At 42.1% G+C, this 144,179-nt stretch overlaps 2 protein-coding genes across 5 annotated transcripts; one reads left to right on the top strand and one right to left on the bottom strand.

Moving 5' to 3' along the window:
• Nucleotides 1–39,803: 39,803 nt before the first annotated feature.
• OSBPL3 (oxysterol binding protein like 3) lies at nt 39,804–127,086 on the bottom strand (the record flags this gene model as incomplete). 4 transcript variants are annotated; one of them, XM_082662097.1, is made up of 22 exons in its annotated part: nt 39,804–39,983; nt 43,190–43,312; nt 45,004–45,130; nt 48,644–48,788; nt 51,670–51,814; nt 53,458–53,536; nt 56,497–56,560; nt 71,863–72,000; nt 75,645–75,895; nt 79,444–79,537; nt 80,388–80,522; nt 86,458–86,565; nt 89,903–90,033; nt 97,377–97,533; nt 98,588–98,680; nt 98,883–98,986; nt 100,801–100,924; nt 101,516–101,683; nt 104,379–104,492; nt 106,028–106,081; nt 106,506–106,622; nt 126,991–127,086. In XM_082662097.1, 22 exons carry the CDS (start codon nt 127,084–127,086, stop codon nt 39,887–39,889), a joined length of 2,664 nt encoding a protein of 887 aa, XP_082518223.1. In that variant the 3' UTR covers nt 39,804–39,886. The 4 variants fall into 4 exon arrangements, with proteins under 4 accessions (XP_082518223.1, XP_082518225.1, XP_082518224.1 ...); XM_082662099.1 differs by lacking the exon at nt 86,458–86,565; XM_082662098.1 differs by lacking the exon at nt 98,588–98,680.
• On the top strand, nt 111,764–113,164 carry LOC309827290 (alcohol dehydrogenase class-3-like). Its single transcript, XM_082661872.1, has one exon. The coding sequence runs from the start codon at nt 111,794–111,796 to the stop codon at nt 112,916–112,918; it is 1,125 nt and encodes a 374-aa protein (XP_082517998.1). The 5' UTR covers nt 111,764–111,793; the 3' UTR covers nt 112,919–113,164.
• Nucleotides 127,087–144,179: the final 17,093 nt, after the last annotated feature.

Genomic DNA, 144,179 nt, shown 5'->3' with positions numbered 1-144,179 from the left:
CACACTAGGGCTTCCCTGGTGGCGCAGTGGTTGAGAGTCCGCCTGCCGATGCAGGGGACAGGGGACACGGGTTCGTGCCCCGGTCCGGGAAGATCCCACATGCCGCGGAGCAGCTGGGCCCGTGAGCCATGGCCACTGAGCCTGCGTGTCCAGAGCCCGTGCTCCGCAACGGGAGAGGCCACAACAGTGAGAGGCCCGCGTACCGCAAAAAAAAAAAAAAAAAAAGCCACACTAAATATTGCTAAATGTATGTCTTCTTCCTACATGGGCAAGAGTATCTGAAGGGAGATTTCTAGAAGAGGGATTGCTAGACCAATGGTAAATGCATCTATAATTTACAGGTTGTACCATTTTGCAGTCTCACCAATAAGGTATGAAAGTATCAGTCTCAGCAACAGAGTATGGTATCAATCTTTTGTATTTTTTTTCAGCCTCATAGGTGAGAAACGGTATCTCAGTGTAGTTTTCTGTTTGTTTTTTTGGTGGGGTCGTGTAGATCAGTTGCCAATATCTTTTGTTTTCTTTTTAAATTAATTATTTATTTATTTTTGCCTGTATCGGGTCTTCGTTGCTGTGCGTGCGCTTTCTCTAGTTGCGGCGAGCGGGGGCTACTCTTCGTTGCAGTGTCTTCTCTTATTGCAGAGCATGGGCTCTAGGCACACAGGCTTCAGTAGTTGTGGCTCGCGGGGTCTAGAGCGCAGGCTCAGTAGTCGTGGAGCACAGGCTTAGTTGCTTCGCAGCATGTGGGATCTTCCTGGACCAGGGCTCGAACCCGTGTCCCCTGCATTGGCAGGCAGATTCTTAACCACTGCGCCACCCAGGGAAGTCCCTCAGTACAGTTTTAAGTCATGTTATTTTAATACAAGTGAAATCAAGCATCTTTTGTTTAAAGCCTTTTTATATATCTTTTTCCTAACTGTTTGTGTCTTTAGCCCATTTTCTATTGTTTTTTTCTTTATTCCTAGGATCCTTCAATGGAATAGCGAGATGAGCCAAAGTACAATATATGCTAGAAATTTAATACAATACAGTTTATCATGTGGCATTGGGAGCCAATAAGCTGTTGTCTGATTCTCAAACATCTAAAGTAACTGTCCAGCCAGGAAAGATTAAATAACATGCCCAGGGCCCACCAAAGGATCTAGAACCCATGCTGCCTGGCACAGACAAGCACAATAATGTCTCAAGTAGAAGTTAGACTTCGGATTCAAATTTCCAAAATGCTCCAACCTGGAAGGAGATGAAAATGGCCTCATGAGACCAAGCTCAAAATGCTCATGGCCTAAAACCCCACTGCACTTCACTGCTGTACCGAAGATCCTGGGCTCTCTCATTTGGGGCCTGAAGAATTCCATGAGCCAACAGTTCCTACTTGTCTGCCTATGTGGCTTCCCAGCTCGAAGCAGATTAGAACTCAGAGAGCCAAAGTGAAGGTGGTAAGGATATACAAGCTCGAATGAGACTCCCGGACAAAAGACATAAGAGGAAAAGACCAAGAAACCAAGACAACAACACAAAGTCAGAAGAGTACATGGCCAACTGGGACCACTGGCTCCTGGGAACAAAGACTCGTAGAAATAGTTGCCAGGGTAATGATAGCATAAGAAGATACTACAATCACTCGTGTCCATCCTCAGGACTGATTCAGAGTGATGGAATGATCACATCTTTGAGTTGCAAAGGACCCGCTTCTTCCTAATATCCAATTCAGGATCCTTCTCTGGAGCAGCTCTGGTTGATCACTGGGCCTCTGCGTGAATAGTTCTAGGAAAGAAACCTGAACCTCGAAATCCACTAAAAGGGCGGGGGGGTGGGGGCAACTGTATCTCGAGTGCCTGCTGTGTGCCAGGCACTGGGCTAAGCCCTTTCTACACATTTCCTCATTTAATCTCCACGACAACCCTGAGTAGCCACTGTCCATAGTTTACAGATGTGGAAACTAAAGTTCAAAGATGTTAAGTAATTTGCCCAAGATAACAAGAAAAAAAGCAGCAGCCCTGACATCCAAGAGCCTGCCTGGTACCATCAGCTAGCCCTGGGGTTGCTGGCAGTGGCCTGGCGTTTTCCTGGTCAACGTGAACATCACAGAACGTCGACATCTGGCAAGGGCACTCTGTGGTCATGATAAATCAAGACGAAAACAAGACCTCTCATAGTCTTATCTGACCACAGACAAAATACGAACACTGTCTAAACCACAAAAATGACCAAACACTCCCACCATCCCCACCAACTCTAAGCACAAGTGACTGCGGTTCTCAGCCAACCATAGTTTTAGCCTTACTCCTTTCAGATAAAATTTATGAAGATACTCCAGAGAATTTCCCTCACTTTCTGACAGCATCCAATTCAGAGCAAAGTCCTATCTCCTTAAACTCTCCCCCAAATCGCCTACAAGCCCAAATCCTGTAACTCCTTTCTGCACTCAGTTACAGAGACGCCCAGGGTTCCCCATGGAGCGAAGTCTTCCTCATTCAGCGAGCAATGACCCATCCCCTTCAACTCCACCTGTGTTCCCAGAGGTCTTTGACTAGAAGGCACTGAATGTCAAGTAGAGAAATAGTGCTGAGCCCAGATTCCAAACAAGGTCCACCTGCCTCCCAAGCCTGAGCCCTGGACCACTCTGCTCTGCCAACTCCACCGTCAGGTTTTGTTTGTTTGTTTGTTTGTTCGAATGTGGACTACATATAATTTGTTTTGTAAAGTAAGAAAAGGTGCTCAAAAGGGTAAACTTCAGTTATGGCGGAAGCAAAAACCATGGCTTTAACACATTATTTCTTCATCATCTAGGAAAATGAGACACCGCTGTTAGTACTTGTCTCCTAACAACTTCAGCACATTTTGAATTTAGTTTTCTAAATAAAGTGAAATTGAGTCTATTAAATTAAAACAGAGGTGTCATCCTTCTGTATCTTCCGGTGCTTACAGCCCAGTACCTTCATTTTTATAAGAAGGCGGCAAATTAAAGACAAAGTACTCCATCATTTCTTTCTAAAATAAAAATCCGAAATAAAAAACAAATGATGATCGCAAGACAGGCATAAGATTGAAAAAGGAGTCAAGGCAAAGGCAGCAAAGGCTTTTAGGAAGTGGAGTGGATAACAGGACACTGATTAAGAATAAAGAACCCTTTGGTCCCCCTGAGGGTTCAAAAAGAACAAAAAGAAAAGCACTTTTGGAAACCGTAAGGCTTCCTCCTCCTAAAGCAGGCGAGCTAAGGGCAGCAGCTGGGGGCTTGGGCCGCATTTCTCAGATCTCTCTAATTGGCTGGGCTCATCTTCTCCCGGCTGTTTTCCTTTACGAGAAGAGTTCATTGGCGGTGGCATTGGAAAACGATTAATTTACTCTACATTTATTCAGCTGTTTCTCTGACCTAACAGCAATATTTCATTCCACTCCAACTAGACTATCTCTTAAAGGCATCGATCCCAAGGCATCCGCCCCTCTGAACAGTCCTCTGAACAGACTAGACTCTCAATGAGAGGTTTTTTTGAACACGGTACAACCAGCGCCCTTCTAAGACCGCCCTCTGGTCTTTCCCGGTCAGGTGCAGATGGGAAGGAGTCTGGAATCCGCACGTTGAGGCCCCGTGAGCAGCGGTGATGTCATCCCACCCAGGCCGAGAACTCCCGAGGGGCTTGGCCTCCTCCACAAGCTCGGGGCCCAGTATCCAGCACCCCAGGGATGGGGACTTGGTCCAGCCCAGAGAGTGAATTCCACGCCCGCCCCCGCCTTCCTTCCACGCACATAAGCGCCCCAGCGCCCGGCCACGGACAGCCTAGCGCACCCGGAGGAGAAACCGGAAGACAAAGAAGTGGGGAGAGGGCGCAAAGGGTTGGGGGGCGGACAGTAAGTACCCGCTGCCCCAGCAACAGCCAGGGAAGGAAGTGGCAGTGGGAAGAGGGAGGAGAGGGGATGGGAAAGGGGTCGGGGGACAGAGACGGGGGCTGGGAACGCGGACGAAGAGGGGACGCCATGGGGCCGGCGGTCCAGCTGCGGGCAGCCCACCCATTCGAACCCCATTGGACTAAGGGGCAGACGGGAGGGTGTCCCCTAGAGAAAGAGCCGCGCGGGCTCGGCTCCCCAAGGTCAGGGCCGGATCCGGAGCCGAGCCGAGCCGCCCGCACTTACCTCCCTGCAGCCTCGCGCCCCGCGCCCGCAGCCTGCCGAGTCTTAGAAGCCCCGCGGGTTGGGCCGGGCCGGGGCGGGGGATCGCGAGGGAAGGGGGCGGGCGGCGGGACCTTTGCTTCGTCCCCGCCCCCTGGAGCCGGGCGGGGCGGCCGGAGGAGTGAGCTCCGAGAACTTGCGCTCAGGAGTATTGAGTTCTTCCACAGGGCCTGGAACGAGGTCCGCATATGCTCTGGGCATATCCTTAGGTTAGTTACCCCACCTCCTTATATTTTTGTCAGTAAATCTGTCCCTGACTCTTCAAATTAAAAGTACAGCCAGTCCACCACCCTACAGGAACACGCCCTAGTTCCTCGCCTGCTTTATCTCCTTTGCAGTAATCACCATCTGATAGACTATACACATCATACTTACTTCATGCATTATGTTTCTCTTCCCTAGAATGTCAGCTCCACGAGGGGAGGAGCTTTTGTGTGTTTTGTTCAGTATACCCCACAACTAGCATAGTACCCGATGGATGGTTGATAGTAAATAATTGTTGAGTTAATTAATGCATCCTCTTGTTTCTAGACTGTAGGGGTCTCACTCATCTTTGCAGTACTTGGCACAGGGTAGGTGAACAATTAATTAATGGTTGTTGGATGAATGAGTGACTTGAAATGGTCAAGAGAGAGAGGTGGTCCCCTTTTGGTGGCCTGCCTGGCCAAAGAGATTAGACAGTGGAAGAAAAAGAGAATCACTGTCTTGGCCCTGTCAAGAGACTTATTAACCTATGCTATTGGTTCTCTGTCCTCAAAATTATACAGTGATGACTCTGACTTGTTACAGAGATTATTGTCTCCTGACCTTGGCCATTAACCTCAAGAACATCCTTAAAAGCAGCATGTTCATGAAGTTCCCACCAATAAGCCCAGCCCTCTGTCTAGATACGTAACCGCTTGTAACTGAGAGTACCTGAGATTTTTGGTGCCACAGTTACTCAATGGCTTCAAATTCTTTGCTTTATTTTTTTGTCCTGTCCACTGGCTTTCAATTAAATGCTTGAGGAAGATAGTATAAGATCAGCGGCTAATATTTATGTAGTACTTTCTAATTACTGTCACCAAGCATGGTTCTAAGTACCTTACATGCGTTGATGGATTCATTTACTTCTCACAGCAACTGGTTGGAGGTCCAAGTTACAAATGAGTAAACTGAGGCAAAAGATGGGAAGCCCACCCACCTGAAAAGAGATAGAGCCAAGATTTAAACCCAGATCATTTGACACTGTAACAGAGCAGGATCCTATGGGGCCTTCCAGGAACAGACCCCCTTACCCCATATCCTCTGCTGTAGCTCCTCTCAGCAGTACTGAAGGAATAGTATCTGATGCACATTTCCTGGGTTGCTTTACAGATGCTTAAACCACCACCAAATGGAAGAAATTAACTACTTGATGACCATGACCACACCTGCTGGCAGCTAAGGATTGATGACGTTAACCCCTGTGACACTACCCTGTTACCTCACCATCACATACCCTGGAACACCCCTCCCTCACCTGGCCTTTAAAAATGCTTTGGTGAAACCCATTGGGGAGCGCGGCTGTTTTGAGCACTAGCCGTCCTGAACTCCTTGCTTTGTGCCCTGAAATAAATACTGCACGTTCCTTCCCCGCAACCCAATGTCAGTAGTTTGCCTTTACTGCGTGAGAGCGAGCGGATCCAAGTTTGGTTCGGTAACACCACCATCTGAGCTTTAAAACCACCGACGGTACAGATTCTTCAGAAAATAAGAAGCACAATAAGAGTTACCCCACCAAGCAGTGTTTGACCATGTATGTGTTGGGAGAGAGGGATGAAATGTGTTTAGGAAAGTTCCCTCCGTCCCCTTCCCCACGGCTACTTTTCCTGTCCCTGATGGGTGGGATCAGGATTCTGGCGCAGCCCAAACTGAGAGTCTCAACTTTTCTGTTGTATTTTTTGAACAGTTGTGCTTATTATTATTACTACTATTATTATTATTAAAGTATTTGAAGACTTCAGACAAACAAATGCAAGATGGGAATTTTAGCCCAACTAGGAAAAAAAATGAATAAAAAGATAACATCCAACCCCAACGCTCTCACCCCATTGTAGATGTCTCCCTTTAGGAAAATGGAGCTATGACAGAATTCTGCAGGAGATAAACTGGGGTGGTCATAGTGATGGAAGTGTTTGCTTTTAATAAGATTCCCTCTGTGAACTATGTTTCAACTTATAGAACCCGCAGAAACACATCTACGGGGTGTTGTGTATTTCCTACTCTTTTCCCGGACCCTTACTGAATAAGCAACTTGTAAAGGTCAGCAAAAATTGATACAATTTATTACTGGGGTGTATTTCGTAAATGAACATGCTAACCAACCGGCTGTGCATGGCTGCTGTTAACGACTTCCAAGTTCTTTGGGACCCACTTTTGAAGAGACCTGCACTCTTTTAGATGCCTCCATGGTGGAGAAATAACACACAGGCTTTGCACCGGTTAGATTTGGGTCAAATCCAGCCTACCACTTACCAGCTGAGTGACCTTGGGCAAATTTTTAACTTCCCATTTAAAAATTGCCTATAGCCAGATTAAAAGAGAAGATGTACGAAAAGCACTCAGCACATTGTAGACCCTAAATAAAAGTTCATTTCCTTTCCTTCACTAATTACTTTTTGGTTAATGTCACTTTTAAGTTGAGCCTAAAAATTTTCACCTATGCATAATTTTGTCTTTTACCATATTGACTGCTTCCCAGAGGAACATCGCTACTAACATAACTTAAAATAAAATTTGGCATACATCGATATATATTTTTAAACCAATTTAATTTACTTCCCTGAATCCCAAAAGTGTTTGTTTTCGCAACTGGAGACTGCATTGCCAATGCATATTACCAATTACCACTCTAAAATAAAAAGCTTAAGGAAGGTTAAATATAGCCCAGAATTAACAACCCATTTCTTTCAATGTCCCAACCATGTCTTATTCAATTGCAAGGTACAGATACAGACAGAAGAAGAACTGAAATTTACTTGTTGGCCAGAAAATGATCAACCAAAATTGTCCAAATTTAAAGTCTCAAGGCAAATATGATTGGACAAATAAGGAAATAAAGTAATTTGTTGTTCAGTTATTATTTACTGCACTACAAACTACCCTAAAATTTAGTGGCTTGAAACAACCATCATTTTATTACATCTCACGATTTTGTGGGTCAGGGCTCAGCTCAATGATTCTTCAGTATCATGTGGCATTGACTGGGATCACTCAGCAGAATTTAGCTAGTGAATAGCCTAGTCCGGAAGGTCCAGGATGGATGACTTCACCCACATGTCTAACGCCTTGGCAGAGAGGGCTGGAAGGCAGTGCTCAGCTGGGGTTATCAACCACACCCCTTACATGTGGCCTCTTTATCATGGTGATCTAGGGGAAGACTTACACAGAGGCTCAGGGCTCCAAAAGCAAGTATTCCAAGAAACAAAGCAGAAGCTCTGTCTTATGACTTAGCGCCTGAAAACCCAGAATGTAACTTCCACAGCATTCTATTGTTGAAGCAAGCCCAGATTCAAAGACAGGGGAATTATACTCTACCTCTCAATGGGAGAAAGAGTGAAGAGTTTCCAGACAGCTTCATTCTAGTATATTTGTTTTTATGAAACAGAATGCCATTAAATAACAATAATAAACAAAGTTAGTTTAAAAAAAAAACCAACTCCTATATTTTCTGTTCATTGTTCATGGAGAAACACATACCATTGTCAGCATAAAGGAGATTTGCAATGAAGACCGGCAGTCAACCACCAGAGGTCAGGTTTCTAGAAACATTCAGGAATAACATTATTGCTGCACAAGTTTTTCTCACCCCATTATCATTATTCTTAAAGATTACTCAGCGTCCAAGTTTGCTATCCCCAGCATAGAGAAAGGCAAAGTCCATGCATCTGACATTTTGTAAATGTAACAAATATTTATTAAGGACCTACTATGTGCCAAGCACTACATTAGAAACTGGGGATATACTGGTGAGTGAGGGAGACGTGGTCCATGCCCTCATGGAGCGTGGGAGACTATCTGGGAAGGGAGACAGATATACACTACGGAGGAAGTGTGGGAAGTTCCATGGTCAGATGCCACGGGAAGGCTTGGCTAGAGCATGTAACGTGGTGGAAGAGGAAAGGTAGCCAGGTGAAGGAAAGGCAATGGGTCAGGGTAAGTGAGTGAACTGCCAAAACAAATCAAACCCCATGTTACAATGGCTCAAACAGCACAGCAGTTTATTTTTTCTCAGTGAACAACCTAAGGTAGTTCCTGAGTGTGGGAAGAGGGGATGAAGGAGGTCAGTCTGTTCCTTCAGGAACCAGCCTGGAGAAGCTCTGCCATTTGCAATTCAAGGCCGCCAAGGGTGCCAGGCATGGGCATCTCCAGAAGGCTGAGAAAGAACCTGGAGGCTCCCTCGTGGAAGAGTTTCACGGGCCTGGCGCTTTGCCTGTGTACCTTCCTCTGCCTAGAAATCAGTCCTGCTCATCACAAGGGGGGCAGGAGGATGTAGTCCTGGTGCCCAGGAAGAAAGAGGAAACGGGTTTCTGAGAGCAGTAGTGGGCTCACCTTCAAAATGCTTTTAGAGGACAAATAGGCATTGGACAAATAGGTATAGGACAACCTCAAAGCTTTTATAAAGAATCCCAATTAGGGCAACCCAGACAGCTGAACTGTTTTTAGTTTAAATCATTTATTTTTGGATTATATAACGCATACTATGAAAAAATTAAAACTTTTAAAATCCTGTGCTGGGTTTAAAGGATATCTAAGAAAACATGGAGAAACTGGTGATAGAGCGGGGGAGGGGTACTTTATCTTTAACAATTATTACTGATACAACTTCTCCGCTGAGTTTTAACTGGAGGCGGAGCATGGGAATTGAATACACGTTTGTTATTTGGTGAGGTCCTTAAAAAGGCTAATTGCAATGGAAAAAACAATTTGGCAAGAAAAACTTATCTTGGCACCTGATTCAATCTTGACTGATTGCTAGAAGCACCAGTACAATAAATTTGTCAGTCTGAATGATGAGAGAACGGCTTCAGAAGTTCAGCCCCTTCCACTCCCTGGGCACCTTTGACACCATGAAAGATGTTACATTCTTCCAAACTGCTGGTAGAAGTGGATTTTTTTTTCTAATAGCATACTTTGAAATCTTCAAGCTTCTCTTTTTTTTTTCCAGATGACCTGCACCTATCACCTCACTGCAAGGCTGGGTTTCTCTGAGGAATATAGACAGCCAGTAGGAAATGGATACACAGGGACTTCAGAATTCAAGTAGGCTTGCTTTCTGAAAGTAAATCCATCTTCCTCTGCTAATGTTCACATATTAAAAGCAATAAAGGGGCTTCCTGGTGGCGCAGTGGTTGAGAGTCCACCTGCCGATGCAGGGGACACGGGTCCGTGCCCCGGTCCGGGAAGACCTCACATGGCCCGGAGCGGCTGGGCCCGTGAGCCATGGCCGCTGAGCCTGCGCGTCCGGAGCCTGTGCTCCGCAACGGGAGAGGCCGCAACAGCGAGAGGCCCGCGTACCGCAAAAAAAAAAAAAAAAAAGCAATAAAAACGTCAACACTGTGATGGTTAATTTTATGCGTCAACTTGACTGGGTTAAGGGATGCCCAGATAGCTGGGCATTCTGCATGTGTGTGTGAGGGTTTTCTGGAAATAGATTAGCATTTGAATCTATAGACTGAGTAAAGAAGATCACCCTCACCAATTCGGGTGGGCATCATCCAATCTCTTGAGGGCCTAAATAGAACACGAAGGTAGGGGAAGGGAAGTTTGCTCTCTCTACCTGAGTTGGGACATCCGTCTTCTCCTGCCCTCGGACATTGGTGCTCCTCGGACATCGGTGCTCCAACCTTCAGACTCAGACTGAACTATACCACTGGCTTCCCTGGTTTTCCAGATCATAGATGGCGGATCTTGGGACCCTCAGTCTCCATTATCATGTGAGTCAGTTTCTATAATAAATCTCCTCATATAAAGATATAATCTATATATCTATATATAGAACCAAGCAGGCTATATCTCTGTATATCTATATAGATATACAGAAAATTTTTCCCAGAAAATTTTATATATCTATATGGATATATCTGTATATCGATATAGATATATCCTATTGGTTTTGTTATCTGGAGAACCCTGACTAATACACACACTGAAAACCAACCAAACAGGCAAATCCCAGAGTCACTTAGGTGGCTGATTAAGACTTGACAGTTTCATGATTTTGGAGCTGGCACAAGCACTAAATTTGGGTCCCATCTCTGCCTCTTACTTGCACTTACTCCTCCTCCAAGCCTCAGTTTTCTCATCTGTAAAGTGGAGATGATAACACCTAACTCACATGATGACCGTGATTCATCTGGCACCCAGTAGATACTTGAAGTGGTAGCTGTCATTATTTTCAGGTTCCTTGGAATTCCATTCCATTGTACAAACATCACTGAGTGCCCACTATGTACCTGAATAACGGCATTCTCTGCCCTTAAAAGGCTCGCAACTACTAGAGGAGTGACCTGCTGAAAAAGTTTAAAAAGAAGCCAGTAATTCTGACTTGGGAGGGCAAGTTGTTGGGAAATGTGTCCTGGAAAGACTAGCCTTTGATCAAGGACCTTGTGGCAAAGGATTCAGAAAAGAACAACAAACATCTTTGAAATCTCCCTGGATTCCATTTCTCATTGCTCTCTCCTCACCAAAAAAGCCCTGCCCACACAGGGTAATGCCAAACATTCCCCCCAGCTATGAAATAAGCCTCACATGCTAAAATCAGAAATATGCTTGAAATGTAGAAAGCCCTAAAGGAAGTCACAGGTAGATGAGACAAACAATCACGTTAAAGCGTAAATGTTGATATCCTTTCTGGATAGCAGTTTGATCAGGCAGTTGTAAGATACAGGGGAAGTGTACAAAAAGGAAACCACTATTTCACAACTTTGCTACTTTTAGTTTAGTTAGAAGAGTGGGGCACCAGGTTCTGATATCTATAATTGCTACATTTTTTTGAATGCTTACTTTGTGTCCAGCATGGTCCTTAATAAACATTATTTCATCGACTCTTTGTACAACTCTATAAAGTATTATTATCCTTATTTTACAGATGGAAAACAAAACAAAACAATCCTCAAGAGGCAGCCTACAAGTCTGGCACAGTTGATACTAGGATTTAAGGTCTCAGGCCTCAGTTCAAACCTTAACTTTTGATTACTGCCTGACAGGTGAATTTTGGGAGAAGTCAAATATTTAGACACAATCCTGAAAGTTCAGCTTTTCACCTTCATGTTAATCTTCACTCACTCAAAACAGATAGTTATTCCTTCTGTTCTTGAAAGCTTTCTGGAATAGTGATTCCTAAAACAACCCCTGCAATCCAATGTAATGATTTCTATTACCCTGATATTAAAATATATTATTTTTATGCCTTCTAGAAATCTCTTTTTCTAAGAAAGTGAGGAAGTTTGCTTGGGCTGGATTTTCAAGGGAGGAGGAAATTGTAGGGACTTCCTTTTGTTTCTACTAAAGCTTTTGTCATTTCTTCTAAAATCGCCACAAAACATAGTCATTATAAGACTAAGAAATCTGAGATAAAATTACATTTAAAATCTTTTATTATCCACAATATGCACAAGAACCTAAAACATTTTCTCAGATCACAATTTAGAGGCTGATTTCCTCTTTTATGTCTTGTCTGACAATTCTCCACTATTAGGGAGTCCAGAAAAAATGCTGTTGATGGCTCTCAGGCATGTTTATATAATACTTTATTAAATGCCATCTGCTTTTGCTTTATTAATGTTTTATTAAGGACCATCTGGCTGTTGCTAGATCATATAGACTCTCCAGTGAGTCAGTTCTCACCTCTCAATAAATTATCAAGAGTCATCATTAGCATAAGAGAGATGAAACCGGGTAGTGGAAAGAGGAGGAATCCAGGACACCTATGTCCCAAGGCTGCCCCCAACTGGTGTTGTGGTCAGCATGGTCCCTCTACCTGTCTGGGCCCATGTGTTTCACCTGGAAATAAAAGGTTGCACACAACCTCTGAGATGACTTCCAACTTTAAAATTCTAGGTCAGAAGCTTAAATGCAGTGCTGTGGGCCAAAAACCCCAGGAGCATGGGGGAGGGCATGTAAACACCTTCCTGGCTACAGCCTGGGACCTAATGGACAAAGAACTGGTAAGATTTAGGACAGGTGGGAGAGGGACCAGCATATCCTCAGCCAGGTGGAGACTTCTGTAAGGTCTGGGGCAGGAGTGGGGACCTGAGATGGAAAAGACAGGCTGAGAGCAGATTGGGGAGGGCTTTTCCTGATGATGGGAAATTGTCAATTACATCTTTTCTCCACATTGTTTTTTTCCCTTCTTGTCCTCAGCAATCTATAGTCCTTGGGAGCCAGCCATTCAAATAGGTCTAGGCAAACAGATTGGTCTCTTTAGTGCTTTAAACATTACGCTTAAAGCAAGAGTTTCCCAAATGGTGCAGCATGCAGTTGACAAGAGGACCTAGAAATTGAAGCCTTCAGCCCTGGAGATGTGAGTCACTCACTGGCTGGTTCTTTTATGAATACTTTTATTTTCTTATTTTTAAAAAAAATTTTATTGGAGGGCTTCCCTGGTGGCGCAGTGGTTGAGAGTCCGCCTGCCGATGCAGGGGACACGGGTTCGTGCCCCGGTCCGGGAAGATCCCACATGCCGCGGAGCGGCTGGGCCCGTGAGCCATGGCCGCTGGGCCTGCGCGTCCGGAGCCTGTGCTCCGCAGCGGGAGAGGCCACAACAGTGAGAGGCCCGCGTACCGCAAAAAAAAAAAAAAAAAAATTTTATTGGAGTAGAGTTGATTTACAATGTTGTATTAGTTTCTGCTGTATAGCAAAGTGAATCAGTTATACATGAATACTTTTATTTTCTATGTGTGCCATGATATGACAAAGGTTGGGACTGCTACTCTAAAGCAATCTTATCCACCAAATTAATTTGCTTAGCTAATGTTACTTATCAGCAGTTCAAACATAAACAGCATTTATATTAAATTGTTTTTATATACTAATATATAAAACATGTATTATATTTAATGATATTAAATATAATTATGTATATTTAATATATATTAAATTCATATTGCTATAGCCTGAAAGTATCACCCCAACATTCATATGTTAAACCTAATCCCTAAGTGTGATGGTATTTGGAGGTGGGGCTGTTGGGAGGTGATTAGGTCCTGAGGGCAGAGCCCTCATGAATGGAGTTAGTGCCCTTTTAAAACAGGTCCCAGAGATCTCCCTTCCCCTTCTTGTGAAGAAAGAGCAAAAAGAAGTCCACCATCTATGAATCAGGAAGTGGGTTCCTACTGAGTCCACACTCCTTCTCAGATGTGACTCGAACCCAGCTTCACCTCAGGTTGGGACTTGAACCCACAATCCCTGACTTAGGAGGGGACTTGAACCAACTGTCTTTTAATTGAAACCATTCACCTGCTGTCAGGACTTACTGAAGCTCAGGTTCTTTTATCTCGATGAAGAAAGAATTCAGTGTGAGGCAGAGAGTAAGTTTATTAGCATAGGATGCTTGAGACAGATACAAGCCGTCAGGAGAGGGAGCACAGCCAGAGAACAAAGAGGGCTACATTTTTATAATCAAGAAAACGTGGGGAGAGGAGAAGACCACCTTCTTTCTCATTCTTGGGCAGACATCAAGGCTTACATCATTAGTCCCTCCTTTAACTCTATGTCGTCAAACTGGGACTGTCATGGTGTTATTTAAATCATATGCGTATTAGCAAAAGGGTGGTGACATTTTCTAAAATATGGTAATTCATCTCAGGTTTCGGTATAATGTCCCCTTTCACCTAGTTTCTTTCCCCTTTCACCTATATTCCTGTCTTGGCTACATGCAGAAATGCTACTCTTCGAGGACAATTAACTCCCTGACTTCATGTAACAAGATGTAGACCCCATATCTATTTTCTTGCACTTTAACTACATATGTAGATTGTTGCTTGGTTACTGGGTTCTTTTCTTGAAATGACAATTAATAGGGAAATAAAGAAAATATACATGCTGTTTGCAGTCTGGCACTTAAGGAGCTTGAAAATCACTACTGCATCCTAACAAGTAAAAACCTGAACAAAGTGAAAAACCAACAACTCTTCTTAGATTTGCTAGAGAGGTGAGGCCATAGAGTAAAATGCTATCTTGGAGAGACAGACATGCAGGTACAAACAATCACAACTCACCAGAGCAGAAACCTCTGCAGGAACCAGTGCTGAGGTAGGAAAACCTGAACTGTAATTGACAAATTGCTGGAGGCTCAGAGGGGATGAGTCTAAAAGTTAAAAACGTTCCAGCACTGGTGAGAGGTCCTCTAGGACCTCTACAAGGTTCTCACAGTTAATATCAGAGGAAAATCTCCTCTTGCATCCAGAAGGGGGAGGGAAAAAGTACTCATTTTGAAATTTACCACTGCATCCATTTCTTCTTAATAAGGTCTGTCTTCAAGAGAAACTATTTCACCAAAGCCTAACCTATTGAGATTTTATCAAGACACTGACCTGGAGGAAGGGAAATACCCAACTTCAGCCCACTCTAGCCGCCCACCTACCCAAGGGAGGAGAAAGAAACTGAGATACACTTGTGCAATCCCAGGTCCAGAGGCTCACTAAGGGTCTGAGATCCAATCACAGTCTCCCAAGGCAAAGGAAATAAAAGCAAAAATAAACAAATGGGACCTAATCAAACATATGCTTTTTGCACAGTGAAGGAAACCATAAATAAAATGAAACGACAACCTACCGAATGGGAGCAAATATTTGCAAACGATGTGACTGATAAGAGCTTCATTTCTAAAATATACAAGCAGTTCATACAGCTCAAACAATCCAATCAAAAAATGGGCAGAAGACCTAAATAGACATTTCTCCAAAGAGCACATAGAGATGGCCAACAGGCACATGAAAAGGTGCTCAACATTGCTAATTATTAGAGAAATGCAAATCAAAACTACAATGAGGTATCACTTTATACCAGTTAGAATGGGCATCAACAGAAAATCTACAAACAACAAATGCTGCAGAGAGTGTGGAGAAAAGCGAACCCTCTTGCACTGTTGGTGGGAATGTAAATTGGTGCAGCCACTATAGAGAACAGTATGGAAGTTCCTTAAGAAACTAAAAATAGAGTTACCATATGATCCAGCAATCCAACTCCTGGGCATATACCTGGAGAAAACTCTAATTTGAAAAGATACATACACCCCAATGTTCAGAGCAGCACTATTTCCAATAGCCAAGACATGGAAGCAGCCTAAGTGTCCACCAACAGATAAATGGGTAAAGAAGCTGTGGTATATATACAATGGAATATTACTTGGCCATAACAAGGAATGAAATAATGCCATTCGTAGCAATATGGATGGAACTAGAGATTATCATACTAGCTGAAGTAAGTCAGACAAAGACAAATATCACGATATTACTTATATGTGGAATTAAAAAAAATAATACAAATGAACTTATTTACAAAACAGAAACAGACTCACAGACATAGAAAACAAATTTATGGTTGCCAAAGGGGAAATGGAGGGGAGGAATAAATTAGGAGTTTGGGATTAACAGATACACATTACTATATACAAAACAGATAAACAACAAGGACCTACTGTACAGCACAGGGAATTATATTTAATATCTTGTAATCACCTATACTAGAAAAGAATCTGAAAAAGAATATATATATATATATCTGATATGTATATATCCAAATCACTTTGCTATACACCTGAAACTAACATAATATTGTAAATCAACTCTACTTTAATTTAAAATTTTTTTAATTAAATAAAAGACTGAGATCTAATCATAGGTCTATAGAACACTTTCCTTCCCTGACACCTTACTACCACATCACTGAAGGCCTATTTACTGCAGTTTCTTTACCCAAGACATACATCATGCACAGCTTTCAACAAAAAATTACAAGGCATACTAAAAAACAAAAACACAATTTGAAAAGACAGAGTAAGCATCAGAACCAGACTCAAATATGGCAGAGATGCTGGTATTATCAGACCTGGAATTTAAAACAACTATAATTAATATGCTAAAGGTTCTAATGGGTAAAAGGAGACAACATGCAAGAACATGGATAATTGTGATCTAAAAAAAAATTTTGGTCTTGTCCCTGGCTCCTGGCACAGAACTTGTAAAACTCTTGGAATCTCCTGGGTGATGATGGTGTCTTTGGTGTGTTAATAAAATGACTTTTGGCTGAGAGACGCCTAGATAGCTTCAGGATGGGGCCTGGGCACCAGAAAGACCAAACCATGTGATCAGAGGGCTGGAAATTTCAGTCCCATCCCTGACCTCTGGCAAGGGGAAGGGACTAGAGATTATGTTCAATCACCAATGACCAATAGTTTTAAACAATCATGCTTATGTAATGGAACCTCCATAAAATCCCAATAAACAACAGGGTTTGGAGAGCTTCCAAACACATTGAGGTGCTAGGCAAGTGGTGCACCCAGAGAGGGCATGGAAGCTTGGTGCCCCTCGCCTCATACGTTACCCTGTGCATCTCTTCCATCTGGCTGTTCCTGGGTGGTGTTCTTCATAATAAACTGGTAATAGTAAGTAAAGTGCTTTCCTGATTTCTGTGAGTTACTGTAGAAAATGATCAAACCTGAGGAGGGAGTTGTAGGACCCTCCAAATTTGCAGCCAAGTCAAACAAAACTGTGGGTAACCTGGGAACCTGATACTTGTGACAGGTGTCTGAAGTGGAGACAATATTGTGGGACTGAGCCCTTAACCTGTGGGGTCAGTGCTAAATCCAGGAGTTGGTGTCAGAGTTGAACTGAATTATTGGGCACCCAGTTGGTGTCAGAGAATTGGAGAACTGGTTGGCATTAGAAAACACTCCTGAAAGAACCTGAGAGTAGTGTAAGCAGAGAGATGGAAATTCTAAGAAAGAATGAGAAAGAAGTACTAGAGATCAAAAACATTGTAATAAAAATGAAGAATGCCTTTGATGGACTAATTAGTAGACTGGACATGACTGAGGTAAGAATCTCTGAGCGTGAGGATATGTCAATAGAAACTTCCAAAGCTGAAAAGCAAAGAGAGAAAAGACTGAAAAAGACAGAACTAAATATTCAAGAACTGTGGGACAATGAAAAAAGATACCAGAAGGAGAAGAAAGAGAGAAAGGGCCAGAAGAAATATCTGAAACAATAATGACTGAAATTTTCCCAAAATTAATGTCAGATATAAAACCACAGATCCAGGAAGCTCAGAGGACACCAAGGCGGATAAATGCCAAAGAAACTATACCTAGGCATGTCATATTCAAATCAGCAGAAAATCAAAGAGAAGGGAAGAAATCTTGAAAGATGAAAATATAAAGCATGTTAGATAGTGGTAAATGCTAAGGGGAAAAAATAAAGAAGGGGCTAAGGAATTGCACTGGGTGGGGGGGGGGTGGAGGGGACTGGGGTTGCGGGGCAGGGCAAAGTTTGGAATTTTCCATAGACTGACCAGGGAAAGAATCTCTGGATAGGGGAGTTTACAGTCAAATTACTGTGAGCTCTTGAATTCATGGTGGACACATTAATAATGCCTTTCTTTATTTGGAGACTGTAACAGGCTCCTTGGTGCAGTAGAAAGGGTATAACTAGGCTGGCATCCTGTCCTGCCACCCACTGACTGTGTGAGCATGGGCAGGTTACCTGACTGTCTGGGCCTCTGTTTCACATCTACAGCTGAGCTTCTTCCTAAAGGACCTAGATCTGCAGGGACGCCCCTGTCCCCAGCTCAGCGTGGCTGCCCCGTGCCTATCTTCAGGTCTCAGCTTAAACTTCACTTTCTCTTGGCAGCATTCCCCAACCCAGAGGTTTAGTAAGGTCTCTCTTATTTAGTCTCATATCTTCCTTCATAATAGTTTTCTCAATTCTGATTAATCAGTTGGTTGTGTAACTATCTAATGTCTGTTTTTCCTGCTGGTATGCAAGTTCTGTAAGAGGGAGAGCCGTGCCTGTCTTTGTTCACTGCTACATCCCTAGCACTTCTCACAATGTCTAGCACAGAGTAGGTATTCCACAAGTATCTTTTGACTGCACAGATGAATAAATGAACAGTCGAGTGGTTATGAATTAGAGATAATTCTAGGTTAAGTAATTGGCACAGTGCCTGGCATATATTTGGTGCCTAGTAAATGATAGCTGTTGATTTCATGGACATATTTCTCATCAGATGTTAGTAGTTTCCACGACTAACTTGGTTTTATGTCTTTGCAAAGGCTGTTGGGATTTTAGGGATGGGTTTCTATATAGTTCAGTAATTTTTCAGAAATACAATCACTAGAACTTAGAGAAAGTTTTTGTTTTGTCTTGTTCATTCTTTGGGTTATTTTCCCCCCTCTGGCCGGTTGCTTCTCCTTCTATATGGTAACGCCTCTTTTACCTATGAAGAAGCCATGAGATGAGACTTGAACTTCAAAGATGAAGAATCTAATTGCCAGGACTTGGATTATTTCAAGCAACGAAACACCCAATAACTTTTAAGGACCTGTTGGAATGGGGAGGGGCAGACATACCAGGTGCTGGCTAGGTTATGGGATTGCATTGTCATAGAACACCAAGCTTTTCACCTGAACTGCCTTCCTGGTCTGAGAGGCTGTAGGTGGAAATGGTGAACAAGATAGCACTCAGCAACAGCATATGCTTTTCTTTCTCCCACCTTCATTCCTGAAGGGTCTGTCCTTGGTCTCCTGGAAACTCATCCATGACAATAAAAATTTTTTTCCTTCTACAGGCATACCTTGGAGATATTGCAAGTTCAGTTCCAGATCACACAATAAAGTGAATATTGCAATAATGCTAGTGACACGAACTTTTTGGTTTCCCAATTTGTATAAAAGTTACGTTTACACTATACTGTAGTCTATTAAGTGTGCAGTAGCATTATGTCTAAAAAATGTACACACCTTAATTAAAAAATACTTTCCTGCTAAAAAAGAAAATGCTAACTACCATCTGAACTTTCAAGAAGTCATAATCTTCTTGCTGGTGGAGGGTCCTGCCTCGATGTTGATGGCTCCTGACTGATCAGGGTGGATGGTTGCTGAAGGCTGGGGCGATTGTGGCAGTTTCTTGAAATAAAACAACAATGAAGTTAGCTGCACCGATTTTCTCTTCCTTTCATGAACCATTTCTCTGTAGCATGCAATGCTGCCTGATAGCATTTTACCTACAGTGGAATTTCTTTCAAAACTGGAGTCAATCCTCTCAAACTCTGCCACTGTATTATCAGCTAAGTTTATGCACTATTCTAAATCCTTTGTTGTCACTTTAACAATATTCACAGTATTTTCGTCAGGCGTAGATTCCTTCTTAAGAAACCACTTTTTATTTTCGTGCATAAGAAAATAGCTTCTCATCCATTAAAGCTGTATCACAAGATTGCAGCCATTCAGTCACATCTCCAGGCTCCACTTCTAATTCTAGTTCTCTTGCTATTTCCATCACATCTGCCGTTACTTTCTCCACTAAAGCCTTGAACTCCTAAAAGTTATCCATGAGACTTGGAATCAACCTCTTCCAAACTCTTGTTAATGTTGATATTTTGGCCTCTTCCCGTGAATCACAAATGTTCTTAAATGGCATCTAGAATGATATATTCTTTCCAGAAGGTTTCAATTTACTTTGCCCATATTCATCAGAGGAATCACTATCTATGGCAGCTATAGCCTTATGAAATATATTTCTTAATGAAACTCGAAAGTTGAAATTACTCCTTGATCCATGGGCTGCAGAATGGATGATCTGTTAGCAGGTATGAAAACAACATTAAACTCATTGTACATCTCCATCAGAGCTCTTGGGTGACCAGGTGCATTGTCAATGAGCAGCAGTATTATTTTGAAAGGAATCTTTCTTTTTTTTCCTGAGCAATAGGTCTCAACACTGGGCTGAAAATATTCAGTAAACCAGGTTGTAAACAGATGTGCTGTCATCCAGGCTTTGTTCTTCCATTTATAGAGCACGGGCAGAGTAGATTTAGCATAATTCTTAAGGGTCCTAGGATTTTTGACATGACAAATGAGCACTGGCTTCAACTTAAAGTCACCAGCTGCATGATCCTCTAATAAGAGCATCAGCCTGTCCTTTGAAGCTTTGAAGGCAGGCACTGACTTTTCCTCTCCAGCTATGAAAGTCCTAGATGATTATCTTCCTCCAATAGAAGGCTGTTTTGTCTACATTGAAACTCTGTTTAGTGCAGCCACCTTCATTAATTACCTTAGCCAGATCTTCTACATAACTTGCTGCAGCTCCTACATCAGCACTTCCTGCTTCTCCTTGCACTTTTATGTTATGGAGACAGCTTTTTTCCTTAAGCTTCATGAATCAACCTCTGCTATCTGTAAACTTTCTTCTGCAGCGTCCTCACTCTCTCAATCTTCATAGAATTGATGAGAGTTATGGCCTTGCACTGGATTAGGCTTTGGCTTAAGGGAATGTTGTGGCTCGTTTGATCTTCTATCCAGACCACCAAAACTTTCTTCAGCAATAAGGCTGTTTCACTTGCTTATCATTAGTGCGGCCACTGGAGTTGCATTTTTAACTCCTTCAAGAAGTTTTCCTTTGCATTCACAACTTGCTGTTTGGTGCAAGAGGTCTAGGTTTCGGCCTATCTTGACTTTCGTTCGACATGCCTTCCTCACTAAATTTAGTCATTTCTAGCTTTTGATTTAAAGTGAGAGACATGTGACTCTACTTTTCACTTAAACACTTAGAGACCATTGTAGGGTTATTAACTGGACTAATTTCAGTATTGTTCTGTCTCAGGGAAAAGGGAGGTCCAAGGAGAGGGAGAGAGATGGGGAAATGGTCGATGGACACACATTTATCAAGTTTGCCATCTTATATGGGTGCAGTTTGCAGCACCCCAAAACTATTTTAAGAGTAACATCAAAGATCACTGATCGCAGATGAGTATAACAAATATAATAATAATGAAAAAGGTTGAAATCTTGCCAGAATTACCAAAATGTCACACAGAGACACAAAGTGAGCAAATTCTGTTGGAAAAATAGTGTCAATAGACTTGCTTGGGGCAGGGTTGCCGCAAACCTTCAATTTGTAAAAAGCACAGTATCTGTGAAGTGCAATAAAGCAAAGCACAATAAAACAAGGTGTGCCTGTATTTTCTTCTTAAACTCAATTCCACTCAGGCACTTATACACTCTTGGGTATAAACAAATTCAGCACTTATTCTTATGCTTCTGTTTAAATCATTTGAGCTATAATTCTGTTTTATGATTTAGACATCTCAAGTTATATAGCCAGTACCTGAAGCAAATTGAAAAGAAATTAAGTTGGATAGCTTAAGATAAAATGCCATTATTATTCTTTCATATTTTAGTGCAAATCATAAATCCACAGATCCGTGGCCTTCATTTTAATATAGTTTATGACTAATTCATTTTAATTGTTCATAGTTGATGGAAATTCATATTGTTCTTCCATTTGCTGATCTGCAATCGGTTCTTATTTTCATATATTTTATGGAGACTCTCAGCTTTAGATATACTATGCAGATCTAAAGAATTTTTAAGACCAATTAACAGTCATAATTGTTGTCATTTGTCACCAAGCTCCCTCTCTTGCCCACCTTTATAAGAGCCTTTCTGTGTCTTCTAAAATAGTGATGGCACGGGCCCTTGGGTTTTGCAGAGCCAGAGAGCTAGCATATATATATAGAGAGAGATGAAAATATCCTTTGGAAGAAACTCTTTCTAGGAGCTAGCACTCTCCATCCCTTTGTCAGCTATGGAAAGCTCTGTGGCTATCTACTTCCTGGGGTACCAGAAGGCTCAAATGCCATAACCACATCTTCTCTTGTTCCCAGTACAGCCAGGTCCTTGCTTTTTTTAATGACTTCTAATGCCTTTTTATCTGTAATTTCGCCATGTTTACATAGATGTGTGTCTCTCAGATCCACAAATCCTTTGGAAAGTATGTGGGGCCTAGGTTACAAAAAGTCATCCTGGGCTTCCCTGGTGGCGCAGTGGTTGAGAGTCTGCCTGCCGATGCAGGGGACACGGGTTCGTGCCCCGGTCCGGGAAGATCCCACATGCCGCGGAGCAGCTGGGCCCGTGAACCATGGCCGCTGAGCCTGTGCGTCCAGAGCCTGTGCTCTGCAATGGGAGAGGCCACAACAGTGACAGGCCCGCGTACTGCAAAAAACAAAAACCCCAAGTCATCCTGCTTTCTTTAGGAGGGGAAAAATCTGTCTTTCTGAGACAGTCTTGCCTGGTACTAATCTGAGTTATAAGGGACTGGCAGGCCCCGTTCATCCTCCATCTCCTCCGTAACTCCACCAGGACTGCTGCAAAGAAGCCATTTCTCCCTGTTATCTCCTGGTGGCACCCCTCATTTGCACTTAACACAAACAGGATCATGGTCATCTGCTTGACATTTTTTCTTTTACAATGTGTATTTCACCTTGAGCCCTCCAACTAGAACCAAGACCACCCCCAAAGGTTTCATGCATTTCCCAGGACTTAAATCTCATGCTCACCTGTAGCTTTAAGAGCCCAGGTCTGCAAACTCACTACGCTCATCTAGTCCATCCTCTCTTTGGAGGTGATGCAACTATGGAATCCAGCCTCTGCCTTTCATTTACACAAATACTACCCACACAAGGCATATGTGTGTGGAAGATGTTCCTGAATGCTTGGGAAAACAGAAAGTGTTTGTAAGAAAGCAAAACAAGCAACTAAAAATTATATAATAGGTGGCCCTGGGATTTTGCCATCTCTGTGGCTTGTCTTCTGCCAAGCCACATGCTTGGACTGTCATTTATCACCCCCAGTGTTTTATCAAATTAGTTTTCCCAATGAAGACAAGTTATTTTCCTAAGTGGAAATCCGATACCAGATTTTATGGTGATTTTTTTCTCATCCTGTTACAAAATATGACATGGACACAATATTTTCTAACTCTCTAGTAAGTCTAAGAAGGCAAAGACCTTCGTTTAGATTTCTTAATAACTCAGGAGAAGGGAAGAGGATGAATGTTGACCATCTGTTGTGTGTTGTGTTGAGATGAAATAATTTACTTAAAAATCACATAGCTTAGGGCTTCCCTGGTGGCGCAGTGGTTGAGAGTCCGCCTGCTGATGCAGGGGACACGGGTTCGTGCCCTGGTCCGGGAAGATCCCACATGCCGTGGAGCGGCTGGGCCCGTGAGCCATGGCCACTGAGCCTGCGCGTCCGGAGCCTGTGCTCCGCAATGGGAGAGGCCACAACATTGAGGGGCCTGCGTACCACACACACACACAAAAAAAATCACATAGCTTTGAATGCAAAATCAACACAAATTTGTGAAACAACCAGAATTCCCTGATATTTCAAGCTCACAAAGGGCTACTAGGGACTCCTTGACGTTGCTGCCTCCAATTGCTGCCTACCTGCCCCGACCTGCCTCCTGGAATCTTTGCTAAGGATGTATGGTGGTAAGGAAGAGTGGCTGGTCATGGTGATTAATTTCACCATGGTCATGGTGCTGGTTATGGTGATTAATTTCATGTGACTAAGAGAGTGTTCATCACGGTGGTACTGAGAAAAGTGAAGTCTCAGAAATGGGAAGATGGAAAGGCTTGAGTCAGACTTTAATGAGCCATGAGCCAGTGCCTGCGTATACTTGTTGCTTAACTTTTTGTTATCAAAAATGTCAAACCTATACCAAATAAGATAAAGTAGTATAATACAGGTCCCTGTATCCATCATCCAGCTTCAATAATTATCAACTCATGGGCAATCTTGTTTCATCTATACCTACTCCTTGCCCCACAACCACCATCATTTCATTTTAAAGCAAATCACAGGTTTTATTTGATAACCAGGTCTTCACCGCCACACTAGGATTTGCTTTTATGTCACGTAAAATTTCAGTTAAAATTTAAACATGAATAAATCACCTTAATTGAAACCTCCTAGATCAGATATAAACAGCTATTCTATTACACAAATGAACCTGATGAGATGGGCTCACTTTATCATTGCTTAGGTCACTATTCTCACCTCCTGCCCCAAAGATCATTTATTTCCCAAACCAATCTGATGCAAATTGTGTCCTTTTATTTCTGAAAAGATCAGAGATTCATCTGTATGTGTGATATAGAAATGTGTAGAATGGAAATAATGCTAAAAAGTTAAAAATTAGATGCCAAAATATTAGCACTATTTTCTTGGGGTGGTACAAAGTCAGGAAGTTTCCATTTTATTCTTTCCTTTTAGCTTATAATTACTTATTTTCTGTTGGTAAAAGTAATGTATTACTTTTATGACTAAAAAAATGAACATAACGGGGCTTCCCTGTTTTCAAGGCCAGAACAGTGAGAGGCCCGCATACCGCAAAAAACCCCCAAAAAACAAAAAACCCAAAAACATGCACCATGAGTATAAATTTCAAAGAAACTTTTATGGAAAAGAACACATTTGCCTTCCCTACACAGGTTGAACTCTTGAGGATAAATGGGAAAATGGAAAAAACATTTTCACCAGTCAACAAAATTTGGACACCCTGAAATTGCCCACATAGGCAGGTCCTCGAAATCTGGCCCTGCATATTACCTGAACCAAAACCCATACCCATGACCGCACCCAGGCTCTTAGGGTTGCTTCAGGGAGCAGGAAGCAGTGTAGGAAGTGTAGCTGAGGAATTGAACAACTGGAAGTCTGGTGGTTTTAGATGGCTCTTAGGGACAGAGGGTAGGATATTTGAAACTAGAGCGCTCCTGGGAAAACAGACATGCAGAGAGTCACTGACTCCTCTTGGGGCCATTGCTGCAGGTGACTCCATGGAGAAGCAAGGCCATAGCTTGCCTGTGAGCCTGAGCTCCTCTAATTCCAAGAAGCTTCCCCTCCCGCTCCTGAAACCCCACCCCCCATAATCAGATCAGTTCAAGTGTCCTTTGATATGAGAGTAGTGTCTCTTAGTGTGACCAAAGGGGATTAAATCCTAATGAGCTATATTTATTGTTCTCATTTAGTTTGCCTTAAAGGAAAAAGTTTATGAAACCAAACTCCATTTTCTAATTCTTCTGCAAGGAACATATATTGTGTGATTTTAAAAAAAGAAAAACACATCTACTTTGCCCTTGAATCTACTCCAGCTTCCCTTATGATCTCCACAAAGGCTTCCTCTAAAAGGCTGAGTATCAAAAAAAGGGGCAGAGTGGGGGGAGAGAGAGAGGAACGAGAGAATGTGAGTATGCGTGTGTGGATGTGTGTACACGTGTATATTTATGTTTGTGTGTGTTTACGAAGGGGTGTTAGCACAGACTAGTCAGCAGGTTTCAAAAGTCACTTCCCATTCGGAAAGGGAACAAGAGATCCAAGGAGAGGGACCAGGTTAGCACTAGGAGTCAGGTCTCAGCCTCCCCTGAAGCCCCCATTATGAGAGGTTGGAACCCAGACACAGGCAGCCCCACCATGGGCTCTAGAAGCCTGGCTGAGGAGCTCCAGACCTCAGCATCAGACCTCAGGCTGAGCAACAACAAAAATGTGGTCAACAGGCTCTTTAGACCAAATGTATTTGTATTAATTAGGAGATAGGACAGGGTGATGTAAACAAAGAAAAGGGTTTGGGTTTTGTTTTTTGTTTTTTGCTAACAAGAGTTCAAGCAGATGGTCCAGAGCTGGTGTAGCAACTCGACCGTGTGGGGCGAGCAACTGTCCAGTTTGTCCAGGACTGGTTCCTGGTTTGTGGGATTTTCAGTGCTAAAATCCAGACAGTTCTGGGCAAACCAAGACAAGCTGGTGACCCTAGGTGTTGGGTCCCAAGGTCCACTGACCTTGCTGGCTTGCCAACATGCAGTTTCCATCCTGAGGTGTAAGAAAGCTCTTCCCGTTTCCATCATTCCATCCATATGCAGCCAGCAGGGAAGGGAGACCAGGATGGGGAGGGGACATTCCTTTCATTTTAAAGGCATATCCCAGAAGCTGCACGTAACACTCTACTCGTGACATTTCAGTAAGAATATAGTCACACGGCCACAACTTGCATGAGTCTGGGAAATGTCATTCACTGGCTAGGCACATGCCCAGCCAAAGCTTCTATGATTTTGGAGTAATAGGAGAATTAATTGATATAGGCGGGACAGCTGGGAAGCTGCCATAGTTCTGAACAGATAATACTTCACGATACTCCCCAGACTCCACAATCCCTAGTTTCTACATGGTTCTTTCTGAATAAATTGTCACACTGGTACAATGTGACCCTCCACCTAGGCCTCCACCAGGTGGGCTAGGGCTGGACCTATGACTCTACCGCGGTCAACTTACAGTGCTGTCAGCAGCAGGTGACATGGCTGACAGGACAGCCTTACCCACTGGGATGTGACACTTTTCTAGAAAAACTGAAATGTAGATAATTACGTTGTCAGTTGCAGAAGCTGAAAGATATCCAGAGGGAAATTAAGCAGCAGAAACTATGAACAAACAGAAGCCATGACAGAGAAAAGATCATCTGATAACAAAGTTGTTGGTAACTGCAGAATGGCAGACGTAGCGGCAGAGAGGTACACAGGAGGGGGATTAACCTGTCCTTATGCAGGAAAAGATAATCTTATTGATAGAAGTAGGTGGGATTCTGAATCATCTTCTAGTTCCATAAGTATTTATCAGTTTCTGGAGGCCCAGCAGTAAGGCTGCTCCAACATTCCCTGTGACACCTTAATTTCAGTTCCCACGTTGGGGACGTGATAAGTGGTATGTTGTGTTTGTGTGTGTCTGTGTCAGAGAGGTGCCATTAGCGTGCATTCAGCTGAAAAAAAAAAACTAAAATGGCCTAACGAATAAGGACACCTGTCATCTCACATATCAAGATGTGCACAGGCAGAGCAGTTTCAGGGTGGCTAATTCAGAGACTCAGTGACATCATCTACAGCCCAGCCTCTGTCTGCCATTTCTCACTGCCATCCTCAGCCCCCTGGTATTGCCCTCAGACTTGCCTCTTCCTGGTTTCAGGTTGACTGTAGAAACAATCCACACAACAGTTCAAGGCTGGAAAGGAGATGGCCTTCTCCTTAGTCCCTTTGTGAGACTGTGGAAAACATTTCTCAGGCTGCCAGCAGATTTCTTCCCACATCTCATCCCAAGCCCATTCCTAAGTCAGTCACTGGCAGGAGGAGGAATTGCCCTATTGGTTTAGTCTGATTGAGATGCTGGGGCCAGGGAAGGCGCTTGGCCTCCCTTCAAACACAAGGCTGTCCATATCTGAACAGAATCAAAGTGCTGTTTGTAAGTAAGAAGGAGGCTAACGTGGTGGCTTTGGGAAGCAAACTACAGTGTCCACTACAAGAGGGTTGAGAGGTCAGCTGGCTCTTCTGGCTAGCCTCATGCGGCACCTCGCACCTTGTGAAATCACATTTAAGGCCTCAGTGTTACAGGTTAGAAACTGAATTTTGCCACCTGACACATTCTGGAGTACTGATCCACCCTGACCAAAGGTCAATTTACAAATCAGGATATCAGTTTATTGATTAGCAGTGCAAGATGCACAAATGTCTCTCCAATGGCTGGAAAGCTCATGTTCACCACCCAGCACACAGCAGCTACGTAGCCAAATTAATATCCCCGAAGTTTCTTGGTTGTACATAACATCAAAGCAAAGAATGCAGAGGGTTTTCTGCATTTCTCTATCTGTGCCACACGCTTTCAGGCTTCTTTTCCGTTACACATGACCTTCTCCTTGGCTGGAATACCCCTGTTGTCCTTCTCTGCTAAAAATGCCCAGTCAAACCAAGTCCAGCGTCACATCTTCTGTCAAATCCCCCCTGACCCCCTTCCCAATAGAACCAACTCCCTTTAATAGGTTTCCATACGTGGTAAATATTCATTGTAGGTTATTTCCTTTCTCACCATAGTATTATTCTTAGTCATCTTTCTCCCTACTCAATGGCACCTAGTAGTACCTAGAAGACTGGTTCTCAGACCTTTGTGCATATAAGAATCACCGAATCAACATAAGACTTTGTTATTAAAAAAATCATATTCTCCATTGACAGAGGAATGGATAAAGAAGATGTGGTATATATATACAATGGAATATTACTCGGCCATTAAAAAGAATGAAATAATGCCATTTGCAGCAACACGGATGGACTTACAGATTATCATACTAAGTGAAGTAAGTCATACGGAGAAAAACAAATATATCACTGTGTGGAATCTAATTTTAAAAAATGATACAAATGAACTTATTTACAAAACAGAAACAGACTTACAAATATCGAAAGCAAACTTATGGTTACCAAAGGGGAAATATGGTGGGGAGGGATAAATTAGGAGCTTGGGATTGACATACACACACTACTATATATAAAATAGATAACCAACAAGGACCTACTGTATAGCACAGGGAACTATACTCAATATTCTGTAATAACCTGTATGGGTAAAGGATCTAAAAAAGAATGAATATATGTATAACTGAATCATTTTGCTGTACACCTGAAACACAACATTGTAAATCAACTATACGCCAATAAAATTTTAAAATCAATCAACCAATAAAAACACAGAGAAAAAAAGCTTAACAAAAATTTATATTCTCAGGGAGTGTGACTCGGTCATGGATGGTGGCAGGTCATGGATGGGGGCAGGAATACATATATTAAGATGCACCTCAGTGATATGGTAGCACGGGGTTTAGGCCACATTTGGGGAAGCACTGGCCTAGGCCATGATCTTTCTTGCAATTATTGTTCTAGTGACGGGAAATGGCTATGTTCCAGGAAGACCTCTTTCTCAAGTATACTGAATGGGTGGTAACAAAAATCTTCCTCTCCAAGGAAATTAACAAAATCCCCAGGACTTTCTGCTCAAGTCAGTACGTATGATGGGCGGGTCCTGGACAGGGAGTTAGGGGTGTAGAGCCCAGTTCCAGGAAGCCTTCTAAAAGGTGCAGATGCTTGAGCTGAGGCTTGAGGGGGAGAAGGTGTGAGTTCGGTAGATGTGGTGGGAGAGACGTTTCTCTAAGAGGAACAGAGTGTGCAAAGGCTTGGGGATTTGAGACTACAGGCAACTCAGTAAAACAGGGGAGAAGAGGGCATCCAGGGAAGTGAGGAGAAGTGAGGTGTAGAGTAGTCACGGGCCAGTACATTTATTATTCATTTACAGCACCGTATAAAATAGTAAAAAACAACCATTTATTGAGCCCTTATTCTCCACTAGGCACCATAATAAGCAATTTACATATTATGTACAGCTTAGTGCTGTGTTGCTCACACTATTTGGTCTCAAGATTAAATATGCTCTTAAAAACTGTATGCTCTTTGGGCTTCCCTGGTGGCGCAGTGGCTGAGAGTCCGCCTGCTGATGCAGGGCACACGGGTTCGTGTCCCGGTCCGGGAAGATCCCACATGCCGCGGAGCAGCTGGGCCCGTGAGCCATGGCCGCTGAGCCTGCGCGTCCGGAGCCTGTGCTCCGCAACGGGAGAGGCCACGACAGTGAGAGGCCCGCGTACCGCAAAAAAACAAAACAAAACAAAACAAAACAACTGTATGCTCTTTAAAAAACTTAATGCTCTTAAAAATTAGAGAACCCCAGAGAGCTTTTATTTATGTAGGTTATATCTACTGATATTTACTGTATTAGAAGTACAAACTGAGAAATTGAGAAATATTAATTCATGAAAAGTATGGAAAATAAACCATTATATGTTAACATAAAAACATACTTTTAAAGAAATACAACCAGAGTCTCCAAAACAAAAAAATTAGAGAGAAGAATAGCATTGCTTTATATTTTTGAAAATATCATTACTGTCTGGCTTAAAAGAAGACAGCTGACTTCTCATGTCTGCTTCTGCATTAACCTTGCACACTCACATCATGTAGCTTCTGGAAAATCCCACTGTACACTCAAGAGAGAAAGTGAAAAAGACAAAGAGTATCTTAACATTGTTATGAAATTATTTCAGACCTTGACCAGGGGCTCCCAGACCACTTTCTGAGAACTGCTGGTTTAGAGGCTGAGAGCATTTGAATCCTGGCTTTATCGAGTTCCAGACGGTGACTGTGAGCAAGTTCCTCAGCCTAGGTCTCCATTTCCTTCTTGGTGATGCGGGGACATTGAGGGAGCCTTGGGGACAGTGATTAGCACAGTGTGAGCCATCAGTAAATGGCAGCAACTGGTGATCCACATGACATTGCTCGGGGGAGAACTCCAGTGCGGAACTGAGGAAACACCAGAGCCAGGCTTCAAACCCAAGTCTCTGTCTCCAAAGGCTGGGCTTGTGACCACAGTGTTACATACACACAATGCTGAGGTGTTCTGAGCAGAGATGTATTGTAATGAGATTAACGTTGTGACCAGAGCTTAGAAAAGTCACTCTGGTTGGGGCTTAGAGGATGGATGGTGAGGAGTTGGGACTGCGGACAGAGGCTCCATTCGGCCAGGCAGGACCCATCGAGGGTCTGGCTGGAGACAGGGCTGTGGGTAAGAAGGAGGAACTTCTCAGGTGGACTGGGCAGGACTCAGGTCCCACGAACGTGGGGATGAGGGAGGAGGAGAAGTCTAAAATTTCTCCTGCATTTTTCACTCGAGGAATCCCAGTAACTATGTGTGGCCACATGTTCAGTGTTGTCAACCAGGGAAGCCCCAGGGTCCAGCACTGGTCACATAGGCATGGAGCATCCACGTGGCTGACCACAGTTACTTAGTTTGCAGCCCTTCTGGAGGTCAAACTGATACAGTGTGGCCCAAAGTCCCCACCATAACCACATTTTGACTATAAACTATCTGGCATGGCCCAAGGTCCCAGGTATATAAAAACACTCTCATCAGGAAAGATATTCCAAGGGCTTAGAGGGTATCTCCCAAAAGATGGTCAAGGTCCAGCCCTTTCTGTGTTCAAATTGCAAAGTTTGAACAACCCAAGCCTGCTGCATTACCCTGTACTGCACTCGTATCCAGCTGCCTACTCTCAAAACAATTCACCACCTAATTTTTTCACCAGAGCACCCAAATCTGCTCTGCCTATAGTCTTCCTTCTCTCAGTTCATAACTTCATCCTAGTGTCTCAGGCCACAGACCTTAGAGTCACCCTCGACTTCTCTCCTCCCACATCCCAAATCCAACTCTTTGGACAATCTTGTTGATTCTACCTTCAAAGTATTTCCAATTTCTTTCTGCTTCCCTCCACTACTTCCACTCTGGTCCGCACCTCCACCATCTCTCTCTGGATGAGTCCAATAACCTCCAAACTGGGCTCCTTGTTTTTTTTGCCTGTGACCCCTACAATCTCCACCAGGCAGCCAGATGACCCTTTAAAATCATAAATCAAATCACGTCGTTCCTCTGCTCAAAACCCTTTATTGACTTTTAATCCCATTCAGCAAAAACCAAAGTCCTATGACCCCAAGTACCTCCCTGCCCTAATTTTGATTTGCCATCCTCTCCCCCAGTCACACTTCTCCACCTGCACTGGCTTCCTTGCCTCAAATGCACCAGACTCATCCCTGCTTCAGACTTGTACTTGCTATTGAAATATTCATCTTCCCACAGTCCTCGAGGATTTTCCTCCACAGCACTTTCACATCTGTCACACCACACATCTGTTTATGAGCTCATTGTCTCCACCCCCGGCCCCCACCCTCTGTCCCAACAGACTCTAAGCTCCACAAGAACAGAAACTTAATTTTTAAAATCTCCCTGTATTCCCTGTATTGTTGGCTTGGTGAATGTGTAGGCAAAGGACCGTATCAATAGGCTTTGAAGACTGTTGTTCACTCTCGGATCATTTTGATTTCACAAAACATGATTCAGAAGCCGACCGTACTTTCTAAGTAAGCAATGTAATTGTTCTATATGGCCAAATATTTCCCATTTTCAGGATAGAATAGAAAAGAATAATTTAGGGCAGATTCTGCAATCCGTAGGTAAGCTCCGTGAGGGCAGGGATTAGGTCTGGCATGTGTTTGGTGCTCATGAATATTTATTGATTGACCAAAGAACATTTCTACCTATTCTTGAGATCACAACATGGCAGCACAGAGAGAAATTTCATAACAATCTGTTCATTTGATGTTGGGGCCAAGTGAGATTTGCGGAGGATAAGTGACCTACACAAGTTCTCACCATTAACTACAATTAGGTTCCCAAGTCCCATCCCAGGGTTCTTTTCCTGTCCAATGAGCTCCCTGTGTCAGCTTCAAAGACCTAAGGAAACCTTTGGGACTAAAATTAGAGAACAAGTTCTTGGAAAGGAAAAGGTTGTTGGGATCACATATTTCAATCTGTAGCAGAAGGAGCTGGGTTTTGAAACACATCGGACATGCACTCATATTCCCACTCGATTAAGGAGTTGGGAGAGTTTGGTCAAATTGCTTAACTTCTGGTCCTCAGTGAACACTTCTGTTAAATGCGGATTCCTAAATGGGGTTGTGGTGAGGCTTTGGAGGTGAGTTTGAAAAATTATCACACACTATAACTCAGAAGTGAGAGAAACGCAATTCTTTCATCTTGTCAGTAACTGATCTGGTCTTCCTCACAAGCCCTTCACCTATTGGTTAGTAAGAAAAAAATTAACTCAAGGTCCAATGTTGTTTAGTCTAAATAGGTACAGAATCTCAGTATGGGATGATGAAAAAAATTCTGGAGATGGAGAGTGGTGACGGTCGCAGAACGTGAATGCATTTAATGCCACTGACCTGCACACCCAAAAATGTACAAACTTCCAGTTATGAGATAAATAAGTACTGGGAATGTAATAAACAACATGATGACTAGAACTAATGCTGCTGTATGGTATATTTGAAAGTTGTTAAAAGAGTAGATCATAAGAATTCTCATCATAAGGAAAAAACATTTTTTTTTTCTTTTTTGTATCTGTATGAGAAGATGGATGTCAACTAAACTTAGGGTGGTGATCATGTCACAATAAACGTTAAGTCAATTATGCTGTACACCTTCAGCTTACACAGTGCCATACATCAAACATAGCTCAATAAACTTTTTTTTACCACAATAAAAAATTAGAAAAAAAAACTTAGTCTAATCTGATAATTTAGAAAATCTGCTCTGGAAATTCTCAGTCACTTCTGGAGACATGGTGAACCTCCTAGATTTCCCAGGCTTGGCCTCCGTTTCCCTCACTACACTGTGTTTGGATGTATGGGGAGGGGACACTGGAGGTGGAAGCTTATGTGACCCTGCCGCAGAGGTAGAAGAGTGGGGTCCTCGGGCGTTTCCCTCGCCCCCCCGGATGTCTGGGCGCTGCCTGCTGCTTCTCCCCACCCTTGTCTCATGGCTCCAGGCTGAGGAAACACCAGGTATTGTGACACATCAAAACATTTCATTGTGACACTGGTTGGGAAGCGGTACCGTGGTCTCACTGGCCTGAGTCACCCATGCCTCCTCTCCCCCCTCCCCCAGACTTCCCTGGCCACTTCCCTTCACTGGCTCTGTGATCCGGCCCTCCTCTCAGGCCATGTCTGCAGTGTGGTTGAGCCCCGTCACCTCTCCCCTCGTCACGTGGGCATCCTCTTACCACATCCAAGAGCCTTCTTACGTACTGCAGTTTCTCACTGACCCACTGGCTTCCCAGAAGACTGGAAGCTTCTCAAGGAGGAAGGCCATGTATTGCCCGTGTCTGGGACCATTCCTGGCTCAGTATATACTTTTCAAAGAAAGCATCCCTCACAGCAGCTGCTACTCGCTCCCTGTCTGCAGGCCCTTGTTAAAGCAGCGGTCCCCACCCTTTCTGGCACCAGGGACTGGTTTCGTAGAAGACAATTTTTCCACGGATGGTTGAGGGGGAAAATGGTCCAGGCGGTCATGCGAGCGATGGGAGTGGTAGAGGAAGCTTCCCACGCTCACCTCCTGCTGGGTGGCCAGTTCCTAACAGGCCAAGGAAGGTACTGGTCCAGGACCTGGGGGTTGGGGACCCCTGTGTTAAAGTACCCACGAGTGTCAAGGCCCCTAACTTTACATCTCAAGTAAAGCACAAAAGCAATGAGCGAAATGTCATGAAAAGAAACACATAGTTCTTACCAACATGCCATTTTCCAAGTCCTAGAACAATGACGAAATCAGAAAGTGGTGTGCCTGCTCTGCAGTGAGCAAATGCTGGTCAACAGACTGTGTGAGGCTGTCTGGGTCTGAACCACCGAGAGAGAGGGAGGAGAGGGAGGAGAGGGAGGAGAGGGAGGAGAGGGAGGAGAGGGAGGAGAGGGAGGAGAGGGAGGAGAGGGAGAGAGAGAGAGAGAGAGGGAGGAGAGAGAGAGAGAGAGAGAGAGAGAGAGAGTCTGTGTGTGTGTGTGTGTCTGTCTGTGTGTGTGTGTGTCTGTGTGTGTGTGAAACCCCCCAGGACATCAGCCAAATTTGAGAATTGCTGCTTAAGCTGACATGTTTTTCCCAGTCTGATACCTGTTTAAACTATGGCATTTAATAAAGAGAGGCTGCCCTTAACTCATTAAAAGTGTTACAACAACAGTAATATCATGGAGAACCAGTTTTTAAAAAGCACAGTTAATCATAATTCATCCTTGGTAAAATAACTGGGAGCCAAAATAAATTCTATCCTCTAAAAAAAACTGGCCCTGAAGCCTATTTACTTACTGAAAATTCCTCTGACAGCTCAGACGTGAAGATGCCGGTGAACATAAGGTCCAGGTGCTTGTTTCTCTGTTGGCCCGGGGCCTCCTCCTGCACTTCGGGGCTTGTACCCACTTGAGTTCAGCCACCAGGGAGAATGGCGGCCAGAGGAGACCGAGGTTGGGAGACCTCTTCCTGACGCTCGACTGGATTTTCTGGCAGAGGCCGAACGTCCCTCCACTAGAGCTCCTGACCACCCTTCCCTCCTCAGAGGTCCAGCTCCTGCAGGGGCGGTTACAACTTCCAGCTGTTGCTGATATGCCTTAATCCCGCTAACAGCCCTTCAAGTAGCCCTTCATTTAAATCTCCTGAGCTATGGAGTTGGATTCGCTTTCCTGCAGGGACTCCAACTAATTAGTCCATAATAAGAAACTCCTGACTGGTGTCAGCTAGGACCATGATATCCTGATTCTCTGGTCACTGATGGACATTATATTAGTGCAGGTATTCCATCAGTATGACTGGAAAATAATACGACTGAGTTCCTAAACTAAAGGCCGAAAACTTGTACCTTCAAATTTCATTGCTTCCTCAAAGTCAACACCTTAGGATGCTTTAATATCTATTCCAATAATGGCCAAGCACGTTAAAATGGCCTGAGGTTGCCTTTTAAGGTTTCCTTTAGTGTTCGTATTATTTGGAATGTCAATCCTTCTTTGATGGCAGATTTGATACGGATCAACAGGCAATATCATATACATATATGGAAATTAGCAGTAATTTCACGATGTTTATATGCAAATGTCACTAATTGCCCTCAAAATGTCTTTTATAGCTTGTTTTTCTTTTAAGCTAGGATCCAATCAAGGTTCATGAATTGCTTTTGGTTGTCTCTTTAGCGCTTTGGGGGAGGCAGAGATGTGACCTTATGTGTGTAACTGAGATCCAGTGCGTGCGTAACACCATAAATATAGGAACTCACTCGAATGGGACTTCAGGGAAGGTTAAGTGTTTGGGGCATTGCAAAGGACACAAGTTGGGTGTGGGAGATGAGTCAGCCATTCGTAAGGGCCATTAGATCAGTGTGACTAGTCGGCATTTTCCTTTTTCATGTTAGGACACACAGAAAATATTTCCATAGCACGCTGGGTTGAACAGACAGGGCTTCTTTGGGGGCTGTCTGGGGCTCTAGCTGCCTCAGGTCCCCTGTCCCAAAGGCTGGGGGACCTACATTTGCAGTACACCTTGGAAATGTTCAGACCCAAAGTATGGCAACTTTTGCCAAAGTTTCCAGGCTTCTTTATGTCCTGGGGTATTTTTTATTTCCAACCCCATCCCTTGAGCTAACCTTGTGTGTTTCTCCCTCAGTAAAGTCTCAGCTAGAGTCTTGCTCTGTCCGTTCAGCAGCCACATATGCCCATTAACCTGAAAACACAACGACAGGAGAGGCCTTTTTCCATGTTATTTATTCACAGTCAACTAGCTTCACGAGGGGGAAAAACAAATTAGTCAGAGCTTTTGGGGGAGGCGTAAGGGGATGGGTGGAAGGCTGGGATTTTAAACAGAAAATAATCTTATAAATGGTTAGATGAAAGATTGACAAATATCCATTAAAAAAAATAGTATCCTCTGAGGGTAAGTGAGGAAGATAAAATCATCATGAATAAAATAAATTAACAACTCTTGATCATTGCATTCCTCAAAACCAAAGTCTCTGAAAATGGTTTGCATTTCAGACTGCTGCAATTTGCAGACTTCTGTGATATATATCTATTTCCAACACAGAGAAGTAAAGACAAACACTAAGCAACAGATGAATACAATGTAGGGAAAATTGAGCACATGAAAATAGCTGTCATCTGGTAGCAAAAATAGAGGTATGCCAATGTTAATATCAAAATTAAAGACATTCAAATACATTACGCCAATACATTGGAACTATCATTCCTAAGATCATAAGAACAACTGCTTATTGCTCCTACTCATAACTAAAAGCTCTGAGGAAATCCTGTGATAGCTGGAAGGCATAACTTACAGAGTATGCAGTAGACCTACGACAAGTTTCAACAGCCAAATAAAAACTGTATACTTTATCATTTTTCTCTTCGGGATGACGTTGTTAATAGTAGGCTAAGACCACTCATCATAAGTCTGAGGAATACAGATGGATAGCGCTCGCGAAGCCCAAGCCAATGATTTACTGGAAGTAGTTAAAGGTAGAATGTGAGAAAAGCAGCAGCCCGAATGAAGCAAATATATTTTTTTAAAAGTTGGTTTGTCTACTTTTCTCTCCCAGAGAACCTCACAGGAAGCACAGGAGGCCATGAGGGCTTTCTGGGCATTCTGTGAGGACCTGATACATAACGGACGGTTGTCCTAAAGTGAACTCCATGTGTTTAATTAGTACCAGAACCAGCCTGGCTTCTGGGAGGTGCATGGCATGGAGGAGCTGCACTGAGGCTTTGATTATTGAGTTTGACTCCAGGAAATACCAGCCTAGGCTTTGGGGCCTGGGGAGGGAGTAACCTGGTGCCAGGCTACCCTGGAGACGGTGGCTCCTTCCTGAAGCATGTCCCGCAGCTTCAGATAACTGGCAGGGGCAACAGGAACACTGGAAGTGTAACGTGGCTGACTGTACAAGGTCCCATTTCCAAGAACAGCTGTGCAGTTCACCATACATTTGGGATGGGATGATAAGGAATGAAATGGAGGTTACAACATGTACCTCAAGTGATGCAGTGATTGGCATTATGCAATCGGGAGATTCAAAATCCAAAGTCAATTCTACCTCAATTCTTCCCAAACAATGCCATGTTTCTGTTTTCTTCATCCTAAGAATATAAAATGTCCTTGAGATACAAATTAGGTGAGAGGATGCTTTTGAGAATGGAGGCTGAAGGAAAAAAGAAGCCATTTCCCCCTCAAGGGAATTTGAGGATTATAATAGGATGCATCACCAAGCTGCTTAAATTTCAGAAAAGCCTTTATAGATGTAGGTACTAATAGACTTTAAAATTTGCATACATATTCAAATTCAGCCCCACTCCCATCTCAAATAAGATGACTACAAAGGTGATATTTGGTCCCTTGATCCTCGTGATTACAAAATGAAACATAAGATCAACTGAAATAACAGCATCAGGACAATTAAAGACTTTCCAAAGACTGCATGACAAAGCTACGTCCATTCAGGCTGCATGTTCTCTTTCTGTTTTGTTTTGAGCCAGCCCCTGGAGTAGGCCTGTAACAGTCAGTAGTACTCAAGTTCTACATTTACCTTCACACTGTGAAAACTAGATTTGTTTTCCCCTGGAGTATCCTTAAAATCTACAGCCTGCTTCTTCCCGTCTGTGAGAGCAGAATTTAGAGACATGTTTGAAAAGAAAAGAACAAAGCACATAACCAAAGAATTTGATTGGGTCAGTTAACTGCTTAGAAATGGAAATGATATTCGAACTGCGTTCATCTTGACGTCTTGATACATGGAATGGATGAAAGCAATATTTAATGAGTCGTGTATTGTTTTAAAATGCTAGTCACTTGCAGATTCCAAAAGGCTACTGACCCACTTTAAATAACTCTCCATTTTGAAAGTGCAATACTCTCCAACTAGTTATTTGGTGTGACATTGAAAAATCATGCATTCTTTTTTCCATTATTTATTCTACTTTTCACTCATAGCATTCTCTGAAATTATTTAAATACCTAAAAATGTTTTCTGGAGAAATCTTTTTACACACCACTTTACTTGATATTACATAAAATCGTCATGGACTTTAGAGGAAAAGGCTTCAAACGTAGGCTTTGGTTTTAAAGTAATCTGGGCAGAAGTTAGAATTGCTTTGATCACACAATTCAACTACTGCACAAATTCTATTATAGTAATTGGAAATAACACATTTAAAAAGGCGAAGTTTCTCCTTTCAGTAGTTATAGTCTGTATTATTCAAGACTGCTGCAAAACTCACAAAAGAGTGATATGAATAAGAAGAAGTGTAGGAAAGCGATAAGACACTTAAAGTTTTACCAGGACATAACACAAAGGAAGAGCATCAATTCTCTACATTTGTCTATAAGGCAGGTGGTCAAACTTTTCATACAAGATCTAAAATATGGTGCTTACTGAGAGGTAGAAAATACCAAAACACTATTTAAGAAAAACATGTTGAATTATTTAAAACAATCAGTTACTTTGCTAAACTTTTGGAAAATCAAACTGCCATGTTGAATGCACCTGTGTTCTACACTAAATTGGGACATTCCATATTCAACAGAGATGTGGTCAAACAGCGGAGGAGGCTAGAGGTGGGGTGGGAAGCAGAAAACAGTTTCTTAACTTGTAATGGATTCAGCTCTCACTAAGGAGAAATTTCCTACTGTCCGCCTGGGATTTCATTTTGACATTTAATTAACAGGGGTTTCTCGGATTATCAATTTTTCTGAGTAACGGTACAATTTTGCACATAAGGCAATGAAACTATAGGGAGGGATGAGTTCGAATGCTTCCTCTTTGAGAAGCTGCCATCTCCATCTTATATAAAAACATACACCCCACTAATCGTATACCATTCCCCCAAGCACGAAAACGCAAATGCAAATATTCTTCAGACTCCAGTACCAGCAGAATTGTTCTTCGTGAGCAATTCAAAAGCTGTCTGAGGCAAAAAGCTATCTGAGCTACCACATTAAACCTGGGCAGCTTGCACACAGGTGAGTAACCCTTCCTATTCTTATTTCTTAACGCACCTGGGAAAGATGGATTTCTTTTTCCAACATAATTTTATAAGGCATACATTTAATTAGAATTTTCCTAACCTTTGGAAAATTAGTGTTAAAGCTTCTTTTTTAACCCACATGTTAACATTCAATCTTTCATTTTTATTAAATAGTTTATATATAAAAAGAAATCTCAAGGTGTTCTACACTCATATAAACAGTTGTGGTAACATTTGAAATTGTAAAGAAACCTACTGAAAAAAACATATACTTAAATACAACACTAAGCCAGGAAGCACAAGTGATTGTTCTAGGTGATGTTGCTTAAATATACAGACACAGGTTTGTGGCTTCAGAAAGCAAACACGGGAGAAGTACAAAGATGTATCGCTCTTTCCTCTTTTACCACAAGACGGGATGGTCCAGTTTGGAAAAACCAAGATCTTTCCTAAGTTCCAAATAGGTGCCACTGCTCACCCAAGAGTCATCGCTGGATTTCCTGTGAAAGTGAAAGAATTTGCTGAAGGCTCGTGACAAGACTGTCATAGTCTCTGTCTCCTTTTCACCCCGTTCCTCCCCCGCCCGCCCTCTCCAGCTTATCACTGGCACCTGCACCCCTGTCCCTGTGATCCAGTACTGGACCAGCGAGGGAGCGGGAAGCCTGGAAACCGTTTTGCTGCTTCTGACTTTGACTTCTCCAACTTAGAGGCTGTGAGAAATGGGTGCTTCTGAGAGAAGTGGGTGAGGGTAGAGTCTGTCGTACAGAAAACAGGGCTGGGATGACAGCCACCACCTGGGTATGGCCACGTAAAAGTTACAAATCAATCACGTTGTTCAAATCAAGTGATCAATTAACAGTAAAAAGGAAAGGAATTGGAAGGAATTGGAATCACAGCCTGGAGTGAACAGCCTTGGCTCACTATTCTATGCATAGATAATATATTACATAGATCCAAATTCAAAAGGTACCAAAGAGTGGAGAGCTGAACGTTTTCTTCCTACTCCCAGCCTCCCAGTTCTCTGCAGAGACAATGATCTTAGCAGCTTCACTCAGAGAAATTCCACGTGTGTGAGCGTGCACGCATGGACACTCACATTCCACTCCTCTCCTATTTTTCATTCAATGGTAGCCCTGGATGGTCTTCCACCCCTTGAGTTTTTTTGTTTTTTTTGCGGTACGCAGGCCTCTCACTGTTGTGGCCTCTCCCATTGCGGAGCACAGGCTCCGGACGTGCAGGCTCAACGGCCATGGCTCACGGGCCTAGCCGCTCTGCGGCATGTGGGATCTTCCCGGACCGGGGCACAAACCCACATCCCCTGCATTGGCAGGTGGACTCTCAACCACTGCGCCACCAGGGAAGCCTTGAGTTTATATGTATAACATATATATTAGAGATCCTTTTCCATTGTTACAATAAGGTCAGCAAACTACAGCCCAAGGGCCAAATCCAGCCTTCAGCCTATCTCTGTAATACCATTTTACTGGAACACATCATGCCCATTCATTTAAGTATTGTCTATGGCTGCTTTCACATTGCACAGCAGGGTTGAGTCATTACTACTGAGGGCTCATGGTCTGCAAAGCTAACAATATTCACCGTTTGCCCTTTGCAGGAGAAGTTCGGTGACTTTGGCAAAAAGGGCTTCCTTTTTTTCTTTTTAAACAGGTGCACGATAGTCCATTGTGGGGATGGACCATGATTTAACAAGTACCCTACTGGTGGGCACTGAGGATGTTATTTTCAACCTCTAGCTATTATAAACAAAACATATGTTATTTTGTATGTGCAAGAGATTAGTTATATTAAAAATTCCTACAAACTGAACTTCTGCGCACTTGTAATGTTGACTGATATTGTCATATGCTTTAGAAACAAAAGTGAGGAGTGCCTATTTTTCCACATTCTCAGGATCATAGATTTTTATCACAATTGTTTTTCTATTCCAATAAAGGGATGTGTTTAAAAATAAATCAATCTGCATATCAGATACTTTACTATGAAACAAAGACGACTATCGCTGCCAGAGCTGTAGTTTCCACTTGAAATTTCCAGTGATGTTTTCGTGGCTCCTCAGTGAGTGTCAACGGAAACGTCCAAGTCCCCATGCTCCTCTGTCATCTCTGCCAGCGTCTAATTGGAACAGTTCCCGGACTGCTACTGCTGAACAATTCTCACCTTTTCTCACAGTTTTACTTGCCACATCTAATACTCTGATAATTTTACAGACAATCAAGAGGAAAAAGAACTGCAGCTGTGTTCAGTCCTTGTCCATTCCAGACATAATTCTTACACGGTTGCAGTGACAGCCCAGATAACATTTTATATTTTGCATTTACATGTTAGTTCATTTCCCACAGAGCTCCACAGACTGTGTGAAGTCATTTTTGAGGTTTTTACATCAGATCAAGTTGATAAATCTCCTTATCTATCTCCTGAGACAGTTTGGTTATCCACAATTTTTAGTGATCCTAAAAATACTGTAATGAACCTCTTTAACAGATATTACCAAAATCAATTGATCAGTCTGTTAGTCTATCCATTCACCTATCCCTTGCGTTTATATAAAAAAAAATAATTTAAGGTGTCTTATTTTTTAGATGTTTAAATGAAGTTATGAATATTCTGGGATAAAACTCTGGCCTACTGATCTTCAATCACTCATATTCTGAGTTTGTGAAATGATCAAAATCCACATCAACTTTAGGGGAAAGGACATAATACTTTGGGGATAAAACATAACTTGTTGCTATTTTGATGTTTTGGAAATATATAATTTTATTGATGCAGCTGATAGATTAGTTGCTAAATCCTCCTAAACGTGTTTCTGTTGGCCATTAAAAAATAATAACAACCAAAACATCCCTGCAAACAACAACAAAATCCTGAAAAGAAGATTGGGAGGAATAGGTAGGGCAGGAGCTGGTTGCTTTTCTACCTGTGATTGTTCCATTGCTGATTTTTAAAAAAATGAACAAACTAAAAACCCCTAAAACCATATCAAGCCCTGGCCTGTAGTCAAGACAGCGAGGCCCCAGTCTGGGACATTCCACTGGGTCTCTCCACAGATCACCTATGTCCCCTGGGCCTTCGTTTCTTTGCAGTTAAAATAAAAGAGGGGGTGAAGGGCGGATGATCTCTGACGCCCCTTCTAAATCTTTCAGTCTGTTCTTAACGAGACCCTCCTAGCAAGCTATTTTAAAAATAATACTAAATGTTCCAAATCCAAGCCCCAGTATACTGGAACCTCTGCAATTCAAGAATTAGATTACTTGGAAGTTCTAGTTTGGTGAAGAACGGGGTGATAGCTAATTATCTCCATCACTGTGTAGAATCTACCCATTTGGGGGACCAACCTTAGACATGGCTTGAATAAGCTGGCCTGGTACTGGGAGCTGGGTGTGGTTGGTTTCGTTGCTTCTCCCACAAGCACTTACTGAGCACCTCTCTGCAAAGTCCTGGGAGAGGCCCTGGGAGAGACCAAGGAACGCAAAAAAGGAGGGCTGCGCGGGGCAGCCTGGGGGCAGTGTCCCCACAAAGTCGGGCCTTCACAGAGGAGGGATGTCACCACTCTGAAGCAGGAAAAGGGCCGAGAACACTCTCTCGTGGGGAGGGGACACCCCAGTCTGTTCTCTTCGCACCAGAAGCGTCAGGCGTCACCAGTGCCTGCCAACAATGACCCACACGACCCCAGCTGCACACATACCTGAAAAACCGCGGTTGGTGTTCCACCTTATTTTCTTCCAAGACCCGCCGCCTTTCTCTCTGCAGCTGTTCAATCCTCTGCTTTTGTATTTCGGCCTCTTCTAAGCTCCCTTCTTCTAGAAACCTGAGGCATTGAGGAAAAAGATAAAGGAATAGAACACCAAAGAAATGTGACAATCATTACTATTAGAACTGCATGTGTGCAACACTGGATATGCAGAATACTCTCCTATACATAAGCCCCCTCCTCAACCCTTAAAACATTATTTGCAGGTAATGAGGGACAGTATTGTGCTCTGAATTGGTGATACAGACATGGTTCAAAAAATTATACCTATGAAAAGGAATTTGGGGTAAAATCTCCCTCTCTCATTCCCGTCTCCAGTTCTACCTGTTTCCTCCCCATCCCACCCACGTTCACGTCCCCCACCGCAGGTAATCCACCGTTACCGGTTTCTGGTGCATCCTTCTAGAGCTTCCTGATTCGTATATAAACACACATTAATATACATTTTTACCCCTCCCTCCCTTTTAAGAACATAAACGGAAGCAGGCAACACATACTGTCCATAATTTGGTATCTTGTTTTGTTTTACTTTTTACTTAACCATATACCTTGGAGCTGATTCTTGGTAGTACACAGATCTTTTCACTTTTAATAAATATATAATATTCAATTGTGTGGCTACGCCTGCATTTATTTTAAACAATTCCCTATTGATAGACATTTGGGATGTTCCCAATTTTTTACATTAATTGTTAAAATTAATGCTGCAGTGAAGGACTGTATATATCTGTCATTTTGCACATGTGTTAGTATATCTCTCAGGAGACAGTTCTAGAAGTGGAATTGCTGGGTTAAAGTGTGAGTTTGTAATATATCTATTACCAAACTGCCCTTTATGGGGATTACAGCAATTCACGTTTCCACCAGCAATGTTACTGAAGTGCCTCTTCCCCGTGGCCTCAGAGTGCATCAAACTTTTGAGTCTTTGCCATCTGATAGGTAAAGAAATGGTATGACAGCGTGGTTTTAAAATTTTGTGGGTTTTTTTGAGTAAGACTGAGCATCTTTTCATATGTTTAAGGGCTACCTGCATTTCCTATTTTGTGAACTGTTCATTTCCCTATGTCTATTTTTCTTTTTAATGGATTGATCTTGATTTCTAGAACCAAGTCATGAAGTGAGCTGCAAGTATAGATTTCTCAGTCGTTAATCTTTTGACTCTGGGTATACATTTTATTTACTTTACCATGAAGAAGCGTGCTGGGTTTTTTAAAAATAAAGTCAAATTTTATCAATTTATTTTTTGCCTTCTTGGTTTTGAGTCTTAATTAAAAAGGCCTTAGGAGAGAGATTCTTCTTTCTGTTTTACAGAGTTGGAAACTGAGGCTGAGAAAGGTTAGAAGACTTAGCGTATGCGACACAGCTCGTCAGCAGCAAACCTAGGATCAGAAGTTAGATTTCAGTGCACCAAAATAAGTCAAATTCGAGGGGTGGGGAGCTGGATGCTTTTACTCTTTCAAATACAGAGTAAGTTTTTCTGATTGCTGTATGCAGTGAAACTCTTTAAAAAAAGACTTTTTTTTTTCCCATAGAAATGGGGTTCTACTGGTGAATAAAGGTCATGCCACACACAGATCTAAGCTGGGCTCCGTTCCTTCCACAAGATGGCTTAAAGTCTCCCTAGACGTCTGCTCTTGATGACAGAATCTCTCTCTCTTAGGCTCCTTTGGTGGCCTGGGAGATGTTACCAAGACTTTTTACAAAAAGTTTCACATCTCTGGAGATAAAGATCTGAAAAAAATCCTTACCTTTGGTCTGGCCTGAATCGAGTGTCAGTAGGTGGTAATAAAGACTTTAACAATGGATCCATTTCGTTTAATTCCAGTGCAAACTGTGTGAAGCCATAATATTGCTCATAGCCTTTTGGCATGGGATCTAAAGGAAAAAGAAATCATTCATCACTGACTTGCATTGCATTCACATCACATCTTAATTCCTTCACCTTTTTCATCTCAGACCAGCTACAATTTTTCTCTCTCGGCTCTAAACTCTTCCATTTCTATTAAAATATTCTGGCTCACAGAGAGGGGCTGAATTTTTCTCTATAAATTTTCTTCTCTATAAGCTTCCTGCTACCTACAAGCATAAGGCCTTCTTTGTGTGGTCCTATAGCAAATTTATTAAATACCAAGAAGTTTCTATAGAATTTAAGTTATAAAAATAATTTGTTACTAAAATAAACATGTTAAAAAGAACTCTAGGTCCACTTTCTCTGACTAACAAGACTTTCATTCTAGAGAATCGTTTTTCATTTAAGAGATGTCAAATTCTCCTGAAACTCTGTCTAGTACCTAGAATAGTGTTGGACCCATACCAAGAGGTCAATAAATATTATTATTATTATTTTTTTCTCTTGCTGTACGCGGGCCTCTCACCGCCGTGGAGCACAGGCTCCGGACGCACAGGCCCAGCGGCCACGGCTCACGGGCCCAGCCGCTCCGCGGCACGCGGGATCCTCCCAGACCGGGGCAAGAACCCGCGCCCCCCGCGTCGGCAGGCGGACTCCCAACCACTGCGCCACCAGGGAAGCCCAATAAATTTTATTCTTTACTTCCAGTCCTGCTCTTCTTTTCACCAATGCTTGGCCCCTCCAAATCTTACATATTTTAATTTTAAACCACCTCAGCAGAAGCCAGGAATAGAGATGGGATTATAATGGCAGAAGCACTGCCAGCTGGAACCAAAGGGGACAGAGAAAACGGGACTGAATGAAGCAAGGCTGCTGGACTACTGTTATTTTACAGATGGAACCAGAGAGCTACGCAGCTGCAAACATGCATTGCCTTCAAGAAAAGGGAGGAATGACTCTGAAGGTGATTCAGAGATCATTGGGCTGCCACTCCCACCACAGGCCCAGACTACACAGATTCAGGGGGCAAGGCTGCCACTACCTCTCAAATGGCAGGGCCGCTGTGCAGCTTCAACATGCCCGGCTGCCACCACCCAGAGCCTTGGGGGGCTTGGGAGCCAGGCAAAGTCCCAGTGGGCCCAGAGGGTGGGGCATCGAGCCAATGAGGATGATCTCCAGTTTTTAGACCAACAGCATTTGCCGTGCTAGGTCTTGGACTCACTTAGGACCTGTCATCCCTTTCTTCTTTCCTCTTTCTCCCTTTGGAACGGGAACGTCTATCCTATGCCCATCCCACCACTGTGTTTTGGAAGCACATTTTGGTTTCACAGGCTCACAGCTGGAGAGGATGAATCATACCTCAAATCTCACCTGTACCTGATTTAGATGATATTTGGATGAGACTTTGGACTTTAGAGTTGATGCAGGAATGAGTCAAGACTTCTGGGGCTGCCGGGGTGGAATACACACATTTTGCACGTAAGAAGGACATGATTTTGGGAGGCCAGGGGCGGAATGTTATGGACTGGATGTTTATGTTCTCTCGAAATTCATATGTTAAAGCCCCACCCCCAGAGTGCTGTCTTTGGAGATGAGGCCTCTGGAGTAACGAAGGTTAAATGGGGTCAGAAGGGTGGGCCCTGATCTGGCAGCCAAGCCACGAAGGAGATTCCCACCAGAATCCGAATTTGCCAGCACCCAGCCTCCAGAACTGTGAGCAAATGAATTTCCGCTGTTTAAGCCACCCAGTCTGTGGTGTTTGTTACAGTAGCCCAAGCAGATTAATGCAGGCGTATTGCCCTAACTTTAATTGTTAACTTTAATTTAATTGTTAAGTGCATAGCACATATCCTAATGCTTTAAGCCATTATGAAGGTTTGACTTCCTTCCCCCTTTTCCCCCCAGCTGCTTCAAACACCTAGCATCACTGTACACTCCCTAGGGGATGAATACAACTAAAAGTCAAGCTAAAAATACCCAAATTTACGTATTGGATAAATCAAATGTAGACTAATCCGATCCACTCGTAGCCTTAGCTCTAGCTGTCCACATATACAAATGCTTTCCACGAACTTTTCTGAAGACCCATTTTCTGAAGCTTCAGAAGTCCACTTTGTCTAATTCTAATTCTCTGTGGATCCTAAGCATAAAAATAATAGCAAACCTCCTACTATGCCTTCGAAAATCCATCCCAGTCTCCCAATCACCAGAGTGGAGACAGTGGTTTTTCTTGTAGACAGGCCAGGGATGCTCATAGCCAAGGCAGAGACACAAAGTCAGTGAATAACAACAACAGCAACTAGAATAACAGCTTACACACTGTTGTCAAGGTACTACTTTAACACCCAGAGCAGATGGTAGCTCTCATCTGTGATACATTCTTTAAGCAAAAGAGAGCAAGTGTCTCATTCATAAAATGCCATGCGTGCCTCTGAACCTCTGAAGCTTGGAAGGCGGCCATGGTGCCAAGTCATTCTAGCTTTGTGGCAACCTCTGCGACGGTGGAAGATGTGGCTGCTACCCGTTGAAAGAGACATTGTTGCTTGCCCACTCTACAGTCATCTCCCTTTCTTGCTAATGGCAAACTCATCTGTTTGGGTGTCACTGTATACTCCCTAGGGGATGAATCTAAACTCATGTGACTCTCTCCGGCCGACCCAGTTGCCCAGGATCGGTTAAGGGATGGGTTTGGACCCACTCCAGGTTGATGAGATATGAAGACACATTTGCTGCAGGATCCTAGGAAATATTTCATTCCTGAGAAAAGACAGTTACAACTGAAGAAAGCTCTTCTGTCCTCCCTTCTCCCCTGCTTAGTGAGCTGTCACAGGGGGAATACGATATTGAATCGAGGCAACCATTTTGCATCCATGGGAAGAAACATCACCGCCATATTGGAAGTGGCAGATGGGCCCTCAATGACCTGTGTTCTTGACACAGGTAACCTGCCTGTGTAACAACCCTGGGGCCACCCCCTGCCATTTGTTGTTAAGTGCATAGCACATATCCTAATGCTTTAAGCCATTATGAAGGTTTGACTTCCTTCCCCCTTTTCCCCTCAGCTGCTTCAAGCACTTAGCATCCTTCTAGAATTACAGGAGAGACTGGAGTGGCTTATGGTATTGGGAGAGTCTAGGGGACCCCCTAACTCTTGTAGGTCATTCTACTTTTCCAGTAAGAATTTTCCCTTTATCTTTACTCTAGAATGACTTCTTGTACCTCACTGATACTCCTTCATAGTGCCCAGTATAGGCGAAGGAATGATGTGTGTTGACTGGAAGACACAGTGACCACGGATTAGCAATGGCTTCGTTCTGGGATTAAGAACCCAGGACCTATCAACCCAACAGAGGTATTGTTAAGCTTGAGGATGAGTCTGAGATATAACTAGGTGAATGAAAGATGGGCCAGTAGCTCCAACATAGTTCAAAGCAGGTAGAGGCTAGATACACCGAATGGACACTGACGCCCACCCACGTGCGGTTCCTCTGGCCATGTCCCGCCTCCTTTTGCTTGGGGCTGATTAACCAGATACTAACTCGCTCTCCAGATACACGTGGATGAGGAAGAACCACCGCAATAGATGCTCTCATGCCATTTCCCAAATAGCCGATGCACTGCTTTTCCACTCTTGTCAAATACTGTACCTTCAATCTCATGGGCATTAGTGCTCCAGTATTTTGCCTAGGAGTCAAATGAGAGTCATCTGTTTAGTGTTTTGGCGTCAATTTATTACAGATATTAAGAGAAAACAAAAGAGGAGAGAAAAAGTACCATATGAATGATTCTATGCTACATATGGTTTGCTGGTTCTGTTTTCTTTTTTAATCATACTTTTAATTATTTAATGAAAAGTAAAAAGCTAGCACTTTATTTACAGTTTGTAACTCAACCACCAACATTTGTGTAAGACACAATTTTTTTCGACTTTCACTACATGCATAGTAGAAAGGAAAGGCTCAGTTCTCATACATCCACCAAGCAGGGGCTGGCCCTTAGCACCCCCTCCGGAACAGCTATTTCCTGGCTGTCACTGGGGCTCTGACTACTGTAGTTTAAAAGAAATGTAACTCATGTAATTTTTTCTCTGAAGGAACTAGACAATCCTTTGTAAACCAACAAATTTTTTAACCAAGTTTGTAAACCAATCAATTTTCTGTTCCTCCTATTAGTTCTCCCCACCTCCCCCAAACCAGATCTGTTCACCTAACTTATAGGAACCTTATACAACCCGTATTCCCACTATGAATTGGTCCTGGTCTGAGACCAGCTCATCTTGGCTCAGCCTTGTGTGTTTTACATATACAGTACCACACTGCAGCCAGCAGAGGGAGCTCTAACTCCCTAGTGTTGATTTTAAACTTCTCCCAATTACATGGCTGCCCAAAAAATCTCTGCAAAAGACCAGAAGGCATTACTCCATAAATCAAAAAATCCTACTACTATTTTCAGCCAAAAAAGAATCCACATTTGGAAACCAATAAAGTTGAGTGACATTTCCAGGCCATATCTGGTAGACTGGCTTCCCCATTCCAACCAAGTCTGTGGTAAAAATGGGAGGAAGGGCAGAGTACAGCAGTACCCCAGAGCTGAATCAGAAAGGTAACAGTGAGTTCTCTAGTCATGTAAAGATGGGGGACAGGGAAACAAACACGGTCCAGGCTCTTCAGTTTATTCTAAAGCAGGAGTCAGATTTCCTCTTTAAAGATATTTGCCAACAAGTCCAATGATGGGAAGCCACAGAGGGAGGCAGTCACGTTCCACAGGCAACGGCTGCCTCTGCTTTCAGATTCTCTTTCAACACCAGAGGTACGTCTAGTGTTCTAATTCTGTTCGTCTCTCATCACTATGAAAATTTGTTCCCTGGTCCTCAGTGGACGAGTACCAAGTGGTTGGTAGAAATGGGAGTGGAGCACACTTCTGTGGGGAAAATTCTGAAAACAAGGCGGCTCTCACCTGGATATCTATCTATCTATCTATCTATCTATCTATCTATCTATCTATCTATCTATCTATCTATCTCCCAGTTATTTATGTCCCTGCTCCAGGTGGCCTTTGCTTCTTTTTGTAGAGAGCTTAGATGAAGCTTTCACGGCAGGGTCATTTGTATTTTTCGCCAAATCACTACCAGCTTTATGTCTCTCTACAACCCAGTTTGACTTATAGGATATAATAAAGACCCCCATCCACCTCTCCATAATGTCCCCCACCTGCTACAGGTGGTGCAGAGAGGTACCGTGTGAAATTCCACAGTTAGAACCTAATCTCTTGGCTTATGATTTTGATCTTAATTAAATGCAAATATTCCTTGAGGAAGGTAGCACTTTAAGGCCATTTTGTATACATGAGAATTTTAAGGACAAGAGGGAATTTCAGGAGGAAGAGAAGCTGGGGAGAGGGCTCAAATCAAGGAATTTGGAAAGCTGGAAAGGTAAGCAGACTATTCCAGGCTCTCTGCCCCAGCAGAATCTGTGAATGTTCATGAGCCTCTGCTGTGTGCTGGGCACCACTGCCAGGCATTGGCCACAGCAGTGGGCAAGACAGACCAGGCTTCTGCTTTTCTGGAGTCAGGAATGGCAAGGAGGGTGTGGGGCAGAGAAATAAGCAAGTAAAGCAACAGCGAGCAAGCTAACTGCAGATGGTGATGAACATTGAAGAAAATGGGGTACGATAGAGGGTGACTAACAAGGTGGATGGAAGGATCTGGGGAGAGGGGCCCGAGCAGAAGGAAATGGAGAGAGAAAAAGAAGGACAGTGCAGCTCGAGGATGGTGAGCAAGAAAGGGAACGAGGGGTGGCAGGAGTTGAGGTTGGAGAAGAATGAGGGTGGGGTGTGTGTGTGTGTGTGTGAGTGAGGGGTGGTGGGGGTGAGGAGTGCAGACTCTGAGGAGTGCAGACTCTGCAGGCTTTTGCTGAGAAAGATGGAAATTGTCAGAGGATTTTGGTCAAATATGGCATGACTTGCATTTTTAAAAATTGTGGTAAAACATATATAACATAATGTTTACTGTTTTAACCATTTCTAAGTGTATAATGGAGTGGCTTTAAGTACATTCACAATGTTGTGTAACCATTGCCTTATATATCTCCAGAACTTTTCATCTTCCCAAACTGAAACTCTGTACCCATTAAGTAATGACTCCCCATTCCCTCCAGTCCCCAGCCCTTGGCAACCACCATTCTACTTTGTCTTTACGGATGCGGCTGCTCCAGGTACCTTACATAAATGGAATCATATCTGTCCTTTTGTGTCTGGCTTATTTCACTTAGCATAATGTGTTCAAGGCTCATCCGTACTGTAACATGATGACATGTTTCAACAGGGTCCCTCTGGCTGCCACACTGAAGACAGACCATAGGGGAATAAAGGCGGAAGGAAGGAGGCCAGGAGGGGCCATGGCCCTGGTCCAGGTGAGAGAGGTGGGGCTGGGACCAGGGAGCACCTGGCATTGCTTGTCTACTGGCACAAAAGCGAAGGTGAAAAACTTCCCAAGACACCCTGTGCCCTGAGGCCCAGCTCTGCCGAGGCCTGTCCAGCGCCAGAGCTCACAGGCCACCCAGGTTACCTTTATAAAGTTCACTTTGCAGTGGCAGGAATCATCATTCACGTTCTTGATAACAATCTCTCCATAGTGCTCGATCCACCTCTGCCCACTTAAGATGTTATGGATGCAAGAGGTCACTTTGTTCCACTCAAAATGATCTCCAAAACTAAAGGAAGAAAAAGTGAAAGTAACAACTACCAGAGCAGCCAGCAGCTAATGCGAAGGAGCACTGCTGCTTAAAAAACAAGTCCTGTAATGAATTACTCATTCCTTCATTAATGGAGCCAACACCGACTGAGCCGTGCTGGGCAGTCTAAGAGCTTTCACCCTCTCAGGAGGCTGGGAGGTGGGTGAAGGTCAGACCCAGGAGGCTGCCAGAGGCTCCACTAGAAGCTGGAGGTCTCCTGGAACAACCCACTCTGTCCTGTGCCAGAGGAGACGTGTCGAAAGTCACCGAACTATGAAAGGAGAGTGGCAAGGGGAGGGTAGAGAGGTTTTCCACAATGTGCTCTCTACACACATACATATATGTGCACACACACGAATGTGTACATACAGGCACACACATGCACATATATACTTATGTATATACACGTGTAGGTGTGTATATTTAGGCACATATGTATACAGGCAGATCTCGCTTTACTGCGCTCTTTACAAGTTGAAGGTCTGTGGCAACCCTGTGTAGAGCAAGTCTATTGGCAGCATTTTTCCAACAGCATCTGCTCCCTTCATGTCTATGAAGTATATAAAACATAACTTTCATAAGCAATGGGAACCCAAAAAATTCATGTGGCTCACTATATTGTAATATTTGCTTTATTGCAGTGGTCTAGAACCAAACCCGCAATATCTCTGAGGTGTGTCTGTATACATACACACACACATATATATTTTACATATTACTCTTAAGATACATATATCTTAAATCTTTTACAATGAGAAGGTATTCAGATATGACTTATGGAGTTAAATAATAATTATGAGGATAATGGTAACAAGACCAAACACTTAAATGACACATAATATGGGCCAATTACTATTTTTTTTTTTTTGCAGTATGCGGGCCTCTCACTGTTGTGGCCTCTCCCGTTGCAGAGCACAGGCTCCGGACGGCAGGCTCAGCGGCCATGGCTCACGGGCCCAGCCGCTCCGTGGCATGTGGGATCTTCCCGGACCGGGGCACGAACCCATGTCCCCTGCATTGGCAGGCGGGCTCCCAACCACTGCGCCACCAGGGAAGCCCGCCAATTACTATTTTAAGTGCTTTCCGTATCTGCTTAACCTTCGCAACAGTCTTATGAAGTAGATGGTTCATTATCCCTGTTTCATAGATGAGAGAACTGGTGATCAGAAAGGTTAAGTAACCTGCCCAAGGATTTGCAACTAGTAAGTAATGGTGTGAGCACAGGAGTCCCAGTAGCCCCGTTCCAGAGGCCATAATGATTACCATTTCGCTTTATGAATAAGTATCAATAATCCCTGAAGATCAAGGCCATAGCTTTCTTTAAAAATTTTTTTGACAGCGAGGCAGGACAACGGTGCTAAAGAAATATTATCATTCTTAATTGTGTCAGAAAGTAGAAATGTATTTTTTAAAGCCCCTACTTGGGAACTTTGGTGTCCAGGAAGCATTTCCATTAGAGAGAACAAAAATGTGAGACTGTCAAAATGAAGAACATTTGAAGCTACTGTCAAACACATTAACAGAAAAAAACACACTCAGCACCACGGGGGACAATGGGAATCCTGTTCCTAAACTTCGGCCCTAAATTCTATAAAGTTCCTAACCACAGAAGGAGAACTTACGCTGGCAGAGTCACATGGGTTGTGCCAATGGGAACAATTTCCATGGATTTGCCCCAGAATTTGTTCTTCCATCTCATGTCTGAAATGAAATAATACCAAATATTACATATTTAGCAGGAGAGCTAGGTAGATCAAAGCATTCTTAGGCTGGATAAATGATCAACCACAATACAGGACAATCTCTTCATAATAAAATTCATTATTATTCAATATAAGTAGCAACTGAGTACCTGGAACAGAATCAGAGAAACTAAAATTATAAAGTCCCTCCCTTGGAAGAACTCACAGTGGGAAAGGCATACAGAAGTGAAAACGAGTAAGGCCCCCTAGAGAGGCACGGGCCGTAACTGGGTATGTTGTAAGGTGAAATGGAACCAGAGAAGGAAAGCCCAACATGCTTGGGGAAGGCATCAGAAGAGGCTTGTCTAAAGAGGCCGCTTAAACTGGGCTTGAAGAATAAACAGTTCACTAGGCAGAGAAAAAGCAGTTTAAGGCAGAAGACATGAGAAGACACGAGAGAACAGGGTGTGGTTCTGTCCTCTGGGTCTCAGACTGTTTAGAGAGAAGAGTAGAAAAACAGCTTGAGTGCAAAAAATAGCGGGCTCTACAAGCTTGGCTAAGAAGTCTGATTTGGGTGCACTGGGGGAAACGAGGTTTTGTTTAGACAGAGAATTGATGTGATGAGATACAGACTTTGCCAAGATAATTGGCAGCAGTATGGAGAATGGAACAGGAGCAGGAGAGATGAGAAGCAGGTGACCTGTATGCTCAAGGGATAAATGAGGATGAAGTGAACCAGGACAGGGGTGGTAGGGATGGAGTAGAAGGGAATGATCCTGGAATCATTAAAGAAGCAGAGATAAAACTGGGTGACAAATTAGATGCTGATTGTGAAAGACGGGGAGAATTTGTGGATGATCTCAGATTCTTCCAACTTGCATGAATGATAGTGCCATCAGAGAGACAGGGAATAGAAAAAGAAGGGCAGAGGCAGACGATCCCTCTGGCTGCTGGGTGACAATACACAGACCATAGGGGAGCAAAGGTGAATGCAGGGAGGACAGTAGGGGGTCATTGGCCATGGTCCAGGAGAGAGGTGGGCTGGGACCAGGAAGCTCCTGGGAACATATTACATGATTCTATTTATATGACATGTCCGGACTAGGCAAATCTATAGGGACAGAAAGAAGATCCGTGGTTGCCTAAGGATGGAAGAGCTTGACAGAAATTGGAAGGTGGGGGGTGGGGGTGGGGGGGAGCCACTAAAAGGTGGGAAAAGAGGTTTCTTTTTGGAGTGATGAAAATGTTCTAAAATTGATTGTAGTGATGATTGTACAGCTCTGTGAATACATGAAAAACCACTGACTTGTACCTTTTAATTAGGTGAGTTGTATAGCCTATAAATTATATCTCAATAAGCTGTTACCCCCCAAAAGATAATTGGTTGTTTAAAGCAAATTAGTAACAATGTATGACAGGGTTTATAACATATGTAAGTAAAATGTTTGTCCACAATAGCAAACGTTGGGGAAGGGGAAATAGAAGTACACTCTTGTAAGCTGCCTTTGCTATATGTTAAGTAGCATAATATCACTTGAAAGGAGACTGTGATATGTTAAAGATATATAATATGAATCCTAAAGTAACAACTAAAAAATGGAACAAAGAAGTACAGCTAATAAGGCAACAAAGGATATACAATGGAATCACAGAAAATAATTAATCCAAAAGAACGTAAAAAAAGAAGAAAAGGGGAACAAAGAACAGATGCAACAAACAGAAAACAAATAACAAGAGGCCAAATTTGAAACCAACTATGTTGATAATCACAATAAATGTAAGTGATCTAAACAACCTAATCAAAAGGCAGGAAAATGTCAAAGTGGATAAAAAAAAGCAAGATTTGGTAGTCGTGGGCTTATGGAGACACGGGATTGCCCAGGAAGAAGCTGATGAAGAAGAAGCAAAGGGAGTGGAGGAGAAAACTCTGATTGATGTAAGGAGCACACAGGAAGTACTTGAAGAAGACCCCTCCCATTACCTAATACCTAACTTAAAAAAATAATAATAAAGTGCTAACAAGGTCAATGACACAGCAATTAGGAGGTTAGATATCTTATGGGAATTATTTCCAGAGGGTTTCGGTGAAAGAGACGTCTCCAGTCAAGCTTCAATTTTAAACTTTAGTAGCAAAGACTCAGAAAGGAAACCATGGTACTTGTAACCTAAACTGGTAATATTGCGTCCACAGAGAGAAACTGGATGGCTACGAACTGGAATGGGGGAAGGAAATTTTTTCACAAAATACTCTTTCTCATCTTTTAAATTTTATAGATGCATTAAAAAAAAGGCAGTGTGGCATATCAGGTGTTAACCAGTTAGCAGAGAAGAATCTTAAAAAACTGACATGTGCTCATTGTTCTAAAACCTGGGATGCTCAAACTTTCTTTCTATAGCACCTTCTGACTTTGGAATAAATAACTTAACAAAATTAATTAATCCATTTAGGAAATATTTGCAGCCTTATTTATTCTTCAGAGCAAGCCATCCCTTCCCAAATTCAAAATATAATAAACTGAATACAGGAACAACCCCAAACTGAAAAAAAAAGTCAGCAATGTAAAATTTCAGAAATAAAATTTAAAGCTTCAAAAGCAAAAGAACCGTCTGCTGTCTAGAATCTGATAAATAACCGTAAATATTTAATGTCTTGAAATACATGAGGCATTTCAAATGGCCACGGAATGTGATAAAGGAAAAATTGTAGCAATAAACCATGGTGGTGGCCCAGACAAAGACTGAGGATTTTGAAAGAAGAGAACAACTAAGTTATCCTCCAGAATCTTGAATTTTGAAGTCGACAAACGGCAGTTATTGTTCAGAGGTGAGAGGCAAGAACAACAAGTGGTACAGTTGCTTCCAATGAGGCCCAAGTCCAGGGCCCACTTTTGACCTTAACAAGCGTTTACAGTAGTTCCTGAATGAAATAAATTATACCATTACACAAAAGGACAGAAGTCAAATATACGAGCACATTACCTTGCCAGAAAACAAAATTTCCAGACTCAGCGTGACATGCAGAAATAGGTGGATGGTGGCTGACCTGATGGAAACAAAGGCGAAGAAACAAACAATTAACTTTTGTGTCTCACGAAATCCATTCTTTCTCCCTTGCACTGAGATGTAATACGATTGCAGCGTCGAACGGAACGGAAACTTGTTTAGTTTCCCTTCAATAAGTCTGTCCTCAAGAGGGTGCTCCTGACATAGTCAGCTCTGTCTTGCTCAAATATGTCAGGAAAAAGCCTGTGAATGGAAGCCTCCAGAAGCCTGGGGAAAAAGCAGCCGAGTGGTGAGTGATGAGGGTAGAGACGTGTTTTGAAAGACATGAAAACAAAAGCAGAGATGCAAACACTGCCCACTTATAAATCATCTAATCTGACGTTAGCTGCCAAGGTCAAAATCAATGCTATTCTGAAAGGACCCACAAATGTTTTAATTAAGATGTCAAACAGTCGAACCTAGTTACGTAAATATTCCTAAGCAACACACAAATGCTCTTTGGCTCAGCAGATTTTACTCTTTTGAAAACTCTGCATCACATAGTCCAGCCACTTTTTATTAAATCACTGACGAGAAGACGAATCCAAGATAGTTTTTTTAAAAAAAGAATGTTTTTATAAAAAAAAAAGAGCTAAACAATTATGGAAGAAATGTTAGTCAACTGCTAAGAAAAAATTTTTGTTCATAAAAATATCTTGAGTGAATATGCAAATTACATTGTAGAAAAGAGAGTCCCGTGTAACAGAGACTGTAGCTCATTTCCCTGCCTTTTATCACTGAGGTCATTACTTCTGTTTTATTCACTAATGAAGAAGCTAAAGAGAAAAGCCTTCTCAGTTAATTTCCTCATTATCTCAGTAACAGGAAAGGCACGAGAGCAGTACATGTGCTGTTACCATAATTCGGTATTAGTAAAACCAGAGTAATGCTGCTAGCGGCGTTTACAGAAATTTCTCTGACTTAGCTGGTTCTTGGCAAAGGTATCTTACATTTAGGGCATTTGGGCCAAAGCCAGCATATTACACATGAGGAGACTGAAACTAGAAAGACTAAGTAACAGTAACGTTTCCCAGACACACTGATAGGGAAGAAGTAGAGGTAAACCCCAGCATTTTTGGTTTACAGATGGTTTTCAAAAAAGTTTCACACAAAAAAATTCTTAAGCAGCCACACCCTGTTTTCAAACATATCTTATCAAGAACTCAGTATACTCAGAACCCGGTTGAGGTGAACAGGTGTGGCAGGAAGTGGGGATGACCAATCCACAACCACTCGCCTTGCTCTGGACCCTGGACTGCAGTGAACACGGAACACAGTTTAAGAACCACTTCTGTGGCCCTCCTCCAGGTGGAGAACGGCAGGGACAGGATCATCGTGAGTGACACCACACACACGTTCAACTGATGGGAGTGCAATGGTACCAGCCTGGCTCGGAGAAAAGCAGGGACAAAGATGTCAACAGGGCAGGCATCTTTCAGGTCTTGATGAACATAAAACCCAGATCCAATATGAGGTGGGAGGTGCACATTTACCGTCCCCTGATGGTCTTAATTCTCAGAGGCCTCTTGAGAATGTGAGCCCCCTCCCCGTGCCTATGTGCTTTTCAGCTCAAACACTGACTTAGAAACCTCACTCCTAAAATGCAACTCTCTGCTTTCCTTCATCTTCTTCTTTTTCAGTCCAACCCCCTGCAGATACTTTGTATCACAAACCGCTACACCCGTTTTCTCTTCTTTTCCCACTAGCTCTCAACAAAAACAGCGGAGTTAACTTTTAAACCTCAGGATCGTATAAAACTAAACTAGGGCAAGACAACACCAACCCCTCACTTCTTCACTCTACCTGCCCTATCCACCCCCGAGTGGAGGGAGAGGAGCTATGGAATGTTCCCCTGTCCCACAACGTAGGCATATTTTAAAGTAGATTATTATAAAGTAGATCATATTCATTCCCACTGAAATTATATAGTAAAAAATGCAAAGACCACAGCCTTTATCAAGAATTTGGCATTTTATAAGTCTGGCTAAATATAAACATCAAAGCAAAATACAATATATAAAAACTATAAACTCTTCTGTAATAATTTAAAATCCCATAATACAAGGATAAATATACTGTCCATATGAATTATAAAAGCAAGCCTATCATACCATAAAGTATACATATGTCCCATAAAATGCTAATTTGACCTTTTTTTTTTTTGCGTTACGCGGGCCTCTCACTGCTGTGGCCTCTCCCGTTGCGGAGCACAGGCTCCGGACGCGCAGGCCCAGCGGCCATCTTCCCGGACCGGGGCACGAACCCGTGTCCCTGCATCAGCAGGCGGACTCTCAACCACTGCACCACCAGGGAAGCCCTAATTCGACCTTTTTCTTTTTTTTAATTTGACCTTTTAAAATGATTGTGTCAGATTAATGCATCAATGCTTAGCAAAGTGCCTTTAGATGGGGTCCAAGGGCTGTTTTCTGAATGCATTAATCTCAACATGGAAATATCAGTGATTTGGCTTCTTTCTTTCTGGCTTAAAAAGGCCTTTGGGAGTGATTTATTTGGTGCACATGGCTTTTCAGAAGTTTACAAAGCTTTCCAGGGAAATTAAGTTGATGCCTTATTTTTCTTTGATATATTTCCTCACAACAGGTTATTTATTCATGAAACATTTCTGAAGCCTCTGCCATGTGCTGCATGAGTTTCAGAGAGTGAGGGAGAGCTTCTGAAGTCCCACAGATCTAGAACCGAACTGCAATATCATCTACTGGCTGTACGACCTTGAGTGTGTTTTAAAACCCTCTGGGCCCCAATTACCTCATCTGCAAAATAGCGCTAGTACCACTGACTTTGCAAACCCAAAAAGATAACACATGGAAAGTGCCAGGATCATATGCTGGTATGGAGTAAGCAGAGATTAAATTTTAACTTTGTGTCATGAGTGGTATTTCCACTTAGCTCTCACGGTCACCTTGTGTCTTCATTACCCTTATTTTATAAATTAGGAAACGGGTTCTTTCCAGTGAAGAGCCTGCCCAGTGTTACACAGTTAATCAGTGATGAGGGTAGTGTTTTAAACCCAGGTCCTCAGACTTCAAATCCAATGCTGTTTCCTGCGATGCCTCAGCTGCTCCTCAATGACTGCTCTCAAAGTTGGGCTCTGGTCCCTCCCCAGAGCCTCGGCACACCATTAAGGTCCCATCTCATGGATACTTGGAGAAGGAATCTTCTGAGTCTGACCTTTCCAACCTCTCTCTCATTTATTTCTTTGTAGAATGAGGTCTGAGAATCCCTCTGGCTTCAAAATGCTATCATTCTAACATCTGTTTTCTTTGAATCCTAACATCAGAGGCGGCAGTGGATGCCAGCCAACTGGAGAAGATTCTGTTAAGTCTTTGATTAATTTTAATACCCATGGAAAGGGGGTAATACACAGTTAATCATTTAATCTTTGTTGATGGTAATCTCTCTAAAATCTACCGGAATAGAGAATAATGTGCACAATCGAACCTGTGTTTGCTAGTACGGGATTTGGTTGAGTTTCTCTTCTCATTACATTGTAACCCAGGCATAGAAAGGCACTAGATTTTGAGTCTGAACTGATTCAGCCCCGCAGTAGACGCTGTCTGTTAGTCTGCTAGCTAAAGCCACTTTAGACTAGTTTTTTAGTATCTCTCTCCATCACTTCCTCTCCATTCCAATCAAATAAGAGCAATTTCTGACTGGTAAGGATTCTCAAACATTCAGGAAATTAGTTTACATGGTTTTTATTGTGCAAATATATATATGTATCTTTTTTCTACAATCCCAGAGTCAATGAGTTCCCATGGTAGTTAAGAATTCTTGTAATTTATTTGTGTATCTGAGGTCTTTCTTCACCCTGACCTAATCATTTGTGATAGATGCTTTGAGAATGCACTTTATATGAGGTGGGTGGTAAGGAGAGGAGAATATGGGTCAAGAGTGCATTCAATATGTGTGTATTTTGTAGGTTTTTCTTCTTCAGATTTAGAAAAATAAACCCTTAAATACATCAATTCTGCAGCTCTCCAGAGGCATAACTATAGAGTCCTCCTAGTTCTGGACGCGTCTCTAACCATGAAGCCCTGCTCGTGGAAAAGAGAACAAGTGGCAGGTCAAAAATCACCCATGGAGGGGACCAAGGCATTCATCAAACATTTGCTGATTGCCTGTGATGTATCAGGCACTGTCTTAGTCACTGTGGATACAATGAGAAACAAAAGAAACAAAAATCTTTACCCTCCTGGAGTTTACATTTTAGTGCAGAAGTAGGTGAGACAGACTATTAAACAAATAAGCACATAATCTGTCAGTAGTAAAGGAGAATAAAGCAAGGATGAGGATGGAGGATGGCAGATGGTCAGTGGAAGTATCATATCAGACAGGGTGGTTGGGGCAGGACTCTGTGATAGAAACCTCTGAGGCTAAGAGAAATAAGGCAGTTAACCACATGGATAGCTGGGGGAAGTATGTCTAGATCAGAGGACACAGCCACTACCCAGGGCTGACAAATGCCTGATATGTTTTAGGAGAAGCAAAAAGGCCAGCATGGGGCTTCCCTGGTGGCGCAGTGGTTGAGAGTCCGCCTGCCGATGCAGGGGACACGGGGTCGTGCCCCGGTCCGGGAGGATCCCACATGCCGCGGAGCAGCTGGGCCCGTGAGCCATGGCCGCTGAGCCTGTGCATCCGGAGCCTCTGCTCCTCAACGGGAGAGGCCACAGCAGTGAGAGGCCCGTGTACGGCAAAAAAAAAAAAAAAAAAAAAAAAAGGCCAGCATGGCTAAAGCTAAATGAGTCAAAGTGGAAGGAGTCATGATATCTGGGGGTGGCATATCGCAGGGCTTTGTGGGCCATAGCCAGGACTTGGGATTTGATCCCAAGTGACTGGGGAAATCGTGAGAGCAATCACTCTGGCTGCTGAGTGCAGAATTGGCTATGGAAACAAGAGACCAGTTGATGAGTCTATCGCAACAAGCCCAGTCATTGATGCCGATGGCTTGGGCTTGGTGGCCAGCACCAGTGGGGTGGCAGTGAAAATGGCTGGTTTTGGAAGGAAGATCCTAGGATTTGCTGATGAATAGGACGTGGATTATAAGAGAAAGCTATTAAGGAGGATGCCAAGGATACTGGCCTGATTTTGGGGAAAATACAGTTGCCAATTATTTTCTCTTCCCCTAAGTTCAGAGTTAAGCACTTATTTGATAAATACATGGTTTCTTAAAAAAAACAAAAAACCAAAAACTACATTAAGTAATGACTTGACCTAGAAATGCAGAAGCACTGGTTTAGTCACCTTACAGTTGACTTATTGCTTATTTTATTTGAACAGCTTGAATTTCTCCTGATAATGTCTTTAAACAAGCTGCCACTTTAATCAGAAGTAAATAACCCTGCCTACTAGTAGATGAAAGAACTATTCAGACGGGTGATGTGGGTGTGCAACGGGGTGGGGGTGGGGGAGTGATAAGTAGGGTATTTTTAAATCCAGCCAAGAATGTTCAGAGTTCTGATGAGTAACAGAAAAGGAAGAAGGGCTGAACCCATGAAGCAAAAGATAAAAGACTTCAATTGAATCTCTTACATTTTAGTAACTCAATAACTTTGCTCAGCTTTGCTGCCAGAAACTCAACAGTAGTGGCTGGGTGGGTAAATGGTGAAGATGGCTTGAGCAGTGACCTGACAACTGAAGTTCCAGGTAATTAGGAAAAGCCACTTTTAGACAATAGCTTAACTGCTTATCCTTTATAGACACCAACTTCTGTACTTTTGTTCCCAAAGGTACAAAACAGAGAAGCGAAGCAAACTGAAATGAGTTTTCTGACCCGTCCAGTCCCTGATGAAGCTCCGACCCAGGCTGCCCGAGAACCAAGAATCCTGCCAGCAGGATCCTCGGTCCCTGACAAGGCAAAGGAAGTCCGTTCCTTCTGGATTCCCTTGGAAAAAAAGGAAACTCCTCCCCTGAGAAGGTGGAACAGTCAGAGGTTAGCACATATGACGGGAATGTTTATGATTGATTCCTGAATATTCCTTGTTCACAAAGGCCACTGCCCAGCCCACAACGGGAGTTGAGAACAAAGCCCTACGTGAGTTTGGAGGATGAAAGGTTTATGTGACAATGAGAGGCAAAACCCCATAGTCTGAACAGTGTACAAAAGGCTGTTTTCACATCGGCAGCTGGTGACTCCGGCAGCTCTGAGCACTAAACCCACACAAGAGACACCAAAAAAAAGGTGAGGGAGAGAGGATGCTGGAATAGAAACAGAGGGTGCAGCTGAGGGCCACTGGAAGGTGCCGATGGGCCTAGGCGTCGGTTTCCTCACCTGTAACTGATCCTCACCCCACTTGCCACACAGGGGTATTGTGAAGATCAAATAAGGTCCTGCGCAAGTTTGAAAAGCAAAAAGCACCCTGCAAGCATAATACTAGTTAACTGACAGGAGGAAAACTTGAACAGCAAATGCTTTATCTCGTTTCTGACCGCACGAGTCATTTTGCTCCTGCATTTTTGGGTCTTCTGCATGAGATACAAGGTAAAGGGGGCAAGCTTCCACATAGCTGAACTCTGCGCAGTAGTACTTACTTCAACTTCCTTAATCACCGACGACTCCAAACATCCCCATACCCACCAAAACCGCAAACCACAAAACCTAAGGGCTTGGAGGAAAGGGATGGACATCACTTTCCAAATCACCTGACTCTGCTGTCTAGAAAACTCAGTAGAAAAGCTGAGTTAGCTTTGTTTCTTTCCAGGTCCTTTCACTTGGAGATATGATTTCCGTCAATGTCCTCCTTAGAATAAAATTCAACCCCAAAATCTTAATTCGGGGTCCTGTTCAGTTTATTATATTAGTCATTCAGCAAGCTCTACTTATTGTAGAGAGATACAAGAAAGCAAAGAAGCCCCAAACTCTGAAAGCGGAAGTCCATCACCTACACCTAATAGACAAGGGTAGAGTCACTCTGTCTCCGTAACAGAACATCTCCTGGGTCAGAAGCAGAAGGAGCCAGACTGGCAGGTACCAGCATGAAACAGAATAAATGCTCTGGCACTCTCTTTAGATGTGGTAAATTAGAAAGCCTTCATGCACAACGGGTCGCCAGGTCAGCATAACCAACAGGGGCAAGGGAGGGAATGGGGGAGGCTGAATGGATGTTTCTCCTGCTGGCTGGGAAAGGAGGGCCCTGGTCAAAACCCTTTTCACTTCTGCGGCAGTGGACAGCCTGCCACGTTGAATTAAATAGCCACCTCTCCTTCTCACTGTACACTTACCTGATGACTACAATTCTGTCTTCCTAAGTAGTCTATGGGGAAAGCATCACTGGTCAGGCTGACCAAAGCCATCTGGTCCCCACGGCAGGTCTATTTTTCATGCTAAAGGCATATAGTAGCATTCTGGTTTACATATGTCTCTTATAACCTTAGCTAGTGTGATTCTGTCCCTGAGAGGCTCGTCCATTCTCAGGTATATTTAAAGAACCAACTATCTAGCCCATAAGGCTAAATTCAAGACAGATGAAGTGGTTCCCTCATGATCAGGACTGTTGGTATCCCCATGGTGAAGCCAGCTGTGAGGACTCCTGGGTGCCTCATGGCTTGCTTTGTGTCAGAGACTCACCAGTGACAATATGCCACCTTCAAACCACCTGAATCAGTACAGTAGATATAGCACATCTTATTTCAACACTCCTCTAAGTGTTCTTAACACTGTGTATTAAAAAGCATTTTAGAAGTTGCCTCTAAATATAAGAGCAATAACCAGGTACTGAACGTGCTTTATATATCAATGTGTTATTTCACTTACCCTTCCTGCAACCTATGAGCTAAGCATGATCATTCCTATTTTACAGATAAAGAAACAACTGAGTTTCAGAAAGTTTAAGTAGCTTATACAAGGCCACACACAAAGTGGCGGGGTTAAGATTTTAAAGCAGGTCCATATGACACCCAGCACGCCCTATGCTACTAACAACGGCCAGATCCCTTTCTTGCTTATTTCCTTAGGATCCATTTCACGGAACTAAAGACTAACTTATGTAATGCTCTTTCTGTCTCTGTGCACATGTGCCCAGGAGCTCTGCTTTCTCTCTCCCTGCCACCACAGTGGAAGCACGTGCAGATCCTGAATCAGCCCTGCCCCATCAAGGGCTAGTGGGATTGAAGCTCAGCTTTACAACACGCTCACGTTACTACTCTTTTCTTCTACCTATTCTTCCTGTCCTGATTGTCTGCTGTAGTTTGGAGCTATTTTCGGCCTTTGTTTTTTCACATGAGTGCATGTAATACCATGGTAACCAAATTATATTTTCATTTATTCACATTCCATTTTAGATTTAGTATTTAAATAACCCAGTTGAATTTGAATCAGATTATCTTACCCTTTAACTACTGATTTAACCCCCTACCGCCCCAATATCAGTGTTTAATTTCTCGTTTTAGCTGCTAACTGGAAAGCAATTGAAAATGTGCTTTGGGATTATTGTATAGTCATTTTCCTTTGAGTTTCAGAGAAGGTGCTCGTAATTCACAGTTAAGACAACCACCATCTTCATAAGTCTCTCAGCCACACAACCCTCCCCTTCCTACTCCCATAATACCAGTCCACTGATAAACAAGGCAGCAAGATAACAGAAGGAAAATAATGTTTTAGCAACCCATCCCTTTTTCCTCAGTTTTCTAAGAATTGAGAGGGCTGAAATGTATCAATGATGTTTTCATGTTCCCAGGCTGACATTTAGGGATATACAGAGGGTAGACACACTCAGGTGCTGCCTTAACCAGATGGGAGAGAAATGCTCTTTATTTTCAGGCAGGATGCACTCTATTTTAGCTAAACAATTCCTTACTGACAGAGGTTTTCGATGTCCCCAACATTCCACTATGGCAAACCATGCTATCATAACGTCAATAACGACAACAAACCTTCATATAACACTTTATACTTCAAGTATAAGTGCTCTAAGTGCTAGTGAAAGGGAGAGCTGAGATTTGAATCTAGGCTGGCTGACTCCATAGATACTGTTCTTGAATATTATTCTCTGTTAACTCAGGCGGGAAGGGTCTTGTGGAACCTCCTTAGGGAACTCAAGCTGCGTAAGCATAAGGTATGTCCATCCACTGCATAAGGGACAGGCGTTGTCTGCCCCCAGTTCCCACCCACTGCAGTATCCCAGCACCTGGAACGGTGACAGGCAGGTGGTATAGTCTCGAGAAATATTTATGGATGGAATGAATAAATACACGAATGAAGGATTCCTCTTAAATTAAAATCAAGAATAATGTGTTTATTTGGTGCTGCCCCTTCTGAAGGGGGTGCTTCTGCTCTAAAAGGATGATTCAGCAAGCTAGGGTGCACACTTCCAATCTCTAAGTTGCAGTTGGGCAAATGCTTCGTGCTTTAAAAGTCCATCCCCACACACTTATACCACAGAAGTCCACCCACTGGAGTGAAGGCTCTGAGCCCCACGTCAGGCTTCCCAACCTGGGGATCGGGCAACGGGAGGAGGAATTCCTAGAGAATCAGACTTTGAAGGCAAGTGGGATTTGACTGCAGGACTTCAACAGGACTGGGGGAAACAGACACTCCACTCTTGGAGGGCACACACAAAGTAGTGTATGCATCGGGACCCAGGGGAAGGAGCAGCGATCCCAGGGGAGACTGAACCAGACCTACCTGCTAGTGTTGGAGGGTCTCCTGCAGAGGTGGGGGGTGGCTCTGTCCCACTGTGAGGACAAGAACACTGGCAACAGAAGTTCTTGGAAGTACTCCTTGGCATGAGCCCTCCCAGAGTCCCCCATTAGCCTCACCAAAGAGCTCGGGTAGGCTCCAGTTTGGGGTCGCCTCAGGCCAAACAACCAACAGGGAGGGAACCCAGCCCCACCCATCAGCAGTCAAGCTAATTAAAGGTTTACTAAGCTCTGCCCACCAGAGCAACAGCCAGCTATACCCACTACCAGTCCCTCCCATGAGGAAACTTGCACAAGCCTCTTAGATAGCCTCATCGATCAGAGGGCAGACAGCAGAAGCAAGAAGAAATACAATCCTGCAGCCTGTGGGGAAAAAAACCCCACATTCACAGAAAGATAGACAAGATGAAAAGGCAGAGGGCTATGTACCAGATGAAGGAACAACATAAAACCCCAGAAAAACAACTAAATGAAGTGGACATAGGTAACCTCCCAGAAAAAGAATTCAGAGTAATGATAGTGAAGATGATCCAGGACCTCGGAAAAAGAAGGGAGACCAAGATTGAGAAGATGCAAGAAATGTTTAACAAAGACCTAGAAGAATTAAAGAACAAACAAACAGACATAAACAATACAATAAGTGAAATGAAAAATACACTAGAAGGAATCAATAGCAGAATAACCGAGGCAGAAGAAAGAATATGTGACCTAGAAGACAGAATGGTGGAATTCACTGCTACAGAACGGAATAGAGAAAAAAGAATGAAAAGAAATGAAGACAGCCTAAGAGACCTCTGGGAGAATATTAAATGCAACAACATTCGCATTATAGGGGTCCCAGAAGGAGAAGAGAGACAGAAAGGACCCGAGAAAATACTTGAAAGGATTATAGTCAAAAACTTCCCTAACATGGGAAAGGAAATAGCAACCCAACTCCAGGAAGGGCAGAGAGTCCCATATAGGAGAAATCCAAGGAGAAGCACACTGAGACACATGGTAATCAAACTGGCAAAAATTAAAGACAAAGAAAAATTATTGAAAGCAGCAAGGGAAAAATGACAAAAAACATACAAGGGAACTCCCATAAGGTTAACAGCTGATTTCTCAGCAGAAACTATACAAGACAGAAGGGAGTGGCATGATATACTTAAAGTGATGAAAGGGAAGAACCTACAACCAAGAGTACTCTACCCAGCAAGGATCTCATTCGGATTCGATGGAGAAATCAAAAGCTTTACAGATAATCAAAAGCTAAGAGAATTCAGCACCACGAAACCAGCTCTACAACAAACGCTAAAGGAACTTCTCTAAGTGGGAAACACAAGAGAAGAAAAGGACCTACAAAAACAAACCCAAAACAATTAAGAAAATGGTCATAGTAACATACATATAAATAATTACCTTAAATATGAATGGATTAAATGCTCCAACCAAAAGACACAGGCTTGCTGAATGGATACAAAAACAAGACCCATATATATGCTGACTACAAGAGACTGAAAGTGAGGGGATGGAAAAAGATATTCCATGCCAATGGAAATCAAAATAAAGCTGGAGTAGCAATACTCATGTCAGACAAAATAGACTTTAAAATAAAGAATGTTACAAGAGACAAGGAAGGACACTATATAATGATCAAGGGATCAATCCAAGAAGAAGATATAAAAATTATAAATATACATGCACCCAACATAGGAGCACCTCAATACATAAGGCAACTGCTACCCGCTATAAAAGAGGAAATCGACAGTAACACAATAATAGTGGGGGACTTAACACCAATCGACAGATCAACCAAACAGAAAATTAATAAGGAAATACAAGCTTTAAATGACACAACAGACCAGATAGATTTAATTGACATTTATAGGACATTCCATCCAAAAACAGCAGATTACACTTTCTTCTCAAGTGCGCATGGAACATTCTCCAGGACAGATCATATCTTGGGTCACACATCAAGCCTCAGTAAATTTAAGAAAATTGAAATCATATCAAGCATCTTTTCTAACCACAACATTATTAGATTAGAAATCAATTACAGGGGAAAAAACGTAAAAAACACAAACACATGGAGGCTAAACAATACGTTACTAAATAACCAAGAGATCACTGAAGAAATCAAGGAGGAAATAAAAAAATACCTAGAGACAAATGACAAGGAAACCATGACGATCCAAAACCCATGGGATGCAGCAAAAGCAGTTCTAAGAGGGAAGTTTATAGCTATACAAGCCTACCTCAGGAAACAAGAAAAATCTCAAGTAAACAATCTAACCTTACACCTAAAAGAACTATAGAAAGAAGAACAAACAAAACCCAAAGTTAGCAGAAGAAAGGAAATCATAAAGATCAGAGCAGAAATAAATGAAATAGAAACAAAGAAAACAATAGCAAAGATCAATAAAACTAAAAGCTGGCTCTTTGAGAAGATAAACAAAATTGATAAACCATTAGCCAGACTCATCAAGAAAAAGAGGAAGAGGACTCAAATCAATAGAATTAGAAATGAAAAAGGAGAAGTTATAACAGACACCACAGAAATACAAAGCAGCCTAAGAGACGACTACAAGCAACTCTATGCCAATAAAATGGACAACCTGAAGAAATGGACAAATTCTTAGAAAGGTATAACCTTCCAAGACTGAACCAGGAAGAAACAGAAAATATGAACAGACCAATCACAAGTAATGAAATTGAAAGTGTGATTAAAAATCTTCCAACAAACAAAAGTCCAGGACCAGATGGCTTCACAGGTGAATTCTATCAAACATTCAGAGTAGCGCTAACACCCATCCTTCTCAAGCTCTTCCAAAAAATTGCAGAGGAAGGAACACTCCCAAACTCATTCTATGAGTCCACCATTACCCTGACACCAGAACCATACGAAGCTACTACAAAAAAAGAAAATTACAGACCAATATCACTGATGAATATAGATGTAAAAATCCTCAGCAAAATACTAGCAAACAGAATCCAACAACACATCAAAAGGATCATACACTATGATCAAGGGGGATTTATCCCAGGGATGCAAGGATTCTACAATATACACAAATCAATCAATGTGATACACCATATTAACAAACTGAAGAAGAAAAACCATATGATCATCTCAATAGATGCAGAAAAGGCTTTTGACAAAATTTAACATCCATTTATGATAAAAACTCTCCAGAAAGTGGGCATAGAGGGAACCTACCTCAACATAATAAAGGCCATATACAACAAACCCACAGCAAAAATCATTCTCAATGGTGAAAAACTGAAAGCATTGCCTCTAAGATCAGGAACAAGACAAGGATGTCCACTCCTGCCACTATTATTCAACATAGTTTTGGAAGTCCTAGCCACGGCAATCACAGAAAAAAAAGAAATAAAAGGAATACAAATTGGAAAAGAAAGAGTAAAACTGTCACTGTTTGCAGATGACATGATATACTATACATAGAGAATCCTAAAGATGCCACCAGAAAACTACTAGAGCTAATTAATGAATTTGGTAAAGTTGCAGGATACAAAATTAATGCACAGACATCTCTTGCATTGCTATATACTAATAATGAAAAATCTGAAAGAGAAATTAAGGAAACACTCCCATTTATCATTGCAACAAAAAGAATAAAATACCTAGGAATAAACCTACCTAGGGAGACAAAGGACCAGTATGCAGAAAACTGTAAGACACTGATGAAAGAAATTAAAGATGATACCAACAGATGGAGAGATACACCATGTTCTTGGATTGGAAGAATCAATATTATGAAAATGCCTAAACTACATAAAGCAATCTACAGATTCAATGCAATCCCTAACAAATTACCAATGGCAGTTTTTACAGAACTAGAACAAAAAATCTTAAAATTTGTATGGAGACACAAAAGACCCCAAATAGCCAAAGCAGTCTTGAGAAAGAAAAACGGAGCTGGAGGAATCAGATTCCCTGACTTCTGACTATACTACAAAGCTACAGTAATCAAGACAATATGGTACTGGCAAAAAACAGAAATATAGATCAATGGAACAAGATAGAAAGCCCAGAGATAAACCCACGCACCTATGGCCAACTAATCTATGACAAAGGAGGCAAGGATATACAATAGAGAAAAGACAGTCTTTTCAATAAGTGGTGATGGGAAAACTGGACAGCTACATGTAAAAGAATGAAATTAGAACACTTCCTAACACCATACACAAAAATAAACTCAAAATTGATTAGAGACCTAAATGTAAGACTGGACACTATAAAACTCTTAGAGGAAAACTTAGGAAGAACACTCTTTGACATAAATCACAGCAAGATCTTTTTTGATCCACCTCCTAGAGTAATGGAAATAAAAACAAAAATAAACAAATGGGACCTAATGAAACTTAAAAGCTTTTGCACAGCAAAGGAAACCATAAACAAGACGAAAAGACAACCCTCAGAAGGGGAGGAAATATTTGCAAATGAATTGACGGACAAAGGATTAATCTCCAAAACATACAGGCAACTCATGCAGCTCAATATCAAAAGAACAAACAACCAATCCAAAAATGGGCAGAAGACCTAAATAGACATTTCTCCAAAGAAGACATACAGATGGCCGAGAAGCACATGAAAAGCTGCTCAACATCACTAATTATTAGAGAAATGCAAATCAAAACTACAATGAGGTATCACCTCACACCAGTTAGAATGGGCATCATCAGAAAATATACAAACAACAAATGCTGGAGAGGGTGTGGAGAAAAGGGAACCCTCTTTCACTGTTGGTGGGAATGTAAATTGATACAGCCACTATGGAGAACAGTATGGAGGTTCCTTAAAAAACTAAAAATAGAACTACCATATGACCCAGCAATCCCACTACTGGGCATATACCCTGAGAAAACCATAATTCAAAAAGACACATGCACCCCAATGTTCATTGCAGCACTATTTACAATAGCCACGTCATGGAAGCAACATAAATGCCCATTGACAGTGGAATGAATAAAGAAGATGTGGTACATATATACAATGGAATATTACTCAGCCATAAAAAGGAATGAAATTGGGTCATTTGTTGAGATGTGGATGGATCTAGAGACTGTCATACAGAGTGAAGTAAGTTAGAAAGAGAAAAGCAAATATCGTATATTAGCGCGTATATGTGGAACCTAGAAAAATGGTATAGATGAACCGGTCTGCAGGGCAGAAACTGAGAGACAGATCTATACAACAAACGTATGGACACCAAGGGGGGAAAGCAGGGGGGAGAGCGGCAGGGGGTGAGGATGGTGGTGTGCTGAATTGGGCGGGTGATAGGGATTAACATGTATACGCTGATGTGTATAAAACTGATGACTAATAACAACCTGCTGTATAAAAAAATAAATAAAATTAAATTTAAAAAAAAAAGTCCCTCTTCACTACAACTTTCAACAGGAAGGGCTCTGACGATGCATATGGCCAAACAAGCCTCAGCCTGGCTAGCGTATTTATGCTCATGGGTGGCGGAGAGGTTTCAGTAGAAGGAAACTGATCCCTCTCTTTATGTGTAAAGGCACTGTAATTATCTCAGTTGCTTTGAAGCCAGTGAAAGGTGGAATGTAAATATTTCAAAAGCACGTTTAATGGGAGGCATAAGCAACTTCTCCCAACAAACAAAAAGGGTGTATACCCACCTGTTCTGAAAAAAACTGGAAGCCCTTGTCCTCACGAATACACTCATATGTTTCTCCAAGAACTGGATTAAATGGCTTGCTCCCAGCGCGGAAGTAGCTAGATGCATATGCGGACACGGCGAAGGCTGCCACGTACACCTAGCGAGAGCGGAGAGAACCTGGTTATTTCTCCATCACCAAGAAATTTATTTTTACGAACAAAGACATGAACAAAATAAAACCTTTCTTTCTCTCTTTACAATTTATCTCGAAAAGCCAAAGATTTGTCCCTGGTTTAAAGACACCCAAACCGACTTTGGTTTCAAGTTGTAGGTTTAAATAGTGTTCATTTTGGCCCAGGCACAAGTGGACCAGACCTTTTCAGATTGTCCATTTGGTCTGATGCCTGCAAGATGCCTTTCAAGATGGTGAGTCAGTCCCTCTAAACCAGCCACTGTCTGAGAATCCTGAGGTCGTGCTAAGGCTTTTGAGGAGGAGAGGGACGAAGAGTATTAAAAAAGCTAAACTTCCCTCAAAATTCAGGAATAAGCCACAGGGAACTCCGCTCAATACTCTGTAATAACCTAAATGGGAAAAGAACTTAAAAAAGAATTGATACATGTATTATATGTATAACTGGAATCACTTTGCTGCACACCTGAAACTAACACAACGTTGTTTATCAACTCTACTCCAATATAAAAAAAAAATTCAGGAATAAGCATCCTAAGTTTAATCATTCACAATTTGATATCGTAGAAACCAAAAAAACCCCTCATTTTGACCAAAGAAAATCTTTGGGAGTCATTTCCTGCGCCTGGGACAGAGCACAGTGCCTTTTAAGAAGTTCTGCTTTTCTGGGAGGAAAAATGAAAACTCAAAGAGGAAAAGGAAGGAAAACTATAGGTGAACATGAAATGAGGAAAATCCTTTAATGGCTGTGGCTGTGAGGGTCTCAGCATTTTCCACAGCTCCCCTTTCAGGGCAACAAAGAGCCACAGTTCAGGCACCTCTTTTTATTGTGCTTTACTTCATTGTGCTTTGTAGAAACTTCGTTTTTTATAAATTGAAGGTTTGTGGCAACCTTGCATCAAGTAAGTCTATTGGCACCATTTTTCCAAAAGCATTTGCTCACTTCATGTCTCTGTGTCCCATTTTGATACTTCTCACATTATTTCAAACTTTTTCATTATTGTTATACTTGTTATGGTGATCTGTGATCAGTGACGTTACTACCACCACTCAATGAAGGCTCTGGTGCATTGATGGTTAGCATTTTTTAGCAATAAAGTATTTTTCTTTGCGGTACGTGGGCCTCTCACTGTTGTGGCCTCTCCTGCTGCGGAGCACAGGCTCCGGACGTGCAGGCTCAGCGGCCATGGCCCACGGGCCCAGCCGCTCTGCAGCATGTGGGATCTTCCCGGACCGGGGCACGAACCCGTGTCCCCTGCATCGGCAGGCGGACTCTCAACCACTGCACCACCAGGGAAGCCCAATAAAGTATTTTTTAAGTTAAGGTGTATACCTTGTTTCTTTTAGATATAATGCTATTGTACACTTAATAGACTATAGTATAGTGTAAACATAACTTTTATATGCACTGGGAAACCAAAAAATTCATGTGACCCACTTTATTGTAATATTTGCTTTATCGCAGTGGTCTGGAACCAAATTCGCAATATCTCTGAGGTGTGTCTGTATCCTTTTTGGTCTTTTGAGGGGCAAGGGGCAAAAAATTAAACCTAAGTAGCAATAGCAAATTTTCCTTTCTAGTACAGAATAATAATCTCAATATTTCCTCTTCTCAGCTCATTTCATGAAGTTTCTTATATTGGAAAAAAAAAAGCTGTGAGCCTCTCTTAAATGTTCACCAGTCACATAACTTTCAACAGCCTTTTGAAAACTGGTCCCACCTTACCACCTCACACTAAAGTGTATAGAACACTCTAGAGCAGCTGGAGAGCTTATAAAGATCAATTTGCTGTGCTCAATTCTGTCTGTTCTTGAAACCTGGGTATCTGTTCCTCTCTCTGCTTCCTCAGATGTCTGTTACCTGATAAACAGCAAGGTCACACGTCTACATGGAATGCTGAATCAACTCTGAATCACCTTCACAATTTAACATATAACGCATTTATAAAAGAATCTGGTATCATTCATGATGTAGGGGGAGAGAGGAGGGAGGGAGCAGGCAGAACGAAGCATCCTCCTTGTGGGCTGACCATATGAGAGAGAATCTCTGCAGGGGTAGAGCTGACCTTCATACTCAGAGCAGTAAACACAATCCATGGGCTAGGTTCGTCCTCAATTCTTTCCTGAACTTTCCCTTCCTAATGTACTGGTGCCTTTCCTCAAACTTCTTCTCAACGTCAATGACACCACTCAATCAGCTGACATCCGGAAGGTCTCTAAATTGCTACGAGAATGAAACACCTTTTAAGGATGCTTTCATCTTCAGAGCCAATCATTTTCTTTAAAGAAAAGCACTGTCCACGAATGATAACTTTTAACACTTGCCTTGGCAGCTAATTGCCTCCCTTTGTTCACAGAAATTCTCTGGGGAAGAGTAACAAAGAAGACAAAAAATAAACAGCTTGTTTTTCTCTCCTACTCTGATTATCATTAGTATCAAGAAAGAAAATCTCTTTGATGGGAGAAGTCCCAGGAGACAGTATGGGATGAGACAGGAATGTCTCTTTCAACCAGTAAAGATTTTCCCTTAATCCTCAAATCACTGAAGAAATTGATGTTTCAATGAGGGTTTAAACTGCAGAATGTGTACAATTTAGAAAACAATGGCCTCCAACCGTGAGAGGTGATGTATAGCTGGGTCCCTCCCTGAGGCTGGGGGCGTGTTGTCCCACTTAGCCAATCAGCAAATGCGTAGGGCAGAGATGCTGCATTTGGCGGAAGACACTCATGTCCCAGCATCCCACACAAACAATGACCTTTCTGTTGAGCAGGTAACATACCAGGAGGCAAAAGGAGGAAGAGACACTAAGTTTTGAAGAACAAAAAGCCACAGTCACAGAAAGGGCTGATTTGGCCACAGTCTTGCCACTAAGGTACCCCTAACCCCATCCCCACAAGACAGGGGAAGGATGAGAAATACTCGGAGACCCCTTCATCAGAAGCCTCATCACTTGATTAGAATCGATACTGAGTAGAGAACAGAAGGTTAATCTCTCTAGGATGAGGTTTTTTTAAAAAAACGTATTCTATAAAATAAGAAGTGTGTGTGTGGGATCAACTATACTCTGATAAAAATTAATTCAAAAAAAAAGAAGTGTGTGGGGGGGAGAAGAATCTTTCTGATGTGAAACCTGTGAGTGAATGATATTTTCTAAAAATTTAGGAGCCGATAGGACAATTCCAAAAATAAACAAAAACGTTCTCAAGGGAAATTTACCCTGGATGAAACAAAACAAAACAAATCAACCAGCTCCAAAAATTAAGTTCTATCCGCTCAGGGTAGTAAAAATAAATACTCAGACAGCCCTCAAGACATGTCTTCCAGCCAGGCAATATCAGAACAATCCCATGGAAGGTTCTGGAGAAAGAGGAAGCCCGAAACCACAGAGCAGAAGTAGCCCCAGGCCGCAGCTGTCACAGGGAAGCCACGCCCAGTGGCAATCCCTGACCAGGTGACTGAAAACAGCCAGGCGGAGGGGAAGCGGAGGTGGCTGGGAAATGAACCAATCTGACGGGCAATCCAGATGGGAACCGGAGGGACAGGAGCCCTGGCTGTGCCCGTCTTGGCTCTGCGGGGCCCTGGGAGTGGCCACCACGCCTGCGGTGCTCACCATCCTCTCCAGGGCACTGGGCGTCTGGGCAGCCTTGTCCAGGAGCTCGCTGTACTCCAGCTCCTCACACAGCCTCTGCAGCGTGTTGAGGGGCTCATTGAGTTCCACCGGCATGGCCACCTTAGACAGGTCCTTCCCGATGTTCGTTCTCAGGATGTTCCACAAGCTGACGTTACCGGACTTGGGGCACGGGGCCGGCAAGCACGTTCTTCTTTTGGACTTGACTTCCCCTACATTTTGGAGAATAGGCTCTGAAAGGGAAATAAGTCTGGTTGCCTTATAAGGATTTTCATTTTATTTTAAAACGGAAAAAAAATCCACCTTACTGAGCAAGTACGCCATGATACTATTAATCTCAGTTATCCAGATTATGGCTGAAGTCAGGAAATAAAAAGAATTCTGAGCAGCTAAATGAAGTACACAAAATTATAAGCACTAAAACTCGTGGACTTTATTCATGGGGAGGTCTTCATACTCCTAATCAAAGGCTAGTTCCTCATAGCTTATATGCACTTAGAATAAAACTGGAAACTGGATTGCTATGCCCAGAGCGGTTACTTTTAAACTCTTTTTAAAAGCACTTCAAGTTCTGATAAAAACTTTTTAAGTCTTTAAAAAAAATCGTTTCCAATTCTGGTAAAACAACTGTGTTTATATTATAGGAAAATTATAAAGGAAACAAAAGTCATCCAATAACCCACTACCCAGAAATAGTAGCCATTTATATTTTGGAGTATTTTCATTTAGTGTTTTCTCCATATAGCTGACAATGTTTGTATAGTTGAATGTTTTGCTTAATCAGTTAACATAAATATTTTTCCATGCTATTTAAAATTCTTCTAAAATATCATCTTTAATGACTGTAAAACAATTCCATGCTATGGATAAACTATAATTTATTGAATTATTCATCTGTTGTTGGACTTTTAGATTTGTTTCAATGTTTTGCTAAAAAAAAGTAGTGAATATTCCTATTCTTAGATATTTAATTATATCTGATTATTTTCTTAGAATATAAAGAAGTGGGAATCATATACTGATTCATATGATCATACTGCTCTTCAAAAAGGCTGTATCAGTTTCCCATTTATCAGCAAGCATATACCAGTGTCCATGTTCTGAGACCATTCCAGGCTTGTCAGCATTCATTCTGAATTCTTGGCAAATCGTCAGGTGGACAGCGCTATCTCCTTGTTTTAACCTACATTAAAAAAATTCCTAGTGTGGTCTGGAATGCTTTCATGAACATTTCTTCTTTTCTGAATTGTCCGCTTTCCTATTGATATATTAAGACATAATCTTTTGTTTTTGTATTTGTTTTACAAGTTAATCCCCATCTGACATTTATCTTTACATTTGGTCTATGCAGTTTTTTAATGAATGAAACATTTACATCTTAGGTTTTTACACCTATCAATCTTTTCCTTTGTGACAACTTGCATTACCTCATGCTCTGCAATTCTTTTCCCACCCCAACATAGCCTATTTTCAAATGAAATCTTTTGCATGACATCAACATATGAGAAAGTGCTATTTTATTATAGAGCCGATCACTCTGAATAACGAGGTTGCTTCGATGAACAGGAGAATATGAAAGTGAGGTCATACTTTGAAGTCTCATGTTCATCTAAGCAACCAATTAAATTCTGAATTTGTTTTAATTGCTCAACACGGGCAAAAATCAAGTAAATAGCTGCAAATGATGACCGTCTTTAAAAACAGCATTCCATGTAATCTCAAAATACTTTCTTTGATTACACTAAATTTTGAAAGAATACTATACTACTGCTACTACTAATGGCTAATACATACCTAGCTTTTACTCTGTGACAGCCTTTCAAGAATTTTACGTATATTATCTCACTTATCCTTTGCAACAACCTCTTGAGATAAACAGAATTATTATCCCCATTTTACAGATGAAGAAACTGAGGCACAGAGAAATTAAGTAACTTGCCCTAGGACACATAACCAGTGAGTGGCAGGGCTGGAGTTAACCGAGGAAATCTGGTCCCTGAATCTATATTCCTAACCACTGAACCTCCACACAGCACCCATCACAGTGACAGATCCTATTATGTGCCTACTGATTTGGGGGGGGGCGGTAAATTAATAGGAAACATTCTAAATACCTACCATTTACTAAGGGCTCAAAGAAATTCTAGTGTGGTAATTTATCAAGACCTGGATAAATCCTATTTCCTTCTGTAGGCAATACTGTGTCCTAAGATGCAAAGTTTATTTCTACATACAATCTTTTCAGTAGAGTACTCATGTGCAGAAATCTAATCTTCCAAATACTGCCAAAGAAGAAAGCTAGGTTTGGCCCAGTGTTTGTTCAAGCTAAGAAAATGTTGGTTAGTAATCTAGCGAAATGGCTGTGGAATAAGACAGAGAGACAGCCTTCACCTCTTATATGCTTTTCCTGGCTGGTGTCAACTCAGCACAGCTGTGGTCTTAGGTTCGGGGGCAAGTCCTCTGTTCCCAACTTCGACCTCTGAGCCTCTATACCTCTGTTCCTCTTGGCCCCCTCCCTAAGGCCTCAAACAGAAGGAGGACTTCAGCATTTGTTCGTCTTCCTCATCCACAATGAGAGTTCCCATTTAGTGTGTGTGTGTGTGTGTGTGTGTGTGTGTGTGTTGTTTGCCAAGGGAATAAGTGATGCCTCCTCATTTCTCTTTCAATTCGCCTCCTTATTTTTCTACGAAAACAAGCAGCGCATGAACGTGCTCCTATATTACTGGTCTTTGCCTTTAAATCACTGGTTCTCAGACTTTCCCACCAAAGGATTAATCTCTCCAGAAACAATTCAAGGAAGATACAGAGCATAATGAGCTTCTGACTTCTAGCAGGTGTGATGCTGAAAGGATATTCTTTCAGAGAACAGTAAATTTACCTGCCGAGGCTTTTTGACATTCAGATAACAACTCATCATCATCGTATTTCACATACGTACTGAGCTGGCAAGCACTGATACATCAAAAAGGAACTGACATGGTCCTTGTCTTCCATGTAGATATGAAAATATGTGGTGTTCTGGCATAGATAAATCTAGAGACCCCAGGCATGCTGAGTACCAAGACTGGGAGTATTTGATGCTGCAGGACTCATATAGAGACCTGTCCAATGGGCAGATTCTTCTCAAGGATAGGTCACCTTCCTAAACAGGCTTCAGTCTGCTTACTGAACTCCTAAATCCGAGCTGTTTGGAGATAGCAGACATTCCAGGTACCCGCCACGGTTCCAACTAACATTTCCTGGGCATCATTTTCAGTCTTGGGATCAACCAGTAATAAAGGGACATCTCAGGGTACCTTAAGCCCTACCCCCACAGGGGGAGCAGTTTGTTAACTCTCAAATGTGTTATCTTGAAGAATCGGAAGCTAAATTACCGCTTAGATCAGACCTTTTACAATATAAGTTATTGAATTCCTAAACTATGAAAACCACTAGAAACCTAAACGATAAAAGCTATATTCTAATATGTTTGCAGAGAGAATGTTGAACCAAATAAGGAACATCTGTAGTATTAATTTTTGATATTTATATGATAATTGGTATAACCTTACTTTATAAAATAGAAATTTGCACTAGCCAACAAATGTATTTGAATGAATAAATTTTTCACATGTGAGTGCCATGTCCCACCTAGATTATAAAACTTTGAGGGTGGGGACCATGTCTTAAGTTTCTGATGCAGAACTTGCTAAGTTCTCTGTTTGCAGCAGGTACCCTATGCATGTTTACTAGTATTCTGTAAAGATCCAAACACTCAGAGATCAAACAATTTAAATCTTACCCAAAGTCTGTCTCTCATTATCTAAATCATTACTGAGATTATCTAAGGAAAGGTTGTCACTTATGTCACTGACATATGAATCATCTTCAGACATCTATGGGAAAGAAGAAATAATATACATTAGAATAGACAAGCCAGATTTCATAAAGCCTTTACTTCAAATGATCAAATATTTTAGACCACACATTATAAACCTATAGAAATGATTTTGGATGCTGTTTTCATAAAGGCCCATACACCAGTCTGTCTAGGGGATGCTCACAGAAAATATGTTATTAAAATTCTTATACATTCTTGATTCATTCTCACAAGGAAAACACATGTAAACCCCAGATTTTAGTTATTATAAAAACTCTTATTAATTCTGACTGCTTTTTCAGAATTTGTTAGCATTTGACTAGAAAGAGTTACAAATTGTCTTGTAACTATTTGTGAATAAAAGTATCTTCTATGGAAATTAATAGATAAAAAATATTAGAACTTCTATACCGAAGGGGTAAAATGATCAGTACTCACACTCAGAACATAATTATAAATTAATTATAACAACCATATTATAATAACTATAATAACCATAATTATAAATTACTATAGAGCAAATTCAATGAGGAGAAAATATACAAGGTGCTAACTTCTGACCCTGTAGTGGAAATAATACATTATCAAACAGCTAATAGTCAAAATCATTAACCTACAATTGAAAAGAGGTATAACAAATCAAGTAACAGAAACCAGGATGTGCCCAACACCTACTTTCATAATTTTTGTTCCCGAAGATCTTGTATCTGTTTATGCTTTTTGAGGTATGAGTTATAAGAAGATCCTCAGAATGTAATGATAAAAAGGAGCCATTGAGTTTAGTGTTTCTAAATATGGGTATTTACTGAACAGGTAAAGCAGCAAAAGAGATTTTGGAGGCACCTAACTGAAAACAGTGGTCAAACCTCATTTTCTGAAGAGCTTGGAGACAACAGAACTTCCTGTGCATCAAAAAACTCTGAAAGAGAGTCAGTGATGGAGAGCCTGCTTTCGTTGGAAAGCTGATGGACCAGAGTTCGATTGTCATCTCTGGAGTTTTCCTATTTGAAACACAAAACCAAAAATGCATATATTTAGAAACAGTCTCAAGAGAAGCAAAATAAACAACTGATTTTGCTGCACAATACACACGGTCACAGGCCCAGGCAAACAAGCGGCTCAAAACAGAGGGCAGGTTCAAAGTTGAGGAGAAGCAAACCTCACACAAAACACGGTGAAAAGCCTAGGTCTCCCCCAAATGGGCACCTTGTTTACAGGCACTATCACAGCTCAGGCACACACAACAAACCTCAAAGCAAAAAAAGACTGTGCAGGTCAGTTTTTATTCCACTTAAGACGGGAAAAATTCCAACACTCTCTGAATCATATCCTCTTATTCTCTACCACTGCAGGATGTTTCTTTTCATCCTAAAATTTCCTCTGAATTGTACTCAATGCATGTCCTTGCATGGCTGGTTCAGAGCAACACAGCTTTCTTCTGCCTCAATTCTCTCGCAGAGGCCAGTGTGCTGCTCATGAGGCGTCCCTTGACAAATAAACAGTGTGTTTCGGTCCAGAAGTGCCCCTGGTGGTAGATCATTCATTATTCATGGATGAATGAGATAAATTCTCTTTGTCTGTCTCTCTCCAACCACACTGGCTGCAAGGGAAGGAAGTCCCCAATCCCCTTCCCACCCTCTCTGCAAACAACACAACAGAATACAGGGATTTTCTCCTCTTGCTGGCCCTCCATCCCTTGAGTCACTGAGTCTGGACTTTTCCTCTGGAAAGGACCTAAATACTTTGGGAATATGTTTTGTATGCTATTTGCAAGTGAAAATTCAATTTAACTCAAGAAATTGAGCAACTGCATTGTGCCTGTCATGGCGGGATACGATGACGAATAAGACAAGGTTTTTGGCCCGAGTAAGTGGTGTAGAGGACGCATCCAACACACATGAGCCCAAGACTATGGAACAGAAAGCGCTACAGAAGCGGACAGGAAGGAGAGGTTGATTCTATTAGGGGGACTTTGGTTGGGGAGGGCTTCACAGAAGAGGTGATGCCTAACTAGACCTTGAGGAATGAGAACATACTGAGGACGACATGATTTGATTCCTTTGAATCAGAGAAGACCGTCACCTGAACTTCCTGACAGTTCATATTTCTCACGGGGCTGATAAAGGAGCTGCTTATATATCCTTATGTATTTGATAAATGAGTCGCAGAATAATTTGGGAAACAAAAGTTAACGCATATTATGTCTTTCCCAGAAGTTTTATGAGTTCAGGACACACTCCTCAGCCTCATAAAATGGAGATGCTCTAACAGGAGGGCCCCAGCAGATGTTCATAATTAATAAAGGTCAAATGGTCTCTTTATGGAATGTTTACTTCAGGAACACATTGTATCCCTTTCTCTTCTAGACAAGGTATTCATTGAAAGATCCTACCCATTTTAATATCCCTACAGCCTTTTGAAAAGCAGGCTTCTTCTCCATGCTAACAAACAAGATCACTTAGGATCTATAAATAAGCATCACATCTGTCCCCTTTAAAGCAAAGGTCTCTCTCCTCAAAAGAGGAGACGTGGTAATGAATAACTGAGCTCCCTTAATGTTCACTGAAACAACAGAACAGTCCTGTGTCTTTGCTGTGTCACTGCCACATAAGACTCTAATGATTTATTTACTTGTTCTCCTCATTAATTTATTAATAGTCACTCTGGCTCTTTCTGTATTTCTTCTTCCTAGGCTGATGGGTCAGGAGGATTTCTTGCCTGATCAACAGCGAAAATAGCACGCCTGGCCCCAGCCCTTTCTGCTGTTCCATTACTCCAGCAACTTCCTATTGATAGTCACCGAAAACTCAACAGGGCTGCAGGAGCCTCCAGCCCTCAGCCCAGTGTCCTGCACAGCCCAGGACCTCATGTATTAAAATATTAATCTAGTCAGTTCAATTTAATCATATCCCCTCAAGTCTGTAAGGTATAAGTGGTCGTTTATCTTTTTTTTACATTACAAAAAGATAGAGAAAAAGGAGGGAAGGGAACACGCATAATCCCATCACACTAAATCAACCACTATAGGCATTTTGATACATTTCTCTCCAATCCTTTTTATACATATAGCTTTGCTTTGTTTTGAAATAGTTGTCATCTATCTATCTAATTTTATAAATTTCCTCCAAACAACATTGCACCATAACTTCAGTGACATGGACATATATACACATAAATACACATATTTACCAAATGTAAAATAGATAGCTAGTAGGAAGCAGCCACATAGGACAGGGAGATCAGCTTTGTGACCACCTAGAGGGGTGGGATAGGGAGGGTGGGAGGGAGATGCAAGAGGGAAGAGATATGGGGATATATGTATATGTATAGCTGATTCACTTTGTTATAAAGCAGAAACTAACACACCATTGCAAAGCAGTTATACTCCAGTAAAGATGTTTAAAAAAATAAAATTAAATTAACACTTGTTCTGAGGATAAAGGTAGTACGTGCTCAAAATAGAAAATACAGAAAGATGTAAATAACATAAATATCACTTAAAATCCGTCACCCAGATGTGGCCCCTATTAACCTGTCAGTGTATTTTTTGTATTAAAATATTTGTATATAGATTTTTTTTTAGTTTGAAAAACTGGGATCACACTGTACATAGTCTTTATTTAGTCTGCCACGTTCACTTAACATTATATAGTGAACTTCTCCCTAGGCTGCTAAAATTTCTCTGAGACAATGAACTTTACTTGATAGATTTACTATATATGTGTGTCACAGAGTAACCATGTCATTTATTGGAAATTAAGGGTGTTTCCAAATTTGTAAAGATGGTGAACACGTTTGCAAATGTGTCTTTGCTCGTATGTCATTATTTCTTATAATCAGTTCTCAGAAGTAATTATTAAAAATGTTTAAGGCAGGGCTTCCCTGGTGGCGCAGTGGTTGAGAGTCCGCCTGCCGATGCAGGGGACACGGGTTCGTGCCCCGGTCCGGGAAGATCCCACATGCCGCGGAACGGCTGCACCCGTGAGCCATGGCCGCTGAGCCTGCGCGTCCTAAGCCTGTGCTCTGCAACGGGAGAGGCCACAACAGTGAGAGGCCCTCGTACCCCCCCCAAAAAAAAAAAAAAATCCAAATCTAGTCAACATTTCTTTTGTAATTTTTTCTATTGCTTCCACATTTAGGAAGTCCTCCCTACTCTAGCCATTTGTTAAACATTTAAATCAATATTTTTCAGTTTGAATGTCATTCATTAGTGATTCATTTTAGTGTGCAATGGAAAGATTTATTTATTATTTTTTTTTTTTTTAATTTTTTGGCTGCGTTGGGTCTTTGTTGCTGCCCATGGGCTTTCTCTAGTTGCGGCGAGCGGGGTCTACTCTTCGTTGAGGTGCGTGGGCCTCTCATTGCGGTGGCTTCTGTTGCTGTGGAGCACGGGCTCTAGGCACGCAGGCTTCAGTAGTCGTGGCACGCAGGCTCAGTAGTTGTGGCTCACAGGCTCTAGAGCGCAGGCTCAGTAGTTGTGGAGCACGGGCTTAGTTGCTTCGTAGCATGTGGGATCTTCCCGGATCTGGGCTTTAGTTTCCTTGTCTCTAAAATGAAACCACCGTCACCTACCTCATAGAGCTGTGGTTAGGATTTTGTGAGACAATGCATTTAAGTGCACATGGAATACAGCAAACGAGCAATTAAAAGAATCAAAAGTCTTGTTTTAGAGTTTTCTTTCAAGTTCTTGCTTGTTTGGTCTCTTAAATGGACTTTAGATTTAGTAGGATATTATCCCGAAAGTCACTTGGCCTTTCATTTGGAGTCTAAAATAACATAAAATAATCTAAGCTCTCATAACCTCATAATAGTAAATGTTCAGATTCAGAAATTTAAAATAGAAGGACTTGATAGGATATGAGAGTAACTTTTGATAGGAGGGGAGATTTTAGAATCCAGGTAGATTTTAGAACACCAAAGATGGGTAATTTGTGCAGCTAAAAGGTAACAGAAGGGAAGCAAAGAAAGTAAGAGGGCCTAAAAACAGAGCACCCTGGGCTGACCCCAGTGTGGGAACTGTCATTCCCACAGTGTTTGAGAAGCCTGTGAGCTACCCAAGGAAAGGACATTGGAGTCGAGCTTTCAGGCTCTGGGGCGGCCATTTCCACTCACTCTCTTATTTCCTGAGGGCAACAATGACTTTTCCCATACTGGGAAAGTCAGCCTTTCCTTTTCACACTCTGTGAAAAGCAGGATAAAACACGGAAAACAGAAAATCACTGAAAGAGGAACTAGATCAGTGAGACAAGCAAATCATCAATTCAAGACACTAGCAGGCTGTTTTGGAAGCTGTGAGCTTGAGGGATGTTATCACTCCTCTTCAAAGACAATGTACAGCATTTAAGCCTTCAGGTGCATTACTTGTGAGATCAATTTAAAAGCATGCATTTTAAAAGACCTGTGATTTTGGTTTCCTTTCCCAAATGTAAATAGCCCCAAGGGTACGTACGCATTGACTATAAATTTACAGAACCATAAATGAAGGGTCAACTTGCCATTTATCTATTTAATGGCTTGTTAAATAAACTAACGTAATTAGGTGATAATTTCAAAGGTAAGTGCTGCCTGGAAGCGGGCACCAAACCCCACAGAACGCCATTGCGTTTGGCAGCAAGCCACCCTGAGTGACGGCTGGCCTCAGTGACTGAGCCCTGATACAGCGAACCTGTATCACCAGATTCAGAGACAGCCCTCCTGGTAAGCATGTTTCTTTGCCCAGGCCTGAAATGAAGGCCCCTTTAGGTAATGTTTAGGTGCTCAGTCTTGCAGGGGATTCAGTTTGGGTCTGGGCTAAAGGATAGATGTATATGTACAACTGATTCACTCTGCTGTACACCTGAAACTAACACAACATTGTAAATCAACTCTAATAAAAATTTAAAAAATAAATAAGGTGATTGAAAAGATCTCTTGGGGGCAGGGAAGATGCAGAATTTCATGGTCAACCACTGACATGTATCTCAGAAGTAATAAGAGGCCCTCCAGCCCTGTGGAGAGAGGGTACCACCCTCATCAGAAGAGGGTCCCATCAGCTCAGGACACAGCCTGTGCTTCACATGAAGGTGGATGCCTGGGCCTTTCAGTCTGATTGATTCCAGCATCTAATCTTCCCGTCGCCCGACACAACAACTTTCCAAGGAGTAAAGGAATTGTGTCAGGCTTTTGTTTTCTTTGGGGACAGAAAAAGGAGGACGACGAATTAAGATTAAACATTAGAAACTCCTTTAAAAAATCTACAATGCCCACCTCTTGTACCTGACCTTCCTTTTTTTTTTTTTAATGCACTCAGTCTAGTACATTTGTTAATGAAAAATTTAGCACAATTGAGGCAGGCATACAAACGTAAGAGATTGCTAAAAACAATTTTGACCTTCATTACCCTTTTCTACTGATTTTTTCAAGTAATCCACTTGTATTTTTCTGAACTTCCTCATTTTAAACACAGTCAAAGAATATTTTGGATAAACATCCCAAGTCTTGAGAACAGACATTTTTAACATACTATGAACTGACCAAGACACTCAACTGTAATAATTCTCCCCCTCTGAGGGTAATCACAGGAAAGGGAGAAGGAAACAGCCACATAGAAATAGGACAGTTGTTCTCAGAGAGGGAGCAAAAGAAGCTGGCTGGGAACTGGGATGCTATAGGTTGGAGAAAGTGAGGGTTTTTTCAGAAGTAACAGGAGAAAACATTTGTCTCTGCACAGTCCCCACTCCAGTAATATCAAGAGAAAAGGGTGATCCTTAGGAGGAAAATGGGGTAAAGAAGTACAAAGGGAGGAAGAGTTCCAGGGGGAAAAAGCAGTTTAGAAATGCAGCTAGCAGCATACTTTCAAGGAAGCCTTGGAATCCTCAGCTGCCCGTGGTGAGGGAAGCACAACTCCCAGGGGCAGCAGGGAGGCCTGCGGGGACAAGGCGCGGCGACATTACCCACCTCTGCCAGACGATCACCCGACTTGGCAGCAACTGGGCGGTCGAGGAGCAGAGACTCAGCATGGATTCTGCATAAGCGTTCTTTAAGATCTGTGTTTTGTGCTAGGGCCTGGAACACGTTAAAAATAGTGGGGCTCCGTTAATAAATGGATGTTTCAGAAAAGCACAGCAGCGGGCCCAGTGTGGCGGAGCCCTCGGGGGCACTTCCTCGACTATTTTTCTTGAATGTTATCCAACAGGATACCCCTGAGATGCCTGGCAGATACAAGATATTAAACACTGGAAACGGAGGCCCTCCTCGAATCTCATTTCCAGGGATGGAAGTAGGGTTAGTAAGGCTTTCCTTTCGGTGGAGAAGGAAATCACAAACACCTACAGCTTTTATTACTCGAGGTTTCTCGGCCCCTCCTCCTTCCGAGCTGCCTTTAGACTCTGACTACCTCCCTCTAAAGATCCCAAGCTTCTCTCTCTCATCTTCAGTAAAAATGCTGCTCTTACCCCTTACGATTGGACATATTTTAATGTTATTTAATTATCACACTAGTTGAATTGGATCTTAGGAAGTGTGCTGAGAAGATTTTGTGGAGGATTAATTTTACTGTTTTACAATATAGGTATTCATTGCTTTATATTCATTCTTCATGACTAAGATAGTTTATTAAAAAAAAAAAAAAAAGAGCTTACTTACCTGGGTAAGGGCTAAGGACCAGGGCCCTGGGAAGGGGGCTGTGAGATGTGAGCTCATGTCAGCCCACCCAGATCTCTTATTTCTCCCTGGACAGGTGTGATTCCCTAGCCCATCCTCCCAACTAGGAGAGTAAAGGAAGGTGTTTCTTTCATGCTGGTATCCCCTGTGACCAACTGTTCTCCAGATGATCTGTTTTTAGAAAGGGACAACTTCATCTGATTCACCCATACACACTCCCACAGTCAGCTCCCCAGGTGCTTGTACACAGATCCATCCTGTCTGTCTGTCTTCCTGACTCTCTTTTGAGAAGCTCAGAGCCTTTCCCATCCATCAGGGCCCACAGGGTCTAGCTGCTGAGAGCATAGAATGATGTCTATATTTACCCACTGCCTGGATCTCAAACAAGAATTTTGGCTTTATTTTTTAGTACTCACAGATGGAAAGGGTTATCGGGAAATTCTCAAGGGTCATTTAGGAAACACTGAGTAAATGTTTCTTAAATCACACAACTACATCTAATAACCTCTACCGGGCATTCACTTTGGCCAATATGTTGCTGGCGTCTTAGTGTAAGTGGCTAGAATCTATACCACTGGCTAGAATCTCCATATGGTCTGAAAAATGTGCTATTTTAGTAGCTTCTCTTTCCTTTGTAAGCCACAGGCAGAAGAAAGAAAAACACAAAGATTGCACATACAGCACAAACATATTCATTCTGATAGCCCTGAGATAACTCTAAAATTCTTATTTTTAAAAAACAAGTCTTGAATTTAATCAGGAATCCAAGACAAAAAGGAAAGGATCATTCTGTTTTATCTTAAGTTTCCAAAATCCTTACCATGGGTGAGGGAGAACTCCTTAGAGAAGGTAGTGACTCTGGACTAGGATATCATGGCCAGGTGGGTCTCATGGCCTCTACCAGACCAGCAGATTAACAAAATGAGGCCAGACCTCCACAGGAGGAGGGCAGGGGACAGGAAGACGACAGTGAAAAGGACTTTGGGGAGCCCATCAGAGGTACCTTCTAAGTGCACTAAAGGCCACCCTACTGGGAACAATAAGAAATGCTTTTACCACTAAAAAATAAACTTAAAAAAAGAAAAAGAAAAAAACCACCCTGCTTCCCTCAAACCAAAGCAGCACCCAGTGTGTGGCTGGCTGTCCACTACAATCCAAAAGGGGCGTTTCTATCTCTGGGTCTACAACATTAAGACTCTAAACATGGAGTAAATCTATGTTATTTTTTATTTCGTTCAAAGATAACCTACTGGAAATATTCAACTGAGCCAATATTCCTTAAGTATCTTACAATGACAGTACGTACCACTGGTAATGTATTTACCATTAACGTTACACCAAAAGCACTGCTTTACTTTTCTCAGTAATATGATGAGTAGAAAACATGGGTGGGTATTTTCTAGTTCTCTCACTGCCTGAATTGGCTTCTGAAAACAAAATCCTAAAATTCATCTCCCCTACCTGACCCTACATAGAAAGTTCAGTATTGCTTCAGATGGTAATTTCACATGTGTGCACGCACTCTCCCCCTTTTCACAATAAGTGTTCCACATACAAGCAAAGAGTAGGAGCAAATAAGTATGTTCTTTTAAAAGTTCTCCAGATTTTTTATAGATACAGAGATAATAGCCAGACATTGTCAGCTATTCAAAACAGAGTTCTAGGATACTGCACTTCAATGGAGTCCAGCTCTTCTGAGGAATAAACTGGAATCGATGAAAAAAAAGGAGAGAGAGTGAATGACAGGACGGCTTACTGAAAAACATCTGGGGCTTGGCAGTGATTTTTTCTGTTGTTATGAAGGCACAATGATTGCCTGACACTCCTTATGACATCTCTTTGTGCCCATGGGGGGAGCAGGTGGGAGCTGAACGTTTGTACTATCAAATCAAATCACTTTTTTGTCTTTGAAAGAGATGTGGTATAAACAGGTAGATAGGATCAATGCTGGGCAGCAGAGAAGAGTGTGAATTCAAAATTTCACTCTGTTGCCTGTACCTGTCAATACGGAAAGTCAATCTAAGCCTGTGAAGTCTTAGGTATGGAAATCTGCAGACTGTCAGACTTCGTAAGCATTAACAAACAAATGTCAAGACAACCATATAACGAGAGCTTCCCTAGTGGCACAGTGGGTAAGAATCCACCTGCCAATGCAGGGGAGATGGGTTCAAGCCCTGGTCCGGGAAGATCCCACGTGCCGCAGAGCAACTAAGCCCTGTGCCACAGCTGCTGAGCCTGTGCTCTAGAGCCCGCAAGCCACAATTACTGAAGCCCGTGCGCCTAGAGCTCGTGCTCCGCAACAAGAGAAGCCACCGCAATGGGAAGCCCACGCACCGCAACGAAGAGTAGCCCCCGCTCGCCCCAACTGGAGAGAAGCCCGCGCAGCAACAAAGACCCAACGCAGCCAAAAATAAATAAATTTAAAACAAAAACATATAACAAAAGCTTTACAGAAACAGAAAACTCAAGATAAATAGGAGGAAACCAAACAGAGTATCTAATGCTCAGTGAAATACTAGCTACTAAGATTTCGAGTAGGCTCAGCTTTGGTGTTGAGAACAAGCAGATCTGATGAAAGGTTAGAATGTAATTTGGATAATGTGTTTGGTTTTCTCATGAATTTTCAACACAACCTTGGAAATCATGAATTTTCAACATAACCATGGCAATGGAAAATATAAAATGTTCATGAGCCTGGACACACTGTCAGGCATTTCCATGACACAGACGTGTAACTTACAGATGACAGGGCGTGCTTCAGACCAAGGACCTGGGCAGAGGGGGAGACAGAGACATCCTGCTCCATCAGCTGCTTCAGTTTCTCTCTCTCCGTTGATATGGTGTTAAAAGCTGACCTTAAAGTGAAGTAGACTATAAAGATATAATCATTATAAAAAGGAATAAAAGAGTCATAATTAAAAACAAGATATAGAGAGATGTATTTCTTATAAAAGAACTTAGAAAAGTAACAGCCATGAATATTTTGCGTCCAGCAAATGTGCACCTAATTGACTTTAAAAAATACATCTGAAATGTAATACCAAGAGTGAACCCTAATGTAAACCATGGACTCAGGGTGATAATGATGTTTCAATGTAGGTTTATTGATGGTTAACAAATGGACCACTCTGGTGGGATGCTGATAGCGGGGGAGGTTATGTATATATGTATGGGGGAGTGGGTATGGGAACACTCTACTTCTTGTTCAATTTGCTATGAACCTAAAACTACTCTAAAGAATAAGATCTATTAAAAATTTGAAAATCACACATTATTTGTCAATTCCGAAGTCCCTATCCACTATAAAATTCCATGATTTTATGAGCTGTCACCATTTTGACACTTGAAAGGACTATACTTCTCAATTATCAACATTTAGTTTTGTTTGTATCTCCAAAGACTGGAAATGTTTGAAAACAGAACTTATTGGTTGTCAGAAGGAAAATGGTAACGATGCAGAGGAGAAACTAGACAGCACCTTAACTAGGTGTCCAAAATTAATCACTAGTGAGAGTCAGATGGACTTCGTGTACCTTGGGACTTTGTGTGATACCCTAAAAAAGACACACTATTGTTTTTGTTGTACACAAGCCAGAGATAGGCCATCTGAATCTGCTCAGGAGGAAACATCAGACAACCCCAAAATCAGGACCATCCTATTTTTTCAAATTGGCCTGTATTCTTCAAAAGTGTCAATTTCATCAGAGAGAAAGACAGACTCAGGAACTGCTCCTAATTATAGGAGACTAAAGAGGCATGATAACTAAATGCACTCTATGACCACAGACTAGAGCCTGTACTGAAGGGGAAAAGAGCTATTAAGGGATGTTATTTGGATATTGACAACATTTGAATATGGAAGGCAGAATAGGTAAAAGTACTGTTTCAATGCTAAAATTCCTGGATTTCATAACTAAACTGTGGTTAAGTAACGGAATACCCCTATTCTTAGGAAATATACATATAGCATAAAGGCATAAAAAAAGACATGATGTTTGATTCCTATTTTCACATGGATGAGAAAAAATAAATGCACACACATCTGCATATGTGTGTGTGTGTGTATATATATATATATGTCTCTGTGTGTGTGTGTAGAAAGAGATAAATGCAGCACAATATTAAAAATGGTGAATTTGGATAAAAGACATATGAGAGTTCTTTGTATTATTCTTGCAACTTGTCTATAAGTTTAAAATTATTTCCAAAAAGGTGTTACCTACCCTCTTCCTTGTTAGTCCTTCCAGCTGCCTGACCCAGAATTCCCCACCTCTCAACGTGGCATTCCACAATTGGTTCACTTTAGTGGGTGTTCAGGTACAATGAGAGCTCAGTGTTATTAGGCACTCAGATGCCTGAACTGAAGTTTTAAAAACCGTTATTAGGTACAGCAAAAAGTTCACCAAGTTTTGATCACATAATGTACAAGTTACCTCCTAGGGAAAAGGCAATTGTCATCCGAATTGATCATGGAAATCACGTGTGAATATTTCCAATCTCCTTTATTCTATTTTGTTTTAGAAAGGCAGGAAGAAGGAAGAGGCTGAGACATACTTCTACTCCAATGGCCTGCCATAAGACTGAACTGCCTGGTGCTGCACTTTTTGAGGTACTGTTATTCCAGAGTGGCCGATTCAGTATCACAGAAACTAAATATGCATGACTGAATTACTCCCTTCATTCCACAGCCACGCAGACAACTGAACCTCTCTCGATAGGCTGTCCCTAAATTGTCTGAGGTTGTGGTGTTAAGCCACAGACTTAGAGCATCTTCACAAAATCACAGGACAAATAAGCAATTTGTTTAAATGCACACACAAATTATGGTGCTTCTGTTGACAGAAGACAGGGGTCAAGGGTCAATAGGTACTGAATTTTCTAATAGTGTCTATGGAACATGCTTAGCTCTTTGATTTAAACAATTCAGTTGAGCACAATAACAGGCAGCACAACAGAGCCACCAATAGTGTGAGTTCCCACATCAGCCCTGGGTTCTTCCCAGCTCCATCACTTACTCACTGCAGGACTTCGGACAGGTATATTATGCACCTGGACCCCAGTTTCCTCACTTGTAAATAGGGATAATAATAGCATTTACTTCATAAGATCATTATGGGGATTAAATCAGATAATGTAGGTAAAGCACTTAACCCAATGCATCGCATATAATAAATGCTACTGCAATAATAATAGTGGTGGTGATGAAAGAAACATATGAGGCTGAAAGTGGTGATGGCTGCAGTCTTTTGAAATATGGGCAGCAGTTTTAGGATACTTGAGTCTCTTGCTGGAACATCATTTTATAAATAAATGCACAGGGTAGAAGTTCTATGAATGAGAGATTGACCAGAATCTACGGAGCAGTAGAAGCAGTGGAAGCTCTCACCCAGAAAGCAACAAGCCCTGCAGTTAACTCACTCACTGCATCTTAGGTCCTTTTAGATAGGCACCCCTACCCCTTGCAACTCCACAGGATACCCATGCCCATCTGAGTGGGTCCCTGGGGGAACAGCTCGTCACTGTCATTTTTTGGTAAGTTTACTTAGTATCTTACTACAATTCTTTTCTTAATTGAGGTATAACTGACATACAACATTATACTGGTTTCAGGTATACAACATAGTGATTCAATACTTGTATACATTTGGAAGTGAACACCACAATAAGTATAGTTAACATCTGCCACTTGACACAGTTACAAAAAAATTTTTTTCATTGTCATGTTTATTGCTCTAAATTAAACAGACATGGCACTCAGCTGGCTGCCACTTTACCAAATCAATTCCCTTGGCTTTCAGATGGCCTGCAGTAAAACAAGGTTAGCATTCAACCAAACTAGAAGATTACTATTACTATTACTATTTGTAAATGAAGATTTCTCTCACTGCAAAGATTTTCCACAGGTTGCAGGAGATGTATCCCTAAAACCTCACTTTTTTCCCTTCCAAGGCAGAATGTGAATATCCACTTCTATCTGGAGTACCCTGACCCCAGTCCTATACTAGTCCTTGCTTTCCCATCCTAAATCTGCTCATCAAATATGGTAATTTTTGCTTGTATTACTAATAGAACACTCTCTCACAAAATCTCCTTGTAACAAGAAGCAGCAGCATGATTTCTGTTCAGTGGAAAACAATTAATCATAGAAGATAATTACAGAATTTGAGAGGCCAAAGAGTCAGGACAACTACTTTAAGACATTTAACAAATGAGGCAGCTGAGGCCCAGAGAAGTTAATCAATGAGGTGAAAGTCCCACAGCTAGTCATAACAGAGGTGGCCTAGTTGAAGGCCAGTTTTCTGACTTAGCTTGTATAGAGGGTTAGCTCCAAAAAGGCTTATTATTTACAATGTTTGCTGACATATGTTTCCAGGAACTTTAGTTCCAGAGCGATAATAGCTGACAGCAGTTTGGGGAAGAGGGAGGAGATTTTCCCTAACAACGTTGAAAATTTGAAAATCATTAAGTTAAACAAAGCTAACAGGCTTCTCTGCTGCAGGACTTCTCTTGGGCCTTTAATATTTACTGCTTCTTGTGTAAATGCAAAGCAGACTGTAGTCAGCAGTGTTTTCCAAACATTTTAAATCGTGGAATTCTTCTGTTTTTTAAAGTGTTATATGGGCAAAGTGTTCCATGAAATACATTTTGGGATATGTAAAAGCTAATATATGTAAGGCAAATTACTTATGACTTTTAGACTTTAGTACATTTTGTTCTCTGTTTGCTTATATATACGTCAACATAGACACAAAGCCAAACACATGAACCAATGAGAATTAGTTCAATGATACACCATAAAAATCAAATTTATGGTCTAATATACACAACAAAGACTTTTTAGGATGGGTGTATATTAGTTGCCTACCATTTGATCCAACTTCTATGAGACAGGGAGAATTCAGATGCATTTAACAAGCTGAAAAAAAGTAGGTAATATAAGACTATTTACAACAACAATGGAATTCTTGCCTTGAGCTCAGCTGCTCTGAAGTCATGGTCAACAGATTAGTGATGCAGTTAAGAAAGTACAGTAAAAACTGTCAGTAACAAAATCAGGCTTACAAAGGAAGAAAAGACAAGATGCTTCAAAAGTTTGAATGGAAGTGAGAAAGCGGGCAAGGTCACAGGACACAGGGAGAACCTGAGAACTGTCTTCACTTCATGAGGCCTCTGAATTACAGCCTCTGTAAAAGGGACTCCCCGAGATCTTTCAGTCTCTGCAATTACGCTCTAAAACCACAGGAATGAAACAAAGCTTGCTGGGCTCCCTGTGGAATTCACTGTTCGCAAGCCCGTGGGGCGTGGGCTATAGTTGAATAGGTGTTCCTGGACTTTTCTCGGAGCACAAACCTTGACCTAGTCTAGGTATGTGGCAGCCCTGCAGCCAGCTGGTTTTCACAAAGCCCAAAAGACAGAACAGCTGGCTGAGGCCCATTATAAACCTTGCACAATGTCAGGCCCTCTGCAGGAGGACAGGGTCAGGGGATCAACTCAATAGAGCAAACTCTGTCCTTCTGAGGAAGCAGCTTCTTCAAGGCAGGTAAAATCAGGATAGCTCCCTTCCGCAGGGAGGCACTATCTTCTCATTTTTAAAGAGACAGTGCATATTATTAAAAAGTAATGGCACTGTATAGGAATTTCCTCCCACAAAACCTAAAATGAAACAACCTAATTACAAGTGGTCCTTTAATACTAGAGAACCATACTGGGGTGTGTGAAGATCTTTAAAGGGGTGGGGCAGGTAATTCTTCCCATTTTACAGATAAGTTGTACTGCCAAACATGGACAAGGTTCTAATGGTCACTTGGACAAGAGTTTGAGGTAAGAATCTGTAAAGAGCATAAAATAGTTTCCTCATAACCAACGTGTTTTATTTTAAGTTTGTAGGGTAAGGGAAAAGAGCCAAAGGAATCAGTGATGTAAAGGAAGAAAAATACAGGGTGATGAGAGAAAAGCAAAATAGGAAACATCTTCTCTCCTCCCACTTCAAGTACTGCCCTCCCATTTAAAAAATTTTAACTCGGGCTTCCCTGGTGGCGCAGTGGTTGAGAGTCCGCCTGCTGATGCAGAGGACGTGAGTTCGTGCCCCGGTCCGGGAAGATCCCACATGCCGCGGAGCGGCTGGGCCCGTGAGCCATGGCCGCTGAGCCTGCGTGTCCGGAGCCTGTGCTCCGCAACGGGAGAGGCCACAACAGTGAGGCCCGCGTACCGCAAAAAAAAAAAAATTTTAACTCATCTTCTCCTTTAAAAAGTGATAAATCTATGATAATTTTTTTTAAAAAGCAGAATAAGTACTCCCAGTCTCCGTCACTAAAATGCTGGTATGTATCCTCTCAGACTTTTTTAATATGCCTATATATGCCAGATTTATATACTTTATTTTTTCCAAAAAAAAAAATGGGATCATACCTTATATTTTTTGCTCAATATGTTGTGTCAATCTTCCAATACCTATAAAAATAAAAATAACCCTGGCTACCCCATCTGTGAGGGCAGTGAGACACCAGGTGAGGAGCACAGACTCTGGGGTCAGGCAGGTTAGAATTCAAGTCTCAGGTTGGCTACTTTCTACCATGGGACCCTCACGAAGTTCTTTGGCTTCTCTAAGCCTCAGGTTTCTTACATGTGCTCAGATAAGAGGTTACAGTCATACACACTCTGCGGGTTGCTGCTAGAATTCAATGAAATACTGCATGTTAAGTGCTTATTAGCAAATACCTGACATGACACTGTGTTCGACATAAGGTAGATATTATTATTGTAGCTGTTGAGTATTCTAGTATATGATTACATTGCATTTTAAAAATCCAATCCCTCTACTCTCAGGCATTTAGGTTATTTCTAATTTTTTTTTAAACTTTCTATTGTGAAATTTTTATAGACTCACAGGAAGTTACAAGAACAGTACAGAGAACCCCTGGGTGCCCTACATCCAGTTTCCCATGGTGGTAACATCTTACATAACTTTGGTACAACATCAAACCTGGGAAATTAACATTGGTATAACCTACAGCTCTTACTCAGATTTCACCGGTTTGACAGGCTCTCACTTGTGAATATGTGTACACGTATGATGGTCAATGCAATTTTATTGTATGTCTAGATTCGGGGACCCACCACTAGAATCAGGATATAGAGCTTTCCATCACTACCAGGATTCCTCTTACTACCCCTTCATAATCATACTTGCCCTCCTCCTTGTCCCTGACCCCTGGCAGCCACTAATCATTTCTCCATCTCTATGCTTGTATCACTACAAAAGTGTTAATAAGTTCAATCATACACTATGACACCTTTTGAGATTGGCTATTTTAGGTCAACATGATGCCCTTGAGATCCCCTCCACTGTGGCGTGTATCCACAGTTCATTCCTTTTTACTGCTGAGTAGTGTTCCACTGCATGGATGTACCACCTTTTGTTTCACCATTCATCTGCTGAAGGACATTTGGGTTGTTCCAGTCTTTGGCTGATACAAATAAACCTGCTCTGAACAGTTGTGTATAGGATTTTGTGTGGACTTAAGTTTACATTTCTCTGGGATAAATGCCCAGGAATGTGAATGTTGGGTTGTATGGTAAGTACATGTTTGGTTTTATATAAAACTGCCAAACACTTGTCCAGAGTGGCTGTACCATCTTGCATTGCCACCAGCAATGGATGAGAGATCCAGTTTCTCTGGATCCTTACCAGCTGTCAGGTTTTTTTTCTAAATTTAGCTTTTCTATTAGGTGCATGGTAATGTCTCACCATGCTTTTGATTTGCATTTTCCTAATGATGGTGAAAATCTATTTCTAATTTCTGATATGATAAACACTGCTATGATGGATATCTTTGGATAATTTTAAAATTAATTCCTATGAATGAATTCTTCAAAGTGGAATTGCTGGATAGGCAGACTTTTTTAAAACTTGAAACATGATGTCACATGCCCTCCAGAGCAGTACCAATTTACACTCTCATCAGCAGCATATAAATTGCTCAGCCTTTAAAGTATACTTAAGGCTCTCACCTTCCCCCCTACAGAGTTAAAAAGAAACTTCTTGCCAATACACTCTGTACTACCAGGGAAATAAAATAAAAATTAGATTGCCTGAAATCCTAATAGAGCAGAAAACAAACCAACTAAGATTCCCCTCTCCAAGGACATCCCACATTCAGATGAACATTTAACATTTTCATCAAACACATTAGGAAGAAAGAAAACTCATTTACCTTTATGGGCAATATGACACAGATCTTCTTGCATTTTAGAAAACTCTGATGAGGTTTCAGAGCCATTGGAATAATTTTTGTCTTCTCCAAAATCTAGTGTTGACAAATTAGGATTGGAGGAATGCAGTCTTACTGGGCCAGAAAAAGTTTTGGGGACCTGAAGTGACACCAAAGGGAGATATTTCTTTTTAGATACGAATTGCTTAGAATATTTACTTGTTTCTAGGACTGGAAAGTACTAAGAACATTCTATAGAAAAGTCTTTCTATTGAGTGATAACTTATAGGAAAACACATGTCACAGAAACTTTCACTGGCTTCTTGCAAAATAAAAATGGGTGAGAAATCACATTTTCCTTTGGAGGTGATCACAGCATTAAAGCTACAGGTTGAAAATGACAGCTAAAGCAGCCAGGCTGTTTCTCGTTTAAATTCATTTCTTTCCTCCTGGCAATAATCACCCAGGATCTAGGTTGCTAATAGTTAATGGGGTAGATTTAAAAATGTTTTCTTTACTTGCACCTGGTGCTTCTTACGAAACAAACCTCCTTCTCACATGTTTATATACAAATCACTCTTTGCTTTCAAAGTATTTAAGTTCAACCCATAAAGTGCTTTGAACCAGAGTTATTAATATATAAGAGTATAAAAGTTTCTGTAAGTTTCTGATTTATTTTGACCCTGACAATGCTGCAATTTAATATGCAATGGCTGAGCTGCAAATCGTGGCTTCTGGCTTAGCCGCGCATTGGGAAAAGTCAGCGGCTGCGTTATGCAGTGAACTTCTGATGGGGGATTGGAAGGTTGGAGACAAGAGGCAAGAGAAAGTCTGTACAGTGTCCTGCTCCCAGAGGCTCCAGTCAGTGGGCTCAGAGGGATGATGAATCCACTGAGTTGCAGCAGAAGAGGTGAGTCAGAGCACACGACCACAGCAGCCACAAATCAAGGCACACACCGAAGCAGGGAAGAGAGCAGGCAGGCTAAGCATTAAAAAAGGGGAAACCAAAACCCTTTACCCAATATTCATTACATGCTTATTCTAGTATTCAGAAAATCTTCCAGAAAATCTAAGTGACTGAATTCCTCTCTCTGCACAGGGTATTTGAGAGAATAACTACAGAATATTCACTTGTCTATTCTTCTCTTTGAGTCCAAGGAGTCCCCAGCATATGTCCATGAGGAAACCAGCCTGGGGAGGGAAGCAAGGGTTACCTGCAGCGTTCCTTTAGCGTCTTTGCCAACAGCTCTGGACCGCCATCTCCTATGTGACCTTTTTTCCTTTTTGGGACTTTCAAAAGATCCACCCTTTGTTTCAAAACAGGAAAGAGAGCACAAACAGTAAGGTCTACCAAACCCATAGGGAAAGACACACACCAAAGAGACCACCTCCATCCCCTTCAATCTGGCTGAAGCAACCAACAAGACAATTTCCCTGTTAGTGAAAGGCTGGGAGGAGAGAGGAAAGCGGAAGAGTGCCAGAATGAAACAGAAGCGGGATCTGGCTAACCTGGATGACATTGATAGCCGGAGCCGAATATGTCCGATGCAGGACGTCCATACTTTGCAGAAGCTGGCTCATCTCCACCAGGCAGTCATGACAGTTTGCCAGTTCTGTGGGAGAAAAGCAAGAGGAGGAGTCAAACACCCTTATCTTGCATTCCAGCTTCCCTCTGCTAGTGCCAGCTACTTTTCTCATTTATCTCTATTTGCTTTTACATCTCATAAGGATAGGAAACTTCACTCCCTTCTTACAGGAGAGACAGTAGACCACTGTGGTTAAGGGCATACCTCTGGAGGACCACACTGCCGCAGTTTGAATGTACTTTACGAACTGTGAATCTTGGGCAAATAACATAACTTCTCTGTGTCTCAGTTTCCTCATCTGGAAACCGGGGGTAATTATATACCTATCTCACAGGATAGTTGAGTTAAAAATGAGTTGATAAATGCAGAGTACATTTAGAGTACCCAGCATATGGTAAGCACTAAATAAATCAGTCTTCATCATCATCATCATCATCATCACCATCACCATCACCATCATCATCACCAGCACCATCATTGTTACTTCTAATCTTTCAGGAACAGGCTGTCACTATCCGATTCTAAGGACCCAACACAAGTTAAATGAATGAAATTTAAATGAAGGGTGTATTGGTCTCTAAGGATAACGTTGTCAATCATGGACCTGCAAGAGGACCATGATGGTCCTCCACAGACTGACCTACGAGCATCCTCAGTCCAGTTCCTGGGTCACTAACTCAAAAGCTAGTCCTCAATGTGCTGTTCACTGGATGACGGTGGCTGTTTCTCCTGAGAAATCAAGGTCCAAAAGCCTAAAGACGGCGGCTCTCAAACTTTGGTATCATCAGAATCACCTGGAGAACTTGTTCAATCAGATTGCTGGGCTCCACCCCCCAGTTTCTGATTCAGTCTCTCTGAGTTGAAGCTGAGAATTCGTATTTCTGATAGGTTCCCAGGCCAGGCCAATGCTGCTGGTCCAGGGAAAACACTTCAGGGAGTACTGTCCCAAAATGTCACTCAGTGAAGCTCACATTTATTGGGAGGGCAACACTTATATGGCTCCAGGTGTGATAAGATCTGCATTCAACCGGCAAAAATGCAATTTTCAGGCATCTTTCTCTGATAGTGGTTCTCAATTGTGGCTACACTTTAAAAATCAACTGGTGAAATTTTTAAAATCACCTACGTCCAAGTCCCATCCCCAGGCAATTACATTAGAACACCCCCAATCCCACTGGTGACTTTTTTTTTTTTAGTTCCTTGAGTGATTCTTAGCTAATTAAGGTTGAGAACACAGAGCTTCCATACGGTAAGCGTTCTCAACCCTGGCTCCTTATCAGGATCACTTGAGGAACTGCAGGAAAACTAGTGATGCCAGGGCCCCATCCCACACTAATTTAAAAAGATTCTTTGGGACAGGGGCCTGGGCATGCGTATCCTGCATTTTAAAAGCTCTCTTGGCGATTCTAACGTGCAGCCAGGGTAGAGAACACCCGTTTGGTGGGGATCTCCATTTGGTTCACCCACTCGCCTCTGGAACAGTGATTTAAATTCTTGGATGTGCATCAGATGCATTTTTGGCGCTTAAAAAAATACAGTGAACTGTGCAGACCCCATCCCTGGATTCTGTGATTTAGTAGGCCATATGGAAATCAGGCATCAGTGCTTAAAGAACAGAAAAGGAAACCTGTCTCCATGCACACCCAGGGGAAGACATAAAACTCTAAAGGAAAGTGCTTTTTGTTGATCACGAGTGCAGACTTCATAAGCAAAATACGACAGGGAATGTAGACCAGTGAAGGGGGAGGATACAAATGCATCTGGGGTCTGAATACCAAACCAGTGTAATCTAAGAGCAGAGGTTTTGACAGAAAGAAACAGAGGTTTCGAGTCACTCTTACCTTTAGAGCATTTTTCCATGTCCTCTGAAGACTGTAACCATAATGGAACTCGAGTCTCACCACCACAAGAAAATGATAAATTGCTTCCGGTTTGAAACGAATTCTGCTTTGATATACCGCTATGCTGTTCCACAGATGACAAAAGCACATTATAAATGAAAACAGAGCTCGGTGGGAACACTTTAGGGTAAAGGATAATAAAGTGGGCTTGTAGCTAATGGAAGCCATCTGCCCATAATAAGGAAGAAGCTTCTAGCAAAGCACTCCCCTGGAGACCCTGACACCGCCAGCTATTAACCGCGTGGCCATACCATGCTACGGGCCCCTGATTTCTCTTCCTGTCAAATGATAACCACACTGAAATAATGACACAAATGGTGGGAAAGATTTTGCAATTCTGTATGACTATAAGTGCACCTCTTGTATGTTACAAGCAGAAAGCCAACTGAAGTCAAACTGGTCAAGAGAAAGCTGGAGCTTTCAGGGATATTAAATCCCTCCGTACATGCTGTTCTCCAGTTACACTCTCGGCATTAATAGATGCCCTTCTGGCCCTCGTTCTGACTGAGTGGACACACAGACTAATGAAATCCCAGCTCAAGCTTACCCTGCTCCTCCCCACAAACCCTTCATTCCTCAGACACGGCCCCCGAGATCAGACTCCCCCCACACACAAAGCCACCTTCCTTCAGATTCATTACCGGCAAATCATTACCTTCCTACTGGAAATGGTGTCCAAGACCTCAGAACCAGAGTCTGTGACAGCAGATCCTGGGAAAAAGTGATTAACTTCGTGTGGAAACATGGCGATTTCATTCTGACGATATATTCTGTGGTGGCGAAGTTTGGATACCCACTCATCAAAGACTTCCTCTGACTTCACCTAGATTATGTTGGGTTGAAAGGAGACGAGAATGTCAGTCACTCTAAGGAACAATTAGTCATCACACTGAGGTCACTCCTAGCACCTCTTCATGCTGTCATGTGTAGAAATGTGGAAATACCAGTTTACTAACTTCATTTACATTTATGTAGTCTATAGAACAAGCTGGAGAAGGAGATGGAGAGCAAAAATGGTCTTCATAAACTCTACATTTAGGCATTCTATGAAAGACTCCAATTGTTATGTTATTATTAGGAAATATTAAAGAACACATAAGCTGAAATTTACATTTATCCATCTCTTAAAGTGGTTCCAAATTCTCTTGTCCCAGTTTCTACTAACCATACTAAAAATATTAGCAGCATTTTAAAAAAAAACTCTTTTATAATTCCGACTTTTCAGACCAATCTTCTCTGAACTGGAATGAATTAATAAATTCTTCCTAAAATATTTAATCTTGTTAATCTTCTCTGACAAAGAATATGGTGCTGAGGAATATATGTTAATGAATGTGAAGGTTACTTAAAAGAACATTTCTCCCACTCTTAGAAAACAAAAATCTGATAAAGTTTTATCAGTGATTTCCAGGATTTTTCAAACACACATACACAAACTTTTAGCCATTCTCTCCAGGAGTGACTATCAAGGTATAGCTTCTATGAAGAGTAATGTTTGTATCTAGTAACTTTTATTATAAAGTATTTCAAATGTGCATAAAAGTACTAAAAAGAATAAAATAAGCACCTATGCACCATAGATATTTCTTAATAGCCAATATTTGTGTGTGCATGATGGTGTATTAATGCTTTCAAAACGAAAAATGATAGATATCTATACACGAGAACACAGAGACTCATGAAGTGGCAATTTAAAAGACCTCAAAAGGATGTATGGTAGGTTAACTTCCAAGAAGAAAAATCCAGGTCAATTCAGTTAAAATCTTTACTAATGCTGCTACTGAGAGCAAGGATGTGGAAATAAACGTCAGCAACATCCTTCACGTAGGAAGTGTTTGGTCGGCGTTTATGTTTGCTATGTTGATTAGAAGTACACACGAGACTTAAAAACCCCTCCAGGTGCTATTGGATGTGTCGTTTACAAGTAGAAGCAACACAAACAGACTCACATCTATTTGTCTCCTTTAAATTATGTTCTTGAAATGTACTTCATTTCCCAGATGTTAACTGACTGCCCAGGACAGTCAAATATGTACTATTCCCCAAGCCTAAGCCCCTATGCCTGTGGCTGTAGGTAATTGCGTACAGCAGGGCTTCTCACCCTCGGCACATCGACAGGGTGGGCTGGAGACGTCTTTGCTGTGGCGGCAATCAAGCCCATGTATGTGCTAAGCATGTATTTGCCCAAGTACCACGACGTGCTATGGGGAGGACAGGGACACATTAAAATGGGGAGTTGATAATCTCATGCTTTTATTTTCCCAAAGCACAGCCCCCACTCCCAATATTCCAAGTAATTTGTCCAAGTAAGAAAAGACTCTTAACATTTTCTCAATTAATTTCTAACACTCGGGTACCACCTAATAGTTATATATAATACATAAACATATTGAGCTTACTGTGGGTCAGGCATTACGTCAAGTTTTCTACATGCAGCCCTACAAGACGAGCACTGGAACTCCCATTGTCGGGGTGGGAGGGTGGTGAGAAAACTGAGACTTTCAGAGATTAAATCATTTGTCAAAGGCTGAAAGCTAGTAAGTAACCAGGCAGTCAAGATCTGAACCAGATTTGTATCTCCAAAGCTCTTGCTTCATGCTTTTAACTATCTATACCACCTGCAGGAGAAGGGGCAGAAGAGGGTAGTTAAGCAGCTTTCAGAGATACTATTTGGAGACCCATCCTTTAGGGGAAAAATTTTTGACATCACTGTGGTATGAGAATTTTAATGGAATCCCTATAAATTTAGTCGAAGTTGTAAGATGGGGCTTCTCAGACTGAAGATCATATTTTATTTCAGGAAACATTTTTTTTTTAAGAAGATGTTGGGGGTAGGAGTTTATTAATTAATTAATTAATTTTTGCTGTGTTGGGTCTTCATTTCTGTGTGAGGGCTTTCTCTAGTTGCGGCCAGCGGGGGCCACTCTTCATCGCGGTGCGCGGTCCTCTCACTATCGCGGCCTCTCTCGTTGCGGAGCACAGGCTCCAGACGCGCAGGCTCAGTAGTTGTTGCTCACGGGCCTAGTTGCTCCGTGGCATGTGGGATCCTCCCAGACCAGGGCTCGAACCCATGTCCCCTGCATTGGCAGGCAGATTCTCAACCACTGTGCCACCAGGGAAGCCCAAGGAAACATTTTAACCTATAGTAAATGGTTCTTCACTAAAGATGGTACTGCCTGGGGGTAAAGGGGGTTTGTATTTGGAAACGTAAAGTTTTCTGTTTTTTGTTTTTTTGTTACTGATGTCACAATCACAAGGGAGGGGGGGATTTAGGGCATAAGAGACAATGAGGCTAAATGTTCAGCAGTGTAAGAGACAGTCCTACACAATGAAGAACTGTCCCATCCAGATATCAATAGATATATCCTTAGAAATACTTTCATAATGAAGATCTTCTACATGTTGGCTGGATGTTTTGAAATTCAAAAGGCATCACCAATGGTACTATAACTGACAATCCTTTCACAACATAAAGGAACTCTGTGCAACAGGAGACAGCATCTGGGAAGCAGTGTCACCTTCAGATGATAAATGTGCTCCTCGGTGTCTAGATCTATGCACTTTGACGACTTCTTCACAGACATCACCGAGAGCCCGACATCAATGCAGCCATGCAGCTTCTCTCTCTCTATCTGCAGAGGCACAAAGGGGGCCCCTTGAGAACCACGGTGTTAAAAACCATCGGAACATCCTTAACACTCTTTCCCTCTACCCTCCCCTTCCACACCCACTAACAGTAAACATAATAACTACACTTCTCCAGTACTTAGCGTGAACGAGCACGGAGCTTGGTGCTATACACACATCATCCTATTTAACCTGTGAGGGAGGAAACATCTCCCCTTTTACAGACGGGAGACTGAATTACAGAGGGTTAAGTAACAAGCAGTTTGCACATTGCAAAGTGAGGAAGCAAGGAGGTGAGGAAACTAAAAAGTTAGCCCCATGACTCCTATGACAGTGAATTCACCTGTTAACTTCACCGCCTCCTGCAGAAATAGTTTCCGGTGTCTAAATTCATTTGGAAGTGACTTAAAAAGAGGAGTAGGTTTGTTTTCTACATCTGTGACTCCATTTCTGTTTGGTAAATAGGTTCATTTGTACCATTTTTTAGATTCCACATATAAGCGATATCAGATGATAGTTGTCTTTGTCTGACTTACTTCACTCAATAAGACAATCTCTAGGTCCATCCATGTAGCTGCAAATCGCATTATTTCATTCTTTTTTATGGCTGAGTAATATGGTTACCAAAGGGGAAGGGGGGGATAAACTGGGAGCCTGGGATTGACATATACACACTACTATATAAAATAGATAACTAATAAGGACCTAGTGTATAGCACAGGGAACTCTACTCAATACTCTGTAATGACCCGTATGGGAATGGAATCTAAAAAAGAATGGATATATGTATAACTGATTCACTTTGCTGTACAGCAGAAACTAACACAACATTATAAATCAACTATAATCCAATAAAAATTAATTTTAAAATTTCTTTAAAAGCTGAAGAAACCAAAAAAAAAATTTAAAAATAAAAATTAAAAAAGGAGTAAGGAAGCTAATACAGGCCACTGTGGGTCAGGCACTATGGCACGTTTCTGTATTCGCCCCAACAAGGTGAGCACCGTGAGAGAGGCGAAGAGAGGAAGACGGGAGAAGTGCTGGGTGAGAGAGGGACCCCTACGAGGGCAGGACCAGTAGTCATTCCGAGTCCTCAAGGGCTGTCCGCCTGGTGTTCACACACAGGGGAACCTCCCGTCACCTTCACCAAGGGCCTTCTCCACTAAACCCCTCAGTCCCCATAACAGTGGGAGGGACACGCTCTCTGTTTTGTTCCTGTTAGCTCACTGTGAAGAGGTCTCCCCCACCCAGAGAACCCCACAGCACAACCCTAAGACCAGAACCCATGCCTGGATACCCAGTAGGGTGTTGATAGGGGCTCCTGCACCTCTACTTGGTGGGTGAACTGAGCCCACCCAGAACGCAGAGCAGGGCAGCGGGGAGCAGGTACCTCTGTTCCCTGAGAGGGAACCACCACCCCTCCCTGATCTCCAGTTTAGGGAAATGCAGTTCTCTAATATGCACAATCTCATCCATGAGCTGACAACCACTAGCCCTTCAGAATTCTTCAGTAGCATACTGCATTAACAAGACGACTTACATCACTTTGGTTCTTGGCATATTTCAAGATTCCTTTGTCCAGATAGAAGAATCTCTGTGGGGAATAAAGCAGAATTCATTAAGACATTCCCAGGACTTCCCTGGTGGTGCAGTGGTTAAGAATCCGCCTGCCAGTGCGGGGGACACGGTTTTGATCCCTGGTCCGGGAAGATCCCACATGCCACAGAGCAACTAAGCCCGCGCGCCTAGGGCCCGTGCTCCGCAACAAGAGAAGCCACCGCAATGAGAAGCCCGCGCACCGCAACAGAGTAGCCCTCGCTCGCCGCAACTAGAGAAAGCCCGCGCGAAGCAACGAAGCCCCAACGCAGCCAATAAAAAAAAAAAAAAAAGACATTCCATTTAAACATCCTTCTCTTGGTCTCCATGCTCAACTTCAAATTAAATGTAAGTGCTTCAGAACCGGGTCCTGAGTGGGGAGTGTAGGTGCAAACGAAGGTGCGTCCCAGACCAGTTCTTACCTTGTGCCAGCCTTTCAAGGGCCATTTCCTTTTTTTCAGCAAAAATCCTTTCTGAATTGGTGGCTCCTGGGTGTAATTCATCTCTCCCCTCAGTCCTTCCACCACTTCCCAGCTGTCCTGTTCCAACAAAAGAGTTCAGGCTCAATGGCTATCTTTAAAAAAAATAGTAATGTTAAGAAGCACTCGATCCCATCAGTCAATCCATCCAAGATGATGAGACTGGCTGGGTGTGTTGGGGAGAAGAAACTCAAATTTAATTTATGTACGGTTCTTTGACGTTACAGATTTAATACTATAATTTAGTGGCATCAAATTTTTTGTTGTTGTTGTTTTTGAAAAGCTCTCTCTCAGAAGGGAATGTCTCTGTCTTTTTTGGTGCTTGAACCTTGACAACCACAGCTAAAGGTAAAGACTTTCCTGTAAGTTCTATTTTTGTTCCCTTTGACATCATCAGTAATTCTCACTCACCACTAGACTTCGGTCTGAATTTGAACCCAAAGCTACATACATCAGGATGGAGGCTGGGCAGGAGGGGTAGGGGTGGCTGGGAAAATTGGCTGAAAAGTGTGAGACTGCATGCAAATTGGTAAACACAATACGTTGGTCAAAATGATGATTTAGTCACACTGCCTCCAAATTCTAGGTATTTAAATGTTGGAAATCTTGAAGCATCAAAAAGGTGGTTCTGCAACAAGTATTTTCATCCTCTTTGCCCAGAAGTTTTGTTTTCTCCTCCTTTCTTTTGTTTCACAAACTTTGGTGAGGGGAGGGTGCAATTATTGCTCTACTAAGCTGTTTGCAATTTTGAGGTACAAGTAGTTATTACTATAAATCTTCCACTGTTAGCTATTTGGGTTATTTCAAGTAATCGACTAGAAAAGAATTTTAAAAGGAATACTAAAGAAAAACACTAAAAATTTATTTTTAAATGCTTGAAAATGCACATACCATTGCAAAATTACCCCCAGATAGACCAAAACTGACAACACTTCAGCTGGTTTTTATTTATTATTATTTTTACATTTTTTGTTGGGATATAACATACATGGAATGCGCAAATCTTAAGACTGTAACTTGAAGAATTTATATACTTATACCTACCATCCAGATCAGACAGAAAACTTTTCCAACACAGGATAATTACGTTTTGACAAACATGTCTTTCCCCTCCTCGGGTTTACTGAGATATTACTGGCAAATAACATATGTAGGTTTAAGATGTACAATGCGATGATTTGATACACCTCTATTCCCTCACAGAATATACTATTTTTTGTGTGTGTGATGATAACATTTAAGATCTACTCTCTTACCAGCTTTCAAGTATATAACATTGTTAATTATAGTCACCATGCTATACATTAGAGCCCCAGAGCTTATTCATCTTACAGCTGGAAATTTGTACCATTCGACCAATATTCTCTCCATTTCCCCCACCTTCTGCCCCTGGTAGCCACCATTCTACTCTCTCCTTCTATGAGTTTGGCTTCTTTAGATCTGAATATAAGTGAGAACATACAGTATTCATCTTTCTCTGTCTGATTTGTTTCACTTAGCATAATATCCTCAAGATCCATCCATATTGTCACAAAAGGCAGGATTTCTTTTTTTATGGCTGAATAATATTCCATTGTGTATATGTATATATATGGAATATATGGAATCTTACATTTCCAGGGGATACGTATACATCTTACATTTTCTTTATCCATTCACCCATCCAATGGGCACTTGGATTGTTTCCATGTTGTGGCTATTGCAGATAATGCTACAACGAAAACTGGGGTGCGGATATCTCAAGAGACAAACATGTCATCTGGGCCAAATTTCATGTTGAATAACTTGCTCTTAGTCAAATCTCCAGCCTGCAGTAAGTGGTACAGGCAGAGGCCAGAGGGGCTGGGAGATGGACCTTAATAACCTGGGAGCAGAAGCAATTAGACCCAAGTCCCAGGCAGCAGATGGTCTAAAGGGGAGGGCATGGAACCACAGAGAGTCCTGGGTGCTCTGGCTCGGTGTCTGTGTTGTCCTCAAGTTCAAGATATGGAAAACACCTGGTAGCAAGACCATTTTCCTACCTTAGTGGCTGAACACTTTGTATAACCATCCTGACAGATCTGCCTTATGTCTGATTGCACCTTACTCTCAATGAGGCTTAAGGTACATCCCAGAGTTCTCAAACATAGCACTGGTTGAAATCTGGAGTTGTAAAAGTTGAATTCTTCAATGGAAAAACCAAAGCTTAGATTCAGCTCCTAAATTAGAGGACTTTTTCAAAAAGGTAAAAATGTCAAACGAGATTCTTTGTAGCAATGATTACCAATTATTCAGTCACTTAATTACATCCAGACAATAAATGGAGAATGCATAATATTAAGTGATGGGAAGCCACACACACACAAAAATTCTGCTCACATTTATTTCAGCTCAAAAAAACCAGTCCTCAAAAAGTGTCTTGCTTGTCAAGATTTTACTGAATCGTTAAAATCATCAAGTTAAAAATTTCACCTCCTCCAGGAAGCCTTCTTCAGAGGAAAGTACTATTTCATCCCAGAGACTCCATCAGTATTTCATCTCACCTTCTGCTTATGATTGTATATGTGAGGTTTTATCATCCCTGGACTGGATAATAGACACCTTGAGGCTCTAAAGTGTCTGTTCACTTCTGATTTCCTCAATGTGCCTAACGTGTTATCCTGTGACTAGTATGCATCTGATTGACAAACGGATAAACTTGGTCCTGGAATAAGGCTGCAAACAGATTTATGTTCTTGGAATATCATTCACTGGCTTGCATTTGAAGTATGCCCAATATCTTTGGGCTAAATGACTATTTACAAATCAAATACAGCACATTCACATTTGTGAAAGAAGGTGTGTGTGTGTTATCACTGTTAAATGAAAATCTAAGGCTTGAAATCTTCTAAAAAGTACTCTAAGAAAATCAAGCCCTTTTGATTTGTTTAAGACTCCCAAGCAAAAGGCAACAGGCAGAGTGCTAATACTAGACCATCGTGCACATCTGCTGAAGACATTCAATTGTGCAAAATGCAAATGCCAAGAGGGATTAGACGTTATTGCATACTTTACAAAACTGAAAAACAAATGGAATGAGATCACACCTATAGTTTAAAGGATAACAAGGCTTAAATCTCAAAAATGTTTCAAGGATTCGTGTTAGAACTAGATTTCTCCTGAACTCTTGAGACACAGTATATGCCTACCAATGAGCCAATGTGGAGGGCAGGGGATTAGACTCGGTTTCTTGGCTCTTAAGGTAAATAAGTCAAACAGGGTTTGCACTTAGTACTACGAAATATCATCTTTTTTCCCTCACTTTATCTTCTATCTGGGCTCAGAACTTGAAACTCTTACGAGGTTGGAAGAGCCAGATTTGAAGAATTTAAGAAAGTGAAGGCTCTCCTTGACTGAGGAAGAAAGCACTGCACCCAACTCCTTTTCTGGCTCAACATCCAAATCCTCCCCCTCCCAACTTCCTTATCTGTCACCGTCCTTGAGTCATGAGGCTGAAACCTAAGAGCCAGCATCCAGCCAGTGGTTCTCAGTGGGTACTCTTCTCTCAGGCTGTGAAACCTTGGGGGCACTTTTAGTTGTCACAGTGATGGGGTGGGGGGTTGGTCTCTGGCATCTAATGGCTAGGGACCAGGAATGTTAGATGTCCTGAAATGTCTCAGTCTTGCACAATATAGAAGTTGTCCCACATCCGCAAGATTTTCCAAAGTGCCAAGAGACATTTTCATAGATGAAACCCGTTTATAATTATTCGAGCACAGAACTTAACTCTGTTTCATGTACTTACCAAAGTATTTTTGCATGGTTTTTAACACACTCTGAATTCTTGGGAATGCAACTACTGAATAATTGAGATAAGACTGTACTTCCTCCTGTTTGGGACTTTAGCAAGAGTCACCCACCATTTTGCAGAATCGTGTCACTGAAGCCCGTGCCACTTGCGGTATGTGAGTTATTAACACATCTCTATGGCTCTGCATTAGTAGCTGTCACCCCACATATAGGTGTATCTGACCACTTCGTTATGTCTTCTGGTATAGTCATGTCTGGGCTTTTACATATTATAATGTATACTTTAACCACTTCTCTGAAGTTTCCTTTATTCACAGTAAAGTGTTATGTTGATATTTTCAAAATTATGTGGGCAATTATATTAAAATAATGAATTTCATTTGAGGAGAGTAAAGCCTTCACTGAAATACTGGTCATAAAAAGGGGACATTGGTACGATGGAGTTAAGAGCCACTGCTGATCCCGACACCAATTCTGTGAGAAGGAATGCCAGACCAGGACACAATATAGTGAAATCACTTTGAAACTGTAAGGGCTTGATTATTATAAGTCAGTCCTGTTAGTTTCATCTTCAAAATGTGTATCTTCCATGTCCCTTCTCCTCTGTTTCCCCGCCACCACCCGCCGATCTCATCAAACCTGATTTCCCAAGACTCCCCACTTCTACAATCATTTATGGGACCTCACTAGGTCCTACTCTCCATGCAGTGTAAAAATGAATACAACATAATATTTGTCATTTCCACTGCTGTGGTTTACTTGTATTTTTCCAAGCTCCCAGAATCTTCTCTTGTACTTTTCCACCCATACAAATGCTTCAAGATTTTAGTTCAGTTTTCTCTTTCCATGAAATTCCTAAGTTACCCAAACGACATCAATCATGTATTCCTGTAAATGATAGTAGTATTGCTGTCCATGACCAGGTAGTTTAGTATTTTATAAATTTTTTTTCCATTTTTATCCCCAGTGCTTTGCTCTTCTGTCCCCAAACAGTTGTAGAGGCCATCTTTTTAAGTTGTTTAGAACCCCAGCAAAGAACTGAGTATATAGTAAGAAAGAAAATAATTCTCCTGGGTTTATATTAATTGTTGGGGTCTCAAACAAAGAACATAGATTAAGGTCTCAAACCAAGTAAATGGCACTGGATGGTTGGTCAACAAGGAGATATTAAAATGTATCCACACTTCTAGGCAGGCTGCCATTCAAAACACAAAAGAATAGTGCCTCAGGAAACACTATCCAGTGGGGTAGATTGAAACAATATATAAATACAAAAATATAAACAACAAAAAGATAAAATGATTGAATACTTTCTAGCCCCATGAAAGCAGGAACCTTTTCTGTCTTGTTCACTACTTAATAGTGCATAGTACATGAAAGTGGTTAAGAATAAATCCTGGGATCTTTCATTGCGGTGGGGCCCCTCCCGAGTCCTCACTTCGCGCTGACCGGAATCCGAGGAGATGGCGAGCCAGGTTATCAAATGCAAGGCTTCGGTTGCCTGGGAGGCTAGAAAGCCTCTCTCCATAGAGGAGATAGCGGTGGCACCCCCAAAGGCTCATGAAGTTCGAATTAAGATTATTGCCACTGCAGTTTGCCACACTGACGCCTATACCCTGAGTGGGGCTGATCCTGAAGGGAGTTTTCCAGTGATCTTGGGACATGAAGGTGCTGGAATTGTGGAAAGTGTTGGTGAAGGAGTTACTAAGCTGAAGGCAGGTGACACTGTCATCCCACTTTACATCCCACAGTGTGGAGAGTGCAAATTCTGTCTAAATCCTAAAACGAACTTTTGCCAGAAGGTAAGAGTCACTCAAGGGAAAGGATTCATGCCAGATGGCACTAGCAGATTTACTTGTAAAGGAAAGACAATTTTACATTACACGGGAACCAGCACATTTTCTGAATACACAGTTGTGGCCGATATCTCTGTTGCTAAAATTGATCCTTTAGCCCCTTTGGATAAAGTCTGCCTTCTGGGTTGTGGCATTTCAACCGGTTATGGTGCTGCTGTGAACACTGCCAAGGTGGAGCCTGGCTCTACTTGTGCCGTCTTTGGCCTGGGAGGAGTTGGACTGGCAGTTATCATGGGCTGTAAGGTGGCTGGTGCATCCCGGATCATTGCTGTGGACATCAATAAAGATAAATTCACAAGGGCTAAGGAGTTCGGGGCCTCTGAGTGTACTAACCGCCAGGACTTCAGTAAACCTATCCAGGAAGTGCTCGTTGAGATGACTGATGGGGGAGTGGACTGTTCCTTTGAGTGTATTGGTAACCTGAAAGTCATGAGAGCAGCGCTGGAGGCCTGCCACAAAGGCTGGGGCGTCAGCGTGGTGGTTGGAGTAGCTGCCTCAGGTGAAGAAGTTACCACTCGTCCATTCCTGCTGGTAACAGGCCGCACGTGGAAAGGCACTGCCTTTGGAGGATGGAAGAGTGTAGAACGCGTCCCAAAGTTTGTGTCCGAATATATGTCCAAAAAAATAAAGATTGATGAATTTGTGACTCACAATTTGCCTTTTGACCAAATTAACGCAGCTTTTGAACTGATGCATGCAGGAAAGAGCATCCGAACTGTTGTAAAGCTTTAAATTCCAAAGAGAAAAATTCTTCCATCCTTGTAACTAAGTCTTGTGGTCTGAGTGGAGCAGCCAGACAAGCAGGAAGGAGCTCTTTCAAGTTCACAGCTTCTTAGACCTTCATTAACTGACTCTGGGGAATAATGTTTTGTGTATAAATTCATAAACGTCTAATCAAGGACAAGGCTAATACTGTCGTAAGTCTGTTTTCTGGACTCTTCTTCACATAAATAATTGCTGGCTCATTAAGGAATATTTTTAACAATAATAAAAGGAACTTCTGCAAAAAAAAAAAAAAAAAAAAGAATAAATCCTGGGCTTCCCTGGTGGCTCAGTGGTTGAGAATCTGCCTGCCAATGCAGGGGACATGGGTTCGAACCCTGGTCTGGGGAGATCCCACATGCCACGGAGCAACTAAGCCCGTGCACCATAACTACTGAGCCTGCGCTCTAGAGCCTTTGAGCCACAGCTACCGAAGCCCGTGCACCTAGAGCCCGTGCTCCGCAACAAGAGAAGCCACCGTAGTGAGAGGCCTGCTCACGGCAATGAAGAGTAGCCCCTGCTCGCCGCAACTAGAGAAAACCCTCGTGCAGCAACGAAGACACAACACAGCCAAAAATAAATAATAAGTAAAATAAATAAATTTTTAAAAAAAAGAATAAATCTTAAGAGTTCTCATCACAAGGAAGAAAAAATTTGTTTCTATTTCTCTAATTTTGAATCTATCTGAGATGATGGATGTTCACTAAACTTATTGTGATGATAATTTCATGACGTATATAAGTCAAATCATTATGCTGTACACCTTAAACTTACACAGTGCTGTATGTCAATTATATCTCAATAAAACTGGAGGGAAAAAAATGGTCCATGGTAGATATGAATAAATATGTTGACCAAACTAATAAGCAATTACAATAGCTAACATTATTAATAATGTTACTACTTATCATCTATCAGGAAGTGTTCTAAACACCACGTGTACATTGTTGCGCTTAATCTTTTCACAATCTTGCAAGGTTGGATTTATTAGTATATTTTTTAAATGTCTTTATTGCACCTTCATTTTTTTTTTACATTTTTAAAACTAATAGACTATTTTTAGAGCACTTTTAGGTTTATAGGAAAATTGAAATTACAAAAAGTTCCATACACTTCCTCTCTCGCCACACACAGTTTTCTCTGTTATTAACATCTTGCACTGATGTGGCACATTTTTTAAAAAACAGATGAACCAATATGATACATCATTATTAAGTAAAGTCCATAGTTTACACTAGGGAGTCACTCTTTGTGGTATACAGTTCTATGAGTTTTGCCAAATGCATAATGTCATATATCCACCATTTCAATAACATACAAAATAGTTTCACTTCCCTAAAATACTCCTCCCTTAACTTTCATCCCCTCTCAGTCTTCCTGGAAACCAGTGTTTTTGGAATGTGGAAACCAAGGAAGAGAGAATAGGTAACTTTCCCCATGCTATAAAGTCACCTGACTACAAAGTCGATATTTTCAATCATTCTGCTACATATTACAGCACATTGTATATTCTACTGTAATTTAAATATGTACATTCTGATGATGAACAAAGAGTAAATGCCATGGGGCAGGGGGACGGAGGTGGCTAAGTCCAAGATCAGAAGCCATCTGAAGGAGTCACGAAGCCCTGCCCTACAGATAGAGACAAGCAAGGCTGGGATCCTGAGCACAGCTGCCACGTCTCCCATCCTGCATCCCCCTGAACTGGGGCGGGAAATCAGCCTGTGCATTTTAATGTTGCCAAGTCTTTGCTCATTCGCTGTCTTACATCTGGAACATCTGCCCCACCTATTCTCAGCCTGGTGAATTCTCACCTAGCCCCACACCACCTCCTCCTTGGGGCAGAAATTCTCTCCCTCCTCAGCACTTGCAGACCTCACTTGCACTCTCTGTCTCCCTAGCTAGAAGGTGGGTACCGTGAGGACAGAGACTGAGGCTGATTTCTTATCACCTCACTACCTGTGACATAGGCGCCCTAAATAAATATTTGCTGAACGAATAAGTCTGAGGAGCAAGAGGCTATAAAAAAGGGCCTCACAGAGCCCTTGGGGTCAGGGACTTTAATAATATGTGCTGGATTGGAGTGAACTGGTACTCAGGACAGAAGAAAGCAGAGATGTCACTTTCTCTCGTCTAAAGGCACCGGGTGGCAGGAAGTGGCTTCTACTATGCTTCACATACCAGTGACCCAGAAGGAGGACATGCACCCTGAGCTGAGCGCCCTGAGAAACACAGTGCAGGTGGACCTGGGCCCAGGGGAGATCAGGCCCTGCTGACTTAGCCCAACACAGCTGGGCTGATATCTGCCCTGGGGGCGTCAGGCTTAAAGCTCCCCATGAATATCAGGTGGAGAGAGAAACAGGACAGGGTAGGGGGAAGCGGCTTCTAAAGGTCTTTGCTTGAGTTTAACTGAAGACAGTCTGGCGCTGTCATCTGGCATTAAATTCAGTCTGTTTCACTGAACATCTAAAAGTGCCAAATATAGAAAGCTGCTTTGTGGTGGGAAAGGCAACTAAGGATTTATTCATGCTCATGAGCTGGCAAAGTTCATTTCCATATTGCTGAGTGCACAAACTGAAAGCGCTTCCCTCCAGTACAGCTGTTTCCACAGCATACGTCTCCTCTGCACCTTTCAAATGCTGGGTTCTCAGTCACTGCCCTTACAGTGGTGTCAAAAATAGAAAACGATTTAAAACTTTAAATACTTCCTGCAGCTGAAGAGTGTCGTGAACGGAAGTTTTGTGGTTGCCTCTGTCTGCCATGACTGGAAAGTGGGCTGTTCTGATTATTTATTTAGTCTGTTTATCAGGCTTTTAAAAGTCACAAGGCAGTCCCCAGCATTAAATCACATGGAACACGATTTAACATGACTTTAAAGGCATGTGTAATCTTCTAAAGCCTCAGGATCATCAATGTCATCTTTTATGACTGTATTAGAAACACATGGAAATGCTTGCCAACAGATTTCCAGTTAATATAACGATAGCTTTAACTGATGTCAGACCAATTCTGGACTTATATTTCAATCACTGACACTTGGAGTTGTTGCTTCTTGTCAATTGTTTCTTCCTCAACTCAGAGTTTTTGAACACCAACAAACCTGACAGAAAGAAAAATGAAAAGAACAGAGTGGGGGTGGGGTGGATATGCAATCTAACGCAGTGCTTCTCAACTGTAACGTACCAATCACTGAAGATTCTGTCAAAACACAGAGTTCAGGTTCGTAGGGCTGGGGCGAGGCCTGGGCTTCTGCACCTGCACAGGTGAGGCTGCTGCTTTTGCTGGACCACAGAACCACTCCAAGCAGCCACACTCTAGGAGACCAGCCTGCCTTGAAGAACTGGGATTTGACTCAGTAGGCTCTGAGGGTAAAACCAGGGCCAGTGGGTGAGAATTATAAGGCCCTGGACTCTACCTCTGCATAAAGGATGATTGTCTGATAATAGTCAGTGCTATGAAAAATAACAGAAACGACAAGGGCTATGAACGAGTACGTTCCCTAGTCACTGGGGAACTCTGTGAGAGGCTGGCATAGGTGCTGCAGAGGGATTCCTAGACTAGGAAGGAGGTCAGGATAAATGAGCTTGGGCTCCCTTCTAAATCTTATATCGTAACCTCATGTCTGTTAACTGGGTATAAAGTCTCAGTTATGCGAGGTAAGTTCTAGAGATTTGCTTACGACATTGTGCCAGCAGTTAACAATACTATTGTATTGTGCACTTAAAAATTTGTTAAGATAGATCTCGTGTTAAGTGTTATCATAATAAAAATAAATAAAATGAAATAAAAGAAAATAAAATATTGGCTGATAAAGGCTCCCCAAAAACAAATTAAAAATGAGTAGTATTGGGCTTCCCTGGTGGCGCAGTGGTTGAGAGTCCACCTGCCGATGCAGGGCACACGGGTTTGTGCCCAGGTCCGGGAGGATTCCACATGCCGCGGAGCGGCTGGGCCCGTGAGCCATGGCCGCTGAGCCTGCGCGTCCGGAGCCTGTGCTCTGCAACGGGAGAGGCCACAACAGTGAGAGGCCTGCGTACCGCAAAAAAATAAAAAATAAACATTCTTATCCTTGATCCAAATCATCAGTGACTTTCTTTCACCTCTCTATAAGAATAACTGGTTCTCATCATGAGAACCTAGCAACAGATTAAGATCCCGGAGAGCCTCATGAATCAAAAAAGGAATGGCTTTTGTGTTATGTAGGTTATATTCTAGTTATAACTGAGCTTCTATTTAACAGGGTAGTCTCTAACTCAAAGGTCTAAGGCTTAGCACCATATAGGTACTGGAGATGCGAAGATGTGAAACCAAATGCTGGCCTTCAAACAGTTAACGTACGTTAAAAATAGAGACACCACACGGTTGAAAGCTTGTAAATGCCGGATGCGAGTCTCACATAAACCTGCTACAGACTCCTGTTCCAGGGCAGGCACAATCTCACATAGGGCTGGATCCACCTTAGTGAAATGACTTGAACTGGGATACGAAGAAAAACTGACACAGTGTGAGAAAGCAGGGCTTCTGAGGCTACCCTGACAAACTACCACAGCGCTGGTGACTTAAAGCAACAGAAATTTATCCTCTAACAGTTCTGGAAGTCAGAAGTCCAAAATTAAGGCGTTAGCAGAGCTATGCTCCCTCCAGAGACTCTAAGGGAGAATGTGTTTGTCTTTACTTGGGCTGCTGTAACAAATACCACAGACTGGGAGGGTAGTCCAAGATAAAGGTGCTGGTAGATTCGGTTCCTGGTGAGAACCCGCTCCCTGACCTGTAAACAGCTGCCTTCCCGCTGTCTGCTCTTCCTCCACGCCTAAGAGCAAGAAGCTCTGTCGTCTGTCCTCTTCTCATAAGGGCATTCATCCCAGGATGAAGGCATCACCCTCATGACCTCATCTGAACCTAACTACCCCCCAGAGGCCCCACCTCTAAATGTCATCATATTGGAGGTCAGGGCTTCAACATATGAACTGGGGTGGGGCGGGCACAGACACAAACATTCGGTCTATAATAGCGTTCCTTGCCCCTTCCGGTTTCTGGTGGCCTTGGCGTTCCTTGGCTCGTATTCCCATCACCCAGATCTCTGCCTCCGTCTTCACACACATCACCTTCTCCTCCGCGTCTGTCTTCTCTCTGTGTGTTTCTTATAAGGACACCGGTCACTGAACTTGGGGCTGACCCGGCTAATCCAGGACGTTCTCCTCATCTCAAGATTCTTAAATTTATTACATCTTTTACCAAATAAGGTAACCTTCACAGGTTCCAAGGACTAGGATGTAGATATATCTTTGGGGGTGGGGGGACCATTCAGCCTACTACACAGGGCAAGAGGGACCACTAGGCCAGAGACTGCCAGGAAATCGACTCATCTGGAGTGAGAATAGAGAGGAGGTGATTTTGGTTGTGGTGGGATCTTGTGTAGAGGTGCAGAGGGAGACACAGCTGGACTCGATGGTAGGGCCAGGGTGTAGAGGACCTTAGAGAGATGTCGGATTATTCCAGGGAAGTCTCCTGTTTTGCCTAGGTCCTACTTACACTGTCACTTCTCGGCCTTTAGTATCAATATTTTAATAGCATCACATCACTTAAGTAGACTCAGACTTTCCCCTCCCTGGGAAAGAACTGTTGAGCCCCTTTGGTTCACATTTGCATCTATAGCTCCTAGAAAAACATCTAGTAACTGCAAAGCTAGTAAGCTGTGCTCTCAACAAAAGCATCTGCATCGGTTCTGCCTTGCTGTATCCTGCACTATGGCCAATGCCAACCGTGAATAAATACGCTGATTCTCTTAAGGTATCCATGTAGTTTCTATCAAACTAGTGTTTCTAAAACCCACCAAAATATATTTGCTATGTGTGTTATTCTGGAATTGCAGAACAGTTTGGATGGATCAGTGACTTCCAGAAGTGTTTTAAGAGTTTGGTTTCTTGTGCCCTTCAGAGTGTGGAAGGCAGCTGTCATTTGTAGACATGCAAAGCGACAAGCAAACCCTGACAATTCAAATACATCATTTTAGCTGAAGTTTTCATTTCTTCCTGTATCAAATGTTTGTTTTTTTCTTTACAAGACTTACTCAGAGTAGAAATATATTGAGAATTGAGTGCTGGGTCTTTGCCCTTCCTACTTTCAGTGCATAATGTCACAACCATAGGTGTGACCAAAAGGTAGGCAGTAAGGAGAAATAAAAGGCTCAGAAAGGGGGGGGATCTGAAAAACTAAGATGGAACTATATAGTTAATTATTTTTCTCTGTTGGAGCCACGAGAAAAATAACAGCTCTGGACAAACAGACCTGGGGGATCCTTATGGCTGCTTCCCTCATCTGTGTTCCTCTTGCCCCTGCATTCACAGAGTGTTGGCTTCTGGAGGTGTGTTTAAACAACAATCATTTGTACATAGGGCACGTGGAACTTGAATTAACTTCTAAAGAAGCTTTCTAGCATCTAAAGAAACCTAGTGTTCTTCAAATAGATGGCTGCCTGACCCTCTACCACTTCTTAGCTGTGTTGACTCTAAACCAGCAGTTAATTGGGCCCTGTTTTCTTTCTAAAGTGTAGAAAAAATACAGACCTCGTTGGATTGTTTTGAGACTCCAAAGGAGAGTAGGAGAGGATCTTATGAGCTGCAAAGGTGCTATCAGATGCTTGTTAACTTCTAGAGTCCCTTGCTGACTCTTTTCAGAGCAGCCTAGACAGAAGCCAAGCCGTCTGCCTCTGCATAGGATGAAACAGGGAAGCAGTCACCATGTGGTACTGCTTGAGGGCTCCTGGGACTCCTGCTTCTCGAAGGTGAATGGCTTATGTGTCAAACACTTACATAACACTACTATGTGTCAAACACTTACATAACACTACATGCTGGCTCTCTTCTAACTGAAGCAACTGTCACAACCTTACGTGACACAAGGCACAGGGGGATTAAGGGCCTTGCTCAAGGTCAAACAGCTTATAAACAGCCCAAGATTTAAACTCAGGCTATCTGGCTCTCAAGCAACTTCTGTGACCATCATAGAACAATGTGACACAGCCATGCCATTCCCAAGCCACTCTTCCTTGACGGGTCTTTATCGTGGTGTTTATTCAGCCCATACTTACAAAAGGCAGCTGGTAAATCTCAGTGTCTAAAGACACAATGAATTAAAAGAAATAAAGGGAACTACATATTTTCAACACCCAGAGAGCTGAAATTATAAACACCTGAACATTATAGCTTTAATTCACTCTTTCTGGCAAATTCTCTCCCATTCAGCTCCTGTGTCTTATGGGTTCTGGCAGCAAGCCCAGCCACCCTGGGCTCCCTGGAGTACAGCATAATCTAAGAGTCTGCATAAATAAATTCTCATCAGGTGACCCTGGGAGAGCTCAAAGGCCACCTCAGATTGCCCCAGGGACAAGAGGGTGACAAGAACAAATTGCATAATTGTATGGAGACCTCTCCATTTCAAATCCCCTGCAGTAATGAGAGAAGCACTTGTTAATTATTTTGGAAGGATTCAGTTCCAGATTTCTGACTTACACAGCAAATTAAAAAAAAGAACGGAAACCATGCTCTCTTTACAATCCACAGTCTTCCCAATCAAAGTTGATTTCTTATTTGTAGTGATGTGTTCAGCTGTCCTATCCTTAGTAGCTTCACATCTCCCGTGTTCAGCTGTCCTATCCTCTTAGTAGCTTCACATCTCCCTGCTCATGGTCTCTTACTAATAGGTTCTCAATGGATATTGGTTGAAGAAATAAAAATTATGGCATATAGAACTCTTTCAAAAAAGGCAAAACCTATTCATTCATCTCTAGCACAGTCTGGCTTCTGAAATGCGTTACTTTGAAAGTTCTAGGAAGGAAATGTAAGGGGCAGTGGGAAAAAGACAAGAGGAAATTACTCATATTTTACAGGTATTGAAATAGCAATTCTCTCTCCCACTTAGACATCCCTTAACCTACTTAATATATGTATAGAGCTTTGTGAATTGCAGTCTTTCTACCTAGCAACCACATGCTTATTCATTCATTCATTTAATCCACACTTACCGAATGTCTACCATGTGCAGCCCAGGTACTCTGTATTTATTATTTCATTTAGTTTGCAAAAGGAAGCAAAATTATCTACATTTCACAGCTGAAGAACCAAGCCTAAGAGGTTTTCTACAACATGGCAAGGTCGTCCAGTTAGCAAAAAGCAGAGCCAGTGTGAATACAGGTCAGTTAAAACGAAGACAGTCATTACTTCTGTTCCATACTGTCCAACAGAGCAGTCTGTCTGGAGACCCCAGGTTTAGAAAGTATTTAGGGATTTCATCATTTTCCAGGAAAAACTCAAATGGAGAGGTTTCTGTTCATTTTTTGAAATCCTCATATGTCTGTCTCCGGAGTGAGGGAGCTGGGGAATTTGTGGCTTTTTGCTCTCATTCTCCACATGTACCTGCCCATGCATTTCAACCTGCCCTCGATAGAGGGATATTTGCTGCTGCTGTGCAGCAAACTCAGCCCAGTAATTTGCATCTGCCATGTGCAAAGCCCCGTGCCAGTGCCATGAGAGCTCAGAAGATGTGTAAATAGGACCCAGGACTCAAAGAACCACACACTCTTTCAAACCAATGAATTAATCAAAAGAGAGGAGAGAACAGGGCTGTGTTAGGCATGGCATTAGCCAAACTGAAGGTTCCCAAACAGAACATTTGTGAAGGCCTCTCTCAATTCCTGTCTGGTGCCTGGAAGAACTGGGGTACCCTCTTCCTCTGTTCTTATTTTCTCATGAATGGACTTAAACCAGACTTTCATGCCCACCACTCCAAGGAAACCACCCGGCAATGTCACCAGTGACCTCCACAACCAACGGTCATTCTCAGCTTCACTTTACTTGACCTATCAAGCAGCCACTTAAAACTAAAGTATTGCAATTCACATAGACTGCATGTATGTTGGAAATGATCTACAGAGAGCATATATTATTTTTTATAAAAATTATTTTTAAAGGGCTAAAGCAATAGATGAAGATTCTTTTCAAGAAAATCGCAAAATTCAAAAGGGCAGAACAGTTTCATATGATTTAATCTAGCTAAAGGGGATAGCTGAGCCAAAGCCTGGGATGGGGAAGAAAAGTGAAGCAAAGACTGACTTAGAACACTACAAGGAATGGGGTGTGATGAAGACAGTCAGAAGGGACCAACAACCTATTCTCTGTGTAAGCTGGGTTCCTTTAGTTGGAGATTTCCTGCAAGGAGAATAGATTCCTATCCAGTAAAGGTGCTATATCTAAAGGATGGTCTATTTCAAAGAGATCTACTTCTTGTGCAGTGTATCAGTGTTCTTGAAACAAGGACATCTCACTTCTGGCTCCAGAATTTGCCAAAGTAAAGGGAGCTCATCAGTAATTGTTTCTTAAATTTACAGAGGACCTTTCTCCAATGAGCTTCAATGGCTTTTAGCCAGTGAAAATACTAAATTTCCTCTCATGACGTCCCTGCAAAGGAAGTAGAAAATGAAGAACTGAGGTGAACTTCACTTGCCAGAAGTTCCTCCCACAGCAGAATATAAAGACTGTAGCAGCTTTCTCTTTATTTCAGCCCTCTAATAGCACTAAGGGGTGACAAATGTGGCACCCATGCTGCCACTCACCCTGTGTATGCCCATGAGCCGTTACTGAAAACACGGCACTCTTTCCCACTGAACCCAGACTCAACTGCAGAATCCTTCTCAACACAATGCTCTAAGCAGCTACTACCAATAGATAAGTGAATGCATGGGGAAAGGACATACAAGGACACTCATGCAAGGACAAAACCCAGCAGAACAGAATGGGATAAGAATTTAACGCCTGGGACTTCCCTGGTGGTGCAGTGGATAAGACTCCGCAACCCCAATGCAGGGGGTCTGGGTTCAATCCCTGGTCAGGGAACTAGATCCCACATGCATTCTGCAACTAAGTGTTTGTGTGTCACAACTAAGGAGCCCAAGTGCCGCAACTAAGGAGCCAGTGAGCCGCAACTAAGGAGCCCACGTGCCACAACTAAGGAGATGCAAGCCGCAACTAAGATCTCACACAACAAAATAAACAAGCAAACAAATAAACGAATTTAACACTTTTTCCACTTGCTTTAGGTACAGGTTATGTCCTATATTCAAGATATCAAATGTAGCTCATATATTAAACATTCTTCCCTAAAAGTACTTTGTTAATATGTATAAAGTAAGATACATTTTAAAGTATACATTCATATATACATTGTATAGTTTTGTGGACCTTTGTACAACACTAACAAGGTATGGGTTGGTACACGTATGATGCCTGCCAAAGTTTCTGGGGGCAAAAATACACCTACTCACTACGAAAATTTAGGTTTTCCACATATAGGAATGAAATTCAAATTAATGTTAACTATAATAATAAAAATAAATGTTAATATTAACTCAGCACCTACTATGAGTCTGACCCTACATTAAATGCTTTAATTCTAATCCTCACAATAATCGTATGAGAAAAGAACTATTATTATTCCAATTTTATTGATGAGAAAACTGAGGCTTAGAGAGTTTAAGGCTACAGAATTATTGAGTGGAAGCAAGGTTGGAGAGTTCAAGCTCTAATCACTAGGCATACCTTCCTCCTAAAATTATCTTGATAAAATTATATTTAAAGGCTGTTTCCACATTGACAAAATGAGGCATAGCATATTTAAAATTTCAAAAGCCCTAGTATTTAAGTTAAAAGATGACAGCACCCTTCTTGGGTTTTCAAGGCTGTAAGGTGTAAACTTTGTCTTAGGTTCAATTTGTAGAAATGAAAAACACAGATCACACGTAACACCCAGGTCTCATCATTTTGTCCATTAAGGAAGCAAGCTCTTCTAACACAGATATTTGGAAAGGGGAGTATCCACACACAAATGAGGGCTGCTAGAGATTTACATGAGGAGGCTCTGGGATAGGAAAAACAAGTTCAAGTTCAGTTCAAGAAACAAGGACAAGGGCAAATCAGTGCGAGGAAGTGAAAGAAAGCCAGTGTGGCTAGAGTACAGAGAACCAATGTCACCTGGCAATGGTGGATGAGAATTTCAACGAAAATGACTCCAGAAGACCAAGTCTTTCAGCCAAGGTTGTACCCTAAGTTTATGCATTTAGTGCCCCTTCCCTGTCACCTCACAAGCTCCAAACAGCAAAAATATATAAAAATATAAACATGTAGGGGTTTTTTTTTGATATGTCTGTGTGATTTGGAAAAAAACAAAACAAAACAAGATTCAATCTCATGGATAAGACACAAAATAGAAATGCAAAGGATACTGCAGACAGAGGCATCCAGGAGTCCTACTTCAGTGGGCTAATGAAGCTACAAATATCCCCAGGAAAAGGCTGGGATCTGAGCTAGCTTATTGCTGGAAATCAGAGAATGTGGAGGGGGAAGCCCCACACCATGATGAAAGGAGGCTTTAAAAATCTGCCTATCCAGATTGACGGTGGGATGCAGACAGTCTCACAACCAGGACCTGGCCATGCTGCACGCTGGCCTGATGGTGGCTCTTATATACTCCTGGTTGATGTGGAACAGAGGCCCCAGCTGCAAATATCAGACTTGGCTCTGGGCTGGGGTCATCAGAAGTAGGAAGTAGGTCATAGAAAATCACAGGTGAGTGCAGAGAAAGGACACAGGGAAAGCAGGCTCAAGATGGCACCCTAAACTATAATTCCAAAGTCTGTGAGAAAAACTAGCATTAAGGAAGATGGTCAATAAACTTAACATCAGACTTATCTCCTCCAGATGGAATGAACCTAAAAATGACTTTAATCTGGAGCTTTAAAAACAAGTAGGTTTTTGCACAGATTATCTTCATTGGTTATATTTGAACATTCCTCAAATTAAATAAATCATATAAATCTTGAAGTTTTAAATGGTGAACTTGTACCTTCCAGCAAAGTGACTGGAAACACAGCATGGTCGCTACATTTAGCATCCAAGAGACCCCTGGATATGGCTGTGTTCCCTAAGAGCCATGAAGTAAGAACTTCCAAGGTCCCTGTACCTCTGTGGCACGTTCAGAAACTAAAAGACAGTCTTGGGACAGTGTGTGATGTGGGATGGACCTGGATTGCCGAGGTAGACAACACAGAGGGAAAAGCTGAGCCAGTCCTGCGACCGAACACCTTTCTTTGACAGAAGGATGGGAAAGTGGATTGAATAAGAAAATGGTTCCTGAAAATTAAACCTGGCTTTATAACTAGACTCAGGCTAAAGCTGGAATGAACTTATTAAAGTCTCCATCTTCTCTGGCACAGAGGGAAAATAAGTGTTTATGTGTATAAAGCAACATTACATGCAAATTAAAGTGAGAGATCCTAAATATAAAAGATGACCAATTGACGAATGAACGGCTGAGTGACCAACCCATTCTAAGTCAGAAAAAAGGTGAGGCCTCAAGCACATTCCTCTTACTCTTTATGATGTAACCTCAAAAATAAAAGCTCTGTGAAAACCAACTCAATCAATTTCAAATAACACATCAAAAAGAAGTTTCTATGGTATTCAGTCCTAGAATTTCATTCATTGCACTGCTCCAGTTGCTATGGTGTTATAAGCACTGGCTGTTTGAATGAATCATGTGTTCTCCCTTTATCCAAGGAGGACATGGCAACAGGTGCTACTAAGTGCAAAGAACTGGGGGAAGATCACATACTCGGCTCTAATCCCAACCAGATTTTTGGCTTAGGGAGAGAAACACCCCCGTGGAAAGCTGCCAAAGTGGGTGAGATTAGCTACCCTCATGAAACTAGAACTCCCACGGAGCCATGATACGTTAGCCAAGGAGTAACCTTAGTCATTTTTTTTTAATCCCAGAAGGAAGTGATAACAGTGATGAAAAAATTGTTCTTCCCAACCCCTCAGGGGAGACCTTGGAGAGGTCCCCAAACGCCCCTATGGCAAAATCTAATTGGTCTAGAATGATAGATTCTAATGCCATGAAGCAGTGTTGAGAGGTGGCAAGCTCCCTGTCCCAGGCAACGTTGGAAGCGGAAGACCCGTGGTGATGCGTCATATGTGGACTTGCCTGAGGTGGGAGGCTGCTTGACTGTTGCTTCCAATCTGGAACCAAGGACTCAGAGCCAATTTAGGCCAGTGCGCCCCATGGAGTAAAGGCAAGGCCAACCCAGCCAGCAGACACTGAAAAGGCTCCGAGACCACTTCGGTTGTAAACCCACAGCTTTTGGGCAGCCCACTCTCTTTTGACTTAACTGAAGGTTAAAGAATTATAATAACTAATGTGCATTTACTGCCATGGATCTAAAACCAGCAAATTCTGCTAACAGAGATTTTTTTAGAAAGGAAATCAAGGAGCAACATATAATTAGCTGAGAGTTATTTAGGAGTTAATTATTCAGTCCTTTGTTTCACTTCCTTCTTCTTCCTACATGATTCCTTTTTTTTTTTTTTTTTTAATTTTTTTTTTTTCTACATGATTCCTTTTGACCACTTCTCTGTTGACTTGCTTCCCTTGCCCGTTAGAGAAGTAAAGCAGGTGAGACCCAAAGTTATAACGGGGCATTCTGTGGTTGGAAGCTGTCATAAAAGGTTTGGTAAAGTGAAGGAAGAAGAGGGCGTGAGGATATTATAATCACTGAAAAAGTGATTGTTAGCTTTTTTGTTTTGGTTAGTAGGGTATAAAGGAAAGTGTGGGCTCTGGACTCAAACAGAATGAGCTTTGGTTTCTTGTTTCTGCCACTTAATAGACTAGCTATGTGTCCTTGGGCAGATAACTCAGTTGGTCTGACTCAGCTTCCTCACAGAGAAAACAGGAATATCAATATCTGTGTTGGAGGACGGTTGCAGCGATTGAGTAAAATAATCCAAAGAGACAAATATATTTCTTCCCACCCAGTAGGCTCTCGAGCTGCATTATTAAAATTATCTAAAATTTACTCATTTTAGATAATTAAGATATGACTAAAAGCAAATGCTCTTAAACTGAGAAGTAGGAGTTCCCAAGTAAATGTACAGATTTTAATCTGCAAACTTCTTGATTTAAATTTGCAGCTTAATATTTGCATTAAACTTTACCTGTCGACTTCCCTGCTTGGAAGAGCAACTACTTGTGCTCCTTGAAGGTGAGGCCAATTTGGGGGACACCCCAAGGCTCTTCTCATCACTCATCATGAACGGCAGGTCCTTGGCCTTGATGTAGTCAAAATGCCATAGAAGACAGTGGAGCACAGAGATGGCAGTCCGACACAAGCAGATGGCTCAGCTTTTATCCAATATGTTTTAAAAGCATTTTGGATGACCCAGAGGAAATCCCTGAAACAAAAAGAAAAGAATTAGAGAGAAGGTACAAGGCATCAGACATCATCTATAATTAGCACTGATTGCCCACAAGTGGTTTATCTACGCTACAGATTACAGAGCCACGATGGTTACTCACATCAGGGGCTGTGAAAGAAAAGACGCATTGTACCTATCTCTTATTGGAAATTATGTATAGGCGGTTTTTCGTGTAACTTTGCAATATAATAGGCTTAAGAACGTGAGTAAGAAAATTTGAGTCCAGACACATACAAAATCTGTACTATAAAAACCATCCCAAACCACGAGATACCACTTCATACCAACCCTGATAGATACAATCAAAAAACTGAAAAATAACAAGTGTTGGAAGAAACTGCAACCTTTAGGCATTGCTGCTAGGAATGCAAAATGGCGTAGCCGTAGTTGAAAACAGTTTGGCAGTTTTTAAAAAGTTAAACATAGAATTATCGTATGATTCAGCAACTCCACTCCAAGGTATATACCCGAAAGAACTGAAAACAAGTATTCTAACAAAAACTTGTACAAGAATGTTCACCACAATGCTATTTATTCACGACAGTCAAAGGTAGAAACAACCCAAATGTCCATCCACTGATGCATGGATAAACTACATATGGTATATATGCTATGGTCTGGATGTTTACACCTCCCCCCAACCGCCACCTCCACCCAGCTTCATATGTTGAAATCCTAATGCCCAATGAGATAGTATTAGGAGGTGGGGCCTTTGGGAGGTGTTAGGTCCTGAGGGCAGAGCCCTCATGAATGGCATTACTGCCCTTATGAAAGAGACCCGAGAGCTTCCTGGCCCCTCCCATCATGGGAGGGTACTGTGATAAGCCTGCCACCCGAAGAGGGCCCTCTGACCATGCTGGCATACTCATCTTGGACTTCTAGCCTCCAGCACTGTGAGGAATAAATTTCTGTGGCTTATAAGCCACCCAGACTGTGATATTTTGTTATAGCAGCCCAAACAGACTAAAACAGCATATTCACACAGTGGACTATTATTCACTTCTGTTATACATGCTATAACATAAATGAACCTTGAAAACATTATGCTAAATGAAAGAAGCCAGACACACAAAAAAACACATAATGTATGTTTCTATTTATATGAAATATCCAGAGTGGGCAAATCCATTAGAGACAGAAGGCCAATTAGTGGTTGCCAGGGGCTGGGGGATTTGAGGAATGGAGTCTAGCTACGGGGTTTCCTTTAATGGTGATTAAAATGTTCTGGAACTAGATAATGGTGATGGTTGTACAGCATTGTGAAAGTGCTAAATGTCACTGAATTGTACACTTGAAAGTGGTTAAAAAGTTAATTTTATGTTATGCATTTTACTAATTAATTAAAAAAAATCCTTTTCTGGTTTCTTGGGGGATAGAGGTGGGTAATTTGTCCTACCAAAGGTTTCTGGAGACATCTTATTAAAAAAAAAACTATAACATGATGTGACAAAAACTATGGGGGAAAGCAGAATTTTCCATACCATCTATTAGCATATTAGTAATTAAATCAATGATCATTTGTTGAGTCCATACTACTTACTGCCAAGCACTATATATTTCCCACACACAGTGTCTCATTTAATCAAAGTCTGATGGGATGGGTATTATCTGCATTTCACAGAGGAAGAAGCCAAGTTTCTGAGAAGTTAAGTCAGTTGCCTAGTCATGAAGCTGGCGAGAGACTGAATCCAGGCTAGGTCCCAGGCCTTTAAGCTTGGTGCTGGAAATGAGCATGCCTTGATGGCCAGGTCTGGTGATAACAGCTACTGCTCCATCTTTGGGACCTAAGAGAACTCAGGAGCTGAACTAGGAAGACTCAGGAGGGAGCACGTCATAAGCCAGCTTTGAAGAGGCAATGCCACATTCTCTCTACAGCAGAGTGTGGACCTCCAAGATGGCGAGGATCTCTGGTGGTGAAGGGGATTGACCAGGGCATTGGCAGAGACCCCTTTATGAAACTGAGTCTCTCTGCTGACTTTATGATTAACCTCTCTATCCAAAACTTTATTCCCTTTCTTGTTTTGCAGCTGTGCCTCCTCAGCAGTGAGGAGCATCGAAGTGACAAAGCAAGAGCCTGTGGAGCCTTCTCAGGACAGACCGCACTCCCCATGTCCTCTGCCTGCCTCTTGTTTATACCGAAAAGCTTAGCCTCCCAGGCCTCCCCTGAGTATCAAAAGGCTGGCTCAAGAGTTAGTGATTAGGAAATGTGAAGATGTAGAAACAAAGAATAGCTGCTGTGACAGGAAACTGGTAACAATTTAGACCATAAATCAGCAGTCGCTGAACTCCCGGCTCCTTGAAAGATATAAAGGCCTGACACACATTCCTGAGTTGTTTCTACAGGAAGCAGACCCTCACCAGATGAAAACTGCTGACCTCAAGCACGGAGATCCCAGGCCAGTTGAAACTGGAAGATGGACGATGCTCAAAACTTCACCTTGATGCCAACCAATCCGAGGATTCTGCACGAGCTGGTCATGCACGCTGCAGCCCCGTCACTCACACTGTCTTTAAGACCTTTGTCTCCTAACTGGCGACTTGGAGATGGTCTTAAGACATTAGTCCACTGCCTTCCCAGATTGCCAGCCTCCTGAATAAAGCAACTTTTCCTTTTCCACCAACACTTATCTCTTGAGTACTGGCCTTTCGAGCAGCGAGCAGCCGAACTTGGTACCTGCCTCATCTGGTTACATTTACAAGTAGTTGGCTGGGCTGCCACCCCTGTAGCTCTTTAGGGGTGAACCACTTCCTTTACCCACAGCCCTGAGTTAAGGGTGACTAACACGTTTAGGTTTTGCCTTCAGACTTTTATTTGACACACTAAGTAAATGCTACAACTTTCCCAAGCATGTTAACAACAATAAAAAAAAAAGTTTTATATCTAATTCATTTGGTTCTCAGTGTTCACATAGTCTAATTTTAAAAGAAGGATGTTATACAGCTGTCCAGGAACCAGCTAGTTAAATATTATATCAAATTTTTGGTTAATTATTAAGTACTCAAGTCTCCTATGCCTTTCACTAACACTTCTTAAATAATGAGCATGCTAAGGCCATAAACTAAAACCAAGACAATGCAGAGAAATAACAAAATCTCAGAAAATAAAATTAAGGTACCTGTAGGCATAGAACTCAATTCCCATGTTGCTTTCTATAGAACCACCCCCCCCCCGCCACACTCACACACAAATCTCTGTATTCAGAGTACTGAATCCAACAATAAATAAGACTAAAAGCAAACCAACACCAGCATCTTCGTAAAGTTAGCTTTACTTATGAGGCATGACTAATTGTACCTGAAATTAGAAGCAAATGCATTCTAGTTAAAAACTGCCAAGAGAGGCTGTTAAGCTATATTCATAGTTTGTTTAATAGCAGTGTTGGCGGTTGCTGTTTAAGAAAGAGAAAAAAAAGAAACACCTGATGGAAACCCCAAATGATGAAATGTCTGTGGGGACAGCCATTGCTATGACAATCGGTTCCACAGTGAATGAGGAATACCAACAAAGGGACTCTGCTTGTGTGTGGAAGGTTTTTGTTTTGTTTTGTTTCAAGGCTGAGATTCTGATAATGAGAGCATGGGGTTGAGAGGTGGTGTATGACATGTGCAGAAGGGATAAAAAAAAGAGCATTGGGGCCATAAAGTAAGAGTCACGGGAATTCTGAAACTGTGTCAGAACAGAAACACCATAATCCTCTCCTAGAGGCAGTTGATTAAAAGAATGATCGTCATCTTTTAACTCTGCCAAATTTCACTTCACAGGCAACGGACAGGAAGGCCAGGGCTGTGAATAGGCTAAATCCCATACTCATTTAAATTGGTACTTTGAGTTAAGGCCTCTGAAGGTACCACCTGCTGTGACTTCTGGGAAAAGAAAGGGTGAGAATCTACAGCCCTTCCCACATCCATCACCAGATGAGTTTAAGATTATGCCTAGGGAAATATATCTCTTTCATCCCCCAGAACCTTCCTGCCTAGCTTCATCAGAAATTCAGTCAAAATTACCAGGGGCAGCTTAAAGGGCAAAAGAATTCAAATTCTAGGGAAAGGATATGCTTAAAACAGGGCGGCAGCAGTAGCCCAAGACTAAGGTACTGGAGAAGTAAGGCAGTCACGTGGAATGAGGCATCTATTGTGTCCAACCTAGGGGACCCTGCAGGCTGGCCTGGGGGCATCACCACAGTAAAGACCTTGACGGGAGTCCTCAGAGGACCCTGACAAAGGGGAGTCACATGGAAGTCTGGTGTCGTCTACTCCAATTAGCTGACTAAGTAAAATGGCAAAGAGAAAGCCCTGCAGGGAGACAGACTCTAGCCAGGGGCCAGGCCATGGATCCAGGGGTGTAGTAGATCATAAAGCAGGTACACATGAAAGACCCTTGGTGCTTTCACCCCTCCCAGTGACCCTTCCATGCACAACCTCTAACTCGAGAGGATTACTGCTTTGAACAAAATACAACAGTTTCCCTGCTCACAGACTGAACAACCTAAGGTCAATAATTTATTTCCTCCTTTATTTTTCACTGAGGCATAACTTACATACAGTAAAGTGAACAACTCCTTTTTTTTTTTGGTAACATCTTTATTGGAGTTTAATTGCTTTACAATGGTGTGTTAGTTTCTGCTTTATAACAAAGTGAGTCAGTTATACATATACATATGTTCCCATATCTCTTCCCTCTTGTGTCTCCCTCCCTCCCACCCTCCCTATCCCACCCCTCTAGGTGGTCACAAAGCACCGAGCTGATCTCCCTGTGCTATGCGGCTGCTTCCCACGAGCTTTCTATTTTACATTTGGCAGTGTATATATGTCCATGCCACTCTCTAACTTTGTCCCAGATGACCCCTCCCCCTCCCCACATCCTCAGGTCCATTCTCTAGTAGGGCTGTGTCTTTATTCCCATCTTGGCCCTAGGTTCTTCACAACTTTTTTTTTTTAAGTTCCATATATATGTGTTAGCAGACGGTATTTGTTTTTCTCTTTCTGACTTACTTCACTCTGTATGACAGACTCTAGGTCCTTCCACCTCACGACAAATAACTCAGTTTCGTTTCTTTATATGGCTGAGTAACAATCCATTGTATATATGTGCCACATCTTCTTTATCCATTCATCTCTCAATGGACACACAGGTTGCTTCCATGTCCTGGCTATTGTAAATAGAGCTGCAATGAACATTGTGGTACATGACTCTCTTTGAATTATGGTTTTCTCAGGGTATATGCCCAGTAGTGGGATTGCTGGGTCGTATGGTAGTTCTATTTTCAGTTTTTTAAGGAACCTCCATACTATTCTCCATAGTGGCTGTATCAATTTACATTCCCACCAAAAGTGCAAGAGGGTTCCCTTTTCTCCACACCCTCTCCAGCATTTATTATTTGTAGATTTTTGATGATGGCCATTCTGACTGGTGTGAGGTGATAGCTCATTGTAGTTTTGATTTGCATTTCTCTAATGATTAATGATGTTGAGCATTCTTTCATGTGTTTGTTGGCACTCTGTATATATTCTTTGGAGAAATGTCTATTTAGGCCTTCTGCCCATTTTTGGATTGGGTTGTTTCTTTTTTTGATATTGAGCCATATGAGCTGCTTGTAAATTTTGGAGATTAATGCTTTGTTACTTCATTCACAAATATTTTCTCCCATTCTGAGGGTTGTCTTTTCCTCTTGTTTCTGGTTGCCTTTGCTGTACAAAAGCTTTTAAGTTTCATTAGGTACCATTTGTTTATTTTGTTTTTATTTCCATTTCTCTAGGAGGTGGGTCAAAAAGGATCTTGCTGTGATTTATGTCATAGAGTGTTCTGCCTATGTTTTCCTCTAAGAGTTTGATAGTGTCTGCCCTTACACTTAGGTCTTTAATTCACTTGGAGTTTATTTTGGTGTATGGTGTTAGGAAGTGTTCGAATTTCATTCTTTTACATGTAGCTGTCCAGTTTTCCAAGCACCACTTATTGAAGAGGCTGTCTTTTCTCCATTGTATATTCCTGCCTCCTTTATCAAAGATAAGGTGACCATATGTTTGTGGGTTTATCTCTGGGCTTTCTATCCTGTTCCATTGATCTATATTTCTGTTTTTGTGCCAGTACCATACTATCTTCATTACTATAGCTTTGTAGTATAGTCTTAAGTCAGAGAGCCTGACTCCTCCAGCTCCGTTTTTCTTTCTCAAGATTGCTTTGGCTATTCGGGGTCTTTTGTGTTTCCATACAAATTGTGAAATTTTTTTGTTCTAGTTCTGTGAAAAATGCCAGTGGTAGTTTGATAGGGATTGCACTGAATCTGTGAGTCGCTTTGGGTAGTATAGTCATTTTCACAATGTTGATTCTTCCAATCCAAGAACATGGTATATCTCTCCTTCTATTTGTATCATCTTTAATTTCTTTCATCAGTGTCTTATAATTTTCTGCACACAGGTCTTTTGTCTCCTTAGGTAGGTTTATTCCTAGGTATTTTATTCTTTTTGTTGCAATGGTAAATGGGAGTGTTTTCTTAATTTCACTTTCAGATTTTTCATCATTACTGTATAAGAATGCAAGAGATTTCTGTGCATTAATTTTGTATTCTGCTATTTTACTGCAATTCATTGATTAGCTCTAGTAGTTTTCTGGTAGCATCTTTAGGATTCTCTACATACAGTTTCATGTCATCTGTAAACAGTGACAGCTTTACTTCTTTTCCACTTTGGATTCCTTTTATTTCTTTTTCTTCTCTGGCAGCTATGGCTAAAACTTCCAAAACTATGTTGAATAATAGTGGTGATAGTGGGCAACCTTGTCTTGTTTCTGATCTTAGTGGAAATGGTTTCAGTTTTTCACCATTGAGGACGATGTTGGCTGTGGGTTTGTCATATATGGCCTTTATTATGTTGGGGAAAGTTCCCTCTATGCTACATTCCGGAGGGTTTTTATCATAAATGGGTGTTGAATTTTGTCAAAAGCTTTCTCTGCATCTATTGAGATGATCATAGGGTTTTTCTCCTTCAATTTGTTTATATGGTGTATCACATTGATTGATTTGCGTATATTGAAGAATCCTTGCATTCCTGGGATAAACCCCACTTTATCATGGTGTATGATCCTTTTAATGTGCTGCTGGATTCCGTTTGCTAGTATTTTGTTGAGGATTTTTGCATCTATGTTCATTAGTGATACTGGCCTGTAGTTTTCTTTCTTTGTGAAATCTTTGTCTGGTTTTGGTATCACAGTGATGGCGGCCTCGTAGAATGAGTTTGGGAGTGTTCCTCCCTCTGCTATACTTTGGAAGAGTTTGAGAAGGACAGGTGTTTAGCTCTTCTCTAAATGTTTGATAGAATTCGCCTATGAAGCCATCTGGTCCTGGGCTTTTGTTTGTTGGAAGATTTTTCATCACAATTGCAATTTCAGTGCTTGTGATTGGTCTGTTCCTATTTTCTATTTTTTCCTGGTTCAGTCTCAGAAGGTTTTGCATTTCTAAGGATTTGTCCATTTCTTCAGGTTGTCCATTTTATTGGCATATACTTGCTTGTAGTAATCTTTCATGATGCTTTGTATTTCTGCAGTGTCAGTTGTTACTTCCCCTTTTTCATTTCTAATTCTATTGATTTGAGTCTTCTCCCTTTTTTTCTTGATGAGTCTGGCTAAGGGTTTATCAATTTTATCTTCTCAAAGAACCAGCTTTTACTTTTATTGATCTTTGCTATTGTTTCCTTCATTTCTTTTTCATTTATTTCTGATCTGATCTTTATGATCTTTCCTTCTGCTAACTTTGGGGGGTTTTTTGTTCTTCTTTCTTTAATTGCTTTAGGTTTAAGGCTAGGTTGTGTATTTGAGATGTTTCTTGTTTCCTGAGGTAGGACTGTACTGCTATAAACTTCCATCTTAGAACTGCTTTTGCTGCATCCCATAGGTTTTGGGTCGTAATGTTTTCACTGTCATTTGTTTCTAGGTATTTTTTAATTTCCTCTTTGATTTCGTCAGTGATCTCTTGGTTATTAAGTAGTGTGTTGTTTAGCCTCCGTGTGTTTGTATTTTTTACAGATTTTTTTCCTGTAATTGATATCTAGTCTCATAGCTTTGTGGTCAGAAAAGATACTTGATAGGATTTCAATTTTCTTAACTTTACCAAGGCTTGATTTGTGACCCAAGATATTATCTATCCTGGAGAATGTTCCATAAGCACTTGAGAAGAAAGTGTATTCTGTTGTTTTGGGATGGAATGTCCTATAAATAGCAATTAAGTCCATCTTGTTTAATGTATTATTTAAAGCTTGTGTTTCCTTATTTATTTTCACTTTGGATGATCTGTCCATTGGTGAAAGTGGGGTGTTAAAGTCCCCTACTATGATTGTGTTACTGTTGATTTCCCCTTTTACGGCTGTTAGTATTTGCCTTATGTATTGAGGTGCTCCTATGTTGGGTGCATTAATATTTACAATTGTTATATCTTGGGTTGATCCCTTGATCATTCGGTAGTGTCCTTTTTTGTCTCTTGTAATAGTCTTTGTTTTAACCTATTTTGTCCGATATGAGAATTGATACTCCAGCTTTCTTTTGATTTCCATTTGCATGGAATATCATTTTCCATCCCTCACTTTCACTCTGTATGTGTCCCTAGGTCTGAAGTGGGCCTCTTGTAGACAGCATATATATGAGTCTTGATTTTGTATCCATTCAGCCAGTCTATGTCTTTTGGTTGGAGCATTTAATCCATTTACATTCAACGTAATTATCGATATGTATGTTCCTATTAGCATTTTCTTTATTGCCTTGGGTTTGTTATTGTAGGTCTTTTCCTTCTCTTGTGTTTCCTGCCTAGAGACATTCTGTTACCATTTGTTGTAAAGCTGGTTTTGTGGTGCTGAATTCTCTTAGCTTTTGCTTGTCTGTAAAGGTTTTAATTTCTCTGTCAAATCTGAATGAGATCCTTGCTGGGTAGAGTAATCTTGGTTGTAGGTTTTTTCCCTTTCATCACTTTAAACATGTCTTGCCACTCCCTTCTGGCTTGCAGAGTTTCTGCTGAAAGATCAGCTGTTAACCTTATGGGGATTCCATTGTATGTTGTTACTTTTCCCTTGCTGCTTTTAATATTTTTTCTTTGTATTTAATTTTTAATAGTTTGATTAATGTGTGCCTTGGCGTGTTTCTCCTTGTATTTATCCTGTATGGGACTCTCTGTGCTTCCTGGACTTGAATAACTATTTCGTTCCCCATATTAGGGAAGTTTTCAACTATAATCTCTTAAAATATTTTCTCAGTTCCTTTCTTTTTCTCTTCTTCTTCTGGAACCCCTATGATTCAAATGTTGGTGTGTTTAATGTTGTCCCAGAGGCCTCTGAGACTGTCCTCAATTCTTTACATTCTTTTTTCTTTATTCTGCTCTGCAGTAGTTATTTCCACTATTTTATCTTCCAGGTCACTTATCCGTTCTTCTGCCTCAGTTATTCTGCTATTGATCCCTTCTAGAGAATTTTTAATTTCATTTATTCTGTTGCTCATCACTGTTTGTTTGCTCTTTGGTTCTTCTTGGTCCTTGTTAAACGCTTCTTGTAGTTCTCTATTCTATTTCCAAGATTTTGGATCATGTTTACTATCATTATTCTGAATTCTTTTTCAGGTAGACTGACTATTTCCTCTTCATTTGTTAGGTCTGGTGGGTTTTTACCTTGCTCCTTCATCTACTGTGTGTTTCTCTGTCTTCTCATTTTGCTTCTCAACTTACTGTGTTTGAGGTCTCCTTTTTGCAGGCTGCAGGGTCGTAGCTCCCGTAGTTTTTGGTGTCTGCCCCGAGTGGCTAAGGTTGGTTCAGTGGGTTGTGTAGGCTTCCTGGTGGAGGGGACTAGTGCCTGTGTTCTGGTGGACGAGGCTGTTTCTTGTCTTTCTGGTGGGCAGGTCCATTTCTGGTGGTGTGTTTTGGGGTGCCTGTGACCTTATTATGATTTTAGGCAGCCTCTCTGCTAATGGGTGGTGGGGTTGTGTTCCTTTCTTGCTAGTTGTTTGCCATAGGGTGTCCAGCACTGTAGCTTGCTGGTCGTCGAGTGGAGTTGGGTCTTGGCGTTGAGATGGAGTTTTGTGAGAGATTGTCACCATTTGATATTATGTGGAGCTGGGAGGTCTCTGGTGGACCAATGTCCTGAACTTGGCTCTCCCACCTCAGAGGCCCAGCCCTGATGCCTGGCTGGAGCACCAAGAGCCTGTCATCCACATGGCTCAGAATAAAATGGAGGAAAAGAGAAAGAAAGAAAGAAAAAGATAAAATGAAATAAAATAAAGTTATTAAAATAAAAAATAATTATTAAAAAAATTTGAAAAGTAATAAAAAAAGAAAGAAAGAAGAGAGCAACCAAACCAAAAAACAAATCCACCAATGATAACAAGTGCTAAAAACTATACTAAAAGAAAGAAGAAAAAAAAAACAAACAGACAGACAGGACCCTAGGACAATGGTAAACACAAAGCTATACAGTCAAAATCACACACAGAAGCATAAACATGCACACTCACAAAAAGAGAAAAAGGGAAAAAATATATATATATCATTGCTCCCAAAGTCCACCTCCTCAATTTGGGATGATTCGTTGTCTATTCAGGTATTCCACAGATGCAGGGTACATCAAGTTGATTGTGGAGCCTTAATCCGCTGCTTCTGAGGCTGCTGGGAGAGATTTCCCTTTCTCTTCTTTGTTCGCACAGTTCCTGGGATTCAGCTTTGTATTTGGCCCTGCCTCTGCGTGTAGGTCGCCTGAGGGCATCTGTTCTTCGCTCAGATAGTTTGGGTTTAAAGGAGCAGCTGTTTCGGGGGCTCTGGCTCACTCAGGCCGGGGGGGAGGGAGGGGCACAGAGTGCGGGGTGAGCCTGCGGCGGCAGAGGCTAGCAGGACGTTGCACCGGCCTGAGGCGCACCGTGCGTTCTCCCGGGGAAGTTGTCCCTGGATCGCGGGACCCTGGCCGTGGCGGGCTGCACAGGCTCCCAGGAGGGGAGATGTGGAGAGTGACCTGTGCTCGCACACAGGCTTCTTAGTGGCTGCAGTAGCAGCCTTAGTGTCTCATGCCCGTCTCTCGTGTCCACGCTGATAGCCGCGGCTCGTGCCTGTCTCTGGAGCTCGTTTAGGTGACGCTGCTAATCCCCTCTCCTCACGCACCAGGAAACAAAGAGGCAAGAAAAAGTCTCTTGCCTCTTCGGCAGGTCCAGACTTTTTCCCGGACTCCCTCTCTGCTAGCCGTGGCGCACTAGCCCCGTTCAGGCTGTGTTCACGCCGCCAACCGCAGTCTTCTCCCTGGGATCTGACCAAAGCCCGAGCCTCAGCTCCCAGCCCCGCCCGCCCTGGCAGGTGAGCAGACAAGCCTCTTGGACTGGTGAGTGCTGGTCAGCACCGATCCTCTGTGCGGGAATCTCTCCGCTTTGCCCTCCGCACCCCTGTTGCTGCACTCTCCTCCGTGGCTCCGAAGCTTCCCCCCTTCCGCCACCCGCCGTCTCCGCCCGCGAAGGGGCTTCCTAGTGTGTGGAAACCTTTCCTCCTTCACAGCTCCCTCCCACTGCTGCAGGTCCCGTCCCTATTCTTTTGTCTCTGTTTATTCTTTTTTCTTTTGCCCTACACAGGTACGTGGGGAGTTTCTTGCCTTTTGGGAGGTCTGAGGTCTTCTGCCAGCGTTCAGTAGGTGTTTTGTAGGAGTTGTTCCACGTGTAGATGTATTTCTGATGTATTTGTGGGGAGGAAAGTGATCTCCGCATCTTACTCTTCCGCCATCTTGAAGCTCCCCATAAGTGAACAAATCTTAAGTGTACAGACAACTCTATGAAAGTTTACATTTTTCATTTGCAAATACTGACATAACCACCATATGGATTAAGAAACAGAGCAGTTGCAGGCTCCCCAGAAGGCTCCTCCACCCCCTGGCCATTGATCTGCCTGGTAGGGAGCTGGTCCTTCTGCTCCTGCAAGCAAGTACTTGTCAATGTGCCCCAGGGACAGAGAGCTGCGACTTCCCTGAGCTTTCAGGAACAGAAAGTATGACTGCTCTTGCGCCTTCTGCCTAATACAAGTGTTTGTTGCACAGCAGAACTCACTATGGGACCTTCTCTCACTTAACAACCCGCCTGGTAGCCAAATCCAACAGGGATAAGAAGCTTGATGCATTTAGGTCTATTCAAAAATGCTCTTCTTGGGCCATTGAGATGAGCTGGGTCCTCTCTCACCACTGTCACCCACCTGGAGAAACAGTAGGGTCAGGCCCAGGTGAAAATGGGGCTCTAGTTACAAGTCCAATGGGCATAAGATGTGCAAACATATGCCATCCTGAGGCTCAGTTAGGGAAGAGAGAGCTCCTATTTCTACCAAGAATGGGGAAGAATAAAAGACCAAGGCACTGCCAAACATTTGGCAACAAAGGCTATTTTAAGACCTATTTTGGAAATTTTCACTAAGAAAAGAATACACAGTTTGGGAAAAGACACAAAGAAGACATACACATCAAGACCTATGTGCCTTCATGAAAAGATGGTCAACATCGCTAATTATTAGAGAAATGCAAGTCAAAACTACAATGAGGTATCACCTCACACTGGTCAGAATGGCCATCATTAAAAAGTTACAAACAACAAATGCTGGAGAGGGTGTGGAGCAAAGGGAACTGTCCTACACCGTTAGTGGGACTGTAAACTGATGCAGCCACTATGGAAAACAGCACAGAGGTTTCTCAAAAAACTAAAAATAGAACTACCATATGATCCAGCAATCCCACTCCTGGGCATATATCCAGACAAAACTATAATTCAAAAAGATACATGCACCCCTGTTTATAACAGCACTATTCACAATAGCCACGACATGGAAAGAACCAAAATGTCCATCAACAGAGGAATGGATAAAGAAGATGTGGTACATATGTACAATGGAATATTACTCAGCCAACAACAAAAAAATGAAATAATGCCATTTGCAGCTACATGGATGCAACTAGAGATTGTCATACTAAGTGAAGTAAGTCAGAAAGAGAAAGACAAACATCATATGATATCACTTTCATATGGAATCTAAAATATGGCACAAATGAACGTATCTACGCAACAGAAACAGACTCACAGACGTAGAGAGCAGACATGGTTGCCAACGTGGTGGGGGAGGGATGGACTGGGAGTTTGGGGTTAGTAGATACAAACTATTACATGCAGAATGGATGGACGACAAGGTCCTACTGTATAGCACAGGGACCTATGTTCAATACCCTGGGATAAACCATAATGGAAAATAATATAAAAAAGAATGTATATATGTGTAAAACTGAGTCACTTTGCTGCACAGCAGAAATTAACACAACATTGTAAATCAACTATACTTCAATTTAAAAAGAATTTTTTTAAAGACCTACATGCCTTGGAAGGAGCAAGACTTAGGTTTGAACTGGCGCTCCTTAATTACAAACTCTGTGCACCTTGACAAATATATTAACCTCTCCAATCTTCAGGGTTTTGTTTTTTTGTTTTTTGTGTAGGAAATAGGGAATTGTGAGGATTAAATGAGAAAATGAGGATAAAAGTCCTGCCTTAAAGGGAGAAGACACTCAACGGATCTTACTTCCATTTCCTCCTCTCCCAGCTTCCTGAAAGTGGCGTACACACCAAAGATAAGATCCTCTACTCCTCTTGCAACCAAAAACAAATAAGCACTCTACAGAATTTTGAAACATTTTTGTCTTTCAATATATTAACATTTTCCAAAATCCATAACACAAGTGTGAACAGATTTTTTAACTGTCAAAGCAGCATGCTTACTTTGGGACAAGACATAAATGCAGAAAGATTAAAACCGTGTAATTCACTGCCATTGGCTGCCCAAAAATGCAACTTAATATTAACTTGTAGGTTTGAAACAGCAGCATATAACATAACTATTTATTGATCTGTTAGGCCTGGGGGTCTGCACTCATACGCTCAGTCATGTTTTGCTTGAGAAACAGGTTTTGCTTCCAGCCTTGGAAACAACTCACATGAAGACCAGAGAGCATACAGTTCCCATTAGTTTAAAATTTCCCAGTAAGATATGTCAACTAAAGAAGGTCCCTTGCCACCCAGTTCAAGGATTAGCCACTGCAGTCATTGACCTTCAACACACGCTGAAAGGCTTTTGGAACAGAATTAGGAATGAGTCACTCTGTGCTCTGGGAAAACTGGCAGAACAGGCCTTCAGATAGTTAGATATTTTATGCACTCAGTTTCTTGCATCTTCCCATAATTAGAAAAGTACTAAAACCATTAACTAAGACATATGTTCCTCGTGACTGGCAGTAACTTTCTACCAAGATGTGTGCTTGATTGCATGTACCCCTTCTCCAAAATCACATACCTACTGACCCGTGCCCCTAGCTCTTCAAAGCAGTTCCTCAGAGCTGAGAGGCTGTCTCCCAGGCTACATCCTCAGTAAGCCCCCAAATAAAACTGAAACTCATAGCTTTCACGTTGTACGTTTTTAATTCAGTCAACAAATATATAGGTAAATTATGTACTGAGGGGCTTCCCCAGTGGCACAGTGGTTAAGAATCCACCTGCCATTGCAGGGGGCAAGGGTTCGAGCCCTGGTCCAGGAAGATCCCACATGCCGTGGAGCAACTAAGCCTGTGCACCACAACTACTGAGCCTGCGCTCTAGAGCCCGTGAGCCACAACTACTGAAGCCTGCATGCCTAGAGCCCATGCTCTGCAACAAGAGAAGCCATGGCGATGAGAAGCCCATGCACCACAATGAAGAGTAGCCCCCGCTCACTGCAACTAGGGAAAGCCCACGCGCAGCAACCAAGACGCAACGCAGCCAAAAATAAAATAAATTTATTTTTAAAAAAATTATGTACTGAATTAACACGAAAATATGTATAATGGAATAACCATTTCTGGTCTTCTTTGGTAAAGGAAAATTATTCAGATCCTCGATATACATCTTTTTGGAAATGATGCCCTCTGAAACACCTTGATTTCCAAAATGTTACATGATCAAAAGTAGGGCTTTGGTTATTTGGCTATTAGCTCCAAAATGATCAGAGGTTTCTGGAAGCTAGTTCTAACCCTGATGCCCTTGGACAGCTGGTCCTGGCCCTCTGTGTGAAATGCTGGCCAATCTGCATTAACAATCTGGACGGCTGGCCTGATCCTGGGGCTCTGACATCTGACTGTTCCTGGGGGATGAGTATTGAGGCTCAGAGGTAAACGATTCCCCACCCCCTCTCCCCTATGGGCAAACATAAACTATTTGCTGTTGTCTTCTCTCCCCTCTGGGAAGACGGGGGTCAAGAGGCCTAAAGATTCAAATGCTTACTCTGTCACACTGAAACAGAATATCCATTTCTACCCCCTCATGATCCATGCAAAGGGTGTTATATGCCCTTTGCAATCCATTTCTTCAGAGAGGAACAAGTTATTGCTCAGAGTTCAATCCAGCAACAGAAATGTATGGGAACACAGACTTGAAGTGTGGCAGCTTCCGTGAGACAAACAACTTGACAGTGACACCAGATTGTAAGTTTTGCTCAAACCATTTATTTACCACCACTGAGTGAACAGAATGAAAAGCCCAAAAATACTAGTCAGTCATTGCACAGAATCATAGAACCTCAGAGTGAATTCTAGCCCAACTTCTCATCCAAAGCAAGAATCCCTTCGGTAAATTGCTAGGTCATCCCTGCTTGACCATTTCCTATGTCAGAAACAGGGCAACCCATGTCATTTTTTGTTAAAGGTGGTTGTTTTTTGGTTTTTGGGTTTTTTTTGCAGTACACGTTGGAGAGCACAGGCTCTGGACGCGCAGGCTCAGCGGCCATGGCTCACGGGCCTAGCCGCTCTGCGGCATGTGGGATCTTCCCAGACCAGGGCACGAACCCGTGTCCCCTGCATCGGCAGGCGGACTCCCAACCACTGCGCCACCAGGGAAGCCCCTAAAGGTGGTTTTTCACTTAGAGTTGAACTTTGTCTCACTAGGACACATGGGTCCTAGATCTGCCCTCCATCACTACAGAGAACAAGATGAACCACTTCTTCCACCATAACCTGCATCAGAACTACCATCACTGCCACCTCCCACCCAGCAAATCTTTTCTTCTCCAGACCAAACAGTTACATTTTTCATCAGCCATTTCTTATTTGATCCTCATAATCACAGACATCCAACTCTGATTACACTTCAATTTGTCTATACTTTCCTGAAAACAGTGCCCAGATCTAAAGACAAGCTCCAGGTGTGGTCTGGAGATAGCAGGAAAGAAGGAAGCAATCCCCTTCCTTGCCTTATACACACTGCAGCTGTTATTATTGCCTCAGTTTGTCCTAGCTTTGGGGACACACACACCTCTTCCTAGCACTCACTGCCCTTACATCTAGGACTCTGATGTACATCTAGGACTCTGATGTGGTAGGAATTGTGGAGAAGCTGAGTTTCCTTTTTTCTGAGCAGGACTCCTTTACTTCCTTTAGCTGAAATTCAAGACTTGATGGTCCTCTATTATTATTGAATTACCTCATATTAGTTTTGACCAATGATTCCAGCCTGTCAAGGTATTTCTGGGGAGTGACTATCATTCTATGTGTTTGGCTGACTTTTCCTTTGTTTGCGGCATTCAGAGACTGCATAGGCATGTGAATTCTGTCCTCACCCAAGTAAATCATACAGGGAGATTTACTAAGAAGAGTGTCAAGGGCACTGAAGTTTTCTCCATAGCTTGATGATAATTTGTTCATTACTTAGCATTTCTGGGACCAAATCTGCCAACCCACTGCAAATCCCCATAACCATACAGTCATGTCTAATTTCTCCAAGTGTCCAGATCCACCTTCTTCAAAGTCTCATGGATCCTTGTTGAAAAGGCAGATTTTGGAAGCTCCAAAACCTTCTTTTATTATCCTAGGCCTGTGGTTTTCAAAAAGTGGTCCTCAGACCAGCAGCATCAACATTACCTGGGAGCTTGTTAGAA

The sequence above is a fragment of the Grampus griseus genome (genome assembly GCF_964374135.1).
Source record: "Grampus griseus genome assembly, chromosome: 9".
Lineage (NCBI taxonomy): Eukaryota > Metazoa > Chordata > Mammalia > Artiodactyla > Delphinidae > Grampus > Grampus griseus.
The sequence above is the reverse complement of the archived record's forward strand: the minus strand, read 5'-3'. Positions and strand labels throughout refer to the sequence as shown.

Coding starts and splice junctions, on each gene's coding strand:
- LOC309827290 (XM_082661872.1), top strand. CDS start 111,794: ATGGCGAGCCAGGTTATCAAATGCAAGGCTTCGGTTGCCTGGGAGGCT.